Source organism: Rosa chinensis, chromosome 4 (genome assembly GCF_002994745.2).
Source record: "Rosa chinensis cultivar Old Blush chromosome 4, RchiOBHm-V2, whole genome shotgun sequence".
Classification (NCBI taxonomy): domain Eukaryota; kingdom Viridiplantae; phylum Streptophyta; class Magnoliopsida; order Rosales; family Rosaceae; genus Rosa; species Rosa chinensis.
Window position 1 is genome coordinate 50,087,779 of NC_037091.1, and position 134,992 is coordinate 50,222,770.

Genomic DNA, 134,992 nt, shown 5'->3' on the forward strand with positions numbered 1-134,992 from the left:
AAAAGTATACCCACTCCGCAAATCAAAACACTCAAGCTAGGTCCAGTAATGCAACATTAACAGTTGAGTTGAGTGTGCATTCCAAGTCATCACCATGTCATAAAAAAGTAGATCACATTTGAGCTACGTCATCAATCAGTTGTCAAAATTGATGAATTGGTCAATGGTTGGATTAGACTGATCAAATTGGTAAGCATAGGGACACTGTTAATAAAATTAAAATATTAAATGATTTTCATGTAAAAGCTCATGGTAATATATTGAATTCAATCCTTATATGATTAAAAATTGTGTGTTTCTGTTGCTAATGTATTTGTGAGCCGCTCCACATGGTTTAATAGTTTTGGAAAATGTTGTAAAAGAGGGTGGTTGTCATTGTTGAAGTTGGATTTGATTAACATAACTCTAAAATGTTTGTTCTATATAACCCGTCATATCATGTAACTGCCATGGTGAAAATTTTAGTTTTTAGTTTTTTTTTTTTGAAAGAAGGCCAGTACGGCTGCACTTAAACATTGATGATTAATGAAACTACAGAATACATTGAGGAGGGGAGGGAGTACATGATACTTCAACCTCATATTACAATAAGCATAACGAGAAACGTCCTGATTTAATAACAAGAGCCTCTACAAAAAATGTATTCCAACAAACACCAATTAGCAAAAAGTGCACATATGACTACTCCATTCATTTTACAAATGTGGTGACATACCAGAAAGTATATACTTGAAGCCATAATATACTAATAAGATCAGTTTTCCCATTATGTTGTCACTGCAAAAAGAATTTGGTGACACTGAGTTTCATCCTGCCACTAGAACATTGTGACCATTTGATGAAGTAAGGAACTTGCCGCTTAACTAGGACAAACGAGGCACACAAGGTGTGCAGTCCGGGACAAAGTCTACGTCGCTCTACCACAAAATCGTAGGGACTTATTGCTGACATAAAGCCATATCTAATTAATAGTAAAAAACAACATAAGTAAAAAAGTAAAATAGATTGGGCCTAGAATAGAAGGCAAGGCCCACTCAATTCTTAGCCTAAGCCCAAGCTGAGAACTAAAGTTACCACCGTACCAGCGGCTCACTAGGATTCCCACTACCATCCTTACCCCTACCTCTGCTTTTCGAAACCCGACCCGACCAACCAATCTTTGAAATGAGGCAGCCAAAAACCAATGTGCAACCATGACCACCCAAGCTAAAACAACCTCGACCAGCCCCCATGCCTGCCACCAATCTAATTTGGCCAACCAGATCTGTCCCTTCCGACAACTTCGAGAAACGATGGGCTGTGAGGTCTTGCCTTGGAGACCACGACATCCTCCGCTAACCAATGAACCACCGCCCTTCTTTCCCACCCTCCTATCTGGAACCCACCAAACCAAACCCGATTCCAACAACACCTAGTCTCCACTTTGGCAAGGTCTACTTAAGGACCGTCCCATATCGGCCCTTACACCATCAAAAGCTTGTGCAATGATGTCTCCACGAGGGCGTGCTGTATGACAAGGTGACGAACCTGTAAAGAGAGCCAAGCGCGACGTAGAGAGGTTAGGGTTTTTTTAGAGAGAGAGTCTAAGTTCTACCACATTTAACATTAAGATTAAATTCAGTTTACCTCACTGAGGTTTGGGAGTAACTTCATGTTAGTCACTGTGATCTCAATTTAATCAGAAACACCTCTGAACTTTTCAATTTCAATCAGCCGTGTTCAAATCGTCCAAATTGAACGTTAACTGCTGACATGGACGTTAACTTTCACATTTTAGACCCACCTAATGAGTTAAATTACATTTTTAGCCCTTATCTTCTTCCTTGATACCTGAACTAGTAAGTAGAGGGCAAAAGCTGCAAAACACACAATAATCACTCTCCCCTCGTTTTGAAACCGATCAGAAAATTAAACCCGTTTTACAAAACCAAATCAGCCACTAGAAACTATTTCTTCAAAACCATCACAGAATCAAATTCATCTCACAAAACCACCACTTTCTTCATACCTGGTGGCTACAGAACACTAAATTAGGCATAGCAAATGAGGAAAACAAAAAACCAAGAGCACAAAATGAAGAACAAGAAGAGAATTCGGGTGGGATGTGAAGTGCGAGCCGGAGAACTCTTTGAGGACGATGATGAGCTGGATCTTGAGAGGGAATTCACACTTGTTGAGACAAAAGAGAGCTTGGTCGATGAGGATTGGGTGCGCAGTGGTCCACCGGCCAACACAAGCCTCCAGACCAATAAAGTTTCGTATAAGTTCAAGCAGTTGAAGACACCATTTGCAACAACAAGTCTGGCCACTGAATCTCCAGGTAAACTGCCGTGAAATTTTGAGTAGATAAACTCTTTAACTTCTTGTACCTCATAGTTTGAACCTCAAAGTAATTAAACGTCAAGTGTTACAAACCCATTTCCAGTGAGAATTCAGTCAATTCGGAGCTAACCCAGCGCACCTATTGGCAGAAACTCTAGAATTCGCCATGGAAGGAGATTAGTTTGTTGAGAAATTGGTTTTGAGAAGCCAATGAGTGGTGCAATTCAAGGCAGTCAAAATTGCAAAAGTGAGCAAAAGATCGAAGACTTACGGAGAGAGGCTGTGAATGTGCTTCTTGTTAGAACCCTCATCGACATGGTGATGGGGACAGATTCAGACCCTCCAAAAAGCTCGCACATAGCGAGACACAAAACGGATTAGACCCGATTAGAGAGAAGAGATGGGACTTGAAGTTTTTGGGTTTGTGGGATTGAGGTAGAGGAAGAAAGGTTTGGGGATTAGGACTCTAGGGTTTAGAGTTTCTGGGTGAGGGAGTTTAGATGGAGGTGAAATGGGAATCGAGATTAGAACCGGTTAGAGAGAGGAGAGAGAGACTCGGAGTGGGATTGAAGGAAGAAGAAGATGGATTTTTTTGTTGAGAATTTTTTTGTCTTCAAATGACAATTTTACCCTATAAAGTGGGCCCCATTGTTAGAGTTAACGTCCAATTTGGACGGTTTGGACACGGTTGACCTAAATTGAAAAGCTCATGGGTGTTTATGATTAAATTGGGACCACAGAGACTAACATGAAGTTACCCCTAAACCTCAGGGGGTAAATTGAATTTAATCATAAAGAAAATTTTTAGCCTTTTTGTATCATGATGTATGTAATTGTTGCTTTTTCTTGAAATTGGTTATTGTTCTCCTAGCCCCCTTCCTCTCTAATGTGTGAACTACATGCAAACATCATGGCAAGAAATTGGGTGTGAATGTTTGCCAACTTTGAGCTTAATCTCACCAAACAACATCACCAATGTTTGCATGGTTATGTTGACAAATTGGTTTTCTCAAAACCATGGTGTAGTAGTTGAAAAGGCGAAGTGAAAAGAGAGAAAATACCCTAGAGAGAGAAAACTAGAAAACATCGTTGGTAGTAGTAGCGCATGCCCAATTGCGCCTCGGCGCTAGCGCTTCTCGCTGGCCTCACCTGTGCACAGTGCGTGCGGCCAGACAGGCTGTGGTGTCGTTGGGCATGTATGCAGCTCCTAGATCTGGGTGGATAGGTCTTGTTCCTTGTTGTGCTCGTGTGGAGGAGGTGATTGCACCAGATGCCGGTCTGTGGTTGAGAGGTGTGATCGGTGTCGGGAGGATCCTAAACGCTATGGTAGGATAGTGGGCAACAACACCATGGATGAGGAGAATGGTGGAAATAAGTGGCCTGATATCAGGATTGGTGTTGCGATCTGGATGGAAGTAGGAAGATCTAGGATCGTGGAGGTGGATGGTGTTTGTTGCAGGAGGTCCAACAACGACAACAGATTGGTGACGATGGAGGCCTGACATCAATGAAGGAGTGATGGGGGTGGTGGCTTGATGGTGCAGGTGCTCGCTTGAGCTGGGCTTGTTAGAGGGATGCTAGCTAGTTTAGTCTAGGACTGGGCATTGCTGATGGACCATTTTGGGTCAATGGGCCGTTTTTGTTTGACTGGTCGTTGTTTAGGCTGGTCTTACTTAAACAATTTTGTTTTAGTTGTTTAGTTTATTTCTTAGTTATTAAGTGTTTGATTCCAGTAAGTGCTTATCCAGTTGTTGTAGGGAGAGTCGGGCTGAATGCTTGTGGGTGCACTCAAAGTGCCTTGTTTGTTCTAGAGAGGAGGTGAGTCCTTATCAAATTATCCTAATCTCCTAGTGGTAGGATGAAACAAAGTGTCGCCAGAGTATGTTCTGGTCCACAGCATAGTGAGAAAGCAAATTTAATTGTTCAATGGCTTTGTATGAGCTTTATCTCTCCGGTATGTCGCTGTTGTGAAGCAAATGAAGTTGCCCATATATCTAGTTTGTCAATGTCATGCCCCGATTTTTGAAACAATTAAAAATCAAGATAATCTCACAATTATACTAGACGTGAATAGTTCAGTCATCAATACAAAATACCTGAAATTTTTTTTCCTTTTTAACCAAGTACAAACTAATGCCCTGAACACACAATGTCAATACAGACTCACTCTGTAGAGTCATATATTATATTACACAGGTTTACGAGTTAAGTTACAACAACAAAATAATAAGTAAATGCTCTTCAGAGCTCACTACACAGTAGAAGTCTTAACAACAATAAACTCACAAAAATACCTTCCTACCTGTACATCTACTACTAGAACTCAGCTTCACCCTCGATTACCCTGACCTGCAAGATTAACCCCTACACCATCGAATAATGCACCAGATTGCCACACAACAAACCCAGTAAGCTTTTGAAAGCTTGTATGAGTAAACTCAAAGACAAAAAACCACACAACTGATCACACGAATAACGAGGAAAACCTTTCAACTCGAAGAAAATAACTCACACCAAAAGCACAAGGAATCCACTGATTCAATTTAAGGAAGCAACACACATTAATCCCGAGGAAAACCTTTCAACTCAAGGAAAAGAAACACACACCATGATTCCTTAAAAACCCAATAATCTTTTTCCAAAAGAAACAATACAAGTCACACTTTGACAAAATCATATAAAATGTTACCTAACAAATCAATATGAAAATCTGGTCCAATCTGGACAATAAAACTCAAAGAAGCAACTCACGCAATGAATCCTTCCAAAACTCAACACCTTTTCCCAAAATGACAATACAACAAGTTACCCCATGACAAAATCATATAAAATGAACCTATGATACTTTGGTCCAACCTGAACAAAAATATGTACCCAGGAGTTGTAAGTAACCTACTTAGATCCATGAGATACTATGGCAGACAGACTAGAGCTCTAACTGATCGTAACCACTTACCTGGCCAAAGGTGTGATTCCCAATATATTGACTGAGGTCACAACCTGTAATCCCGAATCCTTAGGCCAACCTAACCCTTAGATCAAAATATCAAACGAGTCACAATGGACCCAAAATGTTACCCAAATCTCAGAAGAAGAAATCACAACCTATGACTTCCAAATCCTCAGACCACCGGTCGTCAGATCAAAACATTTAAAATGGTCACACCGAACCTGAAATTATTACCCAAAACTCAAAAGAGAAATCACAACCTGTGACTCCTAAATCCTCAAACATGTTTCAAAATAATAGAAAATATCATTTTCCACAATATATTGTTTCCCGAAAGTTATTCCCTAAAACAATAAATGAACCGACTCACACATATTGCTTGTATCACAACAAAATCACCGATACACATATATTTCATGTAAACATATATATATATATATACACACACACACACACACGTAGTCATTCACTCATGAATGTCATTAATACTAACTATAGTTTGCAGTTAAATAAATAACTCCTAAAACAATAAGGTAATTCAGTTCGTAAATGAATATTGTAAGATTAGTCACCTCTGAATCTCGCTACGTCTTCTTACAAAACTGAAATAACACAATCACAAAATATTCGTCTAAGACAACTTCGTCAAGTATCTAATCACATACGGTCTCATCTCAGTACACGAAACACAAAACGATTAAACATCCAAGACCACCCAGAGTATCCCGAACACTCTTATGATCAGTATGTCAAGACAACAAGTCGATCCAACAGTCGGATCCTCACAGATAAAAAACCGAGAGAATTGAAATCGCTAAAAAACTCTAACATGCTTATACTATCTCCAAATGCCACGAACCCTATATCAAAATGCTCGTATTGATGAGTAGATGATAATTGGTGAAAGAAATTGCCCCAAACATCACCGGATGCTCTACCACACGCCGCCACAGACGGCTCCACGTGCATCCCACGTATTGTCGTGCCAAACTCAAAATTAGCAAGATCCAACCGTCGAAAATGGAGTTTACACAATGAGGATCAACTTTAATACCTGGAGCAAAGCCCAAATCGCCGCTGCAAGCCAAAAACCACTGTTTACCTTGAGTTGATGCTCCTATGGTGGAAATCGATCAACCAAACCTCCAAGGATCGAAAGAGGACGCTGCTAGAAGTAAAACAAGACCAGCTTCAAGCCTCGCAGTCCCCGTAGATCGGAGAACCGATCGGGTCAGTTAACATCAAACTTCACAACCTCGATCAGCTGTGCTCGGTGTGAATTGCCATTGGAGACCACCGTAGGGAAGACTAGATGGAGGAGGCAAACAGAACTGGGTCAGTGTTGCGGCCTGGGGTCGTCGGAAAAGGAAACGGCGACCGAGTATGTTTTCCAGGTTTGGGTCGGGTCGGCCTGAAGCTAGGGAGAGAATGGTTTCTGAAAATTTCTAGAATCCTTCTCGATTTGGAAACTTTCGATTTTTGTGAAATATTTCCGAAAATTCCCTATTTATACTAACATTTTCATAAGTCATGATAATCCCTAAATCTAAGTTACCACAAACAAGAATTTGGAATACAAAACCCTTCACTGTACATGGTATATAGCACATACCAGTCATAAGATCACATTATCTAATAGGAGAGTGAAATTCACTCTCTCTAGTTTACAATCCACACTCCATGTTTTATTTTTTAGTATCTTAACATCACATGTTTTACAATCCATACTGCAAAATGACAAAATTTAATATACAAAAAAAGAAAACATGGAGTGTAGATTATAAAATGGGGAGTGTGAATCTCATTCGCCTATCTATAACCCATTACCAGAAAATTAATGATAATTGTGTGGGTAGTGAAATCTCATTAGCACATCCAATTTTTTTTTTTTTTTTTTTTACACCATCTTTTTAGATTGTTTATGGTATTTCAAAGACTTCTTAGACCCAGAGATTAATCCGCTAGGGGGTTTGGACGGCCAACAGAGCATTGTTGCCCCTCCCTTGACCACGTTTATAATTCAGTAAATAACACTAAACTAACTCAGTGTTTGAACGCAAGACATGTGAGTTCCACATCTTTAATATATTATCATGGGGTGACTCATTGCATCCACTGAACCACCCTAATTTTTAAACACATAATAGCTCATATTGACTCTTCATAGCTCATATATTGACTCTTCAATTCTCGTTCTAGAGGTCAACATAAATTTTTGGGTCTTTGTTCAAAAATCACATTAGTTAATGCTTTGATCATATTAAATTTTTCAACTTGTTGATCGTCACAGGTTGAATTCTGTTGATAACTACAGCTGTGGCTTTATTATAACCACCATTTATCCTTGCTAAAGTCAAGTGAGTCCCAAATTTCAGCTTCAAAGAGTTTGCCGGTTCCCCAAGTTTGCACTCCAAATCCTTTCAAGCCTAGAATCTCCCAGTACAGACGGAGACGGAATTTAAAACAAAAACTGTTTCTATAAAAAGCAAGCTCTAGGTTCTCTCATTTTATGATTGTAACCCCCTCTCTAATCGTAGCGCGCCACCTCACATCTCAACTTAATTATCCCAACCAAACATGATCTAAGACTGAGAGGCGCGATACCGTCACAGCCGGGTTACTAAAATCAACCAATCAGAACCAACCGCGCGGGGACTCTCTCAGTAACAGGCAGGTGACCGACCCCGCTGGCAGAAATTGTACTCACCAACTCTCCCCGCGGGTTAATCGCGAAAAGGAAAGCGCGTGAGTGCGGGGTGGAATGGCAGAGTCGTAATTCGACGCGAAAACGAGGGACATAACGGGCAGAGAGCAATTTTCCAACATGCGTAATTGTATTTCCACTTTTCTTCTCTCTTATCGAAGGTCGGGGCATAGACACTTGCGCGGAGAAGAATAAAAAGCGGAGAGAGAGAGAGAGAGAGAGACTGAGAGACCCAGAGAGAGAGAGAGAGAGAGAGAGAGCTCGAAGGTTCGCACTGCTACGTTAATGGCGGTTAGGGTTTTCTACTGATCCCCGGGAACCCTAATCACCCTTCCTCTTCTCCTTTGGCCCCAACTCAAAACCCTAATTCAACGTTTTTGTTGGTTCGAATCCTCAGCTCCGATTCAGTCTCTCACCCAATTTTGGCTCCAAATTCGAATCGCATACGGAGGAGCTACCATGGGCGCTCCGGAAAAATCACAGGCCAACGCCAATTCGATGCAGGTGAGTTTGCTTTCTGCGAATTAGGAAGCTTAGCAATTTGACCTAGAATCGCACTCAATTAGGTGTTTTTGTTATTAGCGAGTTTTTGAGCTCGAGCTTGGTTCGTTTCAGTTTTCAATTGTAGATTTTTTTTTTTCTATTCTTTCTGCGTAACTTTGTGCACTGGACTAGTGGTCTGTTTCAAATTGGGGGCAGAGCTGGCAAAACTTTATTTGGGGCGTGTTAGCGTTTTGAGTTCAAATCCATTAGGCCTTTTGTGTGAAAAGTTGCTTCGTTCCTAATGTGCTGTGGAATCTTTGCTGTGCTCTGCAAAGTGTTTTTGAAGTGGTGTACAAATCTTATTAGTTGGTTGGAGCTCTAAGAGTGTTGCAGTGAAGTGTCTGGCGCATTTCCATTGGAGAGTTTGAAACAATATATATAATTTTTTTTAACGCACTTTGGTTTACTTTAAAAGCTCTTTTAATGTTGTTCATTGAAAAGGTGACCGGAAGTCTTTAAATGTCGTATCTGTAATGAGGTAGGAGTTTCATAAGTAGATGTAGCTACTTGACTTTTTGAGGGATGATGTGCGGTTAAACTATTGTCAAAGGTACTGCTAAGGGGTCAAGAGTGTGTTGCAAAGGTTTGCTCATGTAATTAGAAATAGTAAAATCTCGAGGGGTCTCAGTGGTTTATATTCCTTTATAAGTTGAAGGAGAACAATATTCGACCAGTTTTCACAGGGGACGATTTCAGCGGTAGTCATTTGTGGGATTGCCTGAGCACAAATCTTTTGGTGTGCACAGCTTGTCTGAGCTGCATATAAATCTTGGTGTTATTGGACACTGAAAGGTGTCCTTCAGTGGTAGCCATTTGTGGGAGTTCCCGAGCTCTATGTTTGACATCCTTCATTAATGAGCATTTTGAGCTCCATGCCAATATCCATACCTATGCTCCGGCCTAGTTTTGGTTTGGTTAACCTGTGGAAGGTGGCTTGCAGTTTAGTTTTATGGTATTTTTTGGTTATTGGTGGTGTCTTTATCCTGCAACCATAAGATTTGGAAGAATGCTGTTTTATAGTTGTCGTTTTGTTCGTGTGGAGTTATTAGTCTTCTATAGCAAATTACTTCATTAGGCGACAAGTTGCTGACGAGCGATTGTACAAATTTTCTATGTATTTCACTGTGCTAGAAAACTAGCTTTTGGACGGTTATAATTTCTTGTAATGACGACCTATTGTTGGAGGCTAATGTGAAAATCCTAATAACCATTTGTGCTAGTGTGATGTCCTGTGCACTGCTGAAATATAACGCTACTAATTGTATTTATCATGTTTATTAGATGGAAAGTAATAGAATTAATTTGAAGTTGTCTTATGGTAATTTTTCCATCATTTCTTCTAAATTTAATTTTTATTTTGTCCAGGCCTTTATATTTCTATATGGATTGTGAGCTTTTAAAATTTTGACTACTAATATCATCTAATGGTTTTGGTAAATACCTCATTTATGGTATTATAAAGATTCCATGATTGTGGAATTAATGAATTTATTGAGGCACGAACATGTTATGGACATTCCGGCTTGGAAAACCTCAGAATAATTATGACATGATAATGCAAACTCCTGTACAGATCAAATTTTTTTTTTAATTTTTATGGTTTTACATTTAGTTCCATATGTGATGCATAAATAATTAGTTGTGGTTTGTTCTCCTAAAATTACGTGGCAAACAATGTCCTTTAGCATACCTTACACAACAGTATATCTGACTTGATTCAAATCTAAATTTCAAAATACAAAAAGGGTTCTCCCAGAAGAAGAAGGAATTCCTCTGGATAGATGCTTCCAAATTTTCATTGTTGATGTCATCATTTCAGTCATTTTTGACGAAGAAAAAATTTTAGGCATTGTTCATTGCCAGTGTCATGTTCATGCCCATGACAGTCAGCTTTGTAAATGTGTTTGATTGAACATATGGACACATGGATGCAGTTTATACTACCTGTTATGTACCCTCCTGAATTGTAGTACTCCTTATCACATCCACTTTGTCTCAACTGGATGGCTATTATGAGGAACTCTGCGTTTGACACACATATGCGTTTGTTTCATAGCATATATATTTTACGCACATCCTATTGGTATAACATTTCACTGCATTTGCTGTCTTTTGTCCCCTCTTCAACTGTAATTTTGATTGTGAAAGCGTTCTTCCTTTTTAAGGTAGTGTCAAAGAGCTAATGTGTATAACTCAAGCTAATCAAATAATGTTGTTTAAGGTGTTTTTTGTTTAAATTTAATGTAGTGTGTCATGTTTGTCTAATTCTTTTGTTTTGCAATTCTCAGCGTGTTAAGGTCTACCGTCTGAATGAAGATGGAAAATGGGATGATCAGGGAACTGGGCATGTCACTATTGACTATATGGAGGTTTGTTAATCTGATTGATTTTGATCTGTGTTAATCTATAGAGATGATGAATTTATGAAAATGATTGAATGAAACTGCTTTACATTTTGATTAAATTCAAAATTGTTGTAACACAGAGGTCTGAAGAACTGGGTTTGTTTGTTATTGATGAAGACGATAATGAGACATTACTTCTTCATCGTATCAGCTCAGATGATATTTACAGAAAGCAAGAAGGTATTTTTGGTTATAATTTTTTTTTTTTTCCTATTATAAGGTTTCCTCAAGTGGTCAGGATAGATGCTGAATTCTTCAATTTGGACTATCTTATTTGCAGATACAATTATCTCATGGAGGGATCCTGAGTATTCTACGGAATTAGCACTCAGCTTCCAGGAATCGACTGGCTGCTCTTACATATGGTAACATCTGAATTATTTTTCCCTTGTTCTTCCTTATAATAAACCAGGTACTGAGTCTTGCATCTTCTGAAACCTCTAATTATTTGCTTTTCCATTCAGGGACAACATATGCAGTGTGCAAAGGAGTCTACATTTTAATTCTCTCAATAGTAAGTATCAGCTAGATTGTGTCACACTTCTGATCTTCCACTGGATGTATTTTTCTAATAAATTTTGCTCAAACATGTATTGCCCTTGTTGCTGTTGTTTGCATTTGAAAAACCTAACCTCAGCTAGGTCTTTAAGCAGTTTCGGGCATTGACATTAGGTGTCGGGTAGCTTTGTTAATTAACTATATAAAACTTCTCTAAGCAATTTAGATTCTTGTAATCTGCTTTGGAGCACATTACTCTTCCCCTATTGGATGTGAATAATGTCTTTAGCTGTTTCTTGTCTGGCATTGACAGTGGGTATCGGGCAGCTTTGTTCATTGGCTATATAAAAACTTCTCCAAGCAATTCATATTCTCTTATTCTGCTTTGGAGCACATTCCCAGCCCCTTTTGGATGTGAATCGTGTATTTAAAAGAATACCTCGTATTTCATATTTGTAATGTGAGGATATGTACTTAGATCAGTGAGTGTCACTAGTGGAATACAGGAATTACAGGGATTGAAGTTCCTGGTCATTACTGCGTCTGGCAAGATTTTTTTCGCAACTTCTAGAAGAGTTCCACAATTTCTTTTTGACAAATTCTAGTAGCAGATGAGAAGCTTGTCACAATTTATTATCCATGAAAGTTTGGAGCAAAAAGTTATACACCAGATTCATTTACTCTTTTTTTGGTTAGAATAGATTGGTCACATTTTGGCTGCCTGCGGAAGGAATATAGTCTATGGAAGTTTTCTGAAGCTTAAAACTTTTAGTGATTGTGTAAAGCTTTATCAGTATTAATTGCATAATGTTGTCAGATGCAAGCTAAATACTGGTTAGTTGTTAAAGTGTGATGCAAAATCACTTCAAAAGAGATGCATCTATCTAGATGTTTATCCTCTTATGATTTATGAATATAATCTTGCTAATCATGAATTTATAATCATCAATTTTGGTTCGAATCAATATTACCCGCCTTACGCGTGCGTCAATTTGTTGTTGTTGTTGTTTTTTTTTTTTTTGGCGAAAATTGATTCTTTTAACTGAATGTTTTCCTCACCTACTTTTAAGGTGGGTTATCTTTCAGCTTTCTCTAACATGGAGGAGTTGTGGATACTGGTTTGGGATACTTAAAATAGTATAATAAATGTTATACCCATGACATTTGTATTTTCATTGTTGGAACATTTAATCAACGAAGAGCAAAATTTGGGATTTTGCAAAAATTTAACCCTAAGCCTGATTGGCTTAATTAATACTAATACTATTGTGTTTGGCCAGGAAGGGACTACTATTTGCTAGCCTGGCCATAATTGATAGTAAAAGTTTTAACGCTACCGACGTTCGTGGCTTTTGGAATGAATGATTGTATCTATTAAGCAGTGCTTTTAAATTATTTGAATAGGCTTTCATGTATAAGATGCTGTTATTGGTTACGGGAAGGATAAATGCTGCAGCATTTTTCGAGTGTGCACTGCTTGATTTTATTTGACCTCTTTTCCATTGTCTACCACTTGCTGTGCTGTCATCTATTCTGACTAAAATTGAATGTGGATTTTTTTCATGATGGCACCTTTTAATGCCACGCAAGAATTGATTTGGAGATTATTTTTTAACTTTATTGGTATTTATAGATGAGACATTTCACAATGCAAACAGTGAGTTGAGGGAACTGCCTGCAGTTGAGCTATCTACACTTCCTTTAATCCTTAAGGTGTTATTCAGTTCTTTTGTATAGTAAATTATTGTTTTCTATCTTTGCTGTTTTTATATTTTTGATTAATTTTCTATAGCTCACTAGATGATGTTCATTTACCCTAAAAACTTTCTTACGTTTCATCATACATGGGAAAGATGACAATGCATTTGGTTTTGTCTTGCAGACTGTGGCTGAGAGTGGCATTGCTGATCAGATGCGACTGACAGAACTGATATTAAGTGATGTAAGCTTCAAATGACTTTGTAGGTTTCTCATTTCATTAAGAAAGCAATTGTTAAAGTAGGTCTACTGTACTCATCTTTATTCATATAATTTGTGTGTCTTTGTAACTTTCCACTACAGCTTGTTGGTCATGTTATAATTAGAATGTTGCTTTTTAGTTTTTACCGTGTTTTTTTTTCGTAATGGTTTTATTTTATTTTATTTGCACCAGCAAGATTTTTTCCGTAAGCTTATGGGCCTATTTAGAATCTGTGAAGACTTGGACAATGTTGATGGTCTTCACATGCTATACAAAATAGTAAGGGGGATCAGTAAGTATTCTTTTTACTCAATTTTATCCACAGAATATTGCGCTTAATAGAAGAATTTCTTATGTTATTTTTTACTAATGATGTGTTTTCTACCTGCAGTTCTGCTGAATAGTCCTCAGATCTTTGAGAAAATATTTGGTGATGATTTAATCATGGACATAATTGGTTCCCTTGAGTGTGAGTTTCATTATTGGTTTATGTTCTCTTATCACAAGCTTCCCTTTTGAAAATTAGTGGTAGTGTGGTTGGTTGATTGGTTCTTAGTTCATTAGGTTTCACTTCTATTTGAATGATGATGCTGAATTACTTGAAATTTGGGTTGCAGATGATCCTGAAGTACCTCAAGTCCAACATTACCGTAACTTTCTAAAAGAGCATGTTGTTTTCAAAGAGGTAAAAATTTGCTTCCGTCATGTCATTGGGATTTGATGGCAAGGGCAGGGGTGGTTGGAGGCATTTTGACATACATGACAGTTGGTTTTCCTTTTCCCTATATGTAATGCTATTTGTTTACCCACTTTGTGTAGGCCATACCGATTAAAGATTCCTTGGTTCTGTCAAAGATACACCAGACATACAAAGTTGGTTATTTTAAGGTTTGGATGTTTTGTGTATCCTGTCTATCTCTGTTTTTTTTTTTTTTTTTTTTTTTTGGCTTTGGTGGAAATATTTACTCTGCACTACTTCTTCTAGGATGTTGTCTTGGCTAGAGTGTTGGATGAGGGCACAGTTGCAAATCTCAATTCAATAATTCATGGAAATAATGCTATCGTAAGAATTTACTACTCATCCTTTAAACATATCGAGCTCTATGTGATGTTATGCCTAATTTTCTTGTTCTGTTATAGGTTGTTTCTCTGCTAAAGGACGACAGTACCTTTATTCAGGAATTGTTTGCTAGGTTAAGGTCACCATCCACCTCCGCAGAATCAAAGAAGAATTTGGTAATCCTTTATTCTGTTAGTACTCTTTCATTTGGTTCCATGAAACTTTCAATATGTTCATAGAATGAAATCAAATTATAGTTAATTGTCTTGTCAATAAACTATTTGTTTAGTTACTGTTTTGATATCATTATAATTTACTGAATTTAGTAGGCAGGATTTTGATGTGGTCAACGTAATTGTGGTGATGATAGTGACATTTGAGTTTAGTAGCTTTGGAGTCTGTGGCTGTAGTTCTCTGGTTAGTTTCTTATCTGTACCTGACCAAGTCTCGTGTTTTTCTTCTCTTTCACAATGCAGGTATATTTCTTGCATGAGTTTTGTAGTCTAAGCAAGAGCCTGCAGATGGTTCAGCAGCTTCGGCTATTTAGGTTCGCAGTTCTGAAATCTTATTTATTGACCTGTCATTATCTTTCATAGCCCTGCCTTTTTTTTGGCTGTTAATCTTTTCGATGTTTAGCAAAATATAAAGATTTGCTCGAGGAATGTTTTTGTTTCTAACAGTTGAAGCACAAATTTTTTGTAGGGATCTTATGAATGAAGGAATCTTTGACATTGTGAGTGATGCTTTGCAGAGTCAAGACAAAAAGCTTGTATTAACTGGGTAAATCATGATATTAAGTATTTGTCTTCTTCATAAGTCTGCCTCTTCTTGCTCTCTGTTCATTTATCCTCATATGCCTTCCTCACAACAAGTGATTATGATGGATGCAGGACAGATATTCTCAATCTTTTCATGAACCAGGACCCAAACCTTCTGCGTACCTATGTTGTTCGCCAGGAAGGAATTCCACTTTTAGGTCTCTTGGTATGTACCTGTTAATTAATGAATTGTCATATGCAATGTTGTGCATTAAAACTACAAACATGTGTGTATCACTCCTTACCACACCTAGCAAATGATTTAAAGGTGGATTTTAAATAGATGGGATGTTTTATGGCATGAGAAGTCATATTAAGATCAATGATACATTGTATATATGTATTATTTTTTTTAGTAAGCATGTTTCTGTTCCCCTGTCAATTTAATATTTAATTTTCTACTTGCAGGTTAAAGGAATGATTACAGATTTTGGAGACAACATGCACTGCCAGTTCCTTGAAATTCTTCGTAGTCTACTAGATTCATACACATTGTCAGGAGCACAGGTAAAGTTTTATGGTACTTTTGTGTTTGAATGTTTAACTATATACATAAGTAGGGCAAGAAATATGTAGTTACAGTTCTGCTTATTCTTGTGTGTGTGCATGAATTGTTCATGGTCAGTTGGGTCATCACTGAACTGCACTATATGGCAATCACTCTTTAGGTGACCTCATCTGCAGTCAACTTGCAATCTAATGCTGTGGATTCATCATTCTTCTCCTCTTTTGTTCTTATTTATATGAACATTCTTTAGTCCAATGCCAAACTGCTCCCTTGTGATTAAGATTCATCCTACCGTCATTGACTTCTAGGTTCATGTGGGTTGGAGCTTGACATACATTGTATGTGCATGTGTATATTTATCTCTTTTCCAGACATTTTTTTAATTCTCGTTGTCGACATTTTGCAATGATAGTTGTCTGTTTTACCATTTGATGGATTCTTACCTCCCAAGTAAGATTGCCATCAGAGACATTATGAGTGATATTAGAAGTATAATGAGAGTGATAAAGTAATCTGGGGTTCACATCCAAAACCAATTGGCAATGGATGGAGTAGCCCAAACCCTTATAAACTCATAGGCAAGGTCCCATTTTTCCCATGTGGGATGTATATATTCTCAACACGCCCCCGCACGTGTGGCGAATTTTCAAGCCATACACGTGGACAACTTTTGGGTGACGTGGAGCCCGTGTGGCCGTTAGGCATGCACACGTGGGTAACCCGCTCTGATACTATGATAAAGTAATCTAGGGTTCACATCCAAAACCAATTGGCATTGGATGGAGTAGCCCAAACCTTTCTGACTTAGGTTTTGAGTCATTTTAGAGGCTTTCTGCCTTGGTTTTGAGTCATTTTAGGGGAAATAACCTTTTTCTAGTTTCTAGTTATTGCATTGATCAAATAATTTTTTTTGTTGTGAACCTTAACTTCTGGATAGCTGTACCCATCGTTTTTTCTTTTTGGGTAATGATTTTGCTTCACTTTTCAGTAGAGGAGTGCTTTAATTGTTTATTTCATTAATCAAATTCACCACATTCAAATCTATGTTGGTTGTTACTTTTCCCGACTCAATTGGTTTTGGGTCTATTTTGGTTATTTTACTTTGATGACTTCAGTGGCAGAATTGTAGAAGCTTTATATGTTTGCTTATGTAGGGGAACTTTCTTTTTAGAGTCTACAATACATCCCAAGTTTATTTTGCAGGTGTAACATTGTGAATGTTGATTTGTAGTTTATTATATTTCTGCTGAATTGTTGGAAAAATCTTGTCAGTAAAACTTGCATGTAAGGAATAATTTCTTTTCGATGCTTCTTATTTTTGCCTATACCTGGATCACTTTGTTATTGAGTTTGTCTATCTTGGCTTACTTTTGTACACAGAGGGATACAATCATCGAGATTTTCTATGAGAAGCATCTGGGTCAATTGATTGATGTTATAACAGCGTCATGTCCTTCTGAAGGGAATGCTCAGTCGTCTTCATGCTATGGTGAAAGAGTTGAACCTCCGACTGTCGCGAAGCCTGAAGTACTGTCAAACATATGCGAATTGCTTTGCTTTTGTGTTCTACACCATCCCTACAGAATAAAGTAATATTTTGGACTCTCTGCAAACTTCAGAATTGATGTCCACTGCTGACTTATAACGTGGAATGTTTGGCTTTTGTCATTGCAGGTGTAACTTTCTTCTAAATAATGTTATAGATAAAGTTTTGCTGCTTACACAAAGAAGGGAAAAATATCTAGTTGTTGCTGCAGTTAGATTTGTTCGTACCATACTTTCCCGTCATGTGAGTTTAATTTTGTTTTAGCATTGTTGTACTCTCTCTCTCTCTCTCTCTCTCTCTCTCTCTCTCTCTCTACTGCCTTGGATACTCATTATCTTTTCTCTTGCTCGAGTTATTGATCAACATTTACAATAATAATGTTCTGAACTGTAGGATGAACATCTGATAAAATCTTTTCTCTTGCTCGAGTTATTGATCAACATTTACAATAATAATGTTCTGAACTGTAGGATGAACATCTGATAAATCATATTGTGAGGAACAACCTTCTCAAACCAATTATCGATGCATTTGTTGGTAATGGCAATCGATATAACCTGCTAAACTCAGCTGTTTTGGAACTTTTTGAGTACATCCGGAAGGTGCCAATTTTGTTCAGACCTTAGTATTTTGGAATTTAAAAGTGTATTCCGTTGTGTTGGTTCATATAAATGTATTTTTCTTTTTCTGCAGGAAAATCTGAAATCTTTGGTTAAATACTTGGTTGATTCATTCTGGATTCAGTTGGTCAAATTTGAGTATTTGTCGTCCGTTCACTCTCTAAAAGTTAAACATGAGCAGGTACTATGCTCCTTCTGGATTTTCTCCAACATATATTGTAACTTGTAAGATGTCATATCTGACTATTTTTGCAGTTCCTAGAAAGTTTTGGAACGAAAGGAACCGTTAATGTGTCGGACAATAGAAAACGAGGTGATGAGCGTGCTTTGGAGAAAGAAGAAGAAGACTATTTTAATGAGGACAGGTATGTCTTTTGTGTTGAACTTCTGTATGAGTATTGACACTGGTTTTTGCTACTAAAATTTCACTAACAGAGCTAAATGTGGAGCTTTTCTAGTGATGAAGAAGACACAGCATCTGCATCCATGTCAAATACCCAAAAAGTACAGACACAACCTCAAGCTGTTTTATCCAATGGAGTTGCTGCAAGCCAACCATCATCCAGGTATTGCCTGCTCTAGTGTAGAGGATGGAAGGATTGCATTTTCAGAATACTTTTTCTATACGGCCACATGTTCACGTTGATTTTTGTGTCCAAGGTCTGTTGGGCTGGTAGACTATGATGACGATGAGGATGACGAAGACTACAAGCCACCGCCCAAGAAGCAGCCTGATACTTCTGAGGAAGATGAAGGAACAATGGAGTCCCTTAAGTTGAAGAGGAAATTGGCTTCTAAGGATAGGGAGCCTGAACTAACAAAGAGGCAACGGTTGGGTAAAAACCCAAAGCCAAAAGAAAGTGTTTTTGCTGCTTTTTGTACAACTCTAAACCCGTCGGTGCTACCAAATAAGAAAGCTGCAATCAGTATGCATTCTAGTCGAACAGCTGATGGGGTTAAGAACTCAGATGATGTTTCTCAAGAGAATGATAGTGCTGCTTCTAGAAGCTGTTCCAATAACAACAGTTCAGATGAGGAGGATCGCAAGGAGAATGAGCCTGCTAGTTCTAGAGGCTCCTCTGATTGCTTGCATGGCACTTTGGAGAATAGACAGTTGGGCGCAGAGGACTGCCCGTTGATACCACCGAAATCCTCACCGGAAATGGCTGTAAATGGGTCGTAAGTTATTTTTCAGAACTATAATAGCCGTTGGGGTTATTTGTTTGTTCTCTTTATTCAACTTGCGAATGTGCTTGGCTCTAGAAAGTGGTCCCAGGCAAACATACTTTGGAAGAGGAGTGAACTGACAGAAGAGGATGAATTTGGTCTATGGCTTCCATCGCGATGGTAGGAGCAAATACTGTATAGTGCCATCGCAGGGGCAGAAAGATGAAAAGAAAATCATACTCACAATGTGGGCCATATCTACTCTTCACTTGGCCTTTTGAGGCTTGCAGTATTTGCTTATGTAAAACATATCATCAGCATTGACTTTCTATATCCAATTTTCTCTTTGCTTTTCTTCACAAGTTGCTTGCTTGATTTTGCTCATTTTTGGCTTTGTGATAGAAAGGGCACAAATATGTGCACCATGTAGTGCTCGCCCCTTTGACAAGTTCTGTTTTTGGTGGTTGTGGTTAATATAGAGATGGCAGGGGAGGGGGTTAGCGAGTGGTTAGAGGCCAATTTTCCGAAATGTAGGAGTGAAGTTCATTTTGTAGATTAATGTACATTAGTTATTTGACCATATAATTATGGGAAAAAGCCTTTTGGAAGGATGTATCCCTTAAGTGTATTGAAGCCCAAAACAGGTGCAGTAATTGTAACTTGTATTTGATTTCTTTCACTTGGGTACTCTTTGGAATTGAAATTTTGTGTCGCCTGCCGTGTTTGGTTTTTGAATGAGCATGAGAAGTACAGAATGGAATCAATTGATAACCAATGTTACTATCCATGATTCAGGTTACATTGCACGGTTCGTCCGATCTTTAGTATATAGGATAATCTTTGAAGGTGGGAGTAATGTTGAGAAGTCCCTTTCATAGAATTATATTTGAAGTGCCAGTCACATACGAAGCTTGAAATCTCTTAAATCCTGGTTTTGATGGAATAGTTGCATTGCACCCTGTTGGTTCTATACTTTGCAGTTGCAAAAGGCTCCTTCCTGGTTTGAAGAGGTCACCTTAAGGCTTAAACCACAACATACTAATTTAGGATCATTTCTCTAACCAAAAAGTAGTTTTTCCCAAAGACACATTGTATATATTTTGTAATTCTTTTATATTTGTAATATATTAATTTTATTTGTTCAAAAGCGCTTATGTCCCTCCCAGACAATTCCAAACACGTCCCTTCCTTGATCGGGAATCGGGATGATCTCTCATGCAACTTAAAAAAAAAAAATTGGAGATTTTTCTTTTCATGAACAATAATACGGAATAGCCAATCGTGTATTTTTTGTTCATTGATGCATGTTAAAATATAAAGATTGTGAAAATTTCAGATACATTTGTAGATGTTTTCTAAATGTTATTGTAATCTTAATTTATATTTCTCTACAATTTCATTAATCGTGCAGCCACTCTCTTTTAAAAATAAAATAATAATAATAATAATAATAATAATAATAATGTTCGAAATGAAATTTAGTTTGTGGATACGGAGCGGTTCGATTGGTTTGAAACCCGAGAAGACAGACCAGACAGGTGGCAGTAGAAGCAGTTCTGAAGAGTCGCCACGAAGGGCGCAGCGCGGTTAGCAGGAAAAAGGACACGTAGAGGTAGTAGGTAAGGGTGGCATGCATACGTGTCCACGCTGACTTGCTCCAAGGCTCACACTCACTCACCCTCTTCTTCATCTTTCATAAACTAGCTAGCTCTCTTCCTTTCTATCTCATATATCTGTTACGTGAACGTTGTTCATCTCATCAGAGAGGATTAGGAAAGTACTGAAACAAAGTAAGGATCGAAGATGTTGGGTAGCGGGGGCAGTGTTAACACTCATATCGAGGCTTCATCAAAGCCCTCGTCGTTCGAGTTCCCTGGATTCGACAAGGGTGGCATGTTCGACCTCGGCCACCCTCTCCTCAACCGCATCGCCGAGAGCTTTGTCAAAGCCGCTGGGATCGGAGCTATTCAGGCTGTCTCACGTGAGGCTTATTTCACTGCCACTGAAGGTATATATCCTAGCCTCTTCTTCTTCTCCTCCTCCGGATTAACTTTGTCTCTTCCTGCTTCCCTTTTCATCATTCTTGTCATTCTGCATTACCACCTTGATCGTTGAAGCATGTGTTGAATATTTGTTATTTAGCTTCAGGACTTGATTCAACTAGTGGAATTCCGCCGGAAATTTCAGGCCACAAAAAGAATCGCTTCCCAAACCTCAGAGGTACCTTTCTCTCTTCTGTCATGCTTCTTTATTTTATCTTCAACTCCAAGTCTTGATTCGAACTAGTGCTTGGTTTTAATCCAAGTCATTTTCTAATGGATGAATAATTAAGAGTGGCCAGACATCAATTATGTGGTGGTTATATTTGATATTTAGGGTGCCTTTCTAAGTGGTTGTTTATGTTCTTTGCAGGGGATAACAACAGAAAATCTCTTGAAGCTATGGTGAGTTCGAAACCAAACAATCAAACACGGACTCATTGTGAATCAAAATGCACATGAGAACTCATGGGATTCACAAATCATAGTGTGGATCAAACTGTGTTCAGTTATAAGACAATTAAGTATGGAGTTAATTGATTATTAATCTGATATGTATTTCACCATTTTTTCAGCTAAGCTCTGCCACATTGGTATTGTGTCACCCAAGTTTTGCCGCCTTTATATTCTTACTCTTTGTTGTATTATTCTGCTCTGGCCTTGCAACCGATTGATCTAGTTTCCTAGCTTGTGCCAGTGGTGATTTGGTTTACTATTCTGAACTCTGAGTTAGATTAATTGGATTGGTAGTCACTGATTAGGGATCACAACGTTTACTTTCAGGTGAAGCACACAGGAAAGGAATCTTTACAATGGGGTGAGTGCATTGTTTTTTAACATGAATGGTATTTCGAGCATGAAATTCACATATATGAATTTTGGGAGCTAATACCTTATTTACATTACAGGGCTAGCTGCAGGGGTGTACTCAGGCCTTACTTATGGACTGAAGGAGGCTCGTGGAGCCCATGACTGGGTAATACTTCATTATTCTTTTTTCTTTTTGGGTTGAAGCTTGCAGCGGGCAGACTAGAGATTCTGATGCAGTGATACCTACCTATGGTACTTTAAACAACTGTCATTGCTTGATTCCATGCAGAAAAACAGTGCAGTTGCAGGAGCAATTACCGGTGTGGCTCTGGCACTCACATCCGACAGTTCCTCACATGAGCAGATTGTGCAATGTGCTATCACTGGAGCTGCCATTTCCACGGCTGCAAATCTTCTCTCTGGAATATTTTAGGCTGCTATATAATTGCTGATGATCGGGTCATATAGTCCCAAAGTTAGCTGCTTCCTATATAATTAAGCTATAGAGATGTAGACTTTTCCATCTCTTGTTCAAGAACTCTCAACTTTTTAGGGTTTTTGCTTTTGGAATATTGGTTATGAACTCGTGATCACAGAAGGTCTTTCCCTTGCTTTGCACCTTTTTCCTTGATTGTTATTTGAACAGAGCGTTGATATTCGAGGGCAAGGTTGGTTTAACTTTAAAGCATGTTGATATTTCAAGGCAATTGAAGTTTATTCAGGGTCTTGTACTCAACAAATATCTATGTAAACCCAACAAATACATATGTAAACCCAGTAAATTTTTTACATCCAGTAAAATTATAAAATCTCAAACGACATCTACCAACTTGGCGCATTCCCAAGGTTTTCACGAATGCAAAATAATCTGTAGATTAAGACCTCCAAACATAGGCTTAACAAGTCATTACCTAAAGATGTAGAGGTCAGGTTTAGAAATTTATAAATATAGAATAATTAATATTGGTGTAGATATAGAATAATGTTGGTAAAAAGGTCAGAAGCAAATTTGAGTGACAAACGTTTATTTTCGGCATTATTGGGAAAATGGGAAAAGCAGGGTGAGCAAACGGAGAGTATCATTGCTACTCGATGCATATTTGGATGCACAGATTATATAAAAAACAAGGCTTTAATTTCTGCATCAATCTTGCTGTTGCTGTTCTGTATCTCGTCTACTGCCCAGATCTTTCTATCAACCTGTTGTGTATATCTTCAACTGTCAAGTTATGGCACAAACTCTCCACAGTACTCCATTGGAGAATTAGTATATCTTCCTCTTCATGTTTTGATGTTGCCTCCGTCACAATCGAATGGACAAAATAAAGCCTGGAAATTGTTGGAAATTTTCTTCAATAAAAAATATAATTATTCAAAAATCAAAGGAAAGCGCTTGGGATTCCAAAGCTAGTATACCACATTTGAATCCTTTTGACATGACATTTGCCATCTAATTAATGAGTCTCAAATGACATGACCTTCACCATGTAATCATCAATATTTCTCTAATAACTATTAAGTTTGAATATAAAAATAAAATTAAAAAATAATTGTTTAAAGAATAAAAATTCAACTGCCACCAACCATTCTTCTTCGCCGGCTTCCCTAGTTCTATTGCAATAGATTTGCCATATATAGCTGCAAGATTCAAAACTCACATCCATATTCAAAACAGGATTAGATTCAATGAGTATCACAACACCATGTATCGCCAATATCACCATCCCCATACAATAATTAACTCACTTGCACAGTGAACTCAATCCGTATATTTAAGATCTGAAATTACGGTTCCTACATTTCTTTTCTTTGGCTGAGAGTCTGCAATTCTATTATTTTCTTTCCCATAAACAAATATGGTGCAGCTAGTTTTTCATCAATATTGTCGTCTATCCTATTAACCCAGACATATTAACACTGAATTTGTATTTATAATCATTTGTCTAAATCAAATCAAACCTTGTTGATTAATTGAATGAGAACTCTTGAATCGTTCTTCATGAGTCTTGTGGTTGTAGGATTAATTATTTGTTAATTTATTACCATTTTATTTTAAATATATACTAATTCATTTTAAAATTTTTGTTGAAAATTATGGAGTGTACAAATGATGCCGATAATGATGTGACATCACCACATCATTTGGTATTTAAATTTAATAAAGAAATTTGAGATCTCTAACACTACTACTGTTGTTCAAAACACAACGTTTCACAATGCTAAATGTCTGATGAAGAAAAATGTATAGTGTGTGTGAGAATCTACGCTGGGCATATAGTCGGTGGTGTCAATTGGATGTAGGCAAGATGACTACTAGTCAAATATTTTTAATTTTTTTTTCTTTAGTTTATCTCACAAGCCTAAAAATTATAATGGCTTGAAAAATATCAGACTCTAACTATAGTTCATGTCAATTCAAGTTGAACTGAACGCTCTTTGCTTTCTCGCCAAGGCAGCACCAGCTAACAAGCAAGGTTTTCTTCATGTTTCCCAATGCAAATCCAGTATTTAACTTTGCTTAGGAGTATCTTCAACTTTCCCAATTCAAGTTGGATTGGAAATTTAAGACGGACAAAGTGTTGAGCCAAAGTCTAATATATACACTAAGAAAGAACCACACCCAAGACAGAAAGACGTTGAAATCGATCTTAGAAATTTCTCTCCTCCGATAAGAAAGACAAAGAAACATGTTTCTTCTGGATTGGCTTTATGGAGCTCTTTCATCTATGGGGCTATTGAAGAAGAAGGCTAAGCATAGGATCGTGTTCTTATGCCGAAACCACGGCCAGCTCGAATCCGGGAAAGACTGGAGAGTAATACAAAGTAAACAGACTCAGCAACCAAACTCAGGCACTACTCTGACTATAGGGAATGTCAACTTCACCCCCGTTGATTTGGGGGGGGATGATATGGCTCGCAGGGTGTGGAAGGCCTACTATGCCATTGTGGATGGTGTACTTTACATGGCTGATGCTAATGCCACGGAGAGATTTGAGGAATCAGTAAAGGAGCTCGAGGCTCTTCTCTCCTCGGAGCTCGATGCTCCTCGCTCCGAGGAATCAGGCCTACTCCGATATCCGCCCCCTCTTTTTTCTGATCAACATATCCTAGTTTAATTTTTAATTTCTCACTATCCATGTATTAGTAACTAGATTGTTCCTTCCTTCTCTATCGAAAAAAACTAGATTGTTCCTTTTTTAATAGATGACTTTTTTATTTCTTGTTTTTCTGTTGTTTCACCCCTCCGTCGATCCGTAGGTGTATGTGTACGAATATAGAGATCCAGAAGAAAATTTGTATACAAGCTCATGATCACACATTACGTCGTTTGCTTTGATCTACGCTTCACTAGCCTAAAGTCATAAACCCTACCATCCAACTAAATTTTTTATATTTTACTTTATAACATATTTTACTTAATGTGGTATCTAATGTAGCACAACCATGTCACTTAATAAAAAATTCTCATAGATAAGTTGGGCTTTATGCTATATCAGTGCCTAATATATAAGATGAGATGCATATGATATTAAAAAAGGTGGTTCACCTAATAAGATTGCAAACAAACTATATGATCCTCTTTAAACTCTCTTTATACGGTATTCAACAATTCATAAACAAATTTTTTCCCTCTTTATTGGTCGATTAATCTTCAATATAGTATCATCAAAGTTGTTCATCGTGGAATGGTTGTGTGGGGAGGGCTATGGGATAAGGAGGCCAAGATCTTCTTCTTAGGGCGGAAATTTGCACGCTCAAAAACGGCTCTTCTCTCTTTCATCATCTCTTTAAGTGGTTGGGTTGGACTATTTTTAATAGTATTCAAGGTATTTTAGCATAAAACCCCCTACATATTGTTGTTAATGTGGTTAAGTGGGGACAATATCGATATCAAACCCATGAGTGGACTACACAAGGTTCCCTTGTCCGCAAACAGGGAAAAAGTATGACATGCAAAAACCTTGCTTGGCTGAAAAGTAAAGGCACTATGAGGCAAGAAAAAGTAGCATGAAATTTCTACAGCAAAACAAACTAAAATTAGAACTTGGAACAGAAAAAAAAAATCTATAATTTCAACAACAACATATATTTTTTGCTCCGTTTTGTCCGTGCAAATTAATTTTTTGAAAACCATGAATTAGCTTAATATAAATTTAATTACTTGTTTTTGGAGAGAAGTTTTTTCTTTGTAATAAATATAGGAAAAGAAAATGATCGAGTCATATCATAATGACTAAATTCCGCAAACTAAATCAGATGTAAAGCAATTTACCTACTCAATAATTTTTTTTGTTCAATTATGCTCAACTGCCAATAGATATAAATCAGATGATGGATACTAATAATTTGGCTGGATTCTCCACCATGTAATTTATATCAAATGATAGTTGAGCACAAATGAGGAGACAATATATTTAGTAAATGAACAAGCTTGTAAAGGTAAATACTTGTAAAAGCCTAGAAGAATGAGAGAGACTTACCGTGCCAGGTCATCGATCCGTGTGAGGCTTCCGAGAGCCATTGATATCGGCTGATGTGGCAGATACTTGGCCCTCGATTTTCTCTTGAGCAGCACGCTCTGATCGCATTGCATTTTAGACACCAGGGTTTACAGTCACTATTCCTCTCCTCACATCATTACAAGCCTTGAGGGCGAAACACAGAGCAAGCTCTCTCTCTCTCTCTCTCTCTCTCTCTCTCTCACTTGGAATCTGTAGCTCAGAAGGGAAACAATGGCGAGCCGCGCGAAGCTTGCAAAGAAATTCCTTACCGTTTTGAATTTCGTATTTGATTCTTTGAACAACTAGCAGAACCACTATATCAAACCCTAATTTTAACTTGATCTCTGCTTCTTCTTGTTCTTCTTCTTCAGGTTGCTACGAAGAGAGTCGAGGAAGCTACCGAGCACGGCTTTCGTTTTCCGGTAATCTCAGCAACTGTTGTGTTTATCATGTACAAATTGGACTTATATTTGTATGAATTTCCTTATAACTGTGATTATAGTGGTACATTTAGATCTAATTTATAAATGTACTCTTTGCTGATTGTTTTCGATTACAAAGAGCATGTGATATAGTTTTCTAAGACTTATATTTGCAGTATATTTTTGCATATTTCTAAAGGGAAAGCGTGTCAAAACTGTTAACATATTGATTTACCTTTCTAAATTCTGTACATATTGTTAAGATCTTTGAGCTACCTCACATTCCCGTGCTGACTTTGAGCTACCTCAGAGGCGAGAACAATGCTTCAGGTAGTTTTTGGATACCCAGTACTATATACAATATTGATTCATATTGTTAGAGGTCATAAGGATTAGAGACATCATTCACTTGTCAATTACTTATTCTGCTCTTGTCAATTACTTATTCTGCTAGTAGCAAAGCTAAGTTGTTGCATATATATTAAGTTAAATCATGACATGTCCATATGTAATTTCTTACATTCTCCCACTTGGACTGTCATAATCTAAACAACAAGAATGCTTTGTAAACCAGATGTAGTAATCAATGAAGTGTGCACAAAATACAAGTGAAAAAAATCCCAGAATCTATTTCAACTAAGTCAAGTCATAATTAACTACAGCAGACTGAAGAAAATCATATGTGGATGAATTATTTATGTGTGTGCAGTGATTTGGAAAGCTAAATGGCTATTGCTGTTGTGGCATGTCATGGCTATGATTGATGGGGTCGGTGCAAGTGATGGAGAAGAAGTTGTTTTCCCAAACTCAGCTGCAGTGTTGTACTACTACATTTTCGGGTGCATTATTGGATGGGCAGGCCTAAAGTTAGTGATAGTACTTGTGCAGAGGAATCGAGTGTGGCTAACCAAACTTATTACTCGCTGGAAGCTGATGTACCACAGACATGTCAGCTACCGCAAGAGATATGTGATACTTCCAAACATCAGAATACAACTTGATCCAGATTATGAGGGCCAATATTATTGGAAGATACCTGTGGTGAAAATTCAGGACAAACTTGGAAGGCTCCACTATATTGGATCGCTTAACGGCACCCTGTTCAACAGCTTTGTCACGAAGCTTCGATGCTATGTGACTGTCCCTACAGAACACATTGGCGATGAACAGGGCTTCATAGATGGATCGAGATTCGTCTGGTTGCATGAGCTGGGAAGGTATGTGCATGCTGTTAGACTGGATGTTTACTGCAAATCAGGGCCAGATGAGTGGCACTATATTGGATCGGCAATGAAGCCTGAAGATGGTGGCGGCTTTGAGGAAGAGTTCGCAGCCCTTGTTGAGCACATGATTCTATCAGTGGACACTTGGTATGATTGGAGTGCAATTGGAAGACGGTTTCCTATCAGAATCCGTGGTCATGAACGTTATGTTGGGCTTGATCCAGAGTAGAATAGACTTGTTGAGGTGACAGAGTGACATGACTCGTAGTTACAACACCTGTTTCTTTGTTTGTGGTTAAAAGTAGACTAATTTGAGGGGGCCCAGAAGTTGTGGTTCAATCATGTCCACACATTTTGAAGTCAAAGGTCATTGATGTAATTACCTACTTAACTACCGTTATCAGTAAAAATGACTCCGTCACAGTAATTTCTTGAGGGCGTTTAAGACAATTCGCACAGAATAGTAGTCACGTGTCTTGTGCATCTCTTTCTGCGCTCAATTATCAATCTCATTCTCACTTCGAGATCCCAAAGAGGCAAAGACCATCAAAGCTCCGAAACAAGGAGAATAAATTACTCCCTCTGATCTGAAAACCCACCTCCATCTCCGTCACCGGAGGTCGTCGTCATCGTTTCGCTCTTGTTGTTGGTGAGTTCATCTGTCACAAATTTTCACTTCCATGGCTTCTAAAATCGTAATGCGATTGGGTACTGAGAATCAATCCTCCTCTGCTTTCAAGTTTGAACCTTTAAATACAGTGGAGATATAAAGATAGAGAGCTTTAGCCATAGCCAATTCCTCTGTAATCGATCAGCAAATTCTTAAACCACAAGCCCAGTTCCAAAAGCAATTCTCTCTTTCAGAACCCGATCAGCAAATTGCCGAAAACCCACAATTTCGAGTTAACAGAACCCGATTACATATCAACAACTTCATACGAGCATATCAACAACTTCACAACCATTATCATGACAAAACTTCAAGTTTACAGAACCCGATTACATATCAACAACTTCATACGAGCAACCCAGTCCAATCCAATTCACCATTCTCATAAATGCAGATTCACCGTAAGCACAAGCAACATGTGCAGCCAATTTCAGTCCACAATCTCAATTCAAATATCAATTCCCATATTTACTTGCAACAACTTAAAACACCATAAACAAGACAACATAACCAATTCGATAACAGAGTCTTCAATTTCACCATATCAAACCACTCAGTTCCATAACTTCCAATCACTAACACAAGAACAAAACGTGATTCTAGTTCGAGATTATACCTTCGAAATCGGAAATCAACTTTAATCAACCCAACTCAGTTCCCAGGACAAGCCTGATGATGAAAACCCAATTTCCCATGTCACTGCCGAAGATGAACTGGTGAGTGTGATGCCAACAACCAGAAAGCTTTTCAAATTGTTAGCCTATGAGTGCAGCAGAGCAAGAAACGAAGCCCAGAAAGGCAGGAGAAGTTGTCGGCGTTGAAGAACACGGCGGAGCAGAAGGTAACCCAGAAACCCAATCAGTCAAAATCGTTCGAATTGAAAAAATAATTGATCTAACGAATAGAGATTGACGAGAGGATGAGTTTTCCTACCACATGCAACTTAATCGGTGATCGGAGTCGCCGGAATTAGTTGAAACTCGCCGGAGGAGACTCGGAGCTTCGGGTCTTCAATTCTCCTTCTTCGTTCAATGCATGGACAATTAGAGGCCATGGGCGTGACGACGATGGCGAGGCGGAGAGAATGCCGGGGTCCGCCGCTGTGCTGTGGCCGGACGGAGTAGCGCCAGTCGGATCCTCTGGATGGTTCTCTCTCTCGATCCTTCTGGATGGATCATCTTCTTCTTTTTTTCCAATTAATGCCTACTTATAGGCTTTTTCAATTAATATTCTATGGCTGTGATCAGTCGGTGGATTTATGGATGGCTAGGATCGTGCCAGGTTGATCTCTGCTTTTCCAAAATATTTTCCTTTAATCTGAAACTTCCAAAAATCACCAGAAATAGCTTGAAAGTCCGGAAAATTTCCCAAAAATTCCAACAAACTCGTCGTCTCGCGTACTTTATTATCCAATCCTTGAATCGAAGATTTCACTAGTGAAAAATTTCAGAAAATATTCTCGAGCATCTTTTCTAAAACCCGAGATCGATAAGTAAGTTACCAAACTATCTCAATTAGGCATGATAAAATTTTCTGAGGCTCACAGGTAATGTCAAATTTATCGAATTTCAATTTCGATTTTTTGAATCGCACAAAATTTTTATATGTCTACTAAAGTAGTAAAACTAGTTTATTAGTTGTAAATAAAAGTATACCTTCCATGAGCAACAATGTGTAGGAAATAGATTTTATCAAAATCGACCGTAGGATGTTATCATAACAAGAAGAAATGGTTGTGGTCAAAATTTCAACTATTTTCGTCGTCGTTTCAGTTTCGATCTAGTAGGTCAACCCTAAACATTAAATACCACATATAGCTAATATGCTCATAACGGCTCACTCGTAACTTATTTTTTTGATCTATCAGCTATCAAACTCTCGTGGGTAGGTTCTGTATCAAATAATGTAAAATTTAGTGAATTTTATCTCATCAAGGGTCGGCTCCCCTTAGGGAAGTAGACGCTTTTAAAGGGTTGACCGGTTTATTTCATGTTAAAATGACGGCGGATTGGGTTAATTTTTTTAAATGACGCCTATTAATACGCTATAAATAAATGGGTAATATCAAATTTATTGATTTTCAATTTCAATTTTTTGGATTTCACAAAATTCTTACATGTCTACTAATGTGGTATAACTAGCTTATTAGTTGTAATGAAAAGTATACCTTCCATGAGCAACAATGTGTTGGAAATAGACTTTATCAAAATCGATCGTAGGATGTTATCATAACAAGAAGAAATGGTTATGGTCAAAATTTCAGCTATTTTCATCGTCGTTTGGGTCTTGATCTAGTGGGTCAACCCTAAACCTTAAATATCACATAAAACTATTATGCTCATAACCGCTCACTTGTAACTTATTTTTTCAATCTGTCAGCTCTCACGCTCTCGTGAGTCAGAGCTATATCAAATAATGTAAAAATTTAGGGAATTTTATCTCATCAAGGGTCGGCTCCCCTTAGGAAAGTAGACGTTTTTAAAGGGTTGACCGGTTTATTTCATGTCGAAATGATGGCGAATTGGGTTAATTTTTTTTACACAATACCTATTAATACACTATAAATAAATGGTAATATCAAATTTATCAATTTTTAATTTCAATTTTTTAGATCGCACAAAATTTTTATATGTCTACTAAAGTAATGTAACTAGTTTATTAGTTGTAATTAAAAGTATACCTTCCATGAGCAACAATGTGTAGGAAATAGATTTTATCAAAATCTACCATAGGATGTTATCATAATAAGAAGATATGGTTATGGTCAAAATTTTAACTATTTTCATCGTCGTTTCGGTTTCGATCTAGTATGTCAACCCTAAACCTTAAATATAACATAAAACTAATATGCTCATAACCGCTCACTCGTAACTTATTTTTTCAATCTGTCAGCTCTCACGCTCTCGTGAGTAAGAGCTATATCAAATAATGTAAAAATTTAGGGAATTTTATCTCATCAAGGGTCGGCTCCCCTTAGGGATGTAGAAGCTTTTAAAAGGTTGACCGGTTTATTTCATGTCAAAATGACGGCGGATTGGGTTAATTTTTTTACACAATGCCTACTAATGCACTATAAATAGATGAGTAATATCAAATTTATTGATTTTCAATTTTTATTTTTTGGATTGCACAAAATTCTTACATGTCTACTAATGTGGTATGACTAGCTTATTAGTTGTAATGAAAAGTATACCTTTCATGAGCAACAATGTGCAGGAAATAGAGTTTATCAAAATTGACCATAGGATGTTATCATAATAAGAAGAAATGGTTATGGTCAAAATTTCAGCTATTTTCGTCGTCGTTTGGGTCTCGATCTAGTAGGTCAACCCTAAACTTTAAATACAACATAAAACTAATATGCTCATAACCGCTCACTCGTAACTTATTTTTTCGATCTGTCAGCTCTCACGCTCTCATGGGTAGGAGCTATATCAAATAATGTAAAAATTTAGGGAATTTTATCTCATCAAGGGTCGGCTCCCCTTAGGGAAGTAGACGCTTTTAAATGGTTGACCAATGATGGCGAATTGGGTTAATTTTTTTACACAATACCTATTAATACACTATAAATAGATGGGTAATATCAAATTTATCAATTTTTAATTTCAATTTTTTAGATCGCACAAAATTCTTATATGTCCACTAAAGTAGTATAACTAGTTTATTAGTTGTAATTAAAGTATACCTTCCATGAGTAACAATGTGTACGAAATAAATTTTATAAAAATCGATCGTAGGATGTTATCATGATAAGAATAAATGGTTACGGTCAAAATTTCAACTATTTTCGTCGTTATTTGGTTCTCGATCTACTAGGTCAACCCTAAACCTAAAAGACCACATAAAACTAAAATGCTCATAACCGCTCACTCACAACTTATTTTTTTAATCTGTCAGCTCTCACACTCTCGTGGGAATAATCTATATAACTTAATATAAAAGTTTTGGAAAGTTTATTTCTTCATAATTTAGCTCCCCTTAGGGAAGTAGAAGTGTATAGAGGGTTGACCGCTTTCTTTAATGTCGAAATGAAGATGGATCGGGTTAATTTTTTTACACGATAATTAATAATACACTATAAATAGATGAGTAATGTCGAATTGATTGATTTCCAATTCAATTATTTGGATTGCACAAAATGCTTACGTTCCTACTAATGTAGTCTAATTTATTAGTTCTATATAAATGTATATCTTCTATGACAAACAAGGCGGAGGAAATAAAATTTATCAAATTCAACCGTTAGATACTATTAAGATAGAAAGATATGGTCATGATCAGAATTTCAATTTTTTTCATCGTAGTTTGGGTCTCGATACACGTGGTCAACTATAAACCTAAATACACATAAAACTAATATTCACATAACCACTTATACACAACTTCTTTTTTTGAGTTGTCAGCTCTCACACTCGCTTGGACATAAGGTATATCAATAAATGCAAAATTTTAGAAATTTTATCTTCTCATGGTTTCTCTTCCCTTAGATAAATATAAACGTATAATGGGTTGACCGTTTTGTTCGATGTCGAAATGACAGCGGAACTAGTTAATTTTTTTACATAGTACCTATTAATACCCTATAAATATATGAGTAATGTCAAATTTATTGTTTTTCAATTTTAATTATTTGGATCGCACAAAGTCCGTAATGTCTACTAATGTGGCTTAACTTGTTTATTAGTTGTATCAAATAATATGCAATCCATGAGGAATAATGTGGAGGAAATAGATTCTATCAAAATCGACCGTTAGATATTATCATAATAAGAAGAAATGATCATGGTCAAAATTTTAACTATTTTTGTCGTTATTTGGGTCTTGATTTACTATGTTGACCCTAAACCGAAAATACCGCATAAAACTAAAATGCTCATAACCACTTACTCACAACTTATTTTTTCGATCTATCAGCTTTTTCACTCTTGTGGGTATGATCTATATAACTTAATGTAAAAATTTCAGAAAGTTTATGTATTCGTAATTCATCTGCTCTTAGAGAAGTAGCAGTGTATACAGGGTTGACCGCTTTATTTAATGTCGAAATAACGACAGATCAGGTTAATTTTTTTATACAGTAACTAATAATACACTATAAATAGATGGGTAATGTCAAACTGATCTATTTCCAATTTCGATTATTTGGATTACACAAAATGCTTACATTCCTACTAATGTAGTCTAATTTATTAGTTCTATATAAATGTATATCTTCCTTGACAAACAAGGAAGAAATTGCCCTACGTAGGGCGCATTCGAGAAATTGCCCCCGAAATGATTGAATTTATGATCTCGGTAATTATAAAAGGTGCTCGAGAATATTTTCAGAAATTTTCACAAAGTGAAATCCTCGATTTAAAATTTGGATAATAAAGTACACGACATGATGAGTTCGTGGTAATTTTTGAGAAAATTTTCAGATACCTGAGCTATTTATAGTGATTTTTTGAAATTTTGGTATTATGGAAAATCGTTTAAGAAAAATAGAAAATATCATGGTGCAATCCGAGCCATTGAAATTATTCATCGCTTGATCTGACCGTCAAAATTCATTTTAGGAAGGAGTATTTAAAGTTGGTATCGTACGACCCAGAACCTTCGAGCGTCTCGAACTCGATCTCACGACCCGGCGACGCTGAAACTTGACCCGACCTCAACTCTCTATTCCGGCCACCTCAGGTAGACGGACTAGTGGCGACTGATCCTTCTCGAAGGCGTGGTGCGAGCCGTGACCTCAGATCATCCAATCAGCGACGGTACGACGTCGAGAAGGCAATGCAACTCGGCTAGATTTCTAGCAATTTCTGGCGACTGGGTTTAGCTTGCATGGTATACGAAAGTTGGTCTACTCCTCATCATCTACACGTCTATGTAAGTAGTTCTTCTATTCGATTAAGTTTTTGAGAAATTGTATATTGGGTGCTTCAGATTTTTATTGTGATTTCGGTTTCCGGCAACAATTTCGGACTTCTGATTCTTCTCCGGTAGCTATCCTGGTCCCAGAACTCGGAAGGATGATAGGTCGAACCCAGATGGTTTCGATTTTGATCAGAAATATTGGACCAGAGAAAAACAAACCCAGATGTGAGTTTGAATTGGATTAGAGTTCAACACGTCTCAATTGATATAATGACTAGGAGCAAAACCGAAAAAAGCACCAATAGGAATCATTAAAGTTGCGATTTTGATCAGAAATGTTGGACCAGAGAAGGAAAAGAGGGAGACCCAGATGAAAATTTGAGTTGAAGTTAGTGTTTATGTGAAGAAAATTGAGATAAGAGAGTATTACAGATGAAGGGAAGCTCGGGTTCTTCGGCGAGGTTGTAGGAGAAGGAGTGAAAGTGAAACTCTGTTGTGTTTTGTCGAACCCAGATGGTTGCCCAAGCTGGGTTGATGATCTTGGGTAAGTTCTGCAGTTGTGGTGGCAGTTTCGATATTCATTGGTAACTTCTTAGTTTTGATTTGTGCTGTGAGTTGATTTGGTTGAATTCATAAACACAGAATTCGTTAAGTTTGGAAAAGGAGAGCAGAGGGAGAAGACACACACACGAAAGCGGCAAAAGATTCAGACTATGGTCGAAGCCAAAGGTTATTCAATGGAATGAGAATACCCTTTTGCCCTTGGCAAGTGAGATGAATGGCGCGGCAGTAACAAGTTTTTACCCACAAGAGATTGTTTGTCGTTTGCAAAACCGGAAATTACGATTATACCCTTCCGTTAACTGACGTTTAGGGCGCAGCGTGCGCAGGGCGTATTCCAGAAATTGCCAACTTGAGGTGACATGGCTACTGTAATCAGCAGCTCTTCTGAATTTGGACCCGGTTGGTGTCAGATTTTTCAATTTTCTTGGATTTTATCAATACCATTTCATATATAGCTTTTGACCAATAAGAAGTCAGCAAGTCTTCTCTTCTTCAATCGAAAGCTGGAATGATTCATGATAGTCCTGGAGCTTCCAATTCCCAGACGTTAGATACCCGCATAGTGAATAGTTATGTGACCGTTATAACATTTTGTTATTGGGAGTGAAATACTTCGCGGAATTAAGTTTTCATTTCCTATATTTATTATGTACGTAAAAGGAAAGAAACAACTTCTCTCCAAAAACAACTAATCAAGTTCAGGGGCGGATCTAGGACTAGGCTTGGGTGGGCTGGAGCCCGTCCAAGATTTTTAGGCTTAAAAAAATAATTAGACGTATACTTAATTGATGTGGGTTTAAATATTTAATTGATGTGGGTAAGTGGGTTTAATTGATTTCAAAACTTATCAAGGTCGATCAGTGGGTCTTCTTTCTGCCATGCAATTGTTGTGGGTTTAATTGATTTCAATACTTATCATTTTATCAATTGTTGTGCTATCTCAGTATCTCGGCCAGGAGCTTGGCCTCATTCGAATGTCAAGTCAAGTTTATAGAGTTAAGTTTGCAGATTGGGTTTGGGTTTATTTGCTAGCTATTTCGTCCTATCCATGGCTTTATATTCAGAACAAACTTTGGATTGAAAAAAAAATTTATATATATGATGTATGTTTGTTTAACGAAACCCACCCGAACTCTCACATTATCGAAGTCAAACTTCTCTCTGGCTCTCCCATTCTCTCTGTCCATCACAAATTCTCATTCTTCTTCTTCACAAAAAGGCCTAAATTACGGACTAAATTCAATCTTTGAACACTTGAACTCTCAGGTTCTCATCTCCCCACTCTTGTATTCACACACCTGTGCATAATTGTACTAAAAAAAAAAATTTTGGGCTTCGCCCAAAGAGACACATAATTATGTAGCCCTCCCTATTTTCAAATCCTAGATCCGCCCCTGATCAAGTTTATATTAAGCCAATTCGTGTTTTTTCAAAAAATTAATCTGCACGGACAAAATGGAGCAAGAATTATATGTTGTTGAATTATAGATTTTTTTCTTCCGTGTTTCAAGTTCTAATTTTTAGTTTGTTTTGTACGTAGAAAATTCATGCCAATTTTTCTTGCCTCACAGTGCCTTTACTTTTCAACGATGCAAACAAGAGAATATGTAGGGGCTTTTATGCTAAAAGGCCTCGATACTATTAGAAACAATCCAACCACTTAAAGAGATGAAGATCAAGGAGAGAAGAGCAGTTTATGAGTGTGAAAAGCAGGGTGGTCTTTCCGCCCTAAGAACAAAATCTTGGCCTCGTTATCCCATAGCCGTCCCTACAACCATTCCACCATGAACAACTTTGATGGGACTATACCAAGTGATTAATCCACCAATAAAGAAGAGAAGAAAAAAAAAAGTTTATGAATACAGTATAAAGAGAGTCTAAAGAGGATCGGATCATATGGTTTGTACGCGATCTTATTAGGAGGGTACATGAGGTGAATATTGTTGTGCTTAATTTTAAAATCTTTTTAGGTGAACTATCTTTTTGAATACCACATACATCTCATCTTGTGTGACAATGTAATATAGCATAAAGCCCAACTTTTCTATGATAGTTTTTATGTTAAGTGATGTGGTTGTCCTACATCAGATACCACATAAGTAAGATGTAATTAGTACCGGCAAAAGTGGCTTACATAAAGTAAAATATAAAGAATTTAGTTGGGTGGTAGGTTTTATGATTTTAGGCTAGTGAGGTGTACATCAAAGCAAACGACGTAATGTGTGATCATGAGTTGAATACAAATTTTCTTCTGGATCTCTGTATTCGTACACACACACCCCTACGGATCGAGGGAGGGGCGTGAAACAACAGACAAGCAAGAAATGAAAACGTCATCTATTAAAAAAGGAACAATCTAGTTACTAATACATGGATAGTGAGAAATGAAAAATTAAACTAAGATAGCTCATATAGTCATATATATTGATCAGAAAAAACAAAACCATGCACGAACAGTATCCACTTTGACCCATAATCCCACATACTTGAGCTCTTTCCATAACCCATCTTACGAGCAATGCAGCTGCATATAAACACCTCGAGGGGGCGGATATTGGAATAGGCTTGATTCCGAGCTCGGAGCGAAGAGCATCGAGCTCCTCGGAGAGAAGAGCCTCGAGCTCCTTTAATGATTCCTCAAATCTCTCCGTGGCATTAGCATCGATCAGCCATGTAGACTACACCATCCACAACGGCATAGTAGTCCTTCCACACCCAGCGAGCCATTTCTTCCCCACCCAAATCAACGGGGGTGAAGTTAACATTCACTATAGTCAGAGTAGTGCCTGAGTTTGGTTGCTGAGTCGGTTCACTTTGTATTACTCTTCAGTCTCTCCCGAATTCGAGCAGGCCGCGGTTTCGCCTTAAGACCACGATCTTAGGCTTAGCCTCCTTATTCAATAGCCCCAACCATGTAAGAGCTCCATAAAGCGAATCCAGAAGCAACGTGTTTCTTTGTCTTTCTTATCGGAGGAGAGAAATTTCTAAGATCGCGCGATTTCAAGTTTTCAACGTCTTTCTGTCTTGTGTGTGGTCTTTCTTAATCTACATATCTATTGGCTCAAAACTATGTCCGTCTTAAATTCCCAATCCAACTTGAATTGCGGAATCTGAAGAAACTCCCAAGCAAAGTTAAATACGATAATGCAATCCAATTTGCATTGGAAAGCATGAAGAAAAACCTGCTTGTTAGCTGATGCTGCCTTGGCGGGAAAGCAAAGAGCGTCAGTTCAACTTGAATTGGGAAACCTAGTGACATAAACTATAGTTAGATTTTGATAAACCTACTGAAGCTATCTCGCTGGTTGCGGTGAAATTAATGGCTAGGATGCGCATGCAGATGAGATAAATTGCAAAACTAGAAACACGCCGACTTTGAAAAAAAAAAGTGTAATATTGGGATTTGGGAGACTATGAGAGTATGATGTTAAAAACCATATACATGCTCATAATATATGCACACAATCAGGGGCGGAGGGAGGCAGGGGCCTACTGGGTCCCGTGCCCCAGTTTTGATTGTTAAAATGATATATACTATATTAAGTGAGTAAATACGATTAAGGTTGCCTAGCCCAGTTGGTAGCAAGCAAGACTTCCCACTATGGTGGTTATGGGTTCGATCCCCACATTGCTCTTTATAGGTTCTTTTTTCACTCACAGATTTTCATTATAAATTTAATATCCATTAAAAATATATACAATATTATATTATAATATACGATATTATATTATAGTATCTCTAATTTTTAAACTTTTTTCACATTATACTTAATGATTTCTATTTCCTTTGTACTTACAGTTTTCAAGTCTAATACAAATCATTAAAAAAAATTATATTAGCACCAATAACAATTCTCAGCCAATTATTTTGTCAATTATATACATTTTTTTTTAAAATAGCTTATTGAAGTAATTTTTAAAGCTTTTTTATATAGACATAGAAATTTGATATTACGTAGAAATTTGATATTACGTTTTCGCTAGGACTCTATGAAATATTTTGTGCCCCAGTAAACTTAAATTTCTGGCTCCGCCACTGCACACAATCATAAAAGGGATTAAGGCTTACCTTCAGCAATCACTGGCATGGATTCCATCTTATGCTACAAACACGAACACTGAATATGGCCTTCTGTTACTTACCAACTTGCTTCTCAATGGACAGAACAATATGCAAAACGTCGGTAGTAATCAGGGACCAATTCATCTGTATATATAGGAGACTTAACCCTCAAGAAGCTTCCCATTAAAGCTATCCATATCGGTTTAGGTTTCCTAGTTAGATTCTTAATGTAACACTTCATTGTAATCTTTCTTGCAGACTAAGAATAGGATTACTTACCTTAATGAATAGATACACTACTTCATTAAGTTACAAGTATTGATTTACTGTTTGTATCCATGTTAAACTAGGATTGATATTAAGCTAATCATCAATTACTTTATGATGATATGTGTTATGTCCATATTTGATCTTACAATCTCCCCTTTGGACTCACACATATCATGCTCGATGATTTGCACCAGAGAACATCAAAACCTACTTAACTTACTGAAGTGCGCGCCAGATAACAAACTTAAATCGAAAATCCATTCCAACATGGTTAGATCACAGTTACTTATGCAGAGCAAGAAACAGTATACATTTTAACAAAAATGCAGAGTTTCAAAACCACAAACACAAGCTCCTGCAATCCACATATGTCAAACCAGAAGTGATACAATATATGTTAATGTGTATCAACAAGTAAACATATATTAGGTCCTACTTTATGTTTCTAAAACCAAAAACTCAAGCAAATTTACTGAACACTGATGGCTTAAAGATATTGCTTGAACCTTAACATCATGCTTCACATGATTTAAGCCATCTGATAGCAAGTATAACTTTAAACACAAAATCGATAATTTTCAGAACATTCAACAAAAACTGCAGTAATAACCAAAATCTGAAAATACCTCAAAATTTATTAATAATAAAATCTGTCATTACAAACAAGTTGTGATAAACAAAATAAAAGATCACAACTAAAACACAAGAACTCAAAAAACCTTAGAATTTTAAATGCTCCAACTGGACTAACTCTCTACTGAACCTAAGCATCTAAATTAGCTAAAATTCCAATGCTTGCTGTATGTTTCTGGAATGCTGCTACTGACAATGCCTTGGTGAAAGGATCTGCTAGCTGTGAATTTGTGTCAATACTCAAAACAGCTATTTCACCATGCTTTACTCTTTCTCTAACACTGTAATACTTTAGATCAATATGCTTGGAATTATTTGACCTTTTACTGTTATTGCTAAAGAAAACTGCAGCCTCATTGTCACAATAAATTACAAGTGTTCCAGCCACAATGTGACTCAATACTTTGGTCTGCATGAGAAAATTCCTAATCCAAAGTCCTTCACACACAGTTTCATATACTGCAATAAATTCAGCTTGCATAGTAGAAGTTGAAACAAGTGTTTGTTTCATGGTTTTCCAAGCAATAGCACCTCCTGCAAGCAAGAACACATATCCACAAGTGGACTTCTTGGAGTCTGGATAATTCCCTGCAAAATCCAAGTCTGAGAATCCAATGAGTTTCAGATCCTCCACTTGCCTATAAATTAGCATGTGGTTTTTAGTTCTCTGCAGGTATCTCAACACTTTCTTCCCAGCTACCCAATGTTCATGGCCTGGATTAGATTGGAATCTTGACAAAATCCCTACTGCAAAAGACAAATCCGGCCTAGTGCAGACTTGTGCATACATGAGACTTCCTACAAGTCTGGCATAAGGCTTTGACTCCATATTTTCTTTCTCAACATCACTATTGTGACTTTGCTTCTTGGTTAACTTATCTCCTTTGGACATGGGAACTTCTCCAGCTGCACACTTCTCCATACCAAATCTCTTTAAAATTTTGGTAACATAATTCTGTTGAGACAAACCAAGTAGTCTCTGTGCCCTATCTCTTTTAATCTCAATACCTAGTACATAGGATGCTTCTCCTAAGTCTTTCATGTCAAAATTCCTTGACAGAAAACTCTTGGTATCTTTAAGCAATTTAATGTTACTGCTAGCCAAAAGTATATCATCCACATAGAGTACCAGAAAAATAAAATTGTTCCCAACAGTCTTCAAATAAACACACTCATCAACAAGATTTTCTGTAAATCCAAAAGTAGAAATCACATAATCAAATTTCTTGTACCACTGTCTAGAAGCTTGTTTTAGGCCATAAATTGATTTTCTTAACTTACACACTAAGTTTTCACTTCCAGCTTGTACAAACCCTTCTGGCTGCCTCATATAAATCACTTCATCTAGTTCACCATTCAAGAAAGCTGTTTTAACATCCATCTGGTGTAGCTCCATATCAAAATGAGTCACCAAAGCCATGATTATCCTAAACGAGTCTTTTGTAGAAACTGGAGAAAAAGTCTCAGTAAAATCAATGCCCTCCTTCTGTGTAAAACCTTTGGCAACTAATCTTGCTTTATGTCTCTCTACGTTGCCATTTGCATCTCTTTTGGTTTTGAAAACCCATTTACAACCTATAGGCTTCTGGTTGGGGTCAGGTTCAACTAATTCCCAAACTGCATTTTGACTCATGGAATTAATTTCTGCTTCCATTGCTTGCTGCCATTGATGAGATTCACTACTTTCAATGACCTGATTAAATGTAGTTGGATCATTGTCCTCTGCACAGTCCATTTCAATTTCTGCTTCTTGCAGATAAACAATGTAGTCACTCTCTTCCCCCCCATAAGTTGGTTTTCTTGCTCTCTGTGATCTTCTAGGCTGAGCCACTGGAGGATGGTGAGGTTCAGTTACTTGACCAGTTACGTGGTTAGTTACTTGACCAGGGACAGTTACTTGGTCAGTTACATGGTCAGTGACATGGGCAGTGACTTGACCAGGCACAGTTACTTGGTCAGTGACATGAGCAGTGACTTGATCAGTGACATGGTCAGTGACTTGGTCAGTGACATGGTCAGTTACTTGGCCAGTTACTCGACCAGGTACAGTTACTTGGTCAGTGACATGGTCAGTTACGTGACCAGTGACATGATCAGTTACATCTTGTTCTAAAGGCAATGCTACACTTATATTCTCATCTGACACAATTTCCTCAAAATCTGAGGTTAAATCCTCAAGGTTTGTATTGTGGACTTTTTCACTTAGAAACTTTACTTGATGTGTTTCAAAAATTCTAGGTGAATGATGAGCAGAATATAATTTATAGCCTTTAGATTTATCTGGATAACCTATAAAATAGCAACTAACAGTTTTGGGGTCAAGTTTATTCAAGCTTGGATTATAAATCCTAGCTTCTGCATGACATCCCCAAACATGACAGTGATGAAGACTAGGTTTCCTGCCACACCAAAGCTCAAAAGCAGTATTTTCTATGGCTTTGCTAGGTGTCCTATTGCAAATATAATTTGCAGTTTTTAAAGCCTCACCCCACAGAAATTTAGGCAAACCAGTTGTACACATCATACATCTAACCATGTTCAAAAGAGTCCTATTCTTTCTCTCTGCAACACCATTCTGTTGTGGATTATAGGGTGTTGTGTATTGAGCTTTAATTCCATTGTCTTGCAAAAACAAGGCAAATGGACCCTTTTGTTGGCCGGATTCAGTGTACTTTCCATAGAACTCTCCCCCTCTATCTGACCTCACTGTTTTGATTTTCTTTTCCAGTTGATTTTCTACCTCAGACTTAAAGATTTGAAAGGCTTTCAATGCTTGTGCCTTTTCTGAAAGTAGATAAATATAACTGTATCTAGAAAAGTCATCAATGAATGTGATAAAATACACATTCCCACAGATAGTTTGATGCCTAAATGGTCCACATATATCAGTGTGTATGAGTTCTAATAAATTTTGGCTTCTATATGCAGTCTTCTTTCTAGTATTAGTTATTTTTCCCTTAAAGCATTCAACACAGTCTGTTAGATCAGAAAAATCAAGTTCATTTAGGATGTTGTTTTTCACCAAAATTTTCAGTCTCTCTTTTGAAACATGGCCGAGTCTTCTATGCCATAAAAATGCAGACTTTTCATTTAGTTTGGTTCTTTTAACACCTGTTAAAGTGTTAGTACTGTTTGTGTTATTTTCAACAAGTAAAATTTCTTGTTGAGCCATTGAACAATTTAACTGTAAATAATCATTCATAATAACACCAGAACCAATTTGAACAGAATTTTTAGAAATAAGAATTCCATTACTATCCATAACAAGTCTACAACCAGATTTTACTAAAAGAGAAACCGAAACCAAATTCCTTCTCATGGAAGGTACATAAAAAACATTGTCCAAAACTAACAATTTTCCTAATCCTAAATCGAGCTTTAAGGTTCCAATAGCCTTGACTGCCACTCTCATGCCATTGCCTACACACAGGTTCACTTCATCACTTTTTGGGATTCTCCTCCTTATGAATCCCTGCAAAGAATTAGTAATATGAATAGGTGAGCCTGAATCTATCCACCAAGACTGTGGTTCAACATTTATGTTAATGTCTAAAAGTCTAGCGGTAGCTGGACTTTAGTTAACGCTGATCCGGCGGGGGGACCGATACTTCTGCTGTTAGTGATTCCCGTCACCTGTCAAGTAAAATACAATGGGCGTCAGAGGGAGACCGCGCTGGGCGGTCTTCAACTCTCCGATGCCTAAGTTAGTCAATGTATTTATGTTGACAAAGTAACAGTAGGTAAGTATTGAATGCGTAATAAATGAGGAGAGAGGAGAGGACCTTTTATAGGTGAGGAAGAGGATGATCTTCTCCTTGTTTTCGATGTGGGACTGATGTGCTTCGGTTCCCAGTTTAAGTAGCCTCTGATGCCAACTTGACACGGCGCGTGGCGGCGCGTCGGCGGTGCTTTGGGGTTGATCCGGGGCTCAGGCGGTAACCCGGCTAGCTGTCTTTACGCCAGTCACCTATATGGTGGGCGTTGATACCCCTGGCGGTACCGTGAGTCTGGCTCATTATAGCTAATTATGCTTGCAAATGCACATGTATGTACAAGTCCCCCAAATCCCCAGTTAAGGAGGGCAATCTTGGTTGGGGAGTTGATCGGCGGTTTGAAGCGTTTCTCCTGCTAGACTTTGCAGAAGCATAATTAGCGTCAGTGCGTCGTCAACCATGGATTTACTGAGCAAAAGCTTTGTGCCCTTTCGGGTGGGCCCCTGCTAGGCCCCCCAGGGAGTCCCCCACTCCCCGGCTAAGATGGACCTCCGGATGGTCGCTATTATTGTTTGTTGAGGGGGAGCTGCACGGAGCAGCGCTGCACGGAGCAGAGGGTGTTGGGTTGCGAGCCCAATCTTAGCACCCAAGTGACGGGGGTCAACGTACCTGATCAGGGCTGTCGTAGACTGTTGACTAGTCCCCGTGTCCCGTAGGGACATTCTGACCGTAACTCCGCGTGGCGGCGTTGTCAGAGAGGCGTGGCCTCGGGATCCACCGCTGGCGGAAGTCCCCCCGCTAGATGTAGCGGGAAGCAGCGTCAAGTAGACGTGCTTGGTGGTATTTTATTGAGCGGTATTGCGCTGAATAAAGTACGCAGTTTGTCAGATGAGAAAGGGGGTTCGCTAGCGGTGTGCTGTGTAGCAGAGGGCGCCCCGTTCACGGAATGACGAGAGAAGTTCCACTGGAGACTGATGGTGACAAAAGAAGTTCCGGTGGCGGGGTTTCACTCAGCGGAGACTCCGTCACTTGGAGGATGACAAGTGAAGATCCGCTGGCGGGGTTTCGCTCAGCGGAGACTTCGTCACTTGGAGGATGACAAGTGAAGATCCGCTGGCGGGGTTTCGCTCAGCGGAGACTCCGTCACTAGGAGGATGACAAGTGAAGATCCGCTGGCGGGGTTTCGCTCAGCGGAGACTCCGTCACTAGGAGGATGACAAGTGAAGATCCGCTGGTGGGGTTTCGCTCAGCGGAGACTCCGTCACTCGGAGGATGACAAGTGAAGATCCGCTGGCGGGGTTTCGCTCAGCGGAGACTCCGTCACTAGGAGGATGACAAGTGAAGATCCGCTGGCGGGGTTTCGCTCAGCGGAGACTCCGTCACTCGGAGGATGACAAGTGAAGATCCGCTGGCGGGGTTTCGCTCAGCGGAGACTCCGTCACTGGGAGGATGACAAGTGAAGATCCGCTAGCGGGGTTTCGCTCAGCGGAGACTCCGGGCGGTTCTTTACGAAGTCACCCCAACTGTTTAACACATGTCGAACCTATAGCGGGTTAGCGTGCGTAGGCTTGTCTCCTAAGCCTGTCCATCTTCTAGCTTTTAATGATATTAATTGTGGGTTTCATAACCGAGGTAACGCCTCGGGTACTCCGGAGAGTGAGTGGAGATTGATGACACGTGTACGGCTGGTACGTGATGTTGATATGGAGCGGACGGTTGAGGACGCGTTGGGGCCAATATAAGAGGGGGGGGGAACTTTGTGGGATTTGACACTTTGTGAAAATTTTGAAAACCTAGTCACCGTTTGCGAGCCCTGTTTGTCCAAGACCGGAGAAGGAGCCTACCGAAGTTTGGGTACACCATTCCCAAAGAGACGTCGATCGTAACTGTGCACCACCGTGTCGGAGTTTGCACCACTGAGGTTGGTATCTGGATTTTTCTCCTCTGCCTTTTGCTTATGCTATTTTCTTTGATAATTGCTGGTTTTAATGGGTGTGTTCTGAGGTTGGAGTGGGATTTCCTTGGGTGGGATGGTTGGATTATGGTTGGCTAAACGTTGGTGGTTAAGGATTTAGATAGCCGAATCTGGGTTGAGTAGTCTGTTTTGTATTTTGGAGTTTTCTGGGTTTTGTTTTTTGATTATTGTGGCTATATCTGATGCGAGAATAGGCTAGATCTGTGTTTGTGCTAACTGATGTGGGTTTTAGGGTTTGGGATGGCTAACGTTATAGAGATTTCGAGCAGTGAGGATTCCGGGTCTGACGTGTCGTTCAGCGCGGCGGATAGGATTTTTATTGATTCGTTGCGTCCGTCTGCCCCTGCAGGAACCTCACTGCCAGAAGCGTTAGACGTTGAGCCGCTACAGACCATCCCCTGGGAAGTAGTTATGGGTCGTGGTTCGCGTCCGGAGAGTTCTAAGGCGGGTGAGGCCGTTGTTGGCAAAGCTAGGCGCGACGAGCGTTTGGCGAGCAATAGTGCTGCTAGCGGCTCCGCTGGGGAAGAAGAAGTAGCGGGGCAGAATGCGGAATCGGCGTGGTTCCTCTCAGATGGCACCGCCGTCGACTAGGCAGGTGGGCGGATGACAGCCGCTGCGGTTAATCGACTGAAACAGACGTTCCGGTTGCCGGGGTCGGTGAAGCTGCGTCCGCCGACAGCGGATGAGAAGGCGTCGATTCTCCCGGCGGGATCTGCAGCCGTTCATGAGGCGATATTCCGCCAAGGAGTGACACTCCCGCTGGTGCCCAACCTCCAGATCCTGGTGTGCGAATTTGGCCTTGCGTTGGGTCAGATTTGCCCCAATATGTGGCGGTTGTTGCTCGCCGTGAACTCCCCTTTGGCGGTTATCCGGGTGTGAGGGGCCTACCGTGGCGGAAGTGCTTCACTTCTACGAGTTGGTGTACGTGAAGCGCCGAGGCTGCCAAGGGCAGGTGAACTTGAGTCGCCGGCAAGGAGCGCCCAAGCTGATCGAGAATCTAAGGGACTCAATGTCCTACTGGCGGGGGACCTTCTGCGTGGCTACCGACGGTTGGGAGTACCACGCCAGATCGAATGCGGAAGGGCCGACATTTAGGATTAAGTCTGAGTTCCAACCTATTCGAGGTTGGTGTCCGGTTTCCGCTGAAAGTATTTGGCGTGCCCACGTGCTTGCACTTGTATTCCTACTAACGTCGCGTTTTTTTTTTTTTTTTTTTTGTGTGCAGCGGGACTTCGGTACACGCTAACGCGCGAAGAAGAGTGCTGCGTGGCGAGGATCAGGGGTTGCTGGCGGAACCGAAACTTGCTTGATTTCCGCCTGCTGACTGGTTGGGAGTTGCTGGTCGACCTGCGACTAACACGCTCCGTTGGTGAGGAGTCTACCCTGTCGTTTCGTACTATACTTTTGAATTGTGTCTTGACTGGTGGCTGTCGTTTTTCTTTTAGAAACTCCGCCGGGCAACAAATCGAGTCGCGACGCATTTGAGAAGGCGATGGATCGGGCGGAGATAGAGAATTTTTTGGAGGCCATGTACGCCGAGGGGCTAACGGCCCAGCAGACTGTAGTGAACCCCGAGACGTTGGCGCTGAGCCAGTCCGAGGTTCCGGTGGTGATGCCGATGCCGCACCAGTCTCATCTTGGTGAGGATGGTCTCCCTATAGTGCAGGCGGGGACCCAGACGGCCGGCGGGGATCAGAGGGGAAGCGCTGCGGCCGGGCCACAGAAGGAGCGGATGCCTGCCCAGAGGCATGGCCCTCAAAAGGTGGTTCAACCGACTGAAGAAGTCATTGTGACCAGGGAGGAGCCGCCAGTAAGGGCGACGAGGGCCGCCGCTGGGAGCCAGAGGGCGCTGGAGAGAAAGCGCCGGACGGCTGAGTCTCCTGACGAGGAAGAGGGAGATGATTTGGAGGTGGTCGGGGCCCGCCGACAGAAGAAGGCCCGACAGGCTCCTTCGAAAGTTGCGGCGGTGGAGGGAGAGGCGCCCGCCGTCAGTGATCTGGACTCCTTCGCCGAGTATGCGCCATTTATGACAGAAGGGGAGCGGGAGTTCCTCTTCCATCTGTGTGAGCGGCTGGGGTTCGGCGGTCTGGCAGGCATATCGCGCCCGACGGCAATTGACCAATCGCCCTTTAGCTCGGCGTTTGGTCAAATATCGGCTGGATTACACGATATGTTCGTGGCGGCGTCGAAGCAGCCCCGGATTGAGGAAGAGCTCAAGGGAGAAATTGGAGGTCTCCAGAGGGAGTTGGCGGAGGCAAAGGAGAGACTGGCGGAGGTCGAGCGGGGGCTGGCCAAGGCGGAGTGTGATTATGCGGACGCCCGCGGCAAGCTTAATGCGGCCATCCGGCGGGACCTGGAGAGGAATGAACACGTCTCCAAATTGGAGCAGGAGATCGCGCTGCTGCAGGAGCGGATAGCCGCTAAAGATAAGAAGCTCATTGTAGTGCAGCGGGAGTCCGCCGACAGAATGGCCGAAATGAAGCGGCTGGGGGGTGAGGTTACCCGCCTGAGAGCTGAGGGGAGTACCGCTGCGGCCGCTGCTGTTGAAGCGTTCAAGCAGTCGGCGGAGTTTAAGAAGGCATTGACGGAAGCGGCGAAGTCTGGGGCCCGAGCCAATATAGATATGTTGAAGCGGAAGGGCGCCATTGACTTTGTAAAGGCGTCACAGCCTGACGTGCCGCCGGCCGAGAGTGTCCCGGCGGAGACAGAAGTCGTGCCTGCCCCAGCTGTAGGTACTTACTCGGGCAGCGGGGAAAGTGGCCCTCATCCGACGGAAGGGTCCCAGCAGACTCCCCAGCAGACCCCGTCGGAGGTGTCACGTGCCGGATTTCTGGAGGCACACACCCGGGCGGACGGCACCATGGAGACCCCCAGTCCGACAGCTCGAGGGTCCGATCAAGCGAGCCGATCGGTCGCGCCGCCGCCTGTTGAAGCAGCAGAGGCCGAAGCCAACCGCTGAAGCTATCCGAGACCCTAGTTTTTTTTTTTCTGCTTTCCCCTTTTTGTTTGTAGCCGCTGAGGCGCATCAGTTTGTAAAGAATTTTGGGGCGTAACATAAATTTCTGACTTGGTTTGCCATGATGTATGTGTAGTGTTTTTGAGTTATATTTTTCTTTTGTCGATCAATGGAACATTAAAGGAATTAAGATTGGTCCAAGTGCACCTCGTAGCGGACGAGGTCCGCCGACGATTGCTGGCGTTGCCAGTTGCCCTCAGTGCTAGACTTGGTAACAATGGTCTGAATAATTCCTCGTTTCATTGATAGCTGACTGATCAGTGTACAAAAGCGGGGTAGTACCCGTTGGGTAGCTTCCCTTAGCTAAATATTTGAACAAAATAATTAGCTAAGTCAAGATGCTCCTGGGTAGGGTTCTGACTATTTGTAGTAATACCGAAGGTGTTCAGTATTCCAAGGGCGGGCCGATGTGACGCCGTCCTTGTCCATTAAGTAGAAGGTGCCTGGGCTAACGACTTCCACAATTTTGTACGGGCCTTCCCAAGTTGGGCGGAGTTTAGTCGGCGGCGGAATGACTTCCTTCATGACCGAGTCCCCAGCTGGAGGTTCCGGGCCTTGACTCTGGCGTTGTAGAAACGTGATACCCGTTGTTTGTTTTGTAGATTGTGTAAGTGGGCCTTGCGTCTTTTCTCTTCCAGGAGGTCGTTGTCCAAGTTGACGCCAGCGCTGTTGTTCTCTGGGCAGTAGCCTTCGACTCTAGCGGTAGGTTGAGTAACTTCAATGGGTAAGACAGCCTCTGTGCCGAACATCATACAAAAAGGAGTTTCTCCGGTGGCGGAGGTTGGAGTTGTTCGTATGGCCCACAGAACCTCTGGGAGCTTTTCCGCCCATAAACCCTTGGCGTTGTCGAGCTTCTTTTTTAACAACTTTTTGATTATCTTATTTGCCGCTTCGACTTGGCCGTTGGTCTGGGGGTGGGCGACAGATGCAAACCTCAACTTGGTGCCTAAGTTGGTGGTGAAGGAGATGAGCTCGTCATTGTTGAACTGTGTGCCGTTGTCTGTAATGATTGTGTGTGGGACACCGTAGCGGCAGTAGATATTCTTCCAAAGGAAGCGAATTACCTTGGCGGTAGTTATTGCCGTCAGTGGCTCTGCCTCTATCCACTTGCTGTTGTAATCGATGGCAACAATGATGTATTTGAATTGACCCTTGGCAGTTTGGAATTTTCCCATCAGATCAAGGCCCCACGTGGAATGAATCCATGGGCCCACGATGATTGACAGTGGTTCCGCTGGTGCGTGTGGGAGATCTGCAAACTGTTGGCATTTGTGGCAAGACCTCGAAATCTGCCGGGCGTCATCACCAAGTGTGGGCCAGAAGTATCCTTGTCGCATTGTGCGATTGGCCAGGGATCTGGCGCCCGAGTGGTTTCCGCATTCCCCGCCATGGATTTCCGCTAGGACAACCCTTCCTTCCTCTGGGGTTAGACAGCGGAGGTTAGGATGGGTGAACCCCTGGCGGTAGAGCTTGCCGTGCTGGATGTTGTAGCGGGTTGCTCTTCGCTGGAGTTGTCTTGCCTGTACCTTGTCTTCTGGCAACGTTCCGTTGCGTTTATATGTAATGATCTCGTCCATCCAGCTGGGGTTGACCTGAACGTTGAAGATTTCCGCCAGGGTCTTTGTGATACTTGGCTTGTCAAGATACTCCACCCTTGTGTCCGCTGGACTCTGATGCGGTTGGGCGGTTGCCAGTCTCGCCAGTGAATCAGCCTTGGCGTTCTTTTCCCTGGGGATTTGTGTGATTGTGTGAAATTTGAATTTCTTTAGCAACGTTTTTACGTACCCCAAATATGCCGCTAGCTGCTGGTCCTTGGCTTGGAAGCTGTCGTTGACCTGATTGACGACTAGTTGAGAGTCGCTGAATATGTTGACGTTGTCAGCTCCGGAGTCGATGGTGAGGAGTAGACCGGCTATGAGCGCCTCGTACTCCGCCATATTGTTTGAAGCTTTGAAGTTGAATTTCAACGCGTACTCTGCGTTCAGTCCCCCGGGTCCGGTTAAGATGACTCCGGCGCCGCTGGCCTTGGCACAGGCGGATCCGTCCACGTGGAGGTTCCAATCAGACTGTGGGGGAGTTGTTTCTGCACTGGCTACTATTTCTGTTGCGGACTTTGTTTGAGTACTGGGTTCTGGCTAACGCTCGGTAAGTTCAGCGATGAAGTCCGCTACTGCCTGGCCCTTCATGGCGGCTCTTGGCTTGTAATCTATGTCAAATTCACTGAGCTCGATGGCCCACTTGCTGAGGCGCCCTGAATGTTCAGGGTTCTGCATCACCTGTCTCAGCGGTTGATTAGTTAGCACATGGATTGTGTGCGCTTGAAAATATTGGCGGAGGCGCCTGGCGGCAACAATGAGTGCGAGAGCTAGCTGCTCCAAGGGTGGATATCTTGTTTCTGCCCCGTTCATGCCTCTGCCGGCGTAGAAAACTGGGAGCTCGTCCTGTCCCTCCCGCCGGACAATGGCGCAGCTCACCGCCGATATCGATACCGCTAGGTATATGAACAGTGTCTCTCCTTGCACAGGGATAGAGAGTAGTGGGACTTCCGCTAGGTAATCCTTCAAGCCCTGAAATGCCGTCTGACATTCTGGGTTCCAGTTGATGACTTTCTTGTGGGTCGTTTTGAGGAGTTTGAAAAATGGGGCACACCTATCAGTGAGCTTGGAGATGAATCGAGAAAGGGTGGTTAACTTGCCTTGGAGGCACTGGACATGTACCTTATACTCAGGGTCCGCCAGGTCGAGTATGGCCTGTACCTTGTCCGGGTTAGCCTCGATTCCTCGTTCACTGACGATATAACCCAGAAATTTGCTGGCGGTGACGCCAAAGAAGCATTTTTCTGGGTTGAGGCGCATGCCATAGGCCAGGAGGATAGTAACTATGATCTTGAGGTTTGCCACATGTCCGCTGGCCTTTATACTCTTGACCAACATGTCGTCCACGTAGACTTCGATTATCTTGCCCAAATGTTCAGCGAACATAGCATTCATCAACCGCTGATAAGTTGCACCGGCGTTCTTCAGACCGAAAGGCATAACGTTGTAGCAGTACAAGCCTTTGTCGGTGGTGAAGGTGGTACACTCCTGATCGCTGGGATGCATCCTGATCTGATTGTAGCCGGAGAAAGCGTCCATCATGCTGAGGAGTTCGTGCCCGGCTGTTGCGTCAACCAGCTGATCAATGCGTGGTAGAGGGAAACTGTCCTTTGGGCACGCCTTGTTGAGATTTTTGAAGTCGACACACATCCGCCACTTGCCGCTAGGTTTCTTGACCATGACCAGGTTGGAGATCCACTGGGGATAGACTACCTGGCGGATGAATCCCATGCCCTGGAGCTTGGCGACCTCCTCCCCTATGGCGCGGTGTTTCTCCTCGTCAAAGGCCCTCCGCTTCTGCTTGATAGGATAGAAGGATGGCTTGATGGTTAGCTTGTGTGTGATGATTTCAGGAGAGATACCTGGCATGTCTGCATATGACCATGCAAAGACGGCGGCGTTGTCCCGTAGGAATTGAGTGAGTTCTGCCGCCACCTCTGGGTCTAGCTGAGCTCCTATGCGGACTGTCCGCTCTGGGTGCTCGTCGGAGATGCTGATGACCTTCAACGATGTTTCTGGATTGACCGGTTCCTTCTTCACATATTTCTTCTCCTCATCCCTAGGATCCTCGAAGATATCTGGTGGCGGTGCCTAATTTCCTACCGTTAGGATTTCGTGGCGGCGGGTTGACCGCGCAATGGTGGTTGAGTAGAATTCTCTTGCCAATTGCTGACTTCCCTTGACACAGCCCGTGTCGTTGGGTGTGGGGAACTTCATGAGAAGCATGTATCCGGCGATGATGCATTTGAGCTTGTTGAGTGCCGGCCGTCCTATGATGGCGTTATACGAACTGAAACAATCCACAATTATAAATTCAGTATGTACCTCCGCCATACATGGACTGAAGCAGATGGTTAACCGCATGTAGTCAGAACCCAGCGGTTGAGTGATATCGCCGGAGAAGCTAAGCAATGGCTCATGGTCTTGTAGTAGTTTCTTGTTCCGCTTAAGGTTGCTGTAACAACCGCTGAATATGACATTGACAGCAGATCCGCTATCCACCAGGATTCTTCCCACTGACCATCTGTCGAGAATGGCATCGATCAGAAATGGGTCGTCATGGGGTAGATGTGCTCCGCGCTCCTCCTCCTCTGAGAAGGTGATGGGCTCCCAACTAGACTTTGGGAGTTTGGCGGATCTCTCGTAGCGGATGTTACAGACTTCCTTTGGGTGATTTGCGCGTGCGTAACGCTTTCTTGCCCTGTGAGACATGTTGGTGATTAGAGCCCCGCCATCGATGGTGTTGATGCGGCCTAGTGGCTCAATGTTGGCAATTACAGGTGGCGGTTGGCGCACCTTGAATTGATCCATCTTGCCGTCACGGTACAAGGTCTCAATGGCCGTTTTGAGAGCGTTGCAATTGTTGGTATTGTGACCGCTGTCCTCGTGGTATTTGCACCACATGCCGGTGTTTCTTGGCTTGCCCTTTTTGGGGAATTTCGGTGGGGGTGGCGGTGGTATCCGATCCTTGCACTGATTGTAAATTTCCTCGTACGAGGCTGTGAGGACCGTAAATACAACATACCGTTGAGAGGACTCCGTCTGCTTGTTGCGATTGTCCCCATGGGATGGGCGGTTGCCCTTGTAATGGTTGTCTTTCTGCCTCTTGCTTTGATAACTGCCCTGTTGCCACTCCCTCTTCTTGTCAGCTGGCTGTGCAGTGGGGGCCTTGCTGGCGGTCTCCTGATGGCTGGAGGAGGGTTGAGATGATTTTGTTGGTGTTGCTGGTGGTGGTGGGGTTTCTCCATATGTGATAAACTCTGCCTGGGCATGAATGACCGCCTCACTCATAAGGTGATCATACGCCGCGTTTGGATGATTGTAGTTGAGGTGATAGAGGAATGGTCCCTTGAGGAGTCCCTGCTTGAAAGCCGCCGAAGCCATTGTTTTGTCGAGATCGCGGCACTGAGATGCTGCCGCCCGCCATCTTGTGACGAATGCCTTCAATGATTCGTCCCCTCCCTGCCGGACGCCAAACAACTGGCTCGTGTTGTGATGACCGGCGGACAACAAGATGAATCGAGAGAGGAAAGCATGAGATAATGCCTGGAATGAGCCGATGGACCCTGGCGGACACTCGAAAAACCAACTCATTGCCTCACTATCCAGCGTTTCGCTGAACAAGTGGCACAGGGTGGCGTCATCAAATCCCTTGTTGTTGGTGACCTTCTTGAACGTGTCCATGTGGACGAAGGGATCGGTCTTACCGCTATAATGTGACATTTTTGGGGTCTTTGCAAACGCTGGTCTGACAGCTTGCAAAATTGTAGCGGTGAATGGTCCTGGCCTGGACGCGAAGAGTGGGTTTGGGGCTGGCGCCGGGGTGCCTGCCTCTGCCAGGATTAGCCTCTGTTCTAACTGCTGTATTCTCTCCAAAATTTGGGCGGTTGCGTTGCCAGCGGGGCCTGCTCGGGCGCTCCGCGGAACTGACCCTCGCCCGGGAATGGGTAGATTGCCCTCAGTCCTTGTTCTGGTCCTCGAGGGTGGGTGCGCAGCGATGACTCCGCCTCCTGCTCCAACAGTTGGGGGACGGGGGGTGGTCCCATTCCTGCCAGCTCAGGTGGGTTTAGCGGTACCTGCATTTGCACAATGGGTCCTATACCAGCGGTAGGCCGGCTGTGTCTGGTGCTGTGTGACTGCTCACTTCGTGCTGGGTTGGCGTTTGCGTCCAGCGCCCGCTTTAGATCGTCGAAACGTGTCATCAGCGTGGCCACCTGCTCTTGGGCCTCAGCCTTTTCCTTGCGTTCCTGCTCGCGCTCTCTGTTTACTTTGTGGAGGTCCGCTAGCGCCAGCTCATACAAGGCGGTGAGGTCCTGACCTGGGGGGCGGCTGCTGCTTGGATTTGTTTCACCGCCAGGGTTGACCGGGGTGCTGAATAGTGCGCGGTTGATGCTTACCGCTGGGTGGGCGGGTTGGGGAACGGCGGACTGGTCTGCCTGCTCCTCGACATTTCCCCCGCTATCGTTAGTCATGGTAATTGTGATGGGATGACCTTTTGTTCAAGGTTTCCCACAGACGGCGCCAATGTTAATGTCTAAAAGTCTAGCGGTAGCTGGACTTTAGTTAACCCTGATCCGGCGGGCGGACCGATACTTCTGCTGTTAGTGATTCCCGTCACCTGTCAAGTAAAATACAATGGGCGTCAGAGGGAGACCGCGCTGGGCGGTCTTCAACTCTCCGATGCCTAAGTTAGTCAATGTATTTATGTTGACAAAGTAACAGTAGGTAAGTATTGAATGCGTAATAAATGAGGAGAGAGGAGAGGACCTTTTATAGGTGAGGAAGAGGATGATCTTCTCCTTGTTTTCGATGTGGGACTGATGTGCTTCGGTTCCCAGTTTAAGTAGCCTCTGATGCCAACTTGACACGGCGCGTGGCGGCGCGTCGGCGGTGCTTTGGGGTTGATCCGGGGCTCAGGCGGTAACCCGGCTAGCTGTCTTTACGCCAGTCACCTATATGGTGGGCGTTGATACCCCTGGCGGTACCGTGAGTCTGGCTCATTATAGCTAATTATGCTTGCAAATGCACATGTATGTACAATTTATAAGATTAATTTCTAAAGAAAAAACTGTATTAGAAAAAATCTTACCCTTTTTGGCTAACCAATTTTTATAGCCAGTGCAGTCCTTTTTCATGTGTCCTACTCTTTTGCAAAAGTAGCACTTGAACCTAAATGGCCTATTTTCCTTGGCCACTGCAGCTGTTGAACTCTTAGTTATGGCTTTGATAGGCTTGAGCTTATTTTGGGGCTTTTTCCTTTTAGGCTTCTCAATGAGGTTAATGGTTGTAGCAGGTTCCTTTTCTTCCTTGATCCTAGATTCTTCATCCACACAGATGGATATAAGTTCATCTAGAGTCCAGTTTCCCTTTTGAGAGTTGTAACTGGTCCTAAGATGACTAAAACTGTTAGGCAAGGAATGTAGTGCATAATGCACTACCTGCTCATCCCTAACCCCCATCAAGAGCTCCCTGAGTCTGCCATTTATATTGATCATCTTCATAATATGCTCTCTAACTCCCCCTGAACCCATGTACTTCAAACCATGAAACTCCTTGGTTAGCCTAGCAGCTTCTGCCTTTTCACTTTCTTTAAACTTAGCACTTATGAGTTCCAAAAAATCTGATGCTAGCTCAGGTTCTTCTATACTTCCTCTGAAAGTCTTGGACATAGAGGTACGAATGAGGTTCTTAGCCATTCTATTGGATCTATGCCACTTCTTGTAAAGATCAGTTTCCTTCTTAGTGCTCTTTTCAGTTAACTCTTCAGGTTTGTCCTCAGTGAAGCAATAGTCTATGTTCTCATGCATTCCCATATAGTTCTCTACAGAATCTAGCCAAGCTCTATAGTTGGTTCCAGTTAGCATCAAGACACTGTTCAAGTTCATGTAAGAGTTACCTAAGGAGCAAAACAAAAATTCGTGTGAGTTCTCAATTTGTAAAGAAAATAACTTTTAAGTTTTCTGTGTTTTATTTAGCTTTAAGCAACCAAAACAAGAATATACAGAAAACCTAAACAATCCATACTTGCATTCATATCAGTCCATAACCAAAAATAATGTTAAGCAACACTTTTGAGCAGAAGCATAACATCCTGGAGTTCTTTATCAATATACCATGTTCAATGAAAACAAGTTATCCAAAGAAATTTATCCACATCTTTAGACAGAAGAAAAATTTCTAAGTATCCATATTTATTTTCATCAAGCACGCATATTGCTGTTTTGTATTCTAAAACCATACTTGACCACTTCTTTGGAAGATAAAACTGAAGCATAGTTTTAAAACACAAAACACAATTTCAGTTTTGTTACTCGATCAGTTACATGGTCAGTGACCTGACCAGTTACGTGGTCAGTGACATGACCAGTTACGTGGTCAGTGACATGACCAGTTACATGGTCAGTGACCTGATCATTGTTTTCTGCCAACATCAATGAAGAATGCTTTGTGCATCATAATCACTTATGCCAACAGAAAACCACAAAACTCATGAGCTTTTAACTTTATATTCTACCCAGATTCATCCTTGTAAGAAAATTAAGCTCTCGTATCTGTCAATTTTAATTGTGTAAACAAATTCTGGGAGATTTTGTTCTTCATGCAATTTTACACAATCACAGATACAATACCATATCATCAATCAATTCATCATGCATATTCAAGCACAATCAAAATTGTTTCGATTCCAAGAAACCACAGAACAATCAAGAAATTGTAAATTTCATCCGGTCACCATCTACTCTAACCTAACGCACGCCGGGAATGCAACTAGTGTTCTTGAGCACAATCAAAATTCAATTATCATGCTATGAATCGAAATCAATTTCCATAGAAAAACCTGTTTTTGCTTTTTTCCCCAATTTGCTGCTAAAAATCACAGTGGAAGCGTGAATTTCATAATTAACCAGATGCAGCAATCGACTTAAGTAACTTACTTTGATCAGTTACATGGTCAGTGAATTGGTCAGTCACTTGACCCGTAAAGCAAAAACCTTTTTTTTTTTTTTTTTTTTTTTTTTTTTTTTTTTTTTTGTATTTGTTTGGCAAAACCCTAAAACGATTTTGATATATGTGAGCCTATGCTCTGATACCAATTGTTAAAAACCATATACATGCTCACAATATATGCACACAATCATAAAAGGGATTAAGGCTTACCTTCAACAATCACTGGCATGGATTCCATCTTATGCTACAAACACGAACACTGAATATGGCCTTCTGTTACTTACCAACTTGCTTCTCAATGGACAGAACAATATGCAAAACGTCGGTAGTAATCAGGGACCAATTCATCTGTATATATAGGAGACTTAACCCTCAAGAAGCTTCCCATTAAAGCTATCCATATCGGTTTAGGTTTCCTAGTTAGATTCTTAATGTAACACTTCATTGTAATCTTTCTTGCAGACTAAGAATAGGATTACTTACCTTAATGAATAGATACACTGCTTCATTAAGTTACAAGTATTGATTTACTATTTGTATCCATGTTAAACTAGGATTGATATTAAGCTAATCATCAATTACTTTATGATGATATGTGTTATGTCCATATTTGATCTTACATATGAAACTCATAAAATTTTCAGAAACGACTAATTACGAACTCAGAAAAACGAAAGAATTTCTCATAATGGGAGCTGATGCCATTCCAGAAAGACAGGCAAGTTTGATGCGCTCTGCAAACCACAGAGACTCAGAATAAAATCAACAATCCACTTGAAGAGACCAATAAGGAATGGCGACCTGAGCTCGTGATGCTTTGTGATATTTCTGTCCTCCAAGTTTTGATCTTCTAAGCAATAATTATCTTTAATGTAGTATATGGAATTTCGTCGGACCCTAGGATAGTTTGAAGTCGAAACAGAGATCGAATGCATGTCATCCACGAATAAAGCCTCATCTCCGATGTCTTCTACTTCAACTTGCTTCTCAATGGATCCATCTCCCTCGTTGAACACTACCTTGTAAACAATGAATAATGCTTCTTCAATGGAAGCATCATGGGGCTGCCTTCTTCTTCTTCTTTGAATGGTCAATAAGTCTCCCTTAGTTGACTCCACAAGATACACGCAATAGTCAGCAAGGTTGTATATCGAAGGAGTAAGTTGCTTTGCTTGTCCTGGGTTATCAACATTCACTGACACAATCTCTCCCGAATAGCCTATTGCATAGACTCGGCCTTTATAAAATATAGCATCAAAAATATCTGATGGTGCTTCTATGAAATGCCAACGCCCGTGGCTTGCATTGAACAAAGCCAATGCCAACACATGGTCATCAGTGCAGTAGAGAGCTAAAACCATATAATTATCCGGATTCAGAGCTGGATCTGCAGACAAGATAACCCTGTAGACTATATTTTGGCAGCGATGTTTTACAGCTTCCGAGATCTCTTCTTTCAAGGGAGGGAGGCGAATAGGGCTTGATTTTCTGAAAGGGTTTCGGAGTGCTATAACCACACCTTGGTTGGTCAGTTCATCTACTGTGGCCAACCAACCATGGCTAGAACCACAACACCACTTGGTACGAGGAGGCAGTCCTGGTAACTCACCATTGTTGTACACTTCTCCTTCGGAAACACTGTAGAGTGTTGTTTGTGTTTTGTTACGGACCAAAAGCATGGGAGGAGGAACAAGTTCCTTAGTATGCCAGCGGCCGTGTTGGTTTGCTTGTTTATATTGAACTGAATGAGAAAAACACAGTCACAAGGATCAAATCACAATTAACATAAACACATACAAAAATCAATATCAATATGAACTAGTACTGCATGGCTTAAGCAAATTACCTGATTCACTGATGGTAGACATCTCGAGCAGCAACTGGATGAACTCGTACAACTTCACAAATCAAGGGCTTCTCCTCTTCTCTGGTCTCAAGCTCCTTCAAATGCTTATTGTTCCAGAGAGAGCATATATATGGACCTTAAGCACCTTTTTTATATTGGATGATAAACCTTAAGAGTCCTCCCATAAAGGAATTTCCTAAGAATCAAGTCACCCTAATAATTATCCTAATGTATTGCATATTCATAGACTTAATGAACTTATAATCTAAGTAAGGTTAGGAAACCTAAGAGTTGATAAACGTCACACTTTAGGTATCTAGGTCTAGTCCTAAGAATCAAGTCATCCTAATAATTATCCTAATGTATTACATATTCATAGGAAACCTAGCTAAGAGTTGATAAACGTCACACGTACTTTAGGTATCTAGGTCATATGTTGAATACATCTCCTATTAATTTAGAATAAATGTTTTAACCAGGATGAGTTCAATTCAAGTTCTAACAGATTATATGAGAAAATTCCACTGCTTGCAAATGGCCGCAAAACAAACATGGTCAGCCGGCTCAAACATCTTATCAAGAGTCGGAAACACGATGGGTCAGAGGAAGATTTTCCCACTTTGCTGTTGCACAAGTACATGGTTCTTGAGACTCACCGTGATTGCTCTCTTTGAACGATTTCATATCATACAATCTGATGCTAGGTGATAAAGCAAGCACATGGTTCTTGAGACTCACTGTGAATATTGCTCTCTTCGAACGATTTCATATCATACAATTTGATGCTAGGTGATAAAATAATTTAGGGTTCACATCCAAAACTAATTGGCAATGGATGGAGTGGCCCATGCCAAATTCTTATAAACTCATAAGTAAGGTCTCATTTTTCCCATGTGGGATTTAGACTCTCAACACGCCCTAGCACGTGTGGTGAATTTTCAAGCCATACACGTGGACAACTTACCCCCACGTGTGGTGAATTTTCAAACCATACACGTGGACAACTCATATTGGGTGACGTGGAGCCAATGTGGCCGCAATGTATGCACACGTGGGATAACCCGCTCTGGTACCATGATAAAATAATCTGGAGTTTACATCCAAAACCAATTGACATTAATAGATAGAGTGACCCAAATCCTAATTAACCCATAGGTAAGGTCCCATTTTTCTCATGTGGGATTTATACTCTCAACACTAGGTTCCCTCCCATCAGCTTGAGGGGAGTTGTTAAGGGTAAAAGTGTATTTTGTCAACTCCTTTTCTATAATATAAATAGCTGTACTTGACTCTTGTATAAATGGCAGGTAGTACTCTCATTCTTGATTGAATACAGACCTCCTCCTTCATTTTCTTTCCTTCTTTTCAAGAAATTATAAAGAGCTTTTGGCTAGTATTTTCTGATTTTGAAAGAATTAGCTCATAGGATTCCTGCAAGACCAATGATTATTGTGGAAAGCCGTTATCATCTTCCATCCGTTTGATGTATATATCTTCCTATCTACAATTAGACGAAAAGAAAATTGAAGGACCACAACGAATAATGGGTATGCAAAGAAGTTAATAACAATTTGGGCTAGCGATTTATAACGTGAAACAATCTAAAACCGCATCCTCCTACAAAAATAAAGACATCCTATGAGATGCAGAATTTGATTTTTTTTTTTTTTTTAAAATTGAAGGAGGTCAGACTTTATTGATAATCGAGAAAAAATCTCAGGGTACAACTTTTTAAATAAGAAAAAAGAAGCAACAAGTGCATCAAAAATTCAAGAAAATAACAATACAGCAATAGCGCATGCGCTGTTTTACCACTATGGATTATTGCCATGTAGTGAATTTTGTAGTCAATGGTATGACTACCCAAGCATATCCAACTCACAAAATGACAAAAGTCAATTTGAAGAAGAATAGAGGGCAATCTTCCATCAAAAAATCGAAGCCGGCCAAGGGTGTCAAAACATGGTCATGTTGACATACCGCATACGATCTCTTTCTAACATATGCCATAATCCCGGGTCCTCGACCCAATACAAATACACATCATAATCCCAAAACCAATGCAATAATTGGAAGGGAGCCCAAGAGAAAATTTGTATCACAGTTCTTGATCAGATCCAAGACCCATTCGGATCCCATATCCGGATCTAGCCCAGACTCGTCCACCAAACCCAGCACCATGCATTGCATAGAGTCTAAAGGCGTCCAAACCTTCCGCCACCGACGAACTAACTGTCCACCAAACTACTCGGTGGCTTGCTGCCTGCAACACTGTCTGTGCCGCTCAGTCGTCGAAAGTCATCAACTGCCAAGAAGAAGTTGATGTCATCACAAGCCGCGAACCCATAATCTGGTAGTAGCATCGTCAGGTGATCCGAGCATCTGGTGGCAGAAAAGACTGGAGATCTACCACCAACAAGACGGACTCCACCACTATCATCAAAATCTAATTTCAGCCCGCCTTCAATGACCTCCGCCACGACCGCCGAAGTAGCGAATTGACAACCACCCCAATTTTGCTAGAGAAGGCAATCACCGCCACAAACGACAGGAACCCAACCACTGATCCCTGCTCTCGCAGCCATCAAGCCTTATGTCGACTACTATAACAATCCAGATCCCATACCGCTCGGATTCCACTCCACCGGACAGCCTCTATCACCCTTCACTGCCGACCCAGCACTCTCTTGGTTCTCCAATAAACTAACACTAGGACCAAGATTCCCCTCAACACACACTGTGCCCACGACCACAACGAAGGCAAACACGACGAGGCGGAATCATGAAGAAAGCTCCATGAATGGAGAAGGTGTAGGACGCGACGGACTCATAGATACGCTGCACAACAAACCCTAGCAGAGCGTTGGGTCTATAGATGTAGATTTAAAAGAAGAGATCAATGACCTATTTAAAATATGAAAAAATTTTCATCCCTATACGAATAAGGAAATCCCAGGCAATGCAAAGGGGTACTGAACTAGAAAATTCTAAAGATCTGGGAATTGTCTATATCATGTAGAGGTGCATGGCTCGACCCATTCTTAAGGACTGGATTGGGCCGAGTTACATTGGCTCATGAAATTAGGAAAGGCTGAAAAGATTAGGACACTATTGAATGCCACCTTTAGAATTTTATTACCATTTTATTCATTTACTCATTTGATTTAGACCTGTAAATTGACCAGATTTTGATCCGGACCCGCTCTAGATCCGTGGCTATTGGAGGGGTTTGGATTGAAAATTTTGATCCGTTGATCCGTTAATAATCCGAATCCGTTAACCTGTTTATTTAACGGATCAAATATGGATTCAGGTCGATCCGATCTATTAATGATCCGGTCTGATTTCATAATAATAAAATATTATTTTTTATTAATACATTATTATTTTTTGAAAAATATAAATATAAATTATTAATAATTTCTTAATACAATTTTTTTGCAAAAACCTAAAGGATGGTCTTCAGTCAATTAGTCCATCACCCAAGAAGCATTATTGATAAAGACTTTGTTTAGTTTACCAAAAAGCTAAGAAGGTTGTAGAAGCACAATTAATCTCATACGCATCTCCTGACGTCTCTCTTAATTTATCGGGCGTAGGGAATATCTTGATAATGTAATTCTAATTTCAGTGATACTCTTCATGTTGTTTTAATATTTTATGAGGTACCATAATATAAATTTAATATTACTATTTAGAAATAAAAAATAAAAATAAAAGAACCAAACCCCCTATTATATGATTTATATCTAGCCTAAAATGCATCGGCACCAATATGGGTAAACATGAGGTTACCATCTATTAATAAACAAATGCATACACACTATTATAAGTAATAGTGAGACCATGCAAGTACACACCCAGCCCAAATATCTCCCACAGACACCATTACCCGATTAGTGCCCAGAAAATGGTGGCCTTAGCCCACTTTTGTGGTAGTGAGGTTTCCCAACTCAAGCTGGATCGGGAAGGTGGACATATAATAGACAACCTATTACTAAGAAAGAAACACACCTAGACGTTGTCTAAATCGATTTTAGAAATTTCTCTACTCCAGTAAGAAAGCAGACACGTTTGGCATTATGGAGCTCCTACATTCTTGGGTTACTGAATAGAAAGACTAAGAACTTGTTCTTAAGGCTTGATAATAGTGGAAAGACGGGGTTGTCTAGAAATTTCTCTACTCCAGTAAGAAAGCAGACACGTTTGGCATTATGGAGCTCCTACATTCTTGGGGTTACTGAATAGAAAGACTAAGATCTTGTTCTTAGGGCTTGATAATAGTGGAAAGACGGGGGTTTTCTGTGGTACTTGGATGTATATCATATACTCATTTTACAACTAATTGAACCAAAATTATAATTTAATTGAACCAAATCTACAACATTAACAACAAAGTTATCACATTCGTTTTATACATTTACATAGAATTGAACCAAATTATCACATCGACAACAATTTGTTTATAAACATGTAAAAATATCATAGGTCCAGTAATTGCCTCTAAAAGAACTAAAATTACCCAAAAATGACTCTCTACTACAAATTTGTTGTCATATCTATAAATATGGGTATCACATACATGAAGGTACCTTAGAATTTACCATGGAGAGACCACATTGTGTAACTTACTTGAATGTGGGAGGGTAATACAAAGTGAACCTACTCAGCAACCAAACTCACGCACTCTGACTATAGGGAATGTTAACTTCACCACCTTTGACTATTATGCCAGTGTGGATGCTGTAGTCTACATGGTTGATGCTAATGACGGGGAGATTTGCGGAATCAAGAAAGGAGCTCGATGCTCTTGTCTCCGAGGAGTCACTGGAAATGGTGCCATTTCTTATATTGGGAAACCAGATTCACATACCTCAAGCTGCCTCAGAGGATGAGCTGAGTTATTCAATGGGTGTGACCAAGTACAACCTCCGCCCCCTTGAGGTGTTCATGTGCAGCATTGCCCGCAAAATGGGTTATGGCGAAGGATTTAGGTAGATGACTCAATACACCAAATAGGCAAAAGGATCCACAAGGGCTTATGTACGTGGGAATTATTGGTCGGAGTGGATAGTGTTCGGGATTCCCCACCCCCCCCCCCCCCCCCCCCCCCCCCCCCCCATTCATCATAGATGATCTCTGTTAGTTTAATTTTTCACTATGTAATTTTATTTTTTTGAGAGAACATTATGTAATTCTATTAGTTCAAGAAATATTTACAAACAATATGAGAATATTTTGATGAAAAAATAAAAACATGCAATTTTGATAAAAAATAGTTTGCTATTTTGATTTGATTTGATTTTCTGTTTTTGTTTTTGTTTTTATGGGGATCTACTTTTCACAGAATTAAAGTATGAATTGTAGTTGGTTTATAATTTTAGTTATAATCTCTATTTTTGTTCCAAAATTGGATCCCAAACGATGTGGACATGCCACATCATTGCTTTTCTGGAATTTAATTTCCAACATGTCTCTCTCAATAGAGATTAAATTTTTCAATAATAACTTTTAAAATAGCAATAAGAGGAGGAGGAAGAAGAAGAGACCCTAAAACTTGATATCCATAACTCAAGGCATGCGGGAAGAGAATTTTCAGACTTGCTGGAATTGTATTCCAGCTATGAGCTATGTGCTATATGAGTTTCGATCGCTTCTTTCATCATCATGTGTGTTGTAGTTGGTATGGAGGAGGAAGATATATAGCTATGGAAGATGATTTGGAATTGTGGTTCTTATTATTCTATACATGTTCACTCATATCCTTCAAATCATAACTTCCATTGAAACTGAAAAACTACGGCAGTTGTTTCATGAATATATACGTGTGTATGTGGTGTAATTCTTTTTCTTTTCTTTTTTTGTTAATAAAAGTCTACTACCCGCATCCGTGGCAGAGCCATGGAAGTAGCTTTCAAGAGGCTAGGGGTCAATTCTTCTGCTGCTGTTGAAATCATTATTAATTTCTTTTATAAATGATATTATTAATTTTTTTTATAATGATAAAATTACAAGAGGGAAATATATATTGCTGGAAATTATTACGTCTAAAGTGATACATAATCATTGCCATGTCATTTGGTATTGATATTTGGTATAATTTTTTGGTGTCTCCAGCATTTTCGTTATAATTTTAAACATTCGCTTTTTCTTTTTCACATCGCTGACATAAGACAGACCTATTCAGAAAACCAACAGTCAATACAGCGTTTATCTGTCGAAGCTTAATCGCCATATCGGTCATAGCCTCACAGGGCGATGCCACTATACCAGATGATTCAACTCACAATAACAAAGTTACTATAATATGCATAATTTTCAAACGCTACCACTGCTCTGCAAATTGAAAAACAATGGAAATTTACCAAGAAAAGCTCAATTCATAAAACCAACGAAGTATTACAGAACAACTTCAAATAAAGCAACACAGTCAAAAAGAGATAAATGCCAAGGAAACATCCACAAGGATGTATAACATACCTAATCATTCATCTCAGAAACCCCATAATTGAACTAGTTTCATGGAATAGCTTGTTAACATTCATCGACTGATTGGTAATACACGACACACTTGAACCATCCACCAACATTTTCCTTCTGCTCAAGTACCTTAGTTTAACGCTTTCTGCTGTGCCTCTTGCTCTTCTTCCGGCTTCTCCTTTCATCAGAATCAGATTCAGAAGCTGATTCTGAATCAGAAGATTCAGATGATGAGGAGTATCTTTTACGTCTTGTCTTTTGCTTCTTCTTCTTCCTCCGGCGCCTTCTCTCCTCCTCGGAATCAGATGATGAACTGTAGTCCGAACTACTCCCTTCAGAAGAATAATCAGAACCTGTAACTGATGATTCCCCACTATCAGTCTCAAAAACTGAAGCTTCACTATCACTGTCAGAATCAGAACCTCGCCTATGTTTCCTCTTGCTTTTCTTCGACAGCTTTTCACTCTTCTCTTCCTTTTTAGTATCTGGATCTGGACCATCCAGATCGTAGGATAGTGACACCTTCATCTTCAGTTTAGGATTTTTGAGTTGCTGAGTCCTAGAGGGCCTTGAGATGTATACACGTTCATTCTTACATTCATATGTCCAATGCCCAGGCTGGAAACACTTCTGGCATTGTGAAGCTGCACTACCAACAGTAGATACATTAGCCTTCAGGTCTTTCCTTTCACCCAGTCTCACTGCCTTTTCAGTACTCATCAAATACATCTGTCTCTTGGCTTCCCTTTTCTCCTGCCATCTGCTGGGTCCTTCTTCCTTCTGACCATAAGCATTAACATTTCGGGCAGCAGCAGCAGCAGCCCTTTCAGCCTGAGCTCGACTAAGACCTTTGGCAGCACTCAAGGCCTGAGCCTTGATCCTTTCTGCTGCAGCCTGAGCCTTCTCTTCTTTCTTACTCGACATGTTCAAATCAGAATAAGCAGAACTGCCTTCCCCTCAAAGACCAATCCCAAGTTCTGAGAACTACCCCAATCACAGTCCCAAAATGCTGCAACACCCTGTATTTAACCAGTAATTAGGTCATCCACATTCATCTAGTATCACCATGTGTGCGCAACAAGATCAAGAAACCAAAATAAACAAGCAACCAAAAGACAGTGAATATCAAGAACGAATTGGGAGAAAAGAGGCAAAAGAGTAGAAAATTTCAAATCGACTAGGTTGAAGTTACGTGGTGCTGCCACAAGAAGATTCAAACTGCTAAATCAATCCACATAAACCAAGATCATGTTGTAAACTCTACTAAAGAACTAAAACTAGTTAAATGATTCGTAAACCTAGACGAAAGCAATACAATTCTCTACAAGAATCATGCTACCATACAGATTCAGGGTAAGAAGAAAGAAAAAAATTGCATTGGATCATAATATTTTTAAACTATAAATTAACAAAAAAAATTTAACACTATCAAAAAATTTTCTTGGACAGTTGTTTCACCTCAATTGTTCCTTGTGCAGCATTAATTTCAATTTGACTAAAATTCAGCTAATGAAAAATATGCAATCGAAAGGCTCAAACTAGTTGAGCCGAGTACAGGAATATTGTTTCAGGAAAAAGACCTAAAATTTCAATTCAAATATAATCGAGAACCCTAAAAGCATTAAAATTAAAATCATAAGACCTTCTTCATCCGCCGATTTACCCAGAAATTGTTGCGCGGAAAAGAGGAATTAGGGAAATTAGAGGTAAGGAATTTACAACAAGAAATATGAGGGAGAAAGAAGATACCTTGGTTGGGTTCGTGTGCGGGAGCTTGAAGAAGAAGAAGAACAAGAAGTGCTCTGTAGATTTGGGATTTTAGGGAAGAAAGGGTTTGCTTTTCCCTTATTTACTACGATTTAGAGAAAGGCGGCTCTTTAATAAGAAACGCAGTCGTTTCGGCCCTTTTTTCATAGTTTTACGGTGTAACCAATTTTTTCATGATTGAAAAATAATTGAAATTGAAAACATGCAAAAATTAATATTTGACGAGTACGTGAGATTGATGTAAAGTTCAGGTATGGTGGAAAAGTAAAATTATTTTAATAATCACTCTATCTTAGTTTTCTCTCTCACCTAAACTCTGAGGCCTTCCGGTTGCAAATTTCTTCTCGTCCGGCGGCGCCCGAACGTCGGGCCTGGCCTCCCGTTGTCATGGGGCTTGCTGCCGGACGGGAACACTACTGCCCATGGGACACTGTCAGGGATTCTCTCTGGTGTTTTGTCAGTTTGGTTTGGCTGGGATGGTGGAGACAGTGGTGGTCGTGCCGTCCGGGCCGGTATTCATTCCCGCTGATGGTTTTCTTGGATCGCTGGCGTCATGGAACTCGATTTGCAAGGCTGGAATCGGGGATGTTTGTTGAGCCGAGGAGTCGGGGAACCCAGATCGGGGATGTTTTTGTTCAGTTTGATGCAGGTCGGCGGCGTGGCTCTGAGAGATTGGACTGTTGGCATGGTAGTGTGGATCTTGACCACGTGGGTCGGTAGAATGGATCGAATGGAACTCTGCCGGAAGGGGCCGTATGACTGGGTGCTGGAGTAGACGACAGACTAGGCCCGAATCAGGCTGCTGGGCCGGGAGATCTCCTTGGTATGCCCTATTGGGCTTTAATTGTTGGGCTAAGGTTTCTACCTTAGTCCATCAGCTTCTATTTGGGCTAGGGTTTTGGCTCTTGGCCCAAATCTATGTTTTTAGCTTTTGTCTAATTAAAATGAATTTCCTTGTATTAGGAACCAAACGAGTATAGTTTTGGTTTGTCTATTTGCTATGTTTTTTTCATAGATTATAGGCTCGCTTTTATAGTGACCGATAAGTTCAAATATAGTTGGTCTATCCTATGTAGTACTGTGGCTCCTCCACGAAGCCTTGTTCTGGCCATTTTTATGTATCAGCAGGTGAGTATGTAATGGCCTTCTTGGCATGCGCTATTATCAATGAAATTACCATTATTCAAAAAAAATGTAAAGTTTAGTATTTAAATAAATAAATAAAAACTATAAATAAAATTAACTAAGGGGTTTATTATGTGCCCAGTACTATTTACCACGTGGAAAATTCAATTTTTACATAATTTATAGGCTGTTTTAGGAAATCAGAAATTGAGAGATAATCGCTGTGTATTCTTATTGATAATAGGGGCCTCTTTATATAGAGGATTACAATGCATAGAATCTCAATCATACAAGGAAAGTAATTCTACATTAATTAGGATTCTAGATCCTTCTAATTAAATCCTATTACCACTAGGTCAAGTAACCTAGAGTTTGGGCTAAACACAAATTAGGTTTTCCTTGAACACTCCCCCTTGTGTTGCCCAAACGCGGTGCTTCTCCCTTTGCCTCGTTAAAAACCTTGCCGAGTAACAAAAACCCAGTGGGACAAAAATAATCTCGGTCGAAGGGGAAAAAGAGCACAACACACCCTTCACATTTCGAGGTGAACATGTAGACATCTCCCCCTGATGTCTGCGTCTCCCCCTGATAACTACGATCATGGGAGTTCAGATAATTTCCGCAAGCCAATTCTTGCCACATGTTTCTCGAACGTGGATTTGGGCAATGACTTAGTAAACAAGTTTGCCTCACTGTCCTCAGATTGAATCTAGTTCACTTTGATCTCGAGGAGAGTCTGTTGTTGCTGATTGTGCTTGGTGTAATCGCTTTTGATGTAGCATTGCCTCATTTGTTCAAAACAAGCAGCATTATCCTAAATGCTCGTAGGCTCATCTGTGGTAGACTTCAAACCACAATTGTTCGAACATGCGTAATTATGAATCCAATCCATATTCATTCACGAACCACTTCATGAAGAGCAATGATCTCTGCCTTATTCGAAGATATAGCGACTAGGGTCTATTCTGTAGACCTCCAAGATGTCACGGTCTTTTCCCATGGTGAACACTTAACCGGATTAGGAATGACCTTTGTGTGGGTCAGAAAGATACCCAACATCAGCAAAACCTTCCAAAACACATGTCGTTTTGGGATGGGGATAGTGGACGCAAGCCAGGGTTGGCGGCGTACCTGGTGTGTGATGGGTCCGAATCCATCATCTCTTCGTAGGGATAGAACAAGCCCATATCACTCATACATCTCAAGTATCGAAAGATATCTTTTACACCAATCCAATGGCGTCGCGTTGGCGCAGAGCTATATCTAGCTAACAAGTTCACAACATATGAGATGTCCGGTCTTGTGCATTGGGATAAGTACAATAATGCGCCTATTGTACTAAGTAAGGCACTTCTGCCTCTAACACATCTTCGTCATCATCCTTTCGACGAAGAGGATCCTTTTCAGGATCAAGACTACGGACGATCATGGGTGTGCTTGAAGGCTTGACCTTGTCAAAATGCCTAAGCATCTATCGACACGATGCTCAAGTTCCAAACCGAGACATAATCGTGTTTTCCCAAAATCCTTCATCTCAAACTCGGATTTCAAGTGTTCAGCGGTTTCCCTTAACTCTTTAAGGGCTTCTAATGAAGATCATGTCCAACATGAACCGCAATAGAATCCGAAACTTGTCATAGAAACGCGTGGGCATATCCCTTCTCAATCAAGTAGTCACTTTAGTGAGCGTTTCAACCTTATTGTAAACGCGCTCCATGGTCTAGAGCCACTTGACTTGGGTAAATGAAGTTCGCCATGAACCTTCATGTATATTCCGTATCTAGATCCCTATAGAGATATGTAGTGACCATATTTATAAGCTGCATGTTCAGTTATTCAGAAACTACCAAACTGACAGGGTAGTGGAGTGCAATGACATCCATTACGAGAGAATATGTCTCATCGTAGTCGATTCCAGGGCGTTTTGTGAGAAGCCTTGCGCCATAAGGTGAGATTGCCATCTCTTTTTCTCATCACGCTTTCTAACAAAGACCCATTAGTCAACAGGTTTTATGTTAGGAGGTGTTGGCATCTCTAGCTCGAAAACCTTCTTCTTCGTTAGAGAATCCATCTTAACCTGGATCGCATCTTTCCATTTAGGCCAAAAACTCTCTACGTTGGTATTCATTCATCAACGGAGCGTGGTTCGATATCATCTGACTCAACAAACTCATGCGCAACAAAATACGCAACTACATCACCAATTATGATGGAGTTTCTATCCCACATCTCATGTACACTAGTGTAATTTTCATAGAGCTCTATATTCTCAGGAATAGGTTCTGACGTTGAGGCGTCCCCCAACGATAACCATAACCTGGAAGATACTCTTGAGACGGATTTTGAGTGTCGATGATCAAAGGATTGGAATGTGCCAAAGTATCCTTCGAACCCACGGACCTCCCAAGCATCCTAACTGGGGCCATGGCCTGTAACGCCAGAGTGCCACTCTCTTTGGCGTTGGCGCCATGCCTACCTCCGTGTAGGGTGGTGCTACGTCCTCTGGTAGGGACGTCCTTCCTTGCAGGCATGTTTGCAGCATATTTGTGTGATCTCGTCACTTTAATAGGGATCGAGATGAGACATAGTGGGGACAGGCCATGACAATTTCTATCGTTCCTGTTGAACATTCGTGTTCTTATCTCCCCCGAACGACGGGAAGACTGTCTCATCAAAGTGACATCCGCAAATCTAGCGGTAAAGAGATCGCCTAGCAAGGGCATTAAGTGGCGGACGATGGTTGGAGTCTCAAATCCAAAGTAGTTGCCCATTCGTCTGTAAGGACCTATCATAGCGCGCTGTGGCGGCGCAATGGGCACATAAATAGCTCACTCAAATGTGCGTAAGTACAAAATACGTGTACCCAGTCACTAGCTGTAACGCATAGGTACATTGAGTGGCGGTAGGTCGTAGACGAATTTGCATAGCTGCATGCGATATTGCATCACCCCAAGCGGATGTAAGAAGATTGGTGCGCATTACCAATGTTCGGACTACCATCGTAGTCGTTTCCGCGAGACCAATTGGGTGTGTAAATGGGAATGTGATGTCCAACATCAAGCCCATTGCAATATCCATCGAAAGTCTTTCGATGTAAACTCTCTAGCATAGTCAAATCCAATTGACTGAATAGGATGATCTGGGGAGTGAGCCCATTGTCATATGATATGAGCTAGGAGTGTAGCGTAAGCAGCATTTATAGATGGACAATGGCACAACACGTGACCAGCGTGTTTGCGTGTCAACCAATATCATGAAATATTTAAGCGTCCGCAAGTTGGTTGAATCAATCCACAAAATCCCTACGGATTATTTGTAAGAACAGAATGAGTATTGTCATATCCTTTGCAGAGGACGGTCTCAGTCCTAATTTCCCTAAGGAACGGGCTTTGTAAAGATGTCCGTGTGAAGTCTTTGTAGGCGGATCATCATATCATGACTAGGATGATCGATCCTGTCGTGACAAAGCCAATATGTGTCTAAATCCGAGAGATCTTCTCTCATAACTTTTATTGGATTAATAGCTAGAATAGTGACATAGAGTCCACTAGAGAGACACATAAACTTCTCTAAGATGCGTCTTTGTTCGCAATCATTAGAGGCAATGCAAAGGAACACATTTTCGTTCTCTACATGCATTGTCGCATGGAATTCGTTGGCTATTCATAGGGTACGATTTGCCCTAAGAGCGTAGACATGTGACAACTGTAATCAAGGTGCCATTTGGCAAGTGGAACTTGGGCTATTCCATGTCCTTGAATTAATATTGATGGCCTAGCCATCGTAGTCACAAAGTCATATGCTCAGAATCAAAATGGAGTCATAATGGAAAGAACTCGAAATTTTATTCATAAGCCAACGAAGTACATCATCGTTTCTATGATCAAAGAAAATCTAATCTAATAAAGGTAATATGGCAATCGCCTACATCTCTTGAAAAATAAAGACTTTAACAGAATTGGCGATCTATTGATTCCAGCCAGATTTGTAGTCTGCAACCCTTCACTCTAGATCATTTTCTTGATCTTCTTGTTCCACATAGTGAGCTTCTCTTGCTTCACAATATGCTTTGTAGGCGGTGACAAGTTCTTCACGAGCTCTACAAATGTGTGCCCAATGCTCAGACACTCCACATCGAGAACATACATCTCTTTGCTCGAACTCCATTGATTGAGGCGCTTTGAAAGCGTCATTTAGATGGCTCTTAGTGTTGGTGGCGCCACCAACATGGCCAGAGGCGTTGCCTCCCTCTCTCTTTCCACGTTTACCTCTTCGGTTCCGTGTTCGCCTATTTTGGCGGTTACCTTCCCAAGTAGAGCGATTATATGGATCAGAATGTCCATAAGTATACCTAAGATTAGGGTTTCACTCTTGGCGCCCTCTCTTAGAGGTGCGACTATAATTGGATTCCGGAATATGCTCTGTTTCCACAGATCTCAAATTATAGTTCTTCACAAGGATATTGTCATGCTTTTCAGCGACATTCATAGTTCCAATGAGCTCATGAAACCTTGTGATCCGTCTTGCATATACATAGATTCGATAGTTCTTAGCAACCATCAATGCAGAGACGGGGAAGGTAGAGAGAGTCTTCTCAATCAACATCACATCTGTGATCTCTTTACCACAGAATTCCATTAAGGATTTAATGCGAAGTGCTTCCGAGTTATAGTCAAGAACTGACTTGAAATCACAGAAGCGGAGGCTATGCCATCTCACTTCTAGGTCAGGAAGCAAGGAGTCACGGACGTTGCCAAATCTTTCTTCGAGTGAGACCCACAGCCTTCTGGGGTCTTCTTCATTCATATACTCGTACTGGAGCGAATCATCCATATGACGAGTCATTAGGATGATGGCTTTCGCCTTATTTGCCTCTAAGGCTGCTCTATTTGCTTCCAAAGCTTGAGCTTGCTCAACAGTTATCACGTCCTGGCTAGGCTCGAGAATCATATCCAAGATTCCTACAGCCTTGAGATGCTGGCGGATAACACGAACCCACCTGTGATATCCAGAGCCAGTTGTTCCCAATGGAGCAAAGTCCAATTTGTTCAGGTTACTCATCCTGAAAGAGAACAAGAAATTAGGGTTAGTTTCGGAGCGAAAAGGGCTACCACGAAAAACTTATTAAATTTCTGAGCGTAGTCGCTTCCAAGAAATTAGGGATTTTTCCGAGCGTAGTCGCTTCCAGGAAAATCCGATTCCAAGAGGGGTTTTGGATTAGATCGAAACAATGATGTAAGTGGTCGATCATAAATTCTCTACAAACTCTAAGTTTGGAGATCTCAACAAGCTCTAAGCTTGGAGTGAGCACGAACCCCCACAGTTCGGCTTAATTTGGTCTCCCCTATAATGAGGAAAGGGGGGTAGAAGAAGGGAGGTTGCAAGTCCCCGAGAAAAAGAAGAGAAATTGAAATAAAAACTCAAAAACAAGAACTTTTAGTAAACCATACCTCTTAGGATTGTGGATCGCATTCGATCCTCATTGTAGGATTGCAAACAAGCTTCAGTTCTAGGCGAATCAAACTTGTTGAAATTCGGAGCAGATTTGCTTCTAAACAGCTCCCACTCCGATTGATGTACAAGTTACAAAATGTCTCCAATAATGCTGAAATTTGGAAGTCAGAAAGACGAGACCTAGGCGAACAACTTTTATGAAGGAAGAATTTTGATCTGAAAATCCGAAAAAGAAGTTTCGGGGCTTGCAAACTGACTGATATGCACAGGAACGAGCATGCTGAACAGCTCCCACCTTGAATACTGTACAGGTCTCAAAACTTCTCCAATAGGGCTGAAATTTTGAGGTCAGATAGAGGAGATATAGATGAACAACTTTGATGAAGAAAGTATTTTGATCAGAGGTCCCAAACAAGAATTTTCGGGGCGTGCAAGTAGGCTGATCTGCACAAGAACGAGCGAGCTGCTATGCTGCAGGAGCAGCAGGAGTGCCGCAATGCTGCATGGGCAGTAGGTGGCACACGGGTGCGCAAGGGCTGCAGGGGCAGCTTACAGCATGGCTAGCAAGGGCTAAGAGCTTGCGGCTGTTTTGGTGAGAAGAGTTTTGGTTTTTAGGGCTAGGGTTAGGGCTCGTGCTGATAACGTGTTTTAGGAAATCAGAAATTGAGAGATAATCGCTGTGTATTCTCATTGATAATAGGGGCCTCTTTATATAGAGGATTACAATGCATAGAATCTCAATCATACAAGGAAAGTAATTCTACATTGATTAGGATTCTAGATCCTTCTAATTAAATCCTATTACCACTAGGTCAAGTAACCTAGAGTTTGGGCTAAACACAAATTAGGTTTTCCTTGAACATAGGCTTATTTTTGAATAACTGAGCACTAATTGTTTGTTAATGAGATATTTCCATATCTGTCTTTCTATGATGAAAGAAAGGTATGTAACGTGCGGTTTTGACTTAAGCTTAATGAGAAAATCGTTGCTATAAGCCATACATAAAGAAGTTAATAATTTGATCAAAAGTTATGAAGCTAGGTGGTCTTTCTGTCATTGTTAGGAATTGCTAAACATATATATATTGGCGTCTTTATGCCAAAACCCCAGTGAAATAGGGAGTTTTGGCTTGTTTGGCCATAAGATTTTGAAGTTTGCTTAGATATATATGATTCAATGGCCAAATTTCTGCCAAATAAGTCTTTGATTAATAACTCTCATACTACGGAAAACCTCCCATGGATTGATGACTCTTTAATACAATAATACGGTAGCAATATATTTGTTTTCCTTTTTTTCAAGGATATTTCTTTTAATTTTGTTTGGTTTGAGAACTTGAGTCCCGAAAAAACTATATATATTCTTATAGTAAGACACAAGAATGCTTCTATTCATACATCTAAATTTGGTATTTAGACCTTCCTCTCTAAATTTTATCCTAAATGACCGGTTTTAACCTCTATTCTTTTTTTGCTCTATACACCTAGCCTTTTTCACCCAACAAGTTACCGTTACCTCCAACCTCCACATCAGAGAGAGACTCGTTTTGCTGCAAATCATGTATGTAGTTGAATCGAACCCACCATCAGCCTCATTTCCTCTTGAAGCCTGTGTGAATTGTCTTTTCACTTTGTCTATCTGCAATCTCTTTCAGAGAGAGATTACTTATGAATGCATTGAACAATATAATCTCTTTGCTAAGTAAAGAGAGAATCACATAACTAAACTCTCTGGCCCATAATCCCCCTCACATTACTTAGTGTTATAACCATCAAGAATTTCTACACTAAATCTACAATTCTCCATTAGTAAAGATGAAATTAAATTTCTTTTAATAAGAAGAATAGTTATGCATTCAATGCATTCATAAGATTTAGAATCAAAAAATCCATTCACTTGTTCTGTTGTTAACCAACAATATTCAAAACAACCCAACGATGAATCATGGGAAGTGTACATACCCCCTTATAAACGTACACCCACGTACTCCCTAACTAGTCCGTCGTAAATTTCCCTCAATTTACAAATTTGCAGATATTACCTGGTTGGTAGAGAATGTGAGTCTGAGTTTGGTACTGTTGCAACAAACATTCCATATCAGTAATGTGATGAGGATTTCATTTCAGATACGTAAAACTGTACTTGATGTTGGAGTTAATGGCTTAATGCTGGATTTATTTAGAAAGGTGAAGAGGTGAGAAATATGTATTGGGTTTTGAAACCACGCGACTGCTAAAGTTACTGAAAAATTGGAAAGTAAAATTTGAATTGTAAATACCAAATGATTCATAGCTGGATATGCTTGCAAAAGAACTTAGCAGGTAAAGTAAATGGCTTACAAAAATGATTGTCTGGGCTGTTCTTCTGTGTACGTATGAGTCCTTTATAAGTGATATGGTGAGTTCATTTATAAATTTTCCAATTTGATGACTGTTATTTGAAAGAACTAGATATTTGTTTTTGATCCAAAACACTGGAATGCAAATTTATTTGTTGCTTTTTCACAATTTATATTTATATATGAGTTTCTTGTTAACAATGTTTTCTCTACACTTCTGGTGTTTTTTTTCTAGATGATACTAATTTAATGGAGGCTTTATGGGTTTTCTAATGCCTTCTCTACTGTATTATTTTGTTTTTCTTTTTCTCCTCTGTTTTATCTTTTTCTTCTGTGGCTTTGGATAGAGCGTTTAGGACTGAAGAACAGTTTTTCACATCATTGCAGTAGGAACTTGGATCCTTGTTGGTTTCCCTAAAAGATAATATGTTGGGAGGAATGGGGAATATAGGCTGCCTTCTGTACCTGGAATATAGGCTGCTGATCCAATGAAACATCAGTATGCAATAGTCCTATGAGATTTGATTACTTGTGACAATCAAGGTCATCTTACTAGTATTGTGATATGACGGGAAGACCTATATAGTGCAAATAGCTGACTTTATAGTCTGAAGGAGAGGTTTAAAATTACGTTTGGGGTGGATATATAATTATGCTCGAGTTTAAGTACTTGTTATGCTACCATAGAGAATATGTAATGGCAGAAGAAAACTACTGAGGCTTGATGAAGTGACATTAAACTTACTTGAGCTGAGTGAAGCCTTCAGCATATTCAGCTTCCATATTTTCTTAATGTACCAATGCACTATGTTATTTCTCCTTTATGACTCCCAAATTGAACTCACGGACCAGTACTCACTTAGATTCCATGTATGTATTATCTTTAATCAGAGTGTCTTCACAGTCTTGGTGGTTCCACAAGTCAGTCATTGCCTTCACAGAAAACTTATGCTGCATCACCAATTTGTAGTTCCAAAGACGATAGAATGTTTAGTTACTTTAGTTGTTTTTCAACGTTTCTGTTAAGTAATAGTAATTCTTGTGGAACAATGAACAGCGAGATGTGAAAAAGTGACCCAACTAAGAGAAGATGGGCAAATGATTAAAATCTAATGTGGGCAAATGATTTGAATCTAACCAATGTATTTTGATTTTATCACAGTTTTGAGTGACCCAGCTAAGAGAAGAGAATATCACAAGCAAGGGATGCTTTACGTCTATGACTATAACATAAATGTAAGATATTCATCTCCTTTTCTGCCATCAGATACTATTCTGTTTCTGCTTCAAATTCCTACTTTCGCTTTCTTTCCTTTTTTTAACTTTTGGTTTGTGTTCTGCAGGAGTATCTTAACCGCTACAAGGGGTCTTATATTGACATGCAATGGCCTTTGGGATAAGGCATTCAATTTGGTTATCAACAATATGCACAAACTTTTCAATTCTGGTACTATCATCATATCCTCCTGTATAAAATAGAGACCAAGGATATCACCATCACTTTTCAATGGCTCATGCCTCCCCTCATGTTAACTGTCTTGTAGAGTAGTGTTTGTATAATCTTCTTAATGCTTATCCATTATGAAATATTCAATGGCCATGCTTGGCATGAGGCACCTGCTTGCACATGGTAGATCGTTGATGTTATGCATAGTTGACGGCTATCATTTATGGTATTGATTTTTGATATAAATGGAGGGTTTTAGTTCTGTTAAGACACCTTCCGATGATGGTCAAAAACTTGTTGCTTTCTAGTATAAAAGAACATTACAAAGCACATGGTTAATGGTAAAGAGTGCATTTTCCATTTCTACACAAATTTCTTGCCAACAACATCAAGCTTAGCTTAACCTCCAAAACTGGCCTAAAATGAGCTTTCCTCCTGTAATGTCAGACGAATTAGGTCAAGATAGCATGAGAGACGATCAGATGGGGTTTCATGAATATCGTGTTTCTGTCTATAATTCTCTAGCATGTTAATATCCCTCCAATTCCACTCATGTGCCAGGGACCGAATTTCTGTGCCTTCATATCATAATGTATGACCCTTTCCCCTCTCACCAGAATGGAGTAAATCAAGGTCGCAAAGCCAATCAGCCGATCAGAACCGATCAGAACGCATTTTCATCCCATAGTTTTTCTCTTGAAGAATCTGTAATTTCATCTGTGAGTTTTGCAAGCCAACCATTGAAGTTTCTGTTGCATCTTAAATCCATATTGGGGTTAATCAAACTCTTCATTAACTAAATCATCGAGCAGTTCAAATGCAGGCAGCAGCTTTCTTTCTCTGCAAATTGATTCAACAAAAAGAGCCCAGGAATCAGGCAGTGGTTTGAAACCCAACTCCACCAATCCAAATAAAGCCATAGTTGCATCATCTGCCATTCCAGCCTCACAAAGGCTAACTAGCAACTCGTTTGAAGTTGCATAATGTGGTACAAACCCCCTACCCATCATCAATCTCAACAACTCTTTAGCTTTGTTTAGTTCGCCTTTCTGACACAAGGAATTCAACACAATCCTGTAGCTTCCCTTATTCAGATAGATACCCTCATAAGGAAGTTTGTCCAGCATCTCAAGCGCATCCTCAATTCTGCCTTCTCTACATAGTCCTCCAAGTATCACATTGAAAGTCACAGTATCAGCTTTGCACCGTCTTTCTTTCATCTCTTTGAGCAACTCTATTGCTTCATCAACTCTCCCAGTCCTACAGTAGCAATCAATTAAAGTAGTGTAGACAACTGTATCTGGTTTGATACCAAAGCTCTTCATTTCATCCAAAAGCTCCTTGGTCTCCTCCAATCTTTCCTCCTTACAGAATCCATTCATCAGAGCTGAGTAATTGAATACATTTGGGTTGCATCCTTTGCTCTTCATAAAATCCAATATCTTCCTTGCCCTATTAACTTTCCCACCACGGCAAAAACCATTAATCAAAATGTTGTACGTTAGCACATCAGGCAATATCTGATCCTTTGAGATCATTTCCTCAAACAGGTCCATTGCTTCTGTCAGTCTTCCACTTTGACATAAACCATCAATTAGAGTCGAGTAAGTAATCAAATTAGGATAGGAAAGCTTAGACTTTTTCATTTCCTTCACAACCTCGAAGGCAGATTCAAGATCCCCATTTGTGCAATGGTGCTTAACCAAGATGTTGACAATGCATGCATTCAGCTTCAAGTTAAGACTCTTCTTCAAATGCATGAGAAACTGTTGGGCCAAATCAACCTGATTCGCTTCAATCAGTAGATTTAAACAAGTACTAATGCATTTGAGAGATGGCTTTTCCCGAACTACTGGCTGGATAGCATAGAACATTTCAAGTACTCTTTCATGCATAGATGATTTTGAAAAATGCTTCATGAGATTAAGGAATATACCCTCATGATATTTGCAGGTATCATACTTCATTTGATAGAGAACTGCATCAACAGCCTTGAACTTCTTGTTCTGAGCAAGCTTATTGAGGATAGTTGCATAGGTGGCATTATTGTGGTTGAAACCCTTTTGCTCTGAAACCATGTTAAATATTTCCAAGGCATGCTGTGGATCTCTCTCACGTTTGATTAAGTTGATGGCAGCATCGTGAGATATATATTTGGTTCTCCTCCTAGCTTCTGTCCTTGTAATTGTGGTTTCGGGAGGGGGATCTGGTTTGTGAGCATTGAATTTTGATAACTGAAGAGGAGAGACCCATGAAACAGACGATGAGATTGTCGAAGGAGAGGAAGCAAACCAACGGCACCAACTAAAATGAACTCTCCTTAGATTCATGAAAACTGCAGCTGTTCTAAGGGCCCTGCAATCTGAAGAGCATGAGGATCTTAAATAGATGATCATGTGAGATTTTAAGAGTCTTACTGTAAAACAGGTGCTTAAAATTCAGGGCAGGAAGTGGTCCAAGTAACAATGACAGATGATAGAGACACAAAAGATGATATATATTGACAAAAGCGATATAAGCATAGAATTCATCTGAAAGGGAGTGTATAGTTGAGTAATTTAATTCTAAAAAAGAAATCGGAACTACACTGTGCAACGCATACACGAGAAATTTATTGAAGAGATGAATAATGGGAAAAGACTTCATCTTGGCTAATCTAATCTAGGATTTCTAGATAGAAACGCAAGTTGATTCAGTCATTTCTCAGAACTGATTGCAAACCTAAATGAATGTTTATAGTCTTATTCTCACGCTAAATACTAAGTTGTTCCATCTGAATCATCCACCAAATTGATAACAATGGGTAATTTTGTGTCATTCATATGAAAAAAATTGAATGCCAAAACAACAAGAGGCAATGACTAGTTATTGTTATCTTTAAACTGACTAGTTTAAAGATTTCATTCATAAAATTTCAGTATTGAATCAATCACAGAAGACAATAATTCAAAAGTAAAACAGAAGATTGAGCAAAACAAAACAAAAATGAGAATTTGCATTAAGCCCCATAAGTAAGATATACTAAAAACATGCCAAAGCATCACATATGAGCAGATGCAATGGCACAACTGAATCACAAGGCCAAGTAAAACAACACATTGGGCATGCAAAAACCAGTCTATCAAATAACACAATTGAAAACAACAATCAGGGTAGCAACTACTTGGTCTGACACCCTGATTTTACATATAAAGACATATTCCTAAAACATACCCAGAAGGAGTTCAGTGGCTGAAGTGGGTCGTCGACGGTCGGAGTGGTCTGCAGTGGCTCGAGGAGGAAGTGGGGTGTTTGAGGAGGAGCGTCCGACAATGGCAATTCAGTATTTTCACCACCACCTTTGGGCCTTAACAGTTTTGTGTATTGACCCAGCCCAAATTTTGGCTTTGTGCCCGCATACCAACGGTCTGTTTATCTCGACAGCTTACTTCTCATTATTTTGGGGTTTTGTTTTTGTCTAGTTTATTACTCAATCAAGTTAGGGTTTGTTTGCGAAGTTATGGTCCTCGTATAATTTTTGGAAACTAATAGTATTATCCTTAGAGCAAGTTCACTCATTGAGGTCACTGGGTCAATATTATTCACTGCTTTTTGCCTTTCATTTCCACCATCTAGATCACTGGGTCAGATATCGTTCACAAAATGTCACTCTAGGTCACTTTCTCGGTCAATTTAATCTTTTGTGAACAGTATCTGACCCAGTGACCTAGATGGTGGAAATGAAAGGCAAAAAGCAGTGAATAGTATTGACCCAGTGACCTCAACGGATGAACTTGCTCTTAGTATTTTCCTCTTGCCATAATAACTAGTCATTATGTTCTGCAACATAATAAAAAATGACAGTGAATATCAAGAACAAATTGGGAGAAAAGAGGCAAAAGAGTAGCAAATCTCAAATTGAGTAGGTTGAAGTTACGTGGTGCTGCCACAAGAAGATTCAAACTGCTATATCAATCCACATAAACCAAGATCATGTTGTAAACTCTAATGTAGAACTAAAACCAGTTAAATGGTTCGAAAAAAAAAAAAAAAAAAGATGAAAGCAATACAATTCTCTACAAGAATCATGCTACCATACAGATTCAGGTAAGAAGAAGAAAAAAATTGCATTGGATCATAATATTTTTTAAACTGTAAATTAACAAAAAAATTTAGCACTATCAAAAAATTTTCTTGGACAGTTGTTTCACCTCAATTGTTCCTTGTGCAGCATAAATTTCAATTTGAACTAAAATTTCTTGAACCATACTAAATTTTATCTTATTAATTAATTATTCTCATTAATTTGAATTTATATTATGGTTCAAAAAAATGTTGAACAATTGAATTTCAATTGATTGATTATAGATCAAGACATTGACCAAATATTGCTACAATATATGTTAATCGGCAAAAACAAAATTGATGAGAATAATTAACCATAAACATCAAGTGATCTATATTGTATATATATGTTGTTGGGAGATTATGAATGAGAACAAACTCGCTAGACAGACTAACAATCATTTATTTGAGTCAATTTCTATTAGAAGATACTGGAGCATTGAAGAGATAACAAGTTATTATTTTGTTTTGTGTTTGGGCTGCATTTGTTTTATTTTATTTTTATTTTTTTTGTTTGTTTATTTTTTATTTATTTTTATTTTGTACATCTTAGGAAATCTATATAAGTCATTCATAATAAAGTATATAGATTTTCATGAATCAATAAAAGTCTGTTGCTAAAATCAATGGTTTTAAGAAATCCATAACAGTTTATCAACTTTTTAAAGAATCTGTGGACTTTTCAAAAAGTCTGTCATTTAAAAAAAGTCTGCACAAATCCAAATACAATACACCCCTCTTAGAGTTAGGCGGCTCTTTAATATGAAACGCAGTCGTTTCATCCCTTTTATAATTTTATGATGTAACCAATTTTTTTCATGATTGAAAAATAATTGAAATTGAAAACATGCCGAAATTAAAATTGACAAGTATGTGTATTTTTTTTTAAAAATAGAAGTTGATTGTTATTCAATAACCAACAGTAAATGGCCATAGCTTACAAAGCTAGCTTACACAAAAATTCCGGCAAGAAAATCTGGTAAAACTTATCTAAGCTAAAACAAACTAATTAAAATCATTGGAAATCTCACATTTAAGCAAGTCTATCCAATAATGACAAAACTTCGCCTCCTATGGAAAAAAATCATTCAACTAGCCCTCACTTGCCAAACACGCAATTGTGGTACAAACAAGAAACTAGAAATGACATAAAAGACTTATAGAAACTTAATCACACTCGCTATGCCCTTCTCATTGGGCATAGCAATGCGCAAACCCTTCAACGCCACCCATACCTCAAGGAGGTGCAGCGGAGGTGCCTTGAGAGTAGAAACGCTGTCATAGTCTGCCAGCAGCAACATGGAATTGTTGTAAAACCATGGACACCCCCCCCCCCCGCGAGCGCGCGCGCGCGCGAGAGAATCTGATCATTCACGTCCCTATCCTTGAATTGGAAGATGAAGATGTCCTCCTCCTCCTGTCGGATCAAAACTCTCTCCCTTAGTCCCCACACGTTGGAGATTGCCACCGAGAACGACGGGATCACCACCGCCTTCTTAGACAACAACCGGCCACAGAGGTAGAAAATGAATTGTGAATTGCATCTTCTCTTTCAACAAGGCTGACAATAGCCTCCTCAAAAAATGTAGGAGGAGACAGTGTCTCCTCCACCATCTCTTCGCAAGCTCGATCAGTTCGGACGACTAGGGCAAACAAACCCTAGCAGAGCAAAAAGTCAACTAACGTTTGTAATCGTTGCACACCTTGACGAGTATGTGTGATTGATGTAAAGTTAAGGTACAATGAATGAATGCATATATATGTTTAGATACTCCCGGGTTTTATTTTGCTAAGCCATACATAAAAAAGTTAATAATTTGATTAAAAGTTATAAAGCTAGGTGGTCTTTCTGTTATTAGCAATTTCTAACAAACTTATGTCGGCGTCTTTATGCCATAACCCCAATGAAATAGAGAATCTCGGCGTGTTTTGGCCATGAGATTCTGAAATAAAGAGTTTGAACTTTTGTCATTGTCTGAATAAGCGATTAGAGTGATTGGTTTGGTTGCTTAATTAGATATGTCATATATATGATTGATGATTCAATGGCCAATTTTCTACCAAATTAGTCTTTCATTAATGACTTTCACACTATGGAGAAACACTCCCATGAGTTGATGACTTAACTATTACAAGTAGTATAGTAGAAATTTGTCTGTATTCAACTATTCATTGTATTTTTTTCAAGTATTTTCGTTTAGGTTTTGTTTGGTTCGTGAAATTGAATCATGAACAAAACAATAACTTTCTTGTAAAAAGAGACAATAACAAGGAAATGAAAATAGATCATTCTTTACTTCAAATTAACAATTTCCTTTTTGCTTTGTGTATATTTAATTCCTTCAAATATCTCATATGTTCCATGTACAAGACTGTCATGTACTTTTTGAAAAATATGTAGACATACAATTACTTTGATAACCTAAAAAACAATTCAGGTATATTTATCTATTAATATCACATAAAATCCAAGAACAACCAATATCATATCAATTACATTTCAATAAGCTCACATTACACATGACACAATATACATGCCTTAGAGGATTCTATTTTATACAATTTTCAACTAATATTCTATGTCCATTTCTAATTTAGATTATAGTTATGGAAGTTTATGTCCAATCGTACACAAATGGTTATAAAAATTATATGAACCCAATTACGGGGGATATCAAACTCTAAACATAGCCAACACACCATTTTTTCCTAGCATTTTTCATTTACAAACTCAACTAAAGATGCAATCATAATAATGTTAAAAAAAAAATTGTCATTTGTCAAAAGAAAAACAATTTAGAAAGATTGGGTTATTTTAGTATGGGTAAATAAAATGTCTGAATATTTTACCGCCCTTACCAAATATTAGCCTTTTCGACGATTTACCCTTAAAATTGCATCAAATATCAAAATAAGGGCCCTTGAAACTATAGAGAGAAAGAGAGCAGAGAAGGAGCTTCTGGAAATCTTGTCAAACAGAAAGAACCAGAGAGCTTCTTCTCCAAAACCCAAGCCTCTGCAAGATGAGTACCATGAAGTTTTGCCGCGAATGGTCAGTATTACTAAACCCTAAACCCTCACCTTCGTTTTTGTTACTTGTTGTGATATTTTGATTCTAATTTGGTAAATGGGGTTTTCGCATTTTTGCAGCAACAACATTCTCTACCCCAAGGAGGACAAGGACCAGAAGATTCTCCTCTACGCGTGCCGCAACTGCGATCACCAGGTCGCTCATTCTCTCTCTTTTTTGCTCTTTTGATTTTTCGTAATATTTGGTTTCTGTCTGTGAGAATTGCAAAAACCCTAATGAAAAATGTGGGTTCCCCAATTTCCTGTAATTGATATAAGTACAAAGGTTGTAACTTTGACCCAAGTTTTCGCAATGAAGGGTTTTTGTGAAGTGCATTGAAAATTCTCCATCTTTTTTTTTTTTACCCATGTTCTGTTGATCACTTGAAGGGTTGTTGGGTTTGCTATACTTCATCTTTTTGCTTTTTGGGTCATGCTGAAAATTTGCAACTATGTTTCTTGGCTTCGTTCATAGGATCAAATAGAGTTACTTTCCAGAAGCTAGTTTCAGTTGGCGTTACTCTTTCAGGATCGACATAATTACTTGACATAACCCAAGGCTCTAGCTTTTACTCAAGTTTTTTCGATAAAGGGTTTTCTTCATGTTTTTGCTGATGTGCATTGAAAATTCTCCATCTGTACTATCTGTGGCTGACCAACTTTTTCTTGGAGGGTCTTTCAGTTTGCTACTATGTCAAATTTTTTCTTTTTCTTTATGGGTTTGCTGAAAATTTGCAAATATTTCTAGACTTAGTTTATAAGTTCAATAGTCACTTCAGTAAACACCTGAGGAAGATGCTTGTAGTCTCATACGTAGTTACCTTCCAAAATTCTACTCAGTCTATTGTTACTATTTGCTCCTACTATCTTCTATGCTGAAGGATTTTGTCATTTCTGATTAAAGGTCTCTTCCTCAACCATTATATACATTTTCTTATTAGAGTTTACATGTTGTTTTGCAGGAGGTTGCTGATAACAACTGCGTCTACAGAAATGAGATACACCACTCGGTTGGGGAACGCACTCAAATCTTGCAAGATGTAGCTGCAGATCCAACTCTACCTCGCACAAAAGCTGTGCGCTGTGCTCAGTGCAAGCATGGAGAAGCTGTCTTCTTTCAGGTTAAATGCTCATTCTTTAGATGCTGTTGTGAATTTTCTGTTTACTTGTGCTTTTTCAGTTCACTTTATTCTTGGTTAGATACAAAGAGACTGGAGGTTAGAGTATCTGTTAATAACACACATAACATCTTCTAAGCCTGTCAGTTGAAATTTCAACTGTTAATGCTTTAAGTCTTTACCATTTAACTGTTGTATTTCCATGCGACTTAGAATACAATATAGACTTGCTAATTATTCAACGTGAAGGCTGGTTTAGCTACTTTTGTAATGTATCTGCAACGACATCTAATAGATATAAGATCTTGTAGTAATACATCTGGAAAGACATTTAACAGATATAACCTTTAACAATCTATGTTTTAGTAATGCATCAGGGAAAAAGATTTATCTTTCACAAAGTTATGGTTCTCTCTCAATACATCATATCACTTTACCTGTTTATTTCAGGTTCAATTGAATGTTACGTACTACGTTAAACACCCTAGGTTAATGTTATTCTAGAGGGATCAGTGGTCACTTTGCATTTCAGTAGTTGCCACCACTATAACATACGAAAGTCACAATTGTTTATCTCTCTTCTTCTTATGGGGTTTGTGTAACTCCAGCCTTTCATGTCCATATATATGGTTCATACATCTACACTTTACAGTGAACAGTCAGATTGTACTTCATACATATTTTTTACTCCACATGATCGCACTCATTGAGTAGTCATATTTAAAGTTCCTAGCTATCTTCAACAATTTTTTCTGGTTCAAGGTGTGTAAGATATTAGAAGTGTTTCTAATGTACAAGTTCTATTACCTGTGCAGGCAACTGCTAGAGGAGAGGAGGGGATGACTTTGTTCTTTGTTTGCTGCAACCCCAACTGTGGCTACAGGTGGAGGGACTAATGTGATTCTAGTTGTGCGTTAGGACCAGATTACATCTGACTTAGCCCATTCTCTTCTAGGCCCATTTGCATTGGCAATCCAGTTAGCTTACTTTCATCTTTTGTAAGTCCTTGGGACACCTCAGTAATTTCAGCTGTACCTAGCTGATGATCTATCCTTATATTCTGTAATGGAGGCATTTCTGCGAATATGAATGAAAATATGACTGATCTTTGAGTTTTCCCCCTCTTTCTTTTATGCCCTTTTCTTCTGTAGCTAATATTGTGCTGTTGACCCAAAAAATCTAGTTGTGCTGGGAATTAGTTCTGGTGTATTTTTGTAATTGGGTTAAGGTTTATTGTGTAGCAGAAACTTTAAGCTGTACTGTATGAGCCCTGAGTTGCTCTTTCATTCCAAGCACCAGTATTTGTATCCCTTGGTTTAGGCTTGCATGTGTATAAACCATCAATTGATTTTCCCATCTATTTGGTTTGTCAATGTGGCCTTCAGTTGTCAGCTTATAGGTGTTCTGGCCGGTGCATAGAAGAATTTTCTCAGTTCTCCACCGGCTTTTGTTCAATTCCCGAACGAAAAATTCGGCTAACGCCAAAGCCATTTTATCGACTAATCATGAGATCAATACAACTCGATAAAAGAACTAATCCTCATGTGAGATAATTTGAAGATGGTCAGTAAGAGGTAATAAATAGGACAAATCTAACAGCTCGATTTGACATCAAAGGTGGAGAATGAACCGCAACAAATCTTTTGATTTCTCTTTTTTTGAAAGGATCTTTTGATTTCTCTAGATGAATGGAGAATGAAATCGAGTCCTAAAGGTTACTAATGTAAACATCTAATCTCATGATTAAAAGGAGTGCAAGAGTGAAACTGATCAAGGGGAGTCAATGAACAAAATTTTTACTCATTAACACTGAAATGAAAGAGAAGATCGTTGACTGAACACCTGGCGTCCTGGCGAGTGGTGGCGATATAGCCCAGATGAAGTAAGATGAAAATGGTGTTTTTCCTTTGTTATTGTTAATAAATGATATACTATCAAATCTGTACAAAAATGAATTCTCTGGTGGAAAATTTACACTTGCTTCTAAGGATCCATTTCCAAAATTGAACATAGGGTACAAAAGGAAAAACCCTCTAAATATCTGAAGGTAAAATATCTACAAAAAAAAAAAATGAAAAATGAAAAGAGCCAGATGGTCAGCTACAGGGACGAAATTGTCTCTGTGAACCAGCCTGATAGGCATTTCAGTTTCTCTAGAAACTCTTTATCTGCTGTCCGTTTCGTTTTGCCTGAAGACTCCGCATGGCTTTCTACATAGGCTTGCACATCTAACAACATTACCTTAAAGTCATGCTTCAGTGCTTCCAAACTTCGATAATAGTCGTTTTCTAACCTACTCTGGATCAAGTCGAGAGATATTGGAACTGCACACCTGAGACAATTCCAAAAGACAAATTACATTTCAAAGCTCCATATAGTACCAAACATATTCCATCAGATTCGATTCCATATACGTAAAGGGGATTAAGAATATATACCAATTTGTGAACTTCGGCTTCTCCTGAAGCTGCTTCAATTTATTAATCCCTAACGAATCCTGAATTATACATACAAATTTGAGAAAACTAAGTCTTCAACTAGTTTGCCGCAATGCAGTTATAGTCAAAATTTTCTTTTTGGAGAACAAAAAACAAAAAAGGGTTTGCCTTACTACCTGACGACTGCTGGCTAATTTCTCTAGTTTGGCAAAGGCAGAATGCAGCTTGTTTTTGCTCTTATCATCAATCTGAGGCTGAACCCATTGAGTATCGGTATCAAAAAGCTCCCAAGGACTATGTAGCTGTGTCTCTTTAGGAACAGTCCTGTACAGAACCGTACACGTTTCCCATGGACTGTCTGGAAATTCGGGAGATTTGGGCTGAATAAGCACAACCCGACCATCCCACCAACTACCATCATCGTCACCGTCATTTTTCCACCAGACTTTGCACTTATCCCTACATGACCATTTTTTTCCAATTGCAGCAACATAGCGAGTTCTTTCAACAATGAAATCGGGGAAACCAGTAACTTCAGGCAGAGTCATTTTGAAAGATTTGCAGTAAACATCAGATGAAGGATCTACAAATTCAAGGGTCAATTTACAGCAGCTATCCCCAGACCCTGGAAGTAAAGAATACTCTAGGTCTTGAACTTTACAAAATTCCACAGCTCTTATTCTTTGCTTTATAAATGCCCAAGGTGGGTCTTCTCTCAACCTACCAAGATCAAAATACTCCTGATGCCCCTGGAAAAAAATAAAAATAAAAGAAAAGTTAAGTGAAAAATGACCTTCATATGCCAAAATCCAAACTAAAACCATAGAGGAGAGGTTGTCTTCAGCTAATCCCCTGTTTAGGGAAGCTGTTTTTGTAGCTCATACGACACTAGGTTGGACACGTCATTCCGAGTCCATGCCAAAACCAAACAACCCACCCCAAGAACAAAAAATAAAAGAAATAAAAAGAACAAAAAGGGGGGAGCAATAAATATAGAAACCTGTCTCAAATAGACAACTTCATCCCCCAACTGGGGAATATATCGTGAGCTCTCCTCATGTGCGGACAACATCAACCATGTTCCTTTCCTTGTTGATTGATGCAACTTCCTTTTATCTATTGGATGCATGTCATGATCATAATAACTCCTTCTGTTTCTAGTAGATCTCAACCCCACTGCTGTCCTTGAACTTGATCCCTGTTCTTCATTCTGAAATTGACATTTGTGCAGAGTGTCGTTCTGGGCACTTCTGAATGTATACCTAGGCTCATGGACTTGACTTAACTTGAGATCATGATCCACACTACTTGGATCACGGGTAGATGCCTTCAACCCCATGGACCGTGTCCTACGAGCTCCATCAATTGAATCGTCACGGCAGTCCACTGCAGCGATGAGATTTTGGTCACTAGTGTTGGAAATTTGTGAAGATCCTTCTCCCTTCCTACTACTTTCACCTTCTATATTAGTCCGCCCCCTATGTGATTTCACCCTCCTATAAACAGCACTAAACATTTTGTTTCTATTTAGATGGGACTCGACTGATTCAATTTGAGTGTCTGATTCTCGTGAGCCGCTGCATCTTTGATCTGAATCAAATTTATGGGTGCCATTATCCTCCGGCACAATTGAATCATGATCTATTGTTGAAAGGCTTTCAGGCAATGTGTTACATCTACCGCTTTCCAAGTTCTCTACTACAGGGCTCATTTCCTGTTTGCAAGGACTTTCAAGGCCCCTCGAAATCTTCCTCAACCTTAATTTTGTTGAGACCGGTGTGAGCTTCTCGTTTTGTTCAGAAGAGAAAACAGTCCCATCCTTGTCGAGGTAAGAGGCAGTGCTTGCATCCCAAGGAGCCATGTGAACAGATTTAGGTGATTGGTCATGATCCTTACATTCACTAAATCCTGCGTGCTCATTAACCTCGGCTTTACCATTAAGACCCTCAAAGGTACTAGTCCCAATAGTTCTCTCATTCGTCATAACCACTCCATCCATCATATCCCCATTCCTTTGGCTTTCTAATTTAGGGGACATTTTTCGACAATCTTTTTCAGATTCTGTGTAATTTTTTTCAGTGTGACCAACAACAGCTATACTGGTAGTGGCAAGTGCATCCAGTGATGTGGCTTCTCCCACTCTCAGCCGCTTCAATGTTCGAGCTCTGGACCCTCCCCATCTTATACTTCCAACTTTGAAATTCTCAGTCAAGTCTAAATAATTTTCAACTTTGTTTGATTGCCCTCCCACTGCTCTTTCAAACATGCTGCAATTTTTATGACCAGGAGAGCTCCTCAGATCCTGAGAGCTCATATGAGTCTCATTTGCTTCACTGGCTTTGTGACTACAAGATTGGTCACCCAAATAAGCCGGATTTCCACACTTATCTGTATCCACAAGCGTATTTGTATTTGACGGCCGTCTTGGCAGTTTTAGCACTAATCTCCTCCTGTTCCCAGAGTTTCTTTGAAATTCAGGAAGTTCATGAGAATTGACCAGACCCTCAGATTCATCGAGTAAAACCTGTTTTCCTTTCATATAGTTGCTTTGGTGATTTTCCCTATCGGATCCGTCACTCTCAATATTTGAATCTTGCAGCGTGGATTCACTACCTGAAATTTCTCCTTCGGATCCATCTTCATCTTCTCCACCAGTATCTCGTCCAGTTATCTTCGAAAATAGTGTAAGGGCATTGCGTGCAGCAACTCTTCGAGGTCTCTGTGACTTTGATGCGGAGCATTTCTTTTTTGAAGCTTTTCGGCCATGCCTTGATTTCCTTGTTCTATTACTTCTGAAAGAGTGATCATCACGCTCATCCAAGTTCCTCCTTTTAACACACCTTCCAGAAGACGTCATGACTTCAATCTGAAGAAAAGAGAAAGGAAACACAATCAAGCAAGATCTAATTAAATTCTAAAAGTTATTTGTTATTGAAAGGGAACTCACATCAGCCTTTTGTTTTTTCCTTCTTGATCTTCGTAGTCCATCCAGTTGAGCATCCTCGTCACTATCTTCTGCACTGCAGTCTGGATCAACAGAAGGGTTTGAACTTAAACTTCCTTGCTCCCCTCCAGTAGAATAATCTTCAGTAATATTGTACTCTGAATCAGCATCATCACTATGCATTTCATTTTCTGGTTCCCAATCCATGGCATCTACAAACTCTGGTAGTGGCTCGGTCAATAACATATCCAAGTCTGCCAAAGGTAGCATTTGGAAATCTGGATCTAGACTGAAGTCAGGCCCAACAGCAAGTTTTAAAGAGGAAGGACGCCACTCAGAACCCAGAGCTCCTAGCCGTCTCTTCTGGTATGTACTCTGGTAGGGCTCCGGATATGGTATCATGCCTAGTATTTCCACAATAAGCAGTGCTTGAGAAAATTAAAATCCGAGAAGAGAATAATTCCATACAGGAAATGGAGTAGAGAGAAACCTGAATCACAAAGTAGATCCTGCATATTTCGTCGGTATGCTGGAATCTGAGTTTCCTGAAACAAATGTTGCAGATAATTTCTTAAGGGATCACAGAATTTAACACAACATAGAAGATAAATATTTGGAGATACAATTAGATATAACTTATGGCAAGTCAAATCATGCACATCTATACTATTAATTGCTTTCTAAAAGGAAAAGCATACATCTATGCTAAATAAAGCTAGATATTGAATTTTAGCTCAGACTTTAAACTCTCAACTCTTAAAAGGAAGATTGAATTTTGGTCACACTATGCCAAACATCCATGAATTAGTCAAAATCACCACTCAGCTGAGACCCATGGTATAAATAACTAAAATAAAATAAAAGTATATAAATTAAACGAATTATAAGTGTATTGCTTATGCATGGCTAGAAGGTGGATCTTTGCATGAATAAGAAATCAGAGTGACAAAGGATATATTAACCAGAGTTTTTATAGTAACTTTTAAATTTTATTACTTATGTAATTTATTCAGTCCTCCCTGCTCACCCAGCAAGCCAAATAATTTGAAAATCCATCGCTGATCAAAACGCAGTTCATCAGTACTTGTTTCACCCTTAAATAATTCCTATTTTATAATTTTAGGTAATATAAGGCAAAAAAATAGAACATAAAACAGTGACCCAAAATCAAGGTTGTTTCACATTTCTGCCAAAGTGTTTTATATGTTTCATAGCGCAAGTGACCTTTGATGGAAATTTGGAAACACAGACTAACTTATACAAATTGGTCCTGTATGTGTAAATAGTTACAAAGGACAAATATTATGTTCTAGACGTTTAAATATTCGGGAGTTGAACTGGGCAGAGAAAGTAATAATAGAAAGTAAAAATCAAATGAATATATAACCAAACGTATACAATATTCAGAGCAGTAAAACTCTAAGGTCCATAAAGAGAATGGAATTAACTGTTCCCATCATTAATAGTGAAAAATGGCTAACTACCTGGTCAAGAACATTTCCGAAGCTATCTTGAATGATTGGGCGATAATCACCAAGAAAGAACTGAAAAAAAGTGCATGGAATTAAGTACCAGCTGTAAACAAAAGTATAAAGATATATTCTAAATAAAGAGGGGGAAAATCTACCTGATCATATTTTGCATCATTGTGGGACTCCCCTTGGCCACTGTCCAATATGTAGAGTTGGCCAACATCATCAGATAGTATAACTGACGTTCCGTCCCTATAGTAGAGAGAATGAACACTTTGTAAGTACATGAAAGCAACTAGAGTGGGGGGTTGCTAACTGATAATGTGGGAGTTGGGATTCAAGAGAGGTATGCATTGAATCCTACATAGTACTATAAGGCCAAATAAAAAAGTACCATATAAAGCTGGAGAAATTTAGTTAATATTTTGAAGAGCAAAATATCACATTGACAAGATGATTACAAACAAAACAGGATTCCATTGAGATAAAGAACTTTTAAAATTCAACACAACCGCTACGAAGAAAACAAGTCCAAAAGTAAGAATTCTTATTCTTGACTTACGGTGAAAACTTTCCGTCAACCAATTTGAACTGTGAAGTTTGATATATCCGGATAGGCATGCCTTCCCATATCTGAAATTGCAAGTCAACTAAAGCATTCAAGAACAGAGAACTTATGAAGAAATTGCAAGTGGAATAAGGAATTTGAAAACTCACATCCCAGACAATTGTTTTTCCATCATAGCCAGCACTCATTGCCAACCTGGGGTTGAAAGGGTGAACATCCAGAACATATGTCTATCAAGAACACAAATTAATATTATCAGTGATTTAACTTTTACTTCTTCAACTTGAGTAACCAAAACAGGTTAGCAATGGAGCCTAGGCTTGCAGGTCAATACTAAAAAGATCTCTATGTAAAGAATCAAAGATAAAAGTCATCTATATAGAAGCATGCAACACAAGACGTGCAAACATCACCCAGAAGACATTAGAAGCTTGATTAGAAGAAGCTTCTGAAGTGATATATGACAGACACGAAAGCAATAGCAGGATTGACATTGTACCCACAAAACTAGAATATTAAAAACAATATTGAACATGCAGCTAAGAAAGGAATTCAAGTACAAATTACAGGGCATAGAGATTGAAAGATATTGCACATGTCAAATGATTCAGGGAATGTAGGTTTCTAGATATAATCATAGAGAAAGTAACCCCATAGATTTGTAGTCTACCACGAGATATCAAAGACCAAAGAAAGGCCATAGTTACTCTACCACACTAAGCCATTGTAGAAGAGGCAGCAATAAATAATAACAGACCACTAGGTAACCAAATGAAATAAAGATGGTATTGAAATAGTGTTCAATAAGATATGTGTGTGTGTGTGTGTGTTCCAAATGTTACACGCACGCACTAGTGAGCTCAGTATCATATTTGCAAGAATCAAATAACAAAATTCTAAAGAAAAGAGATCCATGGAGAAGAGATTCAACTACTTACAGAATCACTGTGACCAGTTAAAGAATGGACCAAGCTACCATCAGATGCATTCCATACACATATTCTGCAATCTGCATAACAAGATGGGATATCAAATTGTTACATTACAGAATTTTATGGCCTAGGCAAGAATAAATCTGCTCAAGACAAGTTTGTAAATTGTCATCACACCAATAATTTTATAATATGCAAAGGCATTAGAAAATTAAAACACTAGCTAGTATAATATACACATCAAAGAAGAAATAAACAAATCACCCATGATAGCAGCAAGAACAAAGCGATTATCAAGACTCCAGGTAATCATATTAACACCACGAGGAGTTGGAAGAATTCTCTGGCGGGGGCCTCCACGTGAAGGTTGAGGAGGCATTGGTGGAGGTGGAACTTTCAGATGATAAGCTCGTGTCCAACGACCAGCTTTTCCCTGGAAAATAAAAATAGCTATATGATTATTCTATATAATTGTTTCAGTAGATAAGCATAAGATATAATAGAAAGTTAGAAGTTATCATGTATATTTAATAAAACTTACATGTGATCTTCGTGACTTTGGAATCCAGATAATTGCACTCCCATCGCGAGAGCAAGTAACTATATTGTCATGATTGAACCTGGGAGAAGGAAACAAACCACGAATATATATGTTACGCATGGTGATACTAATTGGCAGCTAAAAGGGCACCAGGAGAAGGAAAAATAGAAGGAACAAAATAATAGTAAAATTTACACCAGAGTCATAAAACAAAGAAAAACGAAGGAAACAAACCATGAATTTTTAAATTTTGGAACATTCTCTTCCTTTGAGGTGTCAGCTGCCATAAATCTAGATACTACAGCACAACCACTGCATTGCATGAAGAAATACTTATCATGATGCATAGATTAGATATGTGTGTGTGTGTGTGTCTTGGTGGAAATTACCATAACAACCTTACCTAAATTGTACGTAATTGACATCATTCTCATGGCCAGATAACACATCTATTTCATGATTCGGTTGGTCCGACTCATCTGAGCCTGGCTTGGAAGCACTCCACACCTACAACCAGCTCGCTATTAGTAAAACAACAAAAAACTTATTTTGGATCTCGATTCGAACCACACTGAAAAAATTTATGTGTCAATTCAAAGCACTATATTTACTGTTCATTGAACTACTGATGATAACAACTAAACAGAAGAAGGTTGCCGAAATGATACTAGGGGCCCAAATGTATAATATACCCTCGCAAGAGTGTCTGAGCTACCGGTAACAAAGACTGTTCCATTAGCATTAAATGCACAACAGAAGATTTGATGGCTCTGTACAGTGCTTGAGGATGGACCACTGTTTCTCCCTGCATCCAAGCAATTACGCTACAACACTAAGTTTTTTCACATGTTAATAAGTTGGTCAGTCTGTGCACTGAACAAGACACTGACCAGTTATAGTATCTGAAGGTTTTGGAATGTATATCCTTGGAGTCACTTGAGAATTCCTGGCATCCCATATCCTACAAGTTCCATCATCAGAGGAACTGCAATGGCCAAAGAACAATACAAGGTGAATCACATTACAAAAGGCTTAAGAAAGTGGTTGTCCACAGAAAAACTGCATATCAAAAATAAATAAAAAATAACAGCATTCTGCATTGACCAACAGCATCAAAATTAAAACCGACTTGCTTAATATATGTGTGTGTGTGTGTGTGTGTCGAGAGAGAGAGAGAGAGAGAGAGAGAGAGAGAGGAGGCAGATTAAATATGTATTAAAAATGCACCAACAGACAATGATGGTGAACAAGCAGTCTCCCCAAAAGGTGAACATAATCTAAACAACTACCATCCCCAAATAGGTAAGAGAAAAGGATATCTTAGAGAACAGCAGCCCTTCAATCTAGATGAATAGAGAAAGTGGTATATTGCTTCAAGTACAGTAGATAGTAAAGCCCCAAAAGAAAATATATCCCACAAAAAAAAAAACCACCTTCTTCCTACATTTGCTGTAAAATGTTCTACTCTTCCTTCACCATCCAAAAATGCACAAAAATTGGCTACGACAATGCCATTCCACAAAATTCCGCTTTCTTCACTCAACCAAGAGCAGCACAATTTTCGAAGAACAATGAAATACATAATCTCCATCTAATAAGAGTCACATATTCGACAAAATTATCACCTATTATTCACAAACTACATTCTCCTACTCTTCACCACCCTACAGACCAGTCTAGAAATATCATTTCCTTCCATATCCCAATCATTCTCATCTTTCTGTCATCAAATAACTTAATCTGTACATGCCATTTCTTCTAATCTTATCCTAAAATTTCATATTTCCCGCACGACCCCATGTCCAAAACTTGGATACAAATGGTAGCAGAAAAATCCACCAAAGCTCAACACCTCAAGTTTGGTACGCAAATATCTCTAGCAATACATTGACAGGCCTTCTTTATTAGCAATATAAAAAAATGAAACAAAACAAGTTTAATCAGGTACTAACAAAAAACAATAAAGAAATTGAAAACAAAAAGACTCCAGAATATTGGCAATAGCTGAGCAAAAGGTTAGAAAAAGTTGACCTATGTCATTCTCTAGGACCCCCATAGCATCAATTACGATCATAAACTATATATTATCTAACAAAGCACGTTGGTCAAATTAAAGAAAACCACCTCTTCAAATCAGAAGAAAAACCGGCAGCACATCACATAAGGATAGGAATGGTCAAACCAAGATTGACTTATTCACTAATAGAAACTCCACATGAAAAAATTATTTTCAGTGACAGAGAGAATCAGCCTTACGATAGAAGGTGGTATATAGAGCCAGGCCTGGGATTAAATTCAATTGCAGTCACAGCTCCGGTGTGTCCCCGCAACACCGAAATTGGAAGCCCATCTGGCAAGCGCCACTAAGGAGAACCAAAGGTTATAGTAAATTAGCACTATGTTACCAGGAAAAAAAAAAAGGAAAAAAGAGAAAGAAAACGTGTAACTTAGCAACAGAGGATGCTTACAACTCGTATGATACAATCATTTGAAGCGGATGCCACCAAAGCATTGTTGGAGCTCACAGCTAAATCAGTGATGTCACCCTTCAAGCATATAAGAAGTTAAAGTAAGGAGAAGACAAGGACAAATAAGTCTTTGATGTGCCACAACAACTTACTTCATGTCCACGGCAGCTGGCCAAGCAAAATGCAGTTTCTATTAACCAGATCTTCACTAGGCGATCATCTGAACCAGTGATAACATATCTACCTGAGCGATCAAATATTGCTGCATGATTCATGTCGAAATAAACCATCATGAGAACTTATCACGTCTTAAAGGTGTGCTCCACAAAATTGATAAAAAGAAACAGTAGACAAACACTCGCACAAAACCAAAGGGAAGAAAAAAAAATGCTGTGCGAAGAAAGGACTGACACCTAATGTCAAACAAGAAATGTTTTCATGAATGTGTGCTCAGATAAATGTACATAGATTGAACTCAAAAAAAGAACAAAAAAAAAAGAACGTGGAATGATGTAGCCCAGGGACAGTAAACATGCTGGTACATAACTATCAAACAGACACATAAGGATCAAAGTCTCAAAGTCAGGAGCTGATTCTTGGGCCAGAGAAACCAAAATAATGTGGGAGATGAATACTAATGAACAAAAAATCCAGAGCTTACTGATGTGGGTTCACATGTTGGACATGAATATTGCCATATCTTACTATGCTTAAGCATTTCCAACATATTACAGCACAAGAAAATAAAGCAGGCACTTTATGACAAACACCCGATCTGAGCTGAAATGCAAGAGTACATGACCAACAATATTAGTGAAAAAACTGGTTTTAATAGAAATCTGAGAAAAGAGAAGATGTGAAGAGCAGAAGAGATTAAAAGTGATTTCTGAGAACAGAAAATCATTAACACACAATCTCTCCACTGTAAATGATTTATCTTGCACAACAACTTCTTTTTTCTAAACCCACCCAGCCTGTTCTGATTTCACCAGATATCGATCCCTTGGAAATGAGACGCAGAAATTGAGCAATTAATTTTTATTTGATGAGTGTATAGAAATTGAAAGATACCATTACTTGGGAAACTTTGGAATACTAAAGAGTAAAACTACCTAAAATCCTCCAAATCTCTCCACTGTTGGAGGGGGCAACCACATTAAAACCTTGAGAAACTCCAAAATTCCCTTTCATTCTCTCCAGCCACTTAAATAGCTAAACAAGAACCTTAATCTAGACACTGCAAACCATCTAGGGCAGATTAACAAAAGTTATGATGCAGATATAGATTAATAGAGAGAACGGGGGCTATAAAACAAATATGGTTACTTTTCAAGCAAAGTAATTCCATTCGTTTTAAATATTGGTAATAATATGATCAACTTCCATATGGACCTATGTAATACTTGGTGAACTCTTAGAAATGAGAACATACCACAATAGACAGCGTTTCGATGGCCCCTTATTCTCTTGGTATTTTTCATCTTCTGAAACATGGTTGATGGTTTCGCAATGGCATAGGATGCAGCACGAACAGATGGTGCACGGTGATGTCTGGTGAAACCTCCCCCAATTTCCCTCAAACCTAGCCCATGCACCTGATTAGCTTTGATGTGAGGCCAACGCATGTAAGCAGCAGGCCGGTTCATTTCGTTGTTTTCTTGATCCCTATCATCTGAAAGGGAAGACATGTTCTAATTAAACATATAGAAATGAAAATGATGCTGATAGCCAGTAACAGACACACAAGCAAGGAACTTCAAAAGGAGGAGGGGAAACACTTGCCGACCCCAATGCATGGATGAATATCATATCCTAACTTTAAATGAATTCTAAGATACATATCATAACTTACAACCATTAGAGGTCATGTCAAAGCTTAAATAAATGTCACATACAGCTCAGAAGTGAAAATGAGCCCGTTCCCAAGAGAGTTGGTACATCAGCTGCATTAGGGGCTTTTCCAACACTCATACCCCTTGATGGTGGAGCTGTACTCAAAATCATTTGCTTCAAAAGCTTTACCAAGTGATCCTGCTCAATGTGAGGATACCTAAGGAAGAGTGACATTGAAAATAAATAAATAAAAGTATACAAGAAAATGACAATTTGACACAATAACATTTAATTTCTAAGAAAAACAAATTAATTACTATTTAATGAGTATGGAAACTTAAAAGGAGGAGGGGGGGAAGGTGCCCCTTATCCATAAAAACTAGCATTTAAGATCTATAAAAACTAAAATGCCTGCAGTAGAAGACCAAGATGCGAAACTGACATCCATTGAAAGAGAGATGAAACAAAATATAAAAAGATAGTATACTCATTATCCTTAAAGCTCATGGTGCAGTGCAATATGTAGTAGATTGGGACTGGCCCTATATTGGTAGGTAGTAGATTAACAAGCACATGTATGCACATTAACACCCTGTGAACACCGACTGTTTATTTCTCAGAAACATGCCAAATAAAAAGAAAGAGCTATAAGTGGAGATATGTGTGTCTGCGTAATTAACTCAAAAGAAGCAACTCATGATTTTAAATTGTTGGTGTATTGTTTCTCTGTGCCAAACAAGTTGATCTGTATCTTTTTTCCTTTTCTCATTCTTAAACAAACAAAATAATAGGATTAACTCAAAAAAGTCTAATAATTTTGCAAATAAAATTCCCAAAATAAGACGGAGAACAAAAAATTTCTTGACAATAAAAATATTTTCAAGAGCTGGTCAAGTGTTCTAGTTATCAAAGATGATTCAGACTCTCTCTAATATACCAACAAAACCTATTTAAATTCTACCTAAAAGACCATCAAAACCGAATTTGATAGAGACAGTTGATCTTCCTCACTTTATTTCTTTTGTTCATATTTGACTAGTATATAATCAGGAAAAACTATCAATATTGTGTTTAAATAAAAACTATCACATAATTATGATTATTTAAGATTTATCACATTCTTCTTAATAACTTGGCCAACTCAATCAAAATGTTTTGGCGCCCCCTGTCAAAAGGTGCAAATTTATTTCCCTCCAAACACCAAAGTTCAAATGTTACAATGAGGAATATCATTTCAGACTGTACTATAACTATGCTTATACAAACAACACACAGAACCATAACACTAGAGAAACCAGATCACAACTCTCCCTCACAAGTCACAGCAAGGAATGCAATAAATGTTATCACTTATTTCAAGAAGTAATTAATTGAATTGAGGTAACTTAAATTTGTCTTTTAAGAGGCATAAAGCTTAGAGAAGCTGACCTAAATTTCATTATTAAACTTATTGCAAGCAAGAAAAGATATTCATATACCTTGCCACCAACATATTGTAATTTAAGGGGAATGATTGCCCATCATCATTTTCATCCCCACAATGCATGCCTTTCCTTGAATACCATGCGTGATATCTTCTAGGTAAAAGTTGATGTTCAAGAAGTTCATTCCAGAACTGTACACAAGTTTTATGACATGGTCCAGCTGAAAGAAAATGCATAATGAGGAAATACACTTCTCTGAGGTCAACATCCACATCTTGTTCCCTGGCATGATTTGTCTCTACATCCTCATGTAGAGTGCTGTCATGCACCTTACTGAGAAAGCTCAAGGGTTTCATACTAACAGAAGGTGCATCACCACAAGGAAACTTTTGAAGAGCCATAGCTCCTGTAAAACCTGCATAAAATATCCGAAACTTACTTTATAATCATCCTTGTAAGAAACAAATGCAGAAAAGAAAATACAGGAAAAGACAGAAATCACATAAATTTAAAACGAAAATGAAGGGAAAGAAAGATGTTAAAGGTTATAAAGTTGCAACTCTTAATTTGGTCATAAATAAAAGAGAAATGAAATAAAAACTTGCTCTCTCTAACCCCCCTCATGGACTCTCCGCAACACCCAAACACAAACCCGATGCCATAGTGCGACCATTTAGAACATGAAAGAGCTGATAACGTTAACCCCCAAATGTTCTCTTTTCCCACATACCCCCTCCTATAAACAAATTTTCAATAGCAACCCCATGGTTCTTCTTCTTTAAACAGTGACAACTTTTCCCTGTTCTTTACTTTGTTTTGGCAGGAGTCCAAAACTACTAAGGGTTTAGTGAGAGCCTCTACCCTAAAAACACTTGTAAAGCCTCAAACACCAAAACCCCTAGACTAAACAAGAAGGTAAAATGCAAAGTGAGTCCCTCTTCCTCAAACCCTTGCAAAATGCACAGGAGGCTACTTATGCAGTAGTTATACTAGATAAGATTATCCAATACCGATTCATGACTCCCAAATTGAATCTCATTGAAACAAGCAATCCAAATTACCCTGAAAAATATATAAGACTGACCTCTTGAATAATTCATATGACTAGTTTAACCAGATGGGCAGTCCCAGCTAACCCATACATTCCACAATCCATCACGCATTCCTCTCTGGCAACCAAGAAAAAACCCTAAAAGTCAATTCCTTTGCACTAAGAACACAATCCAATCGACACAAGCAGTCAAACAGAGCAAACCCATTTGGGGCACAAATTCCTAAACACACAACACAAAGCCCTTATCCAAGAGTAAAACAAAAATCCCAAATTCAAGAACACAAATTTCACAAAGGAATTCCCTTTCTTTCAGTACCTTTAAGAAGCCATGCTTTAGCGTTTGAGGATTTGATGTGGGGATCCAGAAAGAGCTAGCAATACCAGAATTCAGACCCAAGCAACCCAAAAAAAAAAAAAAAAATCTGCAAGAAACAGAGAGAGTGCAGTGCACGCGCGAGGTGGGGGGGATTTTAGATTCTTTGGGGGAGCTCTGGGCTTTACTTCTTGGAATTTGTTTCTAGTCTGAGAAGCAAGAAGAAGAAGAAGAAGAAGATACAGGAGAGGGTTGAACGATGCGTTTTTAACCTTTATGCTTCCACTGTAGATGCCTCCACGGAAATTATAAAATATGTTGAGGTGGGATGAAACGTTGTCGTATTGCTGACCTAGATTACTGGATCTGTCCTCAATTTGGGGATAAAAATTCACCCTACGACGTCGTTTTGGTGTTCCTTTTATTTTTTTGACAATTTTTTTATTTTTATTTTTATTTTATTTTATTTTATTTTATGTTTGTATGTACTTTTTGACCTTAGTCTATGATTCTTTTTCGTACTTTTTTCACTGCAGAATTTAATTCAATAGTTTAGACGCCATGCGCGTCTGATATGACGATGCCCCTATTAGTCTCTTTTGGTTTTCGTCCGTCTCTTTGTTTTTCTTTTTTTTTTAAGTGAAAAAATGAACCTTGATTTTGTTTGAGTGGCTTTGCAAGTACTGACACCAGAAGGATTATGCAATAGTAATGAAAATGTAATAGTTGTTCAAGGAAAACCTAATTTGTGTTTAGCCCAAACTTTAGGTTACTTGACCTAGTGGTAATAAGATTTAATTAGAAGGATCTAGAATCCTATTCAATGTAGAATTACTTTCCTTGTATGATTGAGATTCTATGCATTGTAATCCTCTATATAAAGATGCCCCTATTATCAATGAGAACACACAGCAAATTCCTCCCAAATTCAGTTTCTCTAAAACACGTTATCAGCACGAGCCCTAACCCTGAAGCCCTAAATTCGTAGCCTTCAAATCCCAGAAACCACCGCCGCCCACCTTGAAGATCTCAACTCCAGGAGTCCAGAACCGGCGGCCCCGCCCACAGAACCGGCCGGAAAATATCCGAACCGGCCACCGGAAGTAGCAAAAATCCCCCTGCCCGGTTCAAAGCTTTCCTCACCACCTCCTGCCGCCATACTCGGCCACCTGCAGCATTTACAGCCCAGAAATCCGGAACCGGAAACTTCCCCACCGGAACCGGCCACCAGAGTCTAGCAGATCTGAACCGGAAGGAAAAGAAAAAAAAAAAAAAAAAAAAAAAAAGGGAAAGAAACTTGCTGAAGCCCAAGCCCAGCCCACGTGCAGCGAAGCCCAAGTGAAGCAGCCGAGCCGCTGACCGCCTAGCCGCCGAGCCGCCAAGCCGCAAACGTTCTGCCACGTCAGCACCACGCAAGCTGCCACGTCAGCCTCCAGTCAGCTGCCACGTCAGCCTCCAGTCAGCTGCCACGTCAGCAATCTGGTCAACGCCGGTCAACCACCGCCGGTGACTTTTCCGGCCGATTTCCGGCGACTTTTCCGGCCACTTTTCGGCGACTTTTCCGGTCAGCTACAGTAACTCCGGCAGCTACAGTAAATTTCCGGCAACCACTTTTCGGCATCTTTTTAAGGTAAACTTTTCTAAAAGTTCCCGTTTTTGTGAAGTTTTTCAATTTCTTCTTCTTTTCTCGGGGACTTCCAAAATCCCTTCTCCTACCCCCCTTTCTTCTTCATAGGGGAGACCAATAGCCGAACTGTGGGGGTTCGTGCTCACTCCAAGCTTGGAGCTTGTAGAGTCCTCCAAACTTAGAGTTTGTTGAGAAGAAAACGATCGACCACATATATCGTTGTTTCGATCTAATCCAAAATCCCTCTTGGAATTGGATTTTCTTAGAAGCGACTACGCTCAGAAAATTCCTAATTTCTTGGAAGCGACTACGCTCAGAGATTTAATAGTTTTTCGTGGTAGCATTTTCGCTCCGAAACTAACCCTAATCTTGTGTTGTTTTTCAGGATGAGTAACCTGAACAAGTTGAACTTCGTTCCACTAGAAACAACTGGCGCAGGATACCATATGTGGGTCCGAGATGTGCGCCAACATCTTAAGGCTGATGGACTTCTGGGAGCCATCCAAGAGCCTGGTCAGAACGTGCTCTCCATTGAGCAAGCTACTGCTTTCGAAGCAAAACAAGCTAAAGCCATAATTCTCATGACAAGGCACATGAATGACGCGCTCCAAAATGAATACCTCAATAAGGAAGACCCAAGAAAGCTATGGGTAGAACTTGAGCAGCGATTTGGCAACGTTCGTAACTCCCTGCTTCCTGATTTAGAAGTGCGATGGCATAGCCTCCGCTTTTGTGATTTCAAGTCTGTGCTTGATTATAACTCGGAAGCTCTTCGTATCAAGTCTCTGATGGAGTTTTGTGGCCAAGCCATAACTGATACGATGTTGATCGAGAAGACTCTCTCTACCTTCCCCGTCTCTGCACTGATGATTTCAAAGAATTATCGGATTGATGTAAATGCAGGACGTATCACAAGGTTTCATGAGCTCATTGGCGCCATGAACGTAGCTGAAAAGCACGACAATATCCTTGTGAAGAACTATAATGCTAGACCCGTGGGAACTAAGCCTATTCCGGAGTCTAACTATAGTCGCGCCCCTAATGGAGGACGTAAGGAGCGAAACCCTAAGGATAGGGACAATTCTGGACATTCTGGTCCATATGTTCGCCCTAAAGAGGAAGGAAATCGCCAAGAGAGGCGTGCACGGAACCGTGGAGGTCAACGTGTGAAGAGAGAGAGAGGCGGAGCCTCCGACCATGGTGGTAACGCCACCAAGAGGATAGGTCGTCCAAATCGCGCCCCAATGGCGCCTCGATCAAGGGAGCCTGACCATAATGATGTTTGTTTTCGATGTGGATCAACTGAACATTGGGCCAAATCATGTACCGCACCCCAGAATGTTGCAAACGCATACAAGACGTATCGTGAAGCAAGGGAAGCGAATTACATGGCACAAGAAGATCAAGATGGCGATCTAGATCTAAGGGTGGAAGACTACAAGGATCAAGACCCAGAAACTGGCGATTTTGATTAAGTCTTTTTATTTTCCAAGAGTTGTAGGCGATTGCCATATTACTTTTTATTGGATTAGATTTTCTTTGATCATAGAAACAATGATGTATTCCGTTGGCTTATGAATAAAATTTCGAGTTCTTTTCATTATGACTCAATTTTGATTCTGAGCATATGACTTTGTGACTACGATGGCTGGGCCATCAGTATTAATTCAAGGACATGGAATAGCCCAAGTTCTACTTGCCAAATGGCACCTTGATTACAGTTGTCACAGAAACTCTCTACGCTCTTGGGGCAAATAGTACCCTATGAATAGCCAACGAATTCCATGCGAAAATGCATGTAGAGAACGGAAATGAGTTCCTTTCCATTACCTCTAATGATTGCGAACAAAGACGCATCTTAGAGAAGTTTATGTGTCGCTCTAGTGGACTTTATGTCACTATTCGAGCTATTAAATCCAATAAAGTTATGAGAGAAGATCTCTTGGACTTAGACACATATTGGCTTTGTCACGACAGGATAGGTCATCCTGGTCATGATATGATGATCCGTCTACAAAAAGACTTCACACGGACATCTTTTACTAAGCCTGTTCCTTAGGGAAATTAGGACTGAGACCGTCCTATGCAAAGGATATGACATTACTCATTCTGTTCTTACAATGAATCCGTAGGGATTTTGTGGATTGATTCAACCAACTTGCGGACGTTTAAATATCTCATGATGTTGGTTGACACGCAAACACACTGGTCACGTGTTGTGCCATTGTCCACTTGTAATGCTGCTTATGCTACACTCCTAGCACATATCATACAACAATGGGCTCACTCCCCAAATCATCCTATTTAGTCAATTGGATTTGACTATGCTAGAGAGTTTACATCGAAGACTTTCGATGGTTATTGCATTGGGACTAATGTTGGACATTATATTCCCCTGAACACACCCAAATGGTCTCACGGAAACGACTACGATAGTAGTCTGAACATTGGTAATGCGCACCAATCTTCTTACATTCGCTTGGGGTGATGCAATATCGCATGCATCTATGCTAATTCGTCTACGACCTAATGCCACTCAATGTACCTCTGCGTTACAGCTAGTGACTGGGTACACGTCTTTTGTACTTACGCACATTTGAGTGAGCCATTTTTGTGCCAATTGCGCCGCCACAGCGCTCTATGATGGGTCCTTACAGACGAATGGGCAACTACGTTGGATTTGAGACTTCCAACAATCGTCCGCCACTTAAATGCCCTTGCTAGGCGATCTCCTTACCGCTAGATTTGCGGATGTCACTTTGATGAGACAGTCTTCCCGTCGTTAGGGGGAGATAAGAACACGAATGTTCAACAGGAACGACAGGAATTATCGTAGTCTGTCCCCACTATGTCTCATCTTGATCCCTATTAAAGTGACGAGATCACACAAATATGCTGCAAACATGCCTGCAAGGAAGGACGTCCCTACGAGAGGACGTAGCGCTACCCTACACGGAGGTAGGCATGGCGCCAACGCCAAAGAGAGTGGCACTCTGGCGTTACAGGCCATGGCCCCAGCTAGGATGCGTGGGAGGCCCGTGGGTTCGAAGGATACTTTGGCACATTCCAATCCTTTGATCATCAAGACTCAAAATCCGTCTCATGAGTATCTTCCGGGTTATGGTTATCGTTGGGGGACGCCTCAACGTTAGAACCTATTCCTGAGAATATAGAGATCTATGAAACTTACACTAGTGTACATGAGACGTGGGATAGAACTCCATCAGAATTGATGATGTAGTTGCGTATTTTGTTGCGCATGAGTTTTTGAGTTAGATGATATCGAACCACGCTCCGTTGATGAATGAATGCCAACGTAGAGAGAAATTTGGCCTAAATGGAAAGATGCGATCCAGGTTAAGATGGATTCTCTAACGAAGAGGAAGGTCTTCGAGCTAGAGATGCCAACGCCTCCTAACATAAAACCTGTTGACTAATGGGTCTTCGTTAGAAAGCGTGATGAGAAAAAGAGATGGCAATCTCGCCTTATGGCGCAAGGCTTCTCACAAAACGCCCTGGAATCGACTACGATGAGACATATTCTCTCGTAATGAATGTCATTGCACTCCACTACCCTGTCAGTTTGGTAGTTTCTGAATAACTGAACATGCAGCTTACAAATATGGTCACTACGTATCTCTATAGGGATCTAGATACGGAATATATATGAAGGTTCATGGTGAACTTCATTTACCCAAGTCAAGTAGCTCTAGACCATGGAGCGCGTTTACAAAGAGGTTGAAACGCTCACTAAAGTGACTACTTGATTGGGAAGGGATATGCCCACGCGTTTCTATGACAAGTTTTGGATTCTATCGCGGTTCATGATGGACATGATCTTCATTAGAAGCCCTTAAAGAGTTAAGGGAAACCGCTGAACACTTGAAATCCGTAGTTTGAGATGAAAGATTTTGGGAGAACACGATTATGGCTCGGTTTGGAACTTGAGCATCGTGTAGATAGATGCTTAGGCATTTTGACAAGGTCAAGCCTTCGAGCACCCCCATGATCGTCCGTAGTCTTGATCCTGAAAATGATCATCTTCGTCGAAAGGATGATGACGAAGATGTGCTAGAGGCAAAAGTGTCTTACTTAGTACAATAGGCGCATTATTGTACTTATCTCAATGCACAAGACCGGACATCTCATATGTTGTGAACTTGTTAGCTAGATATAGCTCTGCGCCAACGCGACGCCATTGGATTGGTGTAAAAGATATCTTTCGATACTTGAGATGTATGAATGATATGGGCTTGTTCTATCCCTACAAAGAGATGATGGATTCGGACCCATCACACACCAGAAACGCCGCCAACGCTGGCCTGCGTTCTCTATCCCCATCCCAAAACGACATGTGTTTTGGAAGGTTTTGCTGATGTTGGGTATCTCTCTGACCCACACAATGGTCATTCCCAAACTGGTTAAATGTTCACCATGGGAAAAGACCGTGATATCTTGGAGGTCTACAGAACAGACCGTAGTCGCTATATCTTCGAACAATGCAGAGATCATTGCTCTTCACGAAGTGGTTCGTGAATGTATATGGATTGGATCCATAATTACACATGTTCGAACAATTGTGGTTTGAAGTCTACCACAGATGAGCCTACGAGCATTTAGGATAATGCTACTTGTTTTGAACAAATGAGGCAAGGCTACATCAATAGCGATAACACCAAGCATAATCAGCAACAACAGACACTCCTCGAGATCAAAGTGAACTAGGTTCGATCTGAGGACAGTGAGGCAGACTTGTTTACTAAGTCATTGCCCAATACCACGTTCGAGAAACATGTGGCAAGAATTGGCTTGCGGAAATTATCTGAACTCCCATGATCGTAGTCATCAGGGGGAGGTGCAGACATCAGGGGGAGATGTCTACATGTTCGTCTCGAATCGTGAAGGGTGTGTTGTGCTCTTTTTCCCCTTCGACCGAGGTTATTTTTGTCCCATTGGGTTTTTGTTACTCGGCAAGGTTTTTAACGAGGTAACGAGAGAAGCACCGCGTTTGGGCAACACAAGGGGGAGTGTTCAAGGAAAACCTAATTTGTGTTTAGCCCAAACTCTAGGTTACTTGACCTAGTGGTAATAGGATTTAATTAGAAGGATGGGTTATTATCACAAATGGTACCTGAACTTATCTTCTATTTTATCGATGGTACCTGAACTTCAATTTTGATCACAACCAGTACCCGAACTTTTCGATTTCATTTTAAATGGTACCTAAGGCCACCTTCGGTCACTATTCCGGCCAAAAAAGCCAAATCTAAAAAATTAAAAAATAAGTTCAAGGCAAGTCTATTACCAAAAAATCATCACTATATATGATTGCAACCCTTGAAATCATCAAAAATCATCACTATGATTGCCTCCTATGCCATTTTTAGTCAGAATAGTGACCGGAGGTGGCTCTAGGTATCATTTAAAATGAAATCGAAAAGTTCGGGTACTGGTTGTGATCAAAATTGAAGTTCAGGTACCATTGATAAGATTGAGGTATAGTTCAGGTACCATTTGTGATAATAACCCTAGAAGGATCTAGAATCCTATTCAATGTAGAATTACTTTCCTTGTATGATTGAGATTCTATGCATTGTAATCCTCTATATAAAGAGGCCCCTATTATCAATGAGAACACACAGCAAATTCCTCCCAAATTCAGTTTCTCTAAAACAATAGTGTATTTGACAATTTATATGTTTTTTTTTTTTTTAAATAATAGTAATTCCATTGATAATAACGCATGCCAAGAAGGCTATTACATACTCACCCGCTGACACATAACAATGGCCAGATCAAGATTTCGTGGAGGAGCCACAGTAGTATATAGGATAGACCAACTATATTCGAACTAATCTCTCACTTTAAAAGCTAGCCTAAAAACTATGAAACATAGCGAATAGACAAGCCAAACTACACTCGTTAGGTTCATAATACAAGAACCTTATTGTAATTAGACAAAAGCTAAAAACATAGGTTTGGGCCAAGAGCCTAAACCCTAGCCCAAATTAGAAGTTATTGGACTAGGGTAGAAACCCCAGCCCAGAAATTCAAAGCCCACCAAAGCAAAGTCCACCCAAGGCCCAGTCAGCCAGATCCGGTCCAGTCCACCCACTTCCACATCCCCGTCGTACGAACCAGCCCAACCCTGTTTCGTCCGCCGCATGCCACCACGGCCTGCACCTGCCTCAATCGGCGCTGCCCCTAGCGCCCACTGCCGACGACCCAAACTGCACAGACCACGCCTCCGCAACCCATGCCACCACAGAGAAAAACCAAACCCCGATCCAAGAACTCATCTCCCACCACCACCAAGTTCAGACAGATGACGCCGCCATTAGGGTTCGATCGCCGGACTTGTTAGCACGACAACCTTCGCTCACCATCCCAGCCAGAACCACCAAGCAGCCTTGAGCAAAACTCCCTCTGATGGAACAAGAATAATAGCCTGGACTACCCGTCCGGCAGCAGATCCCACGACGACTGTGAGGCCAGAGGCCAGCCCATTCGTCCAATCGCAGCCGGACGAGAAGGATTGCGCAGATCGGGACGCCGCCGGGCTTTAGGGTTCTCTCGTGGAGTTTTTGAAAGGCTTGTTATAAACAACTAGATTGGTTAATGAGATTTTATGATAATAGAACTTTGTCCAAAGAATAATAATTTACTGTATTAATTACTTAAGAGCTACGAGGAGGTTAGTGATATAAATGTGGAGAAAATAGACATGCACCAAAAAGCTTTTAGCCATAAAAATGACAAAATGCTCTAAATTTTACATACAGTTATATACATCGAATATTCTAATTAACTCGAAACAATTCATAATATGTGTAATCAAGAACATAATTGAATAAAATTGTCAAAAATTTCTTTACTAGGTTCGAGACATTTAAATTTAATATAAGAGTTAGTGAGACACTAAAAAAGGTTCATAAACAATATTTACAACATAAAGTTAATTGACATTTTGATTCGTCAAATATGTTTTAATCTCAACTTCATATTCATATTAGAGACAGTATTACCCATCGAAAGACGAACATCAATAAACACAAATGCACTCCTAGCCACATGATGAAATCATTTAACAAAACAACAAGGTGGTTGTTTTGTTAAGAGTTCTAAAATCGCAATCTTGCACTTTAGGGATGTAAAATGGATCTAATCATGTACAAACTCGGCCAGATTAGAATTAGCCCATTGTGCATTTTCGGGTATATTACTCTTTGGGTTATAAGAAAGAAGCAGATTGACTGCGGGAAGATGGACTTCTCGATCCCTCTCCTCTTCGAGTTTTTAGGGTATAGGTTATCGGTTTGGACTCACTATCTTAAAAATTAGTTGACAAAGTTCGAGCAAGTAGCCTAGTACATATGGGGTCAGATGGACTTGATTCGTTACCATGTTTGGGCCAGATTAATTTTTTGTTCTTTTATTATTGTAACTCATTTACTAATGTTGGGCCGACGTCTCATGCAACCACCCCATCTTAAATGAGTTCCTGGAAAGTGGAAATGCATGGATGCATTTTTGACGAAACTGCCGTATTAATCGAGTTACACTGATATGAAACTTTTTAGAACTATTAAACCATAATATCATGTCGATAAAAGTCTATCTAGTTATTCACTTATCGTAGCTGCTCGAGTTCATGAGTTCATCGATCACACATCATGTCGAATCGTCGATATGAATATGATTTAACTAGCATATAGTAATATATTAAAACCTGTTTGATGCAATGTTGGATGACAATGTTCGGACTTATTACTTGAATTTGATTCAGCATGTGAGAGGAGGCACCCGGAAGAGGCTTGGTGGAGCCATAGTGATTTGTTTGCCTTGTTTGATGAGAACCCACAGATGGAGGAACACGAACACTTGGGCCTTTTCTGCCCTGAAAAAAGAGCCGAAATATCACCTTAATTTCAACCGCCGGGGGGGGGGGGGGGGGGGGGGGGGTTGTGCGGAAGCGTAACAAACACAATATTGATATAGAACTAGATGAGCAACCGAACAATGAAAAAGAAAGCAAACACAAGAACACAAGAATTTATAGTGGTTCACTCAATCAATATGATTGAGCTACGTCCACTTCGGAGCCGGCGAGAAATTCCACTATAATCAATTGGAGAGAATACAATTAGAGTTTGAGAATAAACTCTACCCAAAACCCCAAATACAATTAGGTTAATTGTCTAATCTCTCACACCACTAAAAAAATCCCAGCAGCAGCAAGACATCTCTATATATATATATTCCCTAATTAACATAGGGATACATACATAGCTTAATTAACCTAGGGGCCTTGCCCACGTGATCACCATGGGCCATTCAATTGGATTTTGTCCACCAATTAAATAAAGCCAATATTCAATAATCTCCACCTTGGCTTTATTTTGATGGAAATTCTCCAAAATAGAACTTCAAAACCAATCACCGCTCCGACATCCCCGTAGGGAATTTCAAATTCTACAAATACCAATCAAGTTCAAGCAACTTGCTCAATGGAACTGACTTTGTCAACATATTCAGCAGGATTATCTGCAGTTCCAATTTTGAGGAGTTGAACATCACCATCCTCCACCATCTGACGAATCTTGTGAAATTTGACATTGATATGTTTAGTACGAGCATGAGTAACTTGGTTCTCTGCTAAATGAATAGCACTTTGACTGTCACAAAAAATATCCACATATTCTTGAATAATTCCCAAGTCCTCAAGCAAACCACGAAGCCAAACTGCTTCTTTTGCACCCTCTGTTACCGCCATATATTCAGCTTCTGTAGTCGACAAAGCAATTGTAGATTGCAAATTCGACTTCCAACTCACCGGTCCACTAGCAAGAGTAAACACATAAGCTGTAGTAGATCGGCACTTATCCAAATCACCTGCGAAATCAGAGTCCACATATCCAACAACACACTGACTCGTCTTATCCTGCTGAAAAACCAATCCAACATCCACAGTACCAAGAATATACCGTAGAATCCACTTTACTGCTTGCCAATGACCTTTACCTGGGTTATGCATATATCTGCTCACCACACTTAAGGCCTGTGAAATATCCGGTCTAGTACACACCATGCAATACATCAAGCTACCAACAGCACTAGCATAAGGAACTTTGGCCATATATTTCATATCATCATCTGTGCTAGGAGACATAGTAGATTTAAGCTTAAAGTGAGAGGCAAGAGGTGTACTTACAGGTTTAGATTTATCATTCATGCCAAACCGATGCAGTACCTTCTTCAAATATTGCTTCTGTGACAAACAAACTTTGCCTCTTGATTTATCTCTTTCAATTTCCATGCCCAAAATCTTTTTAGCTTCTCCCAAGTCCTTCATCTCAAATTCACCACTCAATTGTGATTTTAATTTATTTATCTCCACCTTGCTCTTAGATGCAATTAACATATCATCAACATATAAGAGCAAATAAATGAAGGTCCCATCCTGTAGCTTGCGAAAATAAACACATGGATCATAAAGACTCCGAGTGTACTTCTGACCGAACATAAATTTATCAAACCGCTTGTACCACTGCCTTGGAGATTGTTTCAAACCATACAATGATTTATGCAGTTTGCAGACCCAATTTTCTTTACCAGCAATTTTAAATCCTTCTGGCTGAGTCATATATATCTCTTCTTTTAATTCACCATGTAAGAAAGCAGTTTTTACATCAAGCTGTGCTAACTCAAGATCAAACTGTGCAACCAAGGCCAATAAAATACGAATAGAAGAATGCTTAACAACAGGAGAAAATACCTCATTGTAGTCAATTCCTTCTTTTTGTGCGTAGCCTTTAGCTACCAATCTAGCCTTATACCGTGATCCTTCCTTTTTAGCAAACACCCACTTGCAACCAATTGCTCTCTTCCCATGCGGTAACTGAACCAACTCCCATGTTTTATTCTTGTGAAGAGACTTCATCTCCTCACCCATAGCTTTTTCCCATTCTACACAATCTGCATGTATGACAGCTTCTTCATAAGTAGTAGGAATTTCTTCTTCAGTAACTGGAAGTGCATAAGTCACCATATCATTAAGCCAAGCTGGCTTTTGAGCATTCCTTTTTCCCTTTGTAGTTGTAATTGGTCCATCTTGCTGTGTAGGATCTTGGGTTGGAGCCTCTACTTCAATACTCATGTCCTCAATATTTAAATCATCTGAATCAACATTAGGACTCACTAGATCAATTGGAGTTTCAACAATTTTTTTTCTTTAACTCCACCTGCTGCAAACTCTCTACGGTCATTCTCTGCTCATCAGAATTTTTCTGCTTGTTCTGATCAACCATAATAGCCTCATCAAAAGTCACATCTCTGCTTACAACAACTTTCTTCACATCTGAACACCAAAGCTTAAATCCCTTAACACCCTCATTAAATCCCAAGAATATAGCTTTCTTGGCCCTTGGATCTAGCTTGCTTTCCCTGACATGAAAATAAGCAGGATAACAAAAAATATGTAAATAATGATAATCAGTAGCAGGTTTACCAGACCATACCTCCATGGGAGTTTTTCCCTCAAGTGCAGCAGTAGGTAACCCCCTATTAATGAGATGGCTTGCATACACAACTGCCTCAGCCCAAAATTCTTTGCCTAATCCAGAATTAGACAACATACACCGAATTTTCTCCAATAAAGTCCGATTCATGCGCTCTGCCACCCCATTCTGTTGTGGTGTCTCTCTAACTGTGAAGTGTCTCACAATGCCCTCATCTTGACATAGTTTCAAGAACGGATCAGATTTGTATTCACCACCATTATCTGACCTGAGCCTCTTAATTTTTCGACCGGTCTAAGTCTCAATCATCTTCTTCCACTGCACAAATATATCTAAGACTTCATCTTTATGCTTCATGGTGTACACCCATACTCTTCTAGAGAAGTCATCAACAAAAGAGACATAATAATGCTTACCTCCCAAAGATGCAGTTTTGGTAGGTCCCCATACATCAGTGTGAACATAATCTAGTGTACCTTTAGTCTGATGAACTGCAGTGCCAAATTTAACTCTAGTCTGTTTTCCCAAGACACAATGTTCACAAAATTCTAATTTTCCGGTCTTTACACCTTTCAATAGACCTTACTTCACTAATCCCTGCATTGCTTTCTCACCAGCATGTCCAAGACGCATATGCCATAATTTTGTATTGTCTGCATCATCATCTATAGTCTCAAATATTGCTGTTTCACCTGTCACTGTGTTCCCTTGTAGAAAATATAAATTTCTGAACCTTTCACCTCTCATCATCACAAGTGAACCAAAGACAACTTTAGCAACTCCACTTTTCAATGTAATTGTGTGCCCTTTTGATTCTAAAGTTCCCAAAGAGAGAAGATTTTTCTTCAAATTTGGAACATACCAGACATTAGTTAATTATCTTACTACTCCATCATGCATCTTGAGACGAATTGTACCAATCCCTCTTGTTCTGCAAGGACTGTTGTCTCCCTTCAAAACTACTCCACCATTCAACTCCTTGAAAGTAGAGAACCATTCCCTATTAGGGCACATATGATGTGAACAACCTGAATCCATAATCCACTTGTCAGAATAACCAACTGCAGATGAACTAGCCAAAGCAAACTCAATCTCTTCTTCTTCAAAAGCTGATGAACAACTCAAAGCAAAATCAAAGTCGTCATTTTCATCATCTCTTACAACATTCACTTCAGAATCCTTCTTGTCTCTATTCTTCAACTTAGGACAATCTTTCTTCCAATGACCTTTGTTGCGACAAAAAGCACACTCATCTTTTGCAGAAAATTTACTTTTTGACTTGGAACGAGATTTACCTCTTTTTCCAGTAGATTTTCTCTCATCAGATCTGCCCCTTACTACAAGTGCTTCACCTGAAACATTCTGAAGTTGCTTCTCTTTCTTTCTGCACTCATTATTTATCAATGAATTACACACATCATCAAATTTCACATCATTCTTTCCATGCAACAAAGTTGTAATCAAATGCTCATACTCGTCAGGAAGAGAATTTAGCAAACACAACACTTTATCCTCATCACTAATTTTTACATCCAAATTAGCCAAATCTGCAAGTATCTTATTGAAATCACTAATGTGTTCAGACACAGAAACACCCTGTCGATAATTAAATCGAAAAAGCCGCCTCTTCAGGTGAAACCGATTTTCAGCACTCTTGATCATATATTGGTCTTCTAATTTCTTCCACAACGCTTTTGCAGAAGTTTCTTTCATGACAAAGAATTTCTGATCTTTAGCAAGGCACATTCTGATAGAACCACAAGCCCACTTGTTAATTCTCGCCCACTCCACATCATCTATGTCTGCAGGTTTATCTTCCAGAGCTATATCCAATTCTTGTTGACACAAGACATCCATCATCTCGCACTGCCACATGCCAAAATTGTTGGTGCCATTAAACTTTTCAACTTCAAATTTGGCATTACCAATTGATGGCCTGGAAATCGACCAACGCGAAGAACCTGAAGAATCAGTCCCTTTCTTTTTCTCGTCAACCATGATTTCCAATCAATGAATCAACTCCCAATTCAGAACCAGAGCTCTGATACCAGTTTGTTGTGCGGAAGCGTAACAAACACAATATTGATATGGAACTAGATGAGCAACCGAACAATGAAAAAGAAAGTAAACACAAGAACACAAGAACACAAGAATTTATAGTGGTTCACTCAATCAATATGATTGAGCTACGTCCACTTCGGAGCCGGCGAGAAATTCCACTACAATCAATTGGAGAGAATACAATTAGAGTTTGAGAATAAACTCTACCCAAAACCCCAAATACAATTAGGTTAATTGTCTAATCTCTCACACCACTAAAAAAATCCCAGCGGCAGCAAGGCATCTCTATATATATATATTCCCTAATTAACATAGGGATACATACATAGCTTTATTAACCTAGGGGCCTTGCCCACGTGATCACCATGGGCCATTCAATTGGATTTTGCCCACCAATTAAATAAAGCCAATATTCAATAGGGTGGAATTGCAAAGTAGTACATGGTTCTGCTGAAGTGCTGAGAATAATGTTACAAGGATCGTTAAAGAGTGAAATATAATCTTTAACTAATTAGCGTCGATTGGTTTTTCGATACCCTCGCTCAATCATTTCCCATGTGTATGTCTTAAAATCAATAAGAGAACATTTTGTTCCATTAATTTCTCAAGTGCATGCATGAGGCACTAAAAGCTGATCAAGGAAAATTTAAAACGTTTTATGCTCTCTACCATTTGAGTTAGACGTACAATTATTCATGATCCCTCTGGATCGGTAGCTAGGAATGAAGTTCAAGATGATGGATGTATTAAGATGCTTTTAGGTGTTAAAGATAAGGAAACGTGCTATTTTGCATGGAGAATAATAATAAAGGGAGCTGGATATATAATCAATTTGATTCTATTCTTCTTCTTTTTTGGTCCCCATCCCAACTTAAAGGGATGTGACATATAATTTGGTCTTCTCCGAATATATTCTTAGCTTCAATTCCACGCACACATGCGGATTGCTAGCTTAAATATATATTTTCGTTAGTAGTACGTGGTTTTGCTGAAGTGCTGAGAATAATGTTACAAGGATCCTTAAAGAGTGAAATATAATCTTTAACTAATTAGCGTCGATTGGTTTTTCGATCAGTACCCTCGCTCAATCATTTCCCATGTGTATGTCTTAAAATCAATAAGAGAACATTTTGTTCCATTAATTTCTCAAGTGCATGCATGAGGCACTAAAAGCTGATCAAGGCAAATTTAAAACGTTTTATGCTCTCTACCATTCGTTAGACGTACAATTATTCATGATCCCTCTGGATTAGTAGCTAGGAATGAAGTTCAAGATGATGGATGTATTAAGATGCTTTTAGGTGTTAAAGATAAGGAAAAGTGCTATTTTGCATGGAGAATAATAATAAAGGGAGCTGGATATATAATCAATTTGATTCTATTCTTCTTCTTTTTCGGTCCTCATCCCAACTTAAAGGGATGTGGACATATAATTTGGTCTTCTCTGAATATATTCTTAGCTTCAACTCCGCGCACACGTGCGGATTGCTAGCTTAAATATATATTTTTGTTAGTAGATTAGCTTCAATTCTCCATCCTCTCACAATATCCTTCTTAAATTCATCAAGGGCTCGTTTGGATATAGGGATTTGGGAGTATGGCTGGGATCGGTTCTGTTTTTCAATTTTTTTGCCGGAACTGATGATGTTTTTCCAGTTATGTGTTGCTACGTTTTTTTGCCAAAACCGACTTGAAACCGGAACAGTTTAGTTCGGTTCGGTTACTGCTTGTAACCGGTTCCTATACACACAGCAAAACAGCAACAAACCTATCCAGTTTCTCAGCTTCCCAGCCACATTATGTTATGCAATTTTCTTAGTTTCTCCATTAAAGAACACAGCAGAACTGGAGGAGGAGAAGAAGAGGAGGAGCAGAAGAATATGGCTGCGGCTATGAGAGGGAAGAGATGGGGTAGGTATGACTAAAAAGAAAAAAGGAGTAAATTAAGCCATTAAGGAGACTTTTTTATTTTCTTGGCAATTTTCTATTGGAGAAACCTAGGGAATTGGAGTGAACATCACGTGCTACTGATCGGCAAGGAACATAATAGAGAGAGGGAATAGAGAAAAAGTCAAAAAGAGAATAGAGAAAGGGAGGTAGTGGGCCGACAGAGAGAGAGAGAGAAATGGGAATAAGGTATGTATTTTATTAGAGAACAAATAGTATAAAAAGTAGAGAAAAGTGTAATTATATGCTGCACTTTCTCGGTTTGGGTAAAACAAGAAATAAAATTTAGGAACCGAAACCGAACCAAAATGTACTATATTATAATTGAATCGAAAGTGAATAGTGAATTAAGAGACAAAACTTAACCGAACCAGCCAAAATTGGGTCGGTTCGGCCCGATTTATCGGTTTTTTTTGCCAGCCCTATTTGGGAGTGTGGATTTGGATTGGAACCCCCGAATCCAAATCTGTCTGTTTGGCTGGCTTCTGTAGCGGGTATTTGTATTTCTTCAAAATCAGCCTAGAGATTTCAGATAGCAAAAGTTGATGATTTCAAATAACTAGGGGACCCTAGTTATTTCAAATCACCGGGCCTTGGACTCATTGAAAAAAACAAATCGTGCCCCTCTCTAGCTCTCTTCTTCGCTCCTCCTTCTCTCACATCTCTCTCTACACGCTCCAGCTCTACCTCAGTAGCTTCTTTTGCATCGTCGACGACTCCGGCAACCATGCCCGAGCTTTCCAGCGTCGACTTCATCCCTATCTACTCTCTCTCTCTGGGTTTCGGCTCAACCTCCATAGATTCTTTTGCATTGCCAACGACCCGTTGACTCCGACAACGCTGGCTGAGCTCTCCATCGACAACTTCATCCCCTTCGAGTCAAGTTGCAGGTTGCTCTGAAGGCCTTTGAACCAAGTCAACCATGAGTTGGATGTTGTTCTAATACTGCAAAATCTAAATCTTCAATTTTAAATCTTTACATGTTTTTTTCAATCCAAACAGTAAGATTTAAAATACACATATTTCATTAATTAAGGCTTGAGGGCAGCAGCACCAGCCCTGTTTCAAAAAAAAAAAAATACACATATTTCAATCCTGCATATTTTAAATACATCAAATTTGAAATTCAAATCCAAATCAAAATTTTGATTCCAAACGGGGCCCAAGTTAATTCATGTACGTATAGCAGCGCTCGATCTCAGTCCCCCTTGGTTCTCCTCTGGTCGCTGTTAATTACCTCTAACGTACAATGGTAATTACATGTTTTCATTCATGATTTTGTATACGCTAATCAATCCGCGTAATTTAATTTATACATTAGAGTGGAATATGCATGTCAACTTCGGCAGAATCCTGAGGAATCCAAGAAAACCGTTGTTTCAGTCGGGCCGTTTGGATTATCGAAGGAGCGAGGAAAACCCTCTGATGATGGAATACAGTAATACACTCAGCAGTGAAAGGTTTGGTGATATTTCATGTTCCAGATCGAGTCAGCAATTTTGTACGTCCAGTTTGAATATAACGAGGACGGAATCTCAACTTGGTCAGACAAGCATGGTGATAGAAATATCCCTGTGAAGTACTTGGCTGGGCTAACCAACCAAGACGTCCCCTTCAGAAGAGAAAGCGTACGTGCATACCTAGCCACACAACTGTACATCCTTTAATTTACGATTCCTAAACACTGGTTAATTGACGTACTGCTATAATTTAGTTACTGATTCATGCAGATTATGTTCAAATATTATCCAGACGAATTTTTGACTTCAGTTCATGGGCATTGTCAAGAAGACTGGACCGGGTCCTTTGTCACCTCGCTTACTTTTAACTTTTAAGACCAACAGAAAAGCTTACGGACCCTTTGGGTCGACTCAATATCGCAACCCGAGAGACTGTTTTACAATCCATGTGCCTGGAAGTAAGATAGTTGGTTTTCATGGCAGAACAAACAAGAAGTGGTTGGGTGCTGGTATTGCTTCAATTCAATAGGAGCATACCTAAAGCCTCATGATCAACAAATTGAATATCCTCCGTCAACAACACTGGTAATATTCTGTTGATCAAAATGTTCTAATCATTAATTTTTGTTTTGTTTGTCTGGAACTCTGGATCGAATCAAAATATTCTTAATTCATTCTCTTTTTCCTTTTTTTTTTCTTTGGACAAGAAACAAATGTTACAATACGTATTAATTATAGTATTCCATATATATATATATATATATATATATATATATATATATATATATATATATATGATGAATGTGCAGAAACAAGCAGGATATCCTTCGCAAACCAAGCTCAAGAAAGATGACAGACCCCAATACCAGAAACATTATACAATTCAAGATAGTCAAGGTACAAATGATTTCCTAATTTGAGCACCAGCCAACAACTTAATGTCAAGTTGTGACCAAGTAGAAATTACTTCAGCAGCAAGAGCTTTCATTTTCTATTAGCTTTCTTTCAATCTTAAAAGGCCAAATCAGTCAATCCCAAGATCATATGATGATAAAAGTGGCAAACCATTTTCTACAGCAAGTGTAATCATTTTAGCGTAGGATCTCTGTGTGTAATCAAACACTTTTTACTTTTATTTTTTCATTGGAATGCCAATCTACATGAAAATTCCTACTCAAGTGAACTGAGAGCCTAATATGGATTACAAGACGAATCATATTATTTGCAATGACAGGAAAAACAATACCACAAAAATTGAGGATAAGTCGAACCTAATACATCTTATAAAGATAAAGGCTTATGCAAATGTGAGGTATGGAAAAGGCAAAAGGTAGCAAGACATACCCCTGTTTCGCTGCAACCCATGATCACCCAACCATTGAGGCAATCACTGCACCCTCCCTAAAATCCTAATAAACTGGACAAATGCCTCTTCCAAAATTCATGACCTTTTCGGAAACATCAACTAATCTACTCCATTGTACAATTGAACTTAACATTTCTACTCATATGTACTACAGCCTTAACAATATCATTCAACTTGACCCATTTTCAAAAAAGCTATTGTCTTTACGTAAAATTCATTATTGAGTGAGAAGATTACTTATTTCTCGAAACTGATCATTCTGATTTATCACAATCGCCACGAAATTAGGTTTTAGGTTAATAATGAGCCCAAACTAGAATAGCAAAATGAAACAGATAAAAGAGTTTCAGAGCTAAAGAAGAAGAAGAAGAAAGATGGCGGAGGATAATAAGCACCTTGGACGCTTAATTTGAATTTCAACCTCCACGTTCAGCAGCTCTTCTTCTAATAAAGCCTCTCTGGTGAGTTGGAGTAACAGTCTTGCAAATGGGCATCGTGGCCTCCATTTCTCCAAATCAAAGAGACCTAAGTAAACCCAGTCAATTCAAATCAAACAAAGAACAATATCAGTGTCACTAACAATCACAAACAAATGAATACTTAGATCTTGAACAAAATCTTTCAGAGACTCTGAAAAGAAATAAAAATCGAAAGAGACGGAGAGAGAGCAGAAAGAACCTTGAATCTGCAAACCTAGAGTACCTGATGCCGGTTGTGTTCGGTTCCTCCGTCGCAGATGTTTGGTGCTCGAAGTCGCACCAATCGAGAAGGATAGACTCTATGGAGGACGGTTAAACCAGTTGGGGTTCGAATCTCGAAGCAAGGACGTGGTGCCATTGGACGAGAAGCACCAGCGGAGGTGATGGGGCCGGTGAGGGGATGAAGGCCGTTAACGAGGGAGAGACATTAGCTGTGGAAAGAGAGCAGGAGAGGAAGGAGGAGAGCGCTAGTGTTTCAGGGAAGAGCGAGAGAGAAAACGCTGAACCTGGAGAACGAGCTCAGGTTTGAGAATGACCTCGTGGATAGATCGGAGAAGGAGCTCCAGGCTACTCAGGTCGGAGAAGGAGCTGAGGTTGGGGGCGAGGGTCTGGTTGGAGAAGAAGCTGAGGTCGGGGGGCCGGGTCAGGTTGGAGACGTTGGAGTCTAAAACTAGGGTCAGGTTGTGTGTGTATGTGATGAGAGAGAGAGAGAGAGATAGAGAGAGAGTTGGGGAGCTGGGCCTCCGAGAGGAGAGAGAGGTTGAATCGATCTGAACATTTATTTTTTCTTTCCCAAAATGAAAAGCCAGGAGTTTAAATTTTGGCCAAAAAATGGGCGGGCAAAGTCGAAAAAGGGAGTCAAAAAAATTGAGTTTTGGCTAAATGTGAAACTTAGACAACATAAATTCATAGTCATTGTCTGAAGTAGAGTCGCATAACAAATTAAAACATCAATAAATGACTGTTGTCAGAAGCCATTGTCTAAAGGAGACTTGCACAATAGAATAAAGTAGCACTAAATAATTGTTGTCTGAGTAAAATCAGTCAGACAACATCAAAAATCAACCATTATCTAAATACAAATTGCACAATAGTAAAGTATCAATAGATAACTGTTGTATGTTGCCATTGTCTGAAAGAGAGTTACACAACATAATAAAGCACACAAAAAACAACTGTTGTCTGAATTAGATTGGTCAGACAACATCAAAATACCACAATTGTCTAAATAGTAATTGCACAACAGTTAATGTAATAACTGTTGTCTGAAATAACTCACTCAGACAACATCAAAATATAACCATTGTCTGAATGACAATTGAACAATAGCAATGTAATAACTGTCGACTGAATCGAAAATCTAGACAACAGAATAATTCTTGCTGTCGTCTGATATAATCAGATGACAGTTAATTTTTTTGTTGTTGTTGGAAATGTGTCGTCTGATTCATTTTTTGGCATGGTGCACAATCACAGTTCTTTCCTTTCATTGTATATTATTTTTTTCCTTTAATTGTATATTAATTCCTTGACTGTAGGATCTAGTCTTGCTCATCAAGCAGCTAGATGTTATATATTGCTATAATAATTGATTGTAGAAGTGTGAGACATTCAATAAAAGTCTTCCCTTTTTAACATGGAATCAGAGCCCTCCTAGGGTTCCTGATTGTTTTTTTTTCTTTTCTCTTGCCGCTTTGCACAACCTAATGACGATCTCAGAAGAAGTAGAAGCCAAGAAGAAGGAGACCGCAGATCGAGACCAGCAAGAGCCTTGATGGGACAAATGATCCTTCAAGCCCTTATTACATTCATCATTTCGATCACTCAAGAATGATTTAGTTTCAAAACCATTAATTGGAGAAAACTATGTTACTTGGACCCGTTCCATGAGTATTGCTTTTAGTGCAAAGAACAAAACTGGCTTCATTGATGGAACAATCGAGAAGCCTTCACCATTGAAGCAGCCATCCGAATACCAGTCCTGGAAAAGATGCAACGATATGATCCTGTCATGGATCCTTAACTCTCTTGAAGCAGACCTTGCCAACAGCGTGATTTATGCTGATACTGCACATGAGGTATGGAATGATCTAAAAGATAGATTTTCACAAAGTAATGCACCTCGTATCTTTCAAATTCAAAGGAACATTGCTTTGCACACACAAGACCACTTACCTCTTGCAGCATATTATACAAAGTTGAAAGGTTATTGGGATGAATTGGCATCCTATAATAATGACATCAAACCATGTACTTGTGGAGCTATAAAATCATTGGCAGTCCGTGAAGAAAGACAATAGTTGATGCAATTCTTGATGGGACTTAATGAGTCCTCCACGACTCGTGGACAAATTCTGTTGATGCAGCCCCTTCCCTCTGTAAAGAAGGCTTATTCTATGATTTCACAAGAAGAAAAGCAGAGGGAACTCACAGTTGCTCGCACCAATGATAGTATGGCTATGTTAGCCATCAATAAATCAAGAAACCAACCAGGTTCATCAAAGCAGAACATGAGGAACAACTACAAGGGAAAGAGGGTGTGGTGACCCGAGAGAGGGGTCCCATAGCGCCGCGACCCCGAGCCAATGAGATACCAACATGTCATGAATGACATCCCGATAACTTATCAACCCGAACTCGCAAGGCCTTTTGGGTTCAGACTGTTGGTTTACAAAACACTTTCTTGGACAAATCATTCTAGCAACCGAACAACATATTTATAAAGGCGGAATTTAAAGTGGGCTAAAGGATTTGGGCTTACAATAGGAGCCCAATTTGGAAAATAACAAATCACTAAGTCAATACAAGTATGAGAGATGCGCCCCAGGGTTACGGGTCTCCCAAAATTTTGTAAATAAGCGAGTATAAAACAAATAAATTAATAAAAAGTAAATAAATAAGTTACTACAAAATCTGATAATGGACCCAAAACCTTATTTTAGTAAAGACAAAGAGGAATGCGCCAAGCCGGGCCATGTGCCTCCTCTGTATGCTCCCTGACCACATGCTCGAAACCTACACATACACTGTTGTAGGGGTGAGCTTCTGTCCTCGCATGCCCAGTAAGGACCGACCCAACCATGCTAGGTTTGAAAAATAATATACTTGAAAATATTTACTACATAATATTGTGCACGTTTATCAAAAATGCTTTTAAAAGAGGCAACCACAAATATTTATTCTCTTTGATAAAACATATGCAACATGCTTCATACAACTTAGAGCTCCGAGATACTTACCTGCCGGCTAAAATAAAACAAATCGGTGACCGACCCGGTTCTTCATCCTTCGAGAACCGGCCAATTACTCTGTAGTCCTTGTGACTACAAGTACCGAAAGTGTCCATTTCCTAGCTCTGAGTCTCCTATGATTGGTTCACTGTCGGTTCTCACCCTTCCTCAACAAACATAGGAGCACAGCCCCCTCCGGAGTTTCACGGTTATCGACACCGTGGGATCCCTAGGAATCTACGCGTCTAGGTCCGATTCACTTTCAGGTCACAAGTACAAACATACAAAGGGTACAGTATCTCAACATGCAAGTCTAGCCTCGGTTTTCGCAATCAACAATTATCAGTTATGAAATCACAGGTATCACGAGGCATCGGCTAATGAACAACAAAAAACGTACTTGCAGGCAACATACTATTATACTAGAGCATTCCACATATATCAAAAAGCCTCTAACAAGGAAGGGACAACTCACCCTACTTGGATATGGAGTGCTCGTCCACAATTAGCTTCGTTTCCGACTTTCGATACTTCTTTCAATTTCATGCGCACCCGCACGAGTCCTTTATAATAAAATTAAACCAATGATCGAGTAACTTCGCGTCATAATAACTCAACTAACCAAGCAACCAAAGCATTTACTTAATTTCCTTAAAGTCCAACGGATTATCCTTTAACATAAAAATCTACTATCCATTCCCAAATAATCCAAATGATATTGCATTTGAACCATTTAAGATATGGTCATTATACTAATTAATACTTTGACCTTCATTTCTTTAACCTTTTACTTTAAGAAAACAATTGACAATTTCCATTCCCGAACATTCCATTAAATAAATTTATCTCAATTTTCGGGACAGGGATAATTTAACAAAGCAATGATCAGTAATTAAATTTTTAGGTCAACTTGTTAGACCTTTCTATTTTCTTGGGATACCTTAGCTTCCTTAATTCCCTTTTAATCATCAAAGTATTTACTAAACAAACTTCATTAGCCAATATAACTTCATTTCGGATACCAATTCCTTATGAACTTGAGCAATTTACCTTTTCGTTAACAATAACCAACTCACTTTTTTTCTTACAACCGTGGTATCCGGAATGATAGTTATAGACATTGTCATTGTTTACCGTCTTGAGCAAAATACTCTTGATCATCATAAATTCAACATTAACCGCTTTCATAATTAAATCAATCGAGGACAATTTCCTATCAATTCCAATCTACTCAACAACATATCCATATCACCATTTTAACACTTTCCCATTCATGAGGCTACAAACAACATGTTGTTGATTTTAACAACTCCACCAAGTAGCAGATTCAAATACCCAAATCTTACCATTCTTCTTTTCCAAACCGTAACTCGATCCAACATAGTCGTGCTTCATCCTCACCAACCTTTCGAATCCCTAGCAAATAGTATAAGCTCAACAATCAACTCATCACCAATTTTTGTATTGAAAACAGAATCTGTGCATAACCCTCACCTTATTCGGTTCCAATTGATATCGATCAAGCAGCTTTCTCCATCTCCAGAGCTCCATATCACAACCTTTACAAACCTCACACGATCCAATTCAAACTATAGGGTTAGGGCTTCGATTCATAACTGCCAAAAGGCTTCATCCAAACAGAGGTGACGAAATTACCTAGCAGAGGTCTGGAAGTTCGACAGTGGCGCACGGCGGCGCTATGTCAGCTCAGGTCGGAGCTAGAGGTCGGGGGTCTAGGGCTTCGATAGATCGTGAAGCTTTGATTCCATCCTTAGAGGCAGTGTAGCTCAATTTCGATCGGAGGAGACAAATCGATCTTAGCAGAAGCTAAGACTCCAGCATAAGATGTGTACGGCGCTCTCCGGCATCGGCAGTCAACAGGGATTCAAGGTTTAGACGTCCGGCGAGTTCTGAGTCGAGAAGTGATGGCGGTGTGGCGAGGTGATGGCCGGAAATCAAAGAAAGCCAACGAGTAGTGGCATCGCTGCTTCGAGGAACCTGTGCGGAGGCTGGAGGTGATGCATGTCGACGGTGAGACTCAGGCTTGGGTCGGATTTGTACTCTGGTTCGACTGGTGGAGGCGGTGTTGTAAGGTGGTGGCCGGATATGGTGTTTTTCTAGCGCTGGCAGTGGGAAGACGGGAAAGGGAGAGGTTGATGCATGGTTTAAATTTTTCTTGGGTTTGGATCGGATTCAGGAGCTGCGTTGATTGGTGGTGGCGGTTTTTGCGAGATGGTGGTCGGAGACGTGCTTTCCGGCGAAGGCACAGAGAAGGAGAGAGGTCGGGGAGAGAGAGAGAGTAGGACGCAGCTGAGAGAGGAAGAAAGGGTTTTGAGATTTGGGGTTTCCTAACCCATTTTATTCATAACTCGTGTGAAAAGTCCATCTTGCCCTTGCGATAAATTACCAATTTCCCCTAGCTCTTTATTTTCCGGTTTGGGCTCGCAACTTGATTCGTTTTTAGTCGAAAACTTCCTAAGTTATTTCTCGACTTCGTCATAGGCCCAAAACTCGATTTCGTAAAAACCCAAAATCCAAGACTTTGTTACAACTCAATTTATCATCTTCGAAAATTCAACAAACGGTCGCCTCACTAAACTTTTGTAACCTTCTAGACCCAAATGAAAGAATCTCGGCCCAAACCTTAAATCATAAGGCCCAATAGGTGGTCTCGATACCAAAACAATCTCCGAAATCGATTTCTTCACTTAAATTACCTTGCGAAAAATCTTATTGGGGAGGAATTACTTTTGGAAATTAATTAAAATTTTCAGGGGCTCACAGAGGGAATCATTGTATTGCACCAACTGTAAAAATGAGGGTCATTCCATTGAAAGATGTTATTGGATCATTGGATTTCCACCTGGACATCGATTACACAAGGAAGGAGAAAGCTCCAAGCCTACACAGACCCCCAAGCAACCACAAAGGAGCAAGCAAAAACCTAGTGCTCATAATTTCCAGACCACAACACCTATAGTACAACAGCTCCAAACCATTGCACCAGGCTTAACATGGTACGGCAGAGCAATATGATCAAATTATGGGTGCAGTGAACAACGAGTGCATTAATCCCTCGGAAGGTCTATCTTTTTCTACTTGTTTGTTGTCTCGAAGTTCATCTAAGTTGTCTGATGCCTGGATAATTGATAGTGGTGCCACAGATCATATAACCAAGTCCCCACACCTTTTCACTAATACCTCATCCACTCCAGTTACATATGTTCTTTTACCTAATGGACAAAAGGCAAAAATACATTAAGTAGGAACAGCTTCTTTAGATTCAAATTTAAAACTCCAAGATGTTCTTTGTGTATCTTCCTTTAATATCAATTTGTTATATGTTCCTAAACTAACTCAATCCCTCCATTGTTGTGCCATTTTTTCCCCTACCTTTTGTATTTTACAGGACTTGGAAACGAAGAAGATGATTGACTGGGGTAGGCGACATGGGAACCTATACTACATCGAGCCGGCAACCAAACCTTTATCTTCCCATCCAGCTATACATCACATCACCTCTCCTCAAGATCTATGACACTTGCTACTTGGACACCCTTCTGCTGCTAGACTTAAATTTTTATCTAAAATTTGTTCAGATATTTCTTTTGATTCCAATAAGCAGTGTGATACTTGTCCCTTAGCTAGACAAACAAGATTGCCATTTAAGTTAAGTTCTATTTCAAGTAGTCATCCTTTTGAGTTAATACATTGTGACATTTGGGGTCCTTACAGAACCTTTACACATTCTCACACCAGCACACAAGTTTGATCAACGTGCACGTAAATGTGTCTTTGTTGGTTATCCTTTCAGTCAAAAAGCTTATAAACTTTATGATTTGTCAAGCAAGAAATTTTTGTCTAGTAGGGACGTAGTCTTCCATGAAGACATCTTCCCTTTTCATAATAATCAAGTGCTAGCTTCTAAACCCACTACATCAATTGAGCCTACACCATTTGTGGACACATCACCCATCCTTTACTCCAATCCAACTACAGCAATTCAACTAGGCCTCATCATTTAGCCCTTCGGCTCTAAGCCCGCCCTAAACCCTCTCGGCTAGTTGGGCTGAAGCCCGACCTGGCCCTTGCATTAGGGCGGGCCGGCCCTACCCTTTCTCAAATAGGGTAGGGTAAGGGTCATGCAAATGAAGCCCGGCCCGGCCCAGCCCTAAAAGCCCTACCCGGCCCAACCCTAAAATTTATATATTATTTTTATTATTTTCTATTACATAGGCTTTGTTTTCTTTAATTTTTATTTTCTTTGTTACACAACAATTAATATTGGGAGATTTAGAGAAATACTTAATTGAATATAATCACCTTAACTAAATTAATAAATGTTATAAGTTAATTTCTATATATATGTGTGTGTGTGTGTGTGTGTCTTGTATTAAATATGATCAACAAAAAACAATGAGTCTTGTATTATCTATATAATCATTGAGCCACATTTTGAGGAAAACAATAATATACACACACACATATATATATATATTTGTTAAATAAAATAAGGCCTTTTTCGGCCCATTTTGGCCCTATTTGGCCCTATTTGGAAGGTCGGCCCTAGCGAATCGGGCTTTTCAGGCGGGTAAGAGTTAGTATATTTAAGCCCTGGCCCTACCCTACCCGGCCCTAAATTTTGTTGACTTTGACTAGGCCTGGCCCGGCCCGACCCTAAGCCCTAAAATTTAGGGTAGGGCCGGCCCTAGCCCAGCCCATGATGACCCCTAAATTCAACCTACCCATTTGAAGACACATCACCCATATCTCATGCAGAACCAAACAATACACCACCTCCTCCACAAAGTTGTCCATCCCCACCAATTAATTCAACTCCAGAACCTATTCTAAACCTACCCAACACCATTTCACGCAACTTGACCCTTCCCCCCTAAAATACCCCACTACAAACCTCTTCACCACCAATTAGCCCCTCACCTTCAGATCGTTATTCGCCCTCAACAAGCCCCTCACCTCCCCCTCGTCAACCCACATGTCATTTAGATAGGTCCCGTCAGCCGTCGATGTTGCTGCGCGATTTTCATGTTTACAACACCATGACGCCTGCACTTGCTCCAACATCTTCTTCGCCTCCAACCTCTGCACAGCACAAAGGTACCAAATATCCTCTTCATAATTTTCTTTCTTACCATAATCTCTCTTCTGCTCACCATTCTTTTGTAGCATCCATTTCTAGTAATGTAGAACCTACTACTTTTGCCCAGGCACAAACAGACCCAAGATGGCGCGAGGCTATGGATAAAGAGTTGGAGGCCCTTGAGTTGAATAATACATGGACCCTCACTCCTTTACCTGCAGGCAAAAAACCAATTAGTTGCAAATGGGTGTTTAAAATCAAATATAAGTCAGACGGTTCCATTGAACATTACAAGGCTCGTCTTGTTGCCAAAGGATACAACCAAAAAGAAGGCCTGGATTACAAGGAAACCTTTTCTCCAACGGCTAAGTTGGTCACTTTCCGTTGTTTGCTCACTATTGCTTCAGTCCGACATTGGCCTCTCCATCAACTAGACGTTCAAAATGCTTTCCTTCACGGTTACGTACATGAAGAGGTCTACATGTCTCCTCCACCAGGGTTTAGTCAACAGGGGGAGAATCTTGTATGTCGACTAAACAAATCTCTATATGGTTTGAAGCAAGCTTCGCGAAATTGGTTTGCCAAGTTTACCCATGCTCTTCATGATGCGGGTTTCAAGCAATCAATGGCAGACTATTCACTTTTTACCAGGTCTTGTGGCTCTTCCTTCACAGTTATTCTGATTTATGTGGATGATATTGTTGTCACAGGAAATGATCCAAAGGTAATACAATCTCTAAAAACTTTTCTTCATGACCGATTCCGAATAAAAGATCTTGGCCTTCTCAAATATTTTTTGGTGGCTTGTTCAAAGCAAGGAATTTTTATTTCACAAAGGAAATACACTTTGGATATATTGATGATGCAGGACTCCTTGGTGCAAGACCCACCAATTTTCCTATGGAGCAACATCTAAAACTGAGTCCAACAGAAGGAGAAATACTGAAGGATCCTACAAGGTATAGGAGACTGGTTGGACGACTTATCTACTTAACAGTCACAAGACCAGACATAAAATTTTCAGTCTATATGCTTAGCCGGTTTATGCATCAACCACGAAAGCCGCATCTAGAAGGAGACTTAAAGGTGATACGCTATCTCAAAAGTTCACCAGGTCAAGGTCTTCTCTTTCCAGCTTAGAACAAGTTGAATTTGAAAGCCTTCTGTGACTCAGATTGGGCTACTTGTCCCACTACGAGGAGATCTGTTACTGGATATTGCACCTTTCTTGGTAATTCCTTAATTTCATGGAAAAGCAAGAAGCAAGAAGTTCCTGCTCGTTCAACTGCGGAGACAGAATATAGAGCCATGGCGGATGTTAGTTGTGAAGTTGCTTGGTTAAAATTCATCTTGCAGGACCTTGGTGTGAATCATCCAAATCCTGCTATCCTTCATTGTGATAACCAAGCGGCTCTTCATATAGCAGCGAACCTAGTGTTTCATGAGCATACTAAGCATATCGATCTTGATTGTCATGTGGTTCGACGTTACATTAAATCGGGGCTCATTGGAACAACTTACACACCTACTTCATCATAGTTGGCAGACATTTTTACAAATCCATTGGGAAGAGCTTCATTTGAGTCTATTTTGGGCAAGTTGGGAGTTTGCAACATCCACTCTCCAACTTGAGGGGGAGTATTGAGATCAGAATCTTGCATATTGTTTAGGATCCACAATCACAGTTATTTCCTTTCATTGTATATTATTTTTTTCCTTTAATTGTATGTTAATTCCTTGACTATAGGATCTAGTCTTGCTCATCAAGCAACTAGACGTTATATATTGCTGTAATGATTGATTGTAGAAGTGTGAGACATTCAATAAAAGTCTTCCCTTTTTAACAATAAGCTATCGGAACGAAGAAGCTCGACCGTGGGGAGAGGAGAAGCTCCTTGCTTTGATTTTTTTGTTCGCTTCTTCCTAAAGTCTGATTCAATTGCCTCTCCAGTAGAAAAGAATACTTTGATTTTAGGGTTTTTCAATAATATTCTATTCATCCCACAAAGGGGTATATATACAAGGACAAGAGGAGTAGTCTAACCCTAATAGGAAACAATCATTCCTATAATTACATGATAACCTAAATAAATAAGAATCATAATTACATAAGATTTACAGCTATTCTACACTCCCCCTCAAGTTGGTGCATAGATATCTATCATGCCCAACTTGTCAACTGAGCTGTCGAATATCTTCCTGGACACTCCTTTAGTAAGAACATCAGCTAACTGCACTTCTGAGTTTACAAATGGAAAACGAATAACCTTTCTGTCAAGATTTTCTTTAATAAAATGACGGTCAACCTCCACATGCTTTGTCCTATCATGCTGAACTGGATTATGTGCAATCTCAATTGCAGCTTTATTATCACAATGCAAATCCATAGGTTGTCTAAGCTTGTAACCTAGATCTTTCAGGACATTACGAATCCATAACATTTCACAGACTCCATGTGCCATACCTCGAAATTCAGCTTCTGCACTTGATCTAGCCACAACTTTCTGTTTCTTGCTACGCCAAGTGACAAGGTTCCCTCCTACAAAAGTGAAGTACCTAGATGTAGAACGCCTGTCAGTTTTATCACCAGCCCAATCTGCATCTGTGTATCCCCCAACTTCCAATTCATCCTTTTTCTCAAACAGTAATCCTTTACCTGGCGCCATCTTCAAATACCTCAAAATCTGAAAAACTGCATCCATATGTTCTTCACTAGGACAATGCAAGGGTTAAGGTATCAGATACAACAATAGAACCTTCTCCGGTGACCAGAGTTGGAGTACCATCAGCAGTAGAGACAATATTTTGAGAGGAATGTCTAAGGTTTTTCACAAGACTGGGGTCATTGGTCATATGATCAGATGCACCTGTATCAATTATCCATGTATTATTCAAAGTAGCCTTACCCTTCATACCTGACTGCGCTACATTAGCGGAGGCATTGTCGAGATGCTCTTCCTCTATAGTAGCAATAGCCGCCTTGCCCGGATTCTTTCGCGGTTTCCTGGTGAAGTCCCACCAATCAGGGTAGCCAATCACTTCATAGCACCGCTCCTTGGTATGACCTACTTCCCCACAGACAACACATTTTTTGTTTGCGTATGGGTTTGGTTTGTCATGAGGACGGCGTGGAGAAGGACCTGAGAAGCCTGGAGGAGGACCTGGTCGGCGTTGAACGGCCATAACAGAAGATTCGGTAGGTACTGAACGCCCCATAGCTTGTTTCTCTTATTGCACCTTGCGAATGTAAGCATAGCTCTGCTCCAAGGAGAATTTAGGCTCCTTGCGTAGGATTTCTCCACGCACCTGATCATACTCTGGGTCAAGTCCACTCAAAAACAAGTGAACACGCATCCGGGACATTGCTGAAGTTTCTTGAACGACAGCTGCAACATTATCATGTTGAGAGGCCACCCTTTGATCAATCTCCTGGAACATTGCCACTAACTCATTGTAGTAGGTCGGAATGGGCCTTCCATTCTGCTTTGCTTCAAAACACTTTTTATTCAACTCAAAGATTCGGGTTTCATCAGAATCATCATAAAAGGTTTTTTCTACAGCTTCCCAAATATCTTTCGCAGTAGGAAGACGAATATACCGGTTCATGAGAGAGGATTCCATGGAGTCAATTAGCCAACTTTTCACCTTTTCATTGTCCGTGGCCCAAGCTTCATACTCTGCAGAATTCATGGCGGGTTCAGCCTTTACTCCGGTCAGATAACCAACCTTCCCTCGTGCTCCAATGCGCATTCTCATAAGAGGAGCCCATATGGTGTAGTTGGATTCATTCAAGACAACACTTGTGGGGAAAGCAGAGTTGTCTTGTTGGGTGGTGTAGTGGTGATGGATGATCGGTGAGGATGACACCATTGTCTTCTCGGGATTTGACTGTTCGCCTTCAATTGCAGGTCCGGCCATTGAGGAATTTGGGGTTTGTTTGTTTGTTTTTTTTTTTTCAGGTTTGGTTTTTCTAGGGTTTCAAAAAATTCAGGGATGGCTTGATTTTAATGGTGGTGGTACGCAGCGGTTTGTGGTGTGCTTTGGGATTCAGGATTCAAAGGATGCAGGCAAGTTCAAAGGATTGGACCTGCTTTGATACCAAGTAGAAAAGAATACTTTGATTTTAGGGTTTTTCAATAATATTCTATTCATCCCACAAAGAGGTATATATACAAGGACAAGAGGAGTAGTCTAACCCTAATAGGAAACAATCATTCCTATAATTACATGATAACCTAAATAAATAAGAATCATAATTACATAAGATTTACAGCTATTCTACATCTCCTTGCACAGAAAAAAGGCTTCTCGGTCCCTAGGCTTCTCGAGCTTTTCGGGCAAGCTTCAAGTATAAGTTGTCGGGCTCAATTTGGGTTTGGACGCTGGACCATATTAATTTTTAAGAGATATTATTTAGCAAAGTTCGAGACGGAGCTATTCTACTACATTAAGATCAGATTTTGATTTTTTCCCCTCATTTCTCCTAAAAAAAAAAAAAACAAGAAGAAGATCAAATTTGTTTTAGAAGTCATTAACAATCATAGCACGTCGATACAACTCTTTCTAGTTATCCACTACTTATCCTAGCTGCTCGAGTTCATCCATCATACGCACACTTTATTTGAATCTCTATCAAATTTGGAGACCTAGTCAAAAGAGTCGAGAACTATGATTTAACTTTATCAATAAGTTTGGTATACTTCCACTGGAGGTTTCTGGCCTGATAAGTTTCTTAAAGTCATGAGGTTTATTTGACTATTAAACATGTAGATCTATCACTTTCACTCGTACATTCAATTAATCGAGTGCTGGACTAGAGCTAAAGCCGCCTGGATTAGCTTGATTATTAAATACCTAATTAATGGGACAAAGTCAGTTGCATTGATTAGAATGGGTACGAAGTTATAATTAGCTAAATCCAAATTAAGGACCTGGTTAGATGCATGTTTTCTGGATTCTGGTATGCTCACATGCATACTGCCTAACTCACCCGATTAATATTCGACTCCAAAAAATGATGGCAGCGTAAATTGTCAAGTTTTGGTGGCCAAATGGTTGTTTG

The 134,992-nt window shown here is 39.8% G+C and overlaps 8 protein-coding genes and 1 long non-coding RNA gene across 17 annotated transcripts; 5 read left to right on the top strand and 4 right to left on the bottom strand.

The window, feature by feature from the left end:
* Window positions 1-8,117: 8,117 nt before the first annotated feature.
* Window positions 8,118-19,872, top strand: LOC112196478 (serine/threonine-protein phosphatase 4 regulatory subunit 3). 6 transcript variants are annotated; one of them, XM_024336834.2, is made up of 24 exons: window positions 8,123-8,480; window positions 10,808-10,888; window positions 11,005-11,104; window positions 11,205-11,289; window positions 11,389-11,438; window positions 13,056-13,135; window positions 13,305-13,364; window positions 13,575-13,674; window positions 13,774-13,851; window positions 14,000-14,067; window positions 14,202-14,270; window positions 14,368-14,445; window positions 14,523-14,618; window positions 14,919-14,989; window positions 15,145-15,222; window positions 15,333-15,426; window positions 15,669-15,767; window positions 17,149-17,357; window positions 17,443-17,557; window positions 17,785-17,916; window positions 18,008-18,115; window positions 18,190-18,299; window positions 18,393-18,500; window positions 18,595-19,872. In XM_024336834.2, the coding sequence occupies exons 1-24, from the start codon at window positions 8,436-8,438 to the stop codon at window positions 19,115-19,117; spliced, it is 2,637 nt and encodes an 878-aa protein (XP_024192602.1). In that variant the 5' UTR covers window positions 8,123-8,435; the 3' UTR covers window positions 19,118-19,872. The 6 variants fall into 6 exon arrangements, 5 of the variants coding, with proteins under 5 accessions (XP_024192603.1, XP_040373721.1, XP_040373720.1 ...); XM_040517785.1 differs by lacking the exons at window positions 8,123-8,480; window positions 10,808-10,888; window positions 11,005-11,104; window positions 13,056-13,135 and having other exon boundaries at window positions 11,228-11,289; XM_024336835.2 differs by lacking the exons at window positions 17,443-17,557; window positions 17,785-17,916; window positions 18,008-18,115; ... (1 more) ...; window positions 18,393-18,500; window positions 18,595-19,872 and adding an exon at window positions 17,000-17,052 and having other exon boundaries at window positions 8,118-8,480; window positions 17,149-17,336.
* An 881-nt stretch (window positions 19,873-20,753) lies between these two features.
* Window positions 20,754-22,564, top strand: LOC112198054 (outer envelope pore protein 16-2, chloroplastic). The gene is made up of 6 exons (XM_024339069.2): window positions 20,754-21,109; window positions 21,244-21,321; window positions 21,514-21,545; window positions 21,924-21,957; window positions 22,049-22,116; window positions 22,240-22,564. The coding sequence occupies exons 1-6, from the start codon at window positions 20,905-20,907 to the stop codon at window positions 22,381-22,383; spliced, it is 561 nt and encodes a 186-aa protein (XP_024194837.1). The 5' UTR covers window positions 20,754-20,904; the 3' UTR covers window positions 22,384-22,564.
* A 1,782-nt stretch (window positions 22,565-24,346) lies between these two features.
* LOC112196661 (GTP-binding protein SAR1A) lies at window positions 24,347-64,250 on the top strand. Its single transcript, XM_024337070.2, has 3 exons — window positions 24,347-24,952; window positions 26,127-26,128; window positions 64,046-64,250. The coding sequence occupies exons 1-3, from the start codon at window positions 24,638-24,640 to the stop codon at window positions 64,248-64,250; spliced, it is 522 nt and encodes a 173-aa protein (XP_024192838.1). The 5' UTR covers window positions 24,347-24,637.
* Window positions 57,978-59,358, bottom strand: LOC121052960. The gene is made up of 2 exons (XM_040519168.1): window positions 59,253-59,358; window positions 57,978-59,147 (listed from the first exon to the last, which is right to left on the bottom strand). The coding sequence occupies exons 1-2, from the start codon at window positions 59,272-59,274 to the stop codon at window positions 58,090-58,092; spliced, it is 1,080 nt and encodes a 359-aa protein (XP_040375102.1). The 5' UTR covers window positions 59,275-59,358; the 3' UTR covers window positions 57,978-58,089.
* A 1,345-nt stretch (window positions 64,251-65,595) lies between the features above and the next one.
* Window positions 65,596-67,614, bottom strand: LOC112200368 (zinc finger CCHC domain-containing protein 10). Its single transcript, XM_024341394.2, has 2 exons — window positions 67,482-67,614; window positions 65,596-66,751 (listed from the first exon to the last, which is right to left on the bottom strand). The coding sequence occupies exon 2, from the start codon at window positions 66,654-66,656 to the stop codon at window positions 65,868-65,870; it is 789 nt and encodes a 262-aa protein (XP_024197162.1). The 5' UTR covers window positions 66,657-66,751; window positions 67,482-67,614; the 3' UTR covers window positions 65,596-65,867.
* A 10,536-nt stretch (window positions 67,615-78,150) lies between these two features.
* LOC112201150 (pentatricopeptide repeat-containing protein At5g18475) lies at window positions 78,151-81,450 on the bottom strand. Of its 2 annotated transcripts, none has more exons than XM_024342165.2 (2): window positions 81,078-81,450; window positions 78,151-80,219 (listed from the first exon to the last, which is right to left on the bottom strand). In XM_024342165.2, exon 2 carries the CDS (start codon window positions 80,192-80,194, stop codon window positions 78,641-78,643), a length of 1,554 nt encoding a protein of 517 aa, XP_024197933.1. In that variant the 5' UTR covers window positions 80,195-80,219; window positions 81,078-81,450; the 3' UTR covers window positions 78,151-78,640. The 2 variants fall into 2 exon arrangements, with proteins under 2 accessions (XP_024197933.1, XP_024197932.1); XM_024342164.2 differs by having other exon boundaries at window positions 78,151-80,226; window positions 81,078-81,448.
* A 3,411-nt stretch (window positions 81,451-84,861) lies between these two features.
* Window positions 84,862-87,275, top strand: LOC112198503 (DNA-directed RNA polymerases II, IV and V subunit 9A). The gene is made up of 4 exons (XM_024339637.2): window positions 84,862-85,020; window positions 85,119-85,194; window positions 86,000-86,158; window positions 86,971-87,275. Exons 1-4 carry the CDS (start codon window positions 84,992-84,994, stop codon window positions 87,049-87,051), a joined length of 345 nt encoding a protein of 114 aa, XP_024195405.1. The 5' UTR covers window positions 84,862-84,991; the 3' UTR covers window positions 87,052-87,275.
* Window positions 87,276-88,038: 763 nt separating this feature from the next.
* On the bottom strand, window positions 88,039-102,414 carry LOC112201160. 3 transcript variants are annotated; one of them, XM_024342180.2, is made up of 25 exons: window positions 102,146-102,414; window positions 101,860-101,944; window positions 100,830-101,190; window positions 99,414-99,568; window positions 98,951-99,190; window positions 97,671-97,780; window positions 97,519-97,596; window positions 97,307-97,413; window positions 95,941-96,035; window positions 95,743-95,855; window positions 95,454-95,557; window positions 95,285-95,362; window positions 95,051-95,129; window positions 94,774-94,942; window positions 94,516-94,586; window positions 93,727-93,807; window positions 93,572-93,642; window positions 93,165-93,261; window positions 93,022-93,081; window positions 92,028-92,082; window positions 91,541-91,941; window positions 89,594-91,459; window positions 88,770-89,342; window positions 88,594-88,652; window positions 88,039-88,487 (listed from the first exon to the last, which is right to left on the bottom strand). In XM_024342180.2, exons 2-25 carry the CDS (start codon window positions 101,873-101,875, stop codon window positions 88,256-88,258), a joined length of 5,271 nt encoding a protein of 1,756 aa, XP_024197948.1. In that variant the 5' UTR covers window positions 101,876-101,944; window positions 102,146-102,414; the 3' UTR covers window positions 88,039-88,255. The 3 variants fall into 3 exon arrangements, with proteins under 3 accessions (XP_024197948.1, XP_024197950.1, XP_040373251.1); XM_024342182.2 differs by lacking the exon at window positions 101,860-101,944; XM_040517317.1 differs by lacking the exon at window positions 95,285-95,362.
* Window positions 102,415-119,413: 16,999 nt separating this feature from the next.
* Window positions 119,414-120,871, top strand: LOC121052572. Its single transcript, XR_005809496.1, has 4 exons — window positions 119,414-119,546; window positions 119,644-119,922; window positions 120,025-120,339; window positions 120,564-120,871. It is a non-coding gene; the product is annotated as an uncharacterized LOC121052572 (long non-coding RNA).
* The last annotated feature ends 14,121 nt before the right edge of the window (window positions 120,872-134,992 follow it).

Bases quoted from the DNA above. Each gene is read 5' to 3' on its own strand.
- LOC121052960 (XM_040519168.1), bottom strand. From the start codon at position 59,274: ATGTCTACCATCAGTGAATCAG. The intron at 59,148-59,252 runs GTAATTTGCTTA...TTTCTCATTCAG, and splicing joins GTCTACCATCAGTGAATCAG to TTCAATATAAACAAGCAAAC.
- LOC112196478 (XM_024336834.2), top strand. From the start codon at position 8,436: ATGGGCGCTCCGGAAAAATCACAGGCCAACGCCAATTCGATGCAG. The intron at 11,290-11,388 runs GTAACATCTGAA...TTTTCCATTCAG, and splicing joins ACTGGCTGCTCTTACATATG to GGACAACATATGCAGTGTGC. The intron at 13,136-13,304 runs GTGTTATTCAGT...TTTGTCTTGCAG, and splicing joins CACTTCCTTTAATCCTTAAG to ACTGTGGCTGAGAGTGGCAT.
- LOC112201150 (XM_024342165.2), bottom strand. From the start codon at position 80,194: ATGAATCTAAGGAGAGTTCATTTTAGTTGGTGCCGTTGGTTTGCTTCC.
- LOC112198503 (XM_024339637.2), top strand. From the start codon at position 84,992: ATGAGTACCATGAAGTTTTGCCGCGAATG. The intron at 85,021-85,118 runs GTCAGTATTACT...GCATTTTTGCAG, and splicing joins ATGAAGTTTTGCCGCGAATG to CAACAACATTCTCTACCCCA. The intron at 85,195-85,999 runs GTCGCTCATTCT...GTTGTTTTGCAG, and splicing joins GCCGCAACTGCGATCACCAG to GAGGTTGCTGATAACAACTG.
- LOC112201160 (XM_024342180.2), bottom strand. The intron at 94,943-95,050 runs GTAAGTTTTATT...TTTATTTTCCAG, and splicing joins CAAAGTCACGAAGATCACAT to GGAAAAGCTGGTCGTTGGAC. The intron at 94,587-94,773 runs GTGATTTGTTTA...CTTGTTATGCAG, and splicing joins TGTTCTTGCTGCTATCATGG to ATTGCAGAATATGTGTATGG.
- LOC112198054 (XM_024339069.2), top strand. From the start codon at position 20,905: ATGTTGGGTAGCGGGGGCAGTGTTAACACTCATATCGAGGCTTCATCA. The intron at 21,322-21,513 runs GTACCTTTCTCT...TGTTCTTTGCAG, and splicing joins TCGCTTCCCAAACCTCAGAG to GGGATAACAACAGAAAATCT. The intron at 22,117-22,239 runs GTAATACTTCAT...GATTCCATGCAG, and splicing joins CTCGTGGAGCCCATGACTGG to AAAAACAGTGCAGTTGCAGG.
- LOC112200368 (XM_024341394.2), bottom strand. From the start codon at position 66,656: ATGTCGAGTAAGAAAGAAGAGAAGGCTCAGGCTGCAGCAGAAAGGATC.
- LOC112196661 (XM_024337070.2), top strand. From the start codon at position 24,638: ATGTTTCTTCTGGATTGGCTTTATGGAGCTCTTTCATCTATGGGGCTA.